General features: G+C 36.2%; 6 protein-coding genes, 3 long non-coding RNA genes and 2 pseudogenes across 23 annotated transcripts; 7 read left to right on the forward strand and 4 right to left on the reverse strand.

Annotated features, from left to right (window-relative positions):
- Nucleotides 1–5694: 5694 nt before the first annotated feature.
- LOC103336669 (uncharacterized) lies at nt 5695–11379 on the reverse strand. Of its 11 annotated transcripts, XR_016122219.1 has the most exons (6): nt 10473–11379; nt 9969–10135; nt 9724–9796; nt 8783–9625; nt 8501–8581; nt 5695–5908 (listed from the first exon to the last, which is right to left on the reverse strand). It is a non-coding gene; the product is annotated as an uncharacterized LOC103336669 (long non-coding RNA). The 11 variants fall into 11 exon arrangements; XR_016122213.1 differs by having other exon boundaries at nt 5695–5896; nt 8501–9625; XR_016122212.1 differs by having other exon boundaries at nt 8501–9625.
- A 2369-nt stretch (nt 11380–13748) lies between these two features.
- On the reverse strand, nt 13749–14675 carry LOC148915480 (uncharacterized; annotated as a pseudogene).
- A 12196-nt stretch (nt 14676–26871) lies between these two features.
- Nucleotides 26872–31212, forward strand: LOC148915481 (putative serine/threonine-protein kinase PBL21). The gene is made up of 7 exons (XM_089055778.1): nt 26872–27383; nt 27494–27529; nt 27768–27931; nt 28201–28390; nt 28845–29236; nt 29397–29745; nt 30958–31212. The coding sequence occupies exons 1-6, from the start codon at nt 27305–27307 to the stop codon at nt 29703–29705; spliced, it is 1170 nt and encodes a 389-aa protein (XP_088911904.1). The 5' UTR covers nt 26872–27304; the 3' UTR covers nt 29706–29745; nt 30958–31212.
- Nucleotides 31213–37886: 6674 nt separating this feature from the next.
- LOC103336671 (putative serine/threonine-protein kinase PIX13) lies at nt 37887–42346 on the forward strand. The gene is made up of 6 exons (XM_008239759.3): nt 37887–38167; nt 38248–38660; nt 39017–39152; nt 39443–39576; nt 39692–39815; nt 41786–42346. Exons 1-6 carry the CDS (start codon nt 38116–38118, stop codon nt 42214–42216), a joined length of 1290 nt encoding a protein of 429 aa, XP_008237981.1. The 5' UTR covers nt 37887–38115; the 3' UTR covers nt 42217–42346.
- A 6599-nt stretch (nt 42347–48945) lies between these two features.
- LOC148915482 (putative serine/threonine-protein kinase PIX13) lies at nt 48946–54156 on the forward strand. The gene is made up of 4 exons (XM_089041927.1): nt 48946–49092; nt 49564–49690; nt 49777–50190; nt 53789–54156. The coding sequence occupies exons 1-4, from the start codon at nt 48946–48948 to the stop codon at nt 54154–54156; spliced, it is 1056 nt and encodes a 351-aa protein (XP_088898053.1).
- Nucleotides 54157–54650: 494 nt separating this feature from the next.
- On the forward strand, nt 54651–57980 carry LOC103336672 (uncharacterized). Of its 2 annotated transcripts, none has more exons than XM_008239760.3 (7): nt 54651–54883; nt 55911–56010; nt 56679–56757; nt 56874–57061; nt 57168–57240; nt 57335–57532; nt 57704–57980. In XM_008239760.3, the coding sequence occupies exons 1-6, from the start codon at nt 54774–54776 to the stop codon at nt 57487–57489; spliced, it is 705 nt and encodes a 234-aa protein (XP_008237982.2). In that variant the 5' UTR covers nt 54651–54773; the 3' UTR covers nt 57490–57532; nt 57704–57980. The 2 variants fall into 2 exon arrangements, with proteins under 2 accessions (XP_008237982.2, XP_008237983.2); XM_008239761.3 differs by having other exon boundaries at nt 56682–56757.
- A 3982-nt stretch (nt 57981–61962) lies between these two features.
- On the forward strand, nt 61963–64538 carry LOC148915483 (uncharacterized; annotated as a pseudogene).
- A 5848-nt stretch (nt 64539–70386) lies between these two features.
- LOC148915484 (uncharacterized) lies at nt 70387–70846 on the reverse strand. The gene is made up of 3 exons (XR_016128508.1): nt 70743–70846; nt 70539–70634; nt 70387–70454 (listed from the first exon to the last, which is right to left on the reverse strand). It is a non-coding gene; the product is annotated as an uncharacterized LOC148915484 (long non-coding RNA).
- Nucleotides 70847–83140: 12294 nt separating this feature from the next.
- Nucleotides 83141–98511, forward strand: LOC103336673 (uncharacterized). Of its 2 annotated transcripts, XM_008239762.3 has the most exons (39): nt 83141–83362; nt 83862–83926; nt 84450–84549; nt 84685–84792; nt 84930–85046; nt 85774–85924; nt 86405–86652; nt 86797–86985; nt 87675–87751; nt 87853–87970; nt 88431–88514; nt 88767–88862; nt 89047–89148; nt 89741–89809; nt 90569–90664; nt 90776–90883; nt 91058–91171; nt 91381–91464; nt 91607–91735; nt 91954–92152; nt 92273–92413; nt 92558–92601; nt 92944–93027; nt 93137–93205; nt 93299–93375; nt 93803–93872; nt 94626–94775; nt 95151–95216; nt 95309–95453; nt 95587–95651; nt 95769–95834; nt 96464–96557; nt 96772–96808; nt 96958–97015; nt 97104–97214; nt 97549–97616; nt 97856–97922; nt 98009–98077; nt 98253–98511. In XM_008239762.3, exons 1-39 carry the CDS (start codon nt 83318–83320, stop codon nt 98337–98339), a joined length of 3867 nt encoding a protein of 1288 aa, XP_008237984.1. In that variant the 5' UTR covers nt 83141–83317; the 3' UTR covers nt 98340–98511. The 2 variants fall into 2 exon arrangements, with proteins under 2 accessions (XP_008237984.1, XP_088912038.1); XM_089055912.1 differs by lacking the exons at nt 83141–83362; nt 83862–83926 and having other exon boundaries at nt 84689–84792.
- Nucleotides 98512–99613: 1102 nt separating this feature from the next.
- On the reverse strand, nt 99614–105738 carry LOC103336675 (protein NLP4-like). 3 transcript variants are annotated; one of them, XM_008239763.3, is made up of 5 exons: nt 105034–105738; nt 103398–104440; nt 102305–102352; nt 101299–102208; nt 99614–100922 (listed from the first exon to the last, which is right to left on the reverse strand). In XM_008239763.3, exons 2-5 carry the CDS (start codon nt 104289–104291, stop codon nt 100036–100038), a joined length of 2739 nt encoding a protein of 912 aa, XP_008237985.2. In that variant the 5' UTR covers nt 104292–104440; nt 105034–105738; the 3' UTR covers nt 99614–100035. The 3 variants fall into 3 exon arrangements, with proteins under 3 accessions (XP_008237985.2, XP_088912039.1, XP_088912040.1); XM_089055913.1 differs by having other exon boundaries at nt 101299–102211; nt 105034–105403; XM_089055914.1 differs by having other exon boundaries at nt 101299–102211; nt 103398–104380; nt 105034–105173.
- A 5715-nt stretch (nt 105739–111453) lies between these two features.
- LOC148915485 (uncharacterized) lies at nt 111454–114267 on the forward strand. Its single transcript, XR_016128604.1, has 2 exons — nt 111454–113808; nt 113911–114267. It is a non-coding gene; the product is annotated as an uncharacterized LOC148915485 (long non-coding RNA).
- Nucleotides 114268–118486: the final 4219 nt, after the last annotated feature.

Genomic DNA, 118486 nt, shown 5'->3' on the forward strand with positions numbered 1-118486 from the left:
TATTTTCAACAAATTTGTTTTTCATCGTCGACCTCCTGATCCAGTGGTTCCCACTAACTTTTGATAAAAGATAGAAGAAAAAAAACTGTTATTTGTCCAACTACAATGAATAATTGCTTGTCAAAGAGTATACAAATGAGCACAAAATTAAACAATACAAATAACTTCCTTCGTTTTTGTCCTCCACAGACTCAATAAGGGAGTGAAATGAATCAACTTATGAAAAATTCATGAATGAAAAGAGGGAAAAAGCAAATCACATGTATGAACTGCGTTAATGTCGAGTTATTCGCCTACAATTTTCGGGCCACGGTTGATTCGTAATCTTCAATATGAATAAAAAAAATGATGCTCTAAATTAAAACAAAATTTCTGGTCAACTGCACAATTGTATGGAGGACTAAGCTGCAAGGCAGGGATAGTGAGAGTAGAGAAGCGTGGAGCATGGCTTTACAGCCAACACTTCGCACATTCTCTAAGCACAAAGACAAAGGTTGTGCTTCAACCGCACACAAAGTACTTCTTCATTCATTTCTCAAGTTTTATGTCATTTTGTCCTTTAATTGCTCCAAAAGTTAACTCACTTGTAGCTTTATCCAGTTTTGTATGGTACTATAATATTTTTCTGATATGAAAGTTATTGGATAATCGAAGAAGACACAAACTAACTTACTAATCAAACTCCTCCTGTCTCAACATGAAACACACTCCTTTTGTTTTCCAACTGTTTTTGTCTGCATGACAAAATTATATTATCTGATTCCGATGCTGCTTTAATTTTTGAAGGGTTACTTTTTCTTTTTAATACAAATGGAAGAAGGGAGTTCGAACGCATGACCTTTGAGTGTAAGGATAATTATTCCTGACCATCAGTTGAGCTACGCGTCCCTTACTTTCCACCGTAGAATCTGCCTGATGCCTAAATTAATCACTGAGTACCAAAGCTAATCTCACATTCCGAAGAATATTTGCCCATTCACAAACTGAGACTTTTATAATCCATTCAACAAATCTACAAGTCTTTCAGCCGTTTTTTTAGGGGGAAATTGTTTATATATTATTCAAGTTTGAAGATGGCATTTGATTTTGTGCCATTTAATAATGATAATTGGACGCCATGCAACCATTAATATCTGATTTTTAACTAAAAGAAATGACCGATGAGTGCTGCTAATCCATTGGCTTTATCTGGCAGTATTTCCGGGGCAGGGGCTTTTTTTTCAATGAAAAGCCAAACGTGCAAGACACTACACATGACGTCGTAAAATAGCCTAGTGATAGTGAGTGACCTATAAATGAATACAAAAATCATTTAGGAAGACTAATTTATTACACTAATTTTTGGACACCAACTTATATGTCAACGTTTTATTTGTCGTGAATAAATAAAGTCTAAAACAACACAAATATAAAATAAATGAAACGGTACCATATTTTTTATAAACAAAAATTAGTGTCTAGTATCACTATTTAATATTTTGGAACATCTCTACCAACTCCAGGCTCGAGTCCAAAGCGATTATCTAGTTTTATTTTTTGTTCACACTATAATTATCATAAGAAAAATAATTAATGTCAATATTAATATTAACAACAATACTAATGTAAAAGATAATGTCCTTTAGCAATAGTCTTCTTCACGTTGAATGATTTGATTTTGTAGATTTTGCTATGTTCTGGGGATAATCTTTTATAGAGAGAGACGTGAAAATAAAAGGCTTAATTATTGTAGTGCCCCCTGAAACTGTAGTCAAATCTCACTTTACTCCTTGAAAGTTAAATTGACCCACTTTACCCTCTTAACCAAGGTTTCCTGTTTCGCTTTACCCTCTACCGTTAACTCCATCTATAAGTCTGTTAAAATTGTTGATGTGGCAAAATAGAGCCCACCACCATCATAGACCCAAAAAAACAAATTCAATTACCTTTAAATAATTTAAACATCAATTATACAACATAAAATTTATAAATTAATCAATTAAAAAAGAAAAACCAGCCTCAATTTTATTTCCCAGAAACACCAAAGCCTCTCTATGCCTGTGTCTCTTTGTCAACAACCCCAGTGCAGCTCCCAACACCCTAGCCACCATCATCCACCAAACCACCCTCCTAAATCTCCGCCTCATACCCTCCCCAACTGGATCTTGTCGCCACTTACAACGAATAGCTCCAATAGCACAAACTTCCCACAACCACTCTCACTGGCACACCCACCCTCCTCCTCTGGCCAACCCATTCATGCCCTACTCTATCTCTAGACATAATCGAAATAGCAACAACAAAGAGAGACATAGATGGTGGTGTTACCAAGCACTGAGATCGAAATTTTGGGGAGTTGAGTTTCTTGATAAATTTTGGTGAGACAGAGAGAGGAATAGAGACACATAGGACCACCACCACCATCCCTTCAACCCAACTCAATGCTCCCCTCACCCCTCCCTAAATTATTTTTGCACCTTTCATTCCTTCATTCCTCTTGGAAATTTTTTACTTGGTTTTCCCTTTGCGTGGGTGGGAGGATTGGGGTGGCTAGAGGAGAGGTTGGGGGATGGGGTAGGGTATTTTTTATTTTCAATTTCATTTTACTTTATTTATTATGTTATATAATTGATATTTTAAATGTTTTAAATTATTTAAAGGTAAATAAATTTTTATTAATTTTTGGTCCATGAAGTGTACGTTCTACCTTGTCACATCACCTTGGTCAAGGAGGTATAGTAGGTCACTTTGACTTTCGGGAAGTAAAGTGAGATTTGACCAAAGTTTCAGGGAGCACTACAATAAATAAGCCTGCATATAAATGATGACTATAGTCTCATATATAAATAGTAGGGCTCAAGCGCTAACAAATTAATAAGTTAATACGATACTTAGCATTCCTTTGGGTTCAAATGACATTAAAATATGATGATATGAATAGTTTATTTTCAAGTCATCATCCTTGCAAGGATTCATCCAAATCAGAAAATCATTTCACTATTTGATTACTGTCTTGAACATTTTATTGTTTATTAATTTCATCATGATAAGATAATAAAATGCTTTTTGATTTAACTAAATTTTTGTAAGAAGAATCTTTCAGTGATGACCTAAAATATCATCGAGTTAGATCGAGGGAAGCAAAATAATGTGAGACTAAACAAGTGGTTAGTGTAAAAAAAAAAAACTCATAAACTTGTTAGAGTTTGATGCCAACAAGTTCTGCTAAAACAAGGGGGACTAGTTTTGATAAATTTATGGTCTTACTAGAAGGTTTATTGTTGTCTCAACCCATCAAATATAAGAGCAAGCCCAATGGGGGCTTTAAATCATTAGTGGATGTTGGGCCTTCAATTCATCCAATTTCGTGTAGTGAGTCTCTATATTGAGGAGAGCTTTTGACGTGTAGAATACTGGATGTTGGGCCCCCTAGTTCTTCTCGGATGAGAGTTGAGCTAACGACTGAGCTGAATATTGCCAGGTACACAAACAAGTTTTCACAAAGAACTGGTTTTGAGAGCGTGAGAGGTGAAGTGAGGTAAGTCTTCAAATTCTAGAAAGCTACTTTGCACTACTCGTCTCACTTGTCTTTTTGTCATTTCTTCAAAGTTTTGAAAAATGGTTTACACGTGTTAGTAGACCTCAAGATGAATCAGTTGAGGACCGCTACTCTACCCATTAGACTTTGTATTTCCTTCATTGTTGAAGTGATATCATATTAAGAATGACCTTGATTTGGCATGGGTGTGCCTTGATACCTTGTTGAGTGACTAGGTATTCTAAGAATCGGCTGAACAATATACTGAACGTGCATTTACTTGGGTTTAACTTCATGTGATACTATCGGAGCATGCTGAATGCTTCGGCAAGGTTCTTAATGTGGTTTGAGAGTTGAAGAGCATTGACTAGCATGTTACCTACGTAAACCTCTATAGTTTTGCTGATATGCTCTTTGAAAATTTTATTCACGAGCCTCTAGTAGGTTGCTCCGGCGTTCTTCAGCCTAAATGACATGACTTTGTAGCATCCGGTTTGATGATAAAAGAGGTCTTCGCCTTGTCATCCTCATGCATCAGGATTTGACGCCGAAGTAGGAGTCCATGAAGCTGAGCAGTTGATTGCCGGAAGTTGAATCCACAAGTTGGTCGATCTTCGGCAACAGGAAGTTGTCTTTAGGGCATGCTTTGTTAAGGTCGATGTAATTGACGCAAACCTTGCATTTGCCATTTTCTTACTCTACTTCCATAACAACATTGGCTAGCCATTATGAGTAGGAGACCTCTTCAATGAAGCCGGTAGCTAGAAGCTTGTCAATCTCGGCTTCAATGATCGCGACTCGCTATAGAGTGAAGTTGCGTATTTTCTGTGCCATTAGTTTGCTGGCGGGTTGACATGGACCCAGTGGCAAATGATGTTCGGGTCGATGCCAGACATGTAAGATGGAGACCATGCGAACATGTCCTTGTTGTTCTGAAGGAAGGTGGTCAGCTCTACCTTCTCGTTTGAGCTAAGGCACGAGCCAATCCCCACTTTTCTGTGTGGCTAGTCAAGGTCAAAAGGTATTAACTGAACGTCTTTCTTAGGCTTCCAACCTTCTTCAGGAGAGCCTTTCAGATGGATTCCCTCGTATTGATCCTGGCTCCTTACTTAATATTAAGAGGTGGCAACCCATTCCTTTTTCAAGTTTGCATGTCTGTTGGGAGCGAGACCGCCTCGTCGACAGTCTGCATCATCGGTGTGAAATTCAACTGTTCACTCTTCTTTAGCTCTTGGGCAGTGCATCTACTCACCATGGCTTGATCATTGTTGATCTACCTGATTCTGCCCTTACGGATAGGGTAACAGATCTTCTAGTGTGAAGCGAATGTGACAGCATCGATTTTGTTGATCCATGGTCGGCCCAAGATTCCATTGTAAGGGAAGATCTTGTCGATGACGATGAAGGTCTGCAAGCAGACCACCGGGGTGAGTGGATGTCAAGATCAATCGTTCCCACAGTGATCAATATGGCCCTATTGAAGTTGGTGAGCAATCTGGCAAGTTTGTTGATCTTGGGCTCCAACCCTATATGCTAGATAACAGATAGTTGCGGGATGTTGGCTGCACTACCCTCGTCCACTTGAACTCGCTCGATCATAGCTTGTTCAATCTGGATGCAGATGATGAGGGCATCATTATGTGGAGGATCAAGCCCGATCAAGTCCTTCTTTTTGAAAGCCAATTATATTAGTGTCCTTGATAGCTGGATTATTAGTTATGACTTAGGATCGTGTTGATTAGTATGAATTTTTGGGAATGCTCCTTCTGCCACCCCTTCCATTGTTGCCACCAATAGCTCGCAACAACAATTCTCGCATCTCCCCAAATTGGTTGGTTAGGTTGTCGATCCGTTGGTTTTGAGCGTCCAAATCCGCTCGAGTAATTGGGGCTGGGACATCAGCTTCTTAATCATCCATGATAAGACAAGAATACCGAGACGGGAGAGACCCGCTCTGATACCACTTGACGCAGCACAAGCAACAAAGGTTTCAAATGAAAACATTGAGTAACAAGAAATCTGGATTCCACCAGTAATTAAGAGGAATTCTCTTGGGATAATTTTATTAAATCTGAGATATCAAAACGTTCACCAACTCTGTCTAAATACACATCTCTCAACCCTTGAGCTGCTAGGGGAGTTATTACATAAAAAGCAAACAGAATTTATTAGAAAATTAACTACAAAACTTTGAATGCAGTTTTGGAAGCCCAAACGACCTCGGGATGCCAAAATCCATCATACATCACGGCAAAGCGGTGAGTTTGACTCGTGACGTCGTTCCCTTTCCGAAATGGTATTTTGCGTCCTAATCGGAGCTCGGACGACAAATCTGCAAATTCCCACTACGTCCTTTTTCTAGCTCGACTGCGATAAAATCTGACATTTGTTCTACATCACAAGGAGAGAGAAGGGCTAGATCAAAAAAGGAGGAAGATTTTTAGAGTTAAATTGCATTTTGGTTGGACGTGAAAATTTTTGACTTAGACAAGGTGACCTTAGGTTGACTCACATCCCATTTCATTGGATAGTCATTATTTGAGATAGCGAAATCCAATTCCAATTCCAATAATCTTTTTGGTTTTTTTCAGTCATTGTTTAATCTAAAAAATCCCTTTCATTCAAGTTCAAATTTTAGTGAGAACCACATAACATAAACAATATGAACTTGTTAATTAATATTCAGCTTTAATTCTTCCCTTTGATATCTTCGCAATAGAGTTAGTTAACATGAAAAAAACATAAAGTACTTTCTAGTCAATATGAAGTACTAGAAGAATATATTTCCAATGCAATTTTGATCCTAAAAAAGAAACAAACAAAAAAGTTCCACTCAGAAGGTGACAAATTAGATGTCACAACAAGTGTAAGCGCATGCAACCCAAAAGCATTTGAAAACTCGAGTATCATTTTCTTATTCTACTTATTCTATTTTTTCAGTCTAAATCAGAATCATCAAGGATCTCACTGTCCTGCGACTGCCTTCTTGATATCCATCATCTTCCCCTTTCTTCTCACTAATTATACCTGCTAAAATGGCAGTTTAAGCCATCTCCAAGAGGCTAAACCTTAAATATCCCAAATTATTGTCCAAAACCTCCCTCAACCCAAGAAAATGAAAGGGCTAAAATTTGGGAATACCCAAATTTGGACCCAAATACCAATCCAAATATTGTCTGGACCCAAAACTATTCAGTGTAGCCCACCAACAGATGGCACAACCCATGTGCATAAAAAAGACAAGTGGGGCCTCGTCAGTGGTGGCTTTGTCTGTGGCCCATTCCATGTGTCTGCTCATGGTCAAGTGGTCGTTGCAATTAAAATGTCTTTTTTAAAATAAAATAAAAAATCTAATAGTAACTTTAAAAAAGAGATTGGCTCACGCTGCTAGCTTTATTCCAGCTTAAAGTGACCATTGCAATTCAAATTTCCTTTTTTAAAAAAAAAAAAATTCTTATAGTAACTTTAAATCAACGATCTAAATTAAAAAGCTATTTTAACGGTTAAAAAAAAAAGATCAAATGGCTGCAATTTAAATCCAACGGTCAAAATAATATTTTAAATTAATCCAAATCATATTCTCAATTTATGTTTCCTTTGTCAGTTTCATTAATTTCCTTTTATTCTCATACTTTTAATATCATTTCAAGCACATCATCTTCTTCATTCTCATACTTTTCATATCATTTGAAGCTTTCAATGGACAACCATGGTTAAGCCATTTTTTCCTTTATGTTTGATGATGATTCAGATGATGAAGAACATCATCAGAGAGTGATACAAGCCATTGTCCACCATACTTCACTGGGGAATAAAGCCACCAAACATGGTGGGTTGGTAGTCGAAGCCATGTATGGCCAATGGTACCTCAAGTCTCCAAATCCAGCTGACTTTTACAAGCTATTGCACAAGGCAAGCAATCGAAGCTTCCCAGGCATGTTAGGAAGTCTTGACTACATGCACTGGAAATGGAAGAACTACCCATCTTCTTAGGCAGGCCAATTTACCGATCACAAAAAATAACTCACTATTGTGCTAGAGGCCGTGGCCTCATATGACACATGGATATGGCATACCTTTTTGGAGTTGCTGGATCCAACAATGATATCAACATTTTAGCTCGTTCTCCATTGTTCAATGATGTGGTACATGGAGTGGCTCCTTATGTTTAATATACTGTCAATGGAAATCAATACCATTTGAGCTACTATTTGGCAGATGGGATCTACCCTCGTTGGGCTACTTTGGTGAACACCATCTCTTCTCCGAAGAAGAGGCTTTTTGCACGAATGCAAGACGCATACAGGAAGGATGTTGAAAGAGCATTTGAAATACTACAGGCTCGATGGGCTAATTTTTGGGGCCCTACATTTATAAAGTTTGGAGTGAGTTTTGGTGTTATATATGATTTGGATTAATTTAAAACATTATTTTGACCATTGGATTTAAATTTCAACTGTTGGAATTTTAAAAAAAAAAAAGCTTAGATTTAATCTAGATTGTTGATTTAAAATTACTATTAGAATTTCAAAAAAAAGGAAATTTGAACTGCAACGGTCACTTTAAGCTGAAATAAAGCCAACAACGCGGGCCAGTCTCTTCTTTAAAGTTACTATTAGATTTAAAATAAATAAAAAATAAAAAAGACATTTGAATTGCAACGGCCAATTGACTAGAAGCAGACATGTGGGATGGGCCAGCAAACAAAGCTATCAGAGCTGGCCCCATTGTCTTTTCTTATGCACATGGGTGTGTCATCTGTTGGTGGGCTCCATTGAATAGTTTTGGCCCAAGCAATACTTGAACTGGTATTTGGATCCAAATTTGAGTTTTCCCAAATTTTAGCTTCTTTACTTTCTTGAGTTAGGAGAGATTTTGGGTAATAATTTGGGATATTTTAGGTTTAGCCTCTTGGGTTAGAGATGGCCCTAGAGACTCTACAACAAATTAAGAATTGCAAAACACTCTTGACAAAGCATTTACCTTTCTTGATTAGTACAACCTCAAGTGCCCTTGTGCTGAAATCATCTTTTCCTCCCATAGCTTGAAATCCAACCAACCAACCTATCCACAACAACTCCTTTTTTGAAATGGCAAACCTTTCAAATTCGTAAATATGAATTTTAATGCAAGATCTCAATGTAAGGTGAAAGCAGCATGAACATCACCACCACATGCTCTTAAGGCATGTTAATACTAGTGTTTTCAAAGGCATGCGTAGGCGAGCCTCAAAGTGCACGTCAGAGAGAGACAGGAGCAAATCACCTCAGGCGTTCCCTTGTTTAGATGTTTGCACACTTAGCACGTGCATCGACAAGGAGGCGTAGGAAGGCGTGCGCTCTGCCATGTAAGTCGTGAGCTGCATGAGGAATTTGGGCTACCTTTGGGTTTTAATGAAGCTATGTGTTTTGGGTGTTGTTTTAGACTTTTTTGGTTTTTTGTGTTTTCCAAAAGTTATTATTTGGCTTAACAAATCATTTCTCACTCCTACCCAGTACAATCAAACAGACCTAAACCCAAATTCATTCTTCTCAGCTGCATATCTAATCAGCTCTAACTTTCCTCTCTATTTAGGAACCAGCCTCCCTCTCAACTGTATGACCAATTGAGTTTTAAGATTGACTATTATAATTATTACTTATATTTAATTATATTTGATTGATTATTAAAATTCAATGTAAACTAATGGTTCAGTTTAATTATATTGTATTATTTATCAACGTCTTATAAAAATAATTCATGTCTCAAAAGGCCTGCGCCTCACCTTACGAGACCCAAAACGCCTTGCATCTACACCTCGCCTTTCAAAACATTAGTTAATACACAAGTTACCAAGTGTGAATGTTCAAATGATTGTGATCTTAGTACAGTTCCAGCTTTCTTTGCTCTCCTGGCTTTTTGTTTAAGAGCCACCACATGCTGATTAGCATCTTAAATACTGGAAATGGGGAGGAATATAGATATAATAGTTATGATGGAGATGGCCTGACCTGAGGATTATGACACAAGGCAAAATTTTGACTCCTAACTTGGTGACGAAGAACGGCGCATTCTACATTTCATTTTCAACTCGTCAATTCCCCATTCTAAAGCTTTCCAACTAAATGACTGAAATGGAATGTTGCAACAAGTAGTATCAACCCGAGCAAACACTAAACGCGGCATCAATTATAAGAACTCAAGACCATATTGAAGTTTATACTGACCTCTGCATTCAGCTTGATGAACTTGGTATCAACATGCTTTGAAGCAAGGGTCTTCAAATGCTTATCCATTATCCTAAAAAGTATACGAAAAATTCGGTCTAATTGCTATATTTAATCACACAGAAATTTTGAAATAAGTATGCAATATCATGTTAAAAACAAAAGCATGCACAAAGATAAAATCACATGATATGGATTTGAAAAATCTAAAAAATTGAGTTGAGGCAAGTGTTGGACATTCTGACCTTAAGACGAATTACGCCCCACACAGGTGCTTATGGTTACTGGAGCTCGCCTCCCAGGATACGATGACTCCTATCCTTGTGAAAGAAACACTACAATTCACAAGGACCCTTTGAACAAGATTATGCAGGAAACTCTCTCATAGACTATAAGTGACTATACGATGACTCTGTATAGAAGTGGATATACAAAGACTGAGAATTTCTTTTTCTTTTTTTTCACTACAAGAAGACTACTCAATTTATAGATGCTAAAGAGCCCTTTCCCAAGGGGCGTCCCAATCTGAAAGAAAACCAATGGATCCTTCGATAAACAGATGCATTGATACCTTTTCGGAAATCAGCAAAGGACACCATGGTCCAAGACTCTTACTAATTTCCATTCAAATAAGAAAATTAATATTAATTCAAATCAATTTTCCAACAAAAAGAACCAGGTATTCATTTTGAAACACAATCCTTTATCCCTGTTTATGAATGTTACGGATTCTAGAGTAAGACGCTTACTTGCATCTATAGAACTCCTGGTGATAGAAGTGGCAGATGGCTTTTTCAGTCCCACTAACTTCACCTAAAAAATCCCTTCAGTCCCTATATTCTCCATGCCCTTTCCTCTTTAAAGCTTCTCTCTTCTCAGCTTCTTTCTATTCAAATTCCAAACCAAACCCTCTAAACATAAGCACAAAACCATGAAGAATTCCACATACCCACATGAACAAACCATGAAAAAATCGAACCTTTAGAGCAGCAATCCGATCCGCATGCAATTTTTCAAGCTCAGGATCCTACCCACCACCCAGTGCACATAAAAATCATTGCTTTGAAAATTGAAAGTGCATGAAAGATGCAGAGAATTGAATTGAACTCAGAACTTGCATCCATCAACTCGTCAAGGTCGACTTCCTGGTTGACAGAGCTCGTGGCCGGTGCCTTTTCATTGGCAAGCAATTCCTTTTGGTAATTGCGAGCCGCGATGACCATTACATTTCCAAAGGCTAGATTTTGGAGCGCGGATTTCACTGAAGCTGGATCCATTTTTCCTGGAAACGAAAATCCTTCAACTCTGACACTTAATTATACTGTTCTCCAAAACCGGACGCCGAACCGAAGCCCTCGGTGGAGGATTTTCCAGCACTGATGCCGAACCAATACCTTCAATTATTGAAGCCCTGACGAAAGGTTCGGTGTGTGGTTTGGTTTCTGTTTTCACGCGGAGGCCTCTCTTGGCTTTGACCGGATCTGGCGAAGGAAGAAGAAGGAGAAAGGAGGAAGAGGAAGAAGAAGCAGAAGAAGTAGAGAAGGAGATGAGGGAAGACGAAGAAAAGGAGATATGACAGAGAGAGAAGAAAATGAGGGAAGAAGACGATGGCATCCATCTTAAAGTACAGTGAGAGTGAGAGTGAGAGTGGAAAATTCAGGGTGTATTTAATTGAAATTTTAAGAAATTATTCAAGGATAAAAGAATTCAGTAAATTGAATCAGGATGTAATTAATTATCTATAGAAAAATACAGAGAATTGTAAAATATTTAAAATACTAGAAAAATGTCATTGATTAATCCGAATATTAAAAAGGGAGTTTCACTAAAACACCCAAAATGGAGGTTGAAATTATAAAAAAACCCAACACCCAAAACACTTTATAAACACACCCAAAACCCATCATTACACACACTCAAAACCTATTTATAAACACACCCAACAAGTTGGCTTTGGGGTTGATTTTGGGTGTGTTTCTATGTTTAAATAGTACTTGTGTTTTTTTATAAATACATGTCTAGAATTGGGTTTATTTATAAATTTGTATATTAAAAATTTGAAATTATTAATTAAATGAGGATAATATGGTAAATTCATAATTTTTCATGTTTAAAAAAAATTATAAGAAAAATAAGAAAATGGATCATATTTTTTTGAAACATAACTACCCAGTATCTTTTTTAATTCTAAAATAAATTTAAATTTTTTCAAAAAAAACCCTCTTCCACATGCAGAAGCGCGTGCGAAGAGGCCAATATCTATAAAGGTTAAACTAATGCAACTAGGAGGGTTTTTTTTCTTAATTGTTTATTAAATAGTATAGCCGGACGGCTATACCCGATTTTTAAATTTTCTATAAAGAAATAGTACAGCCGCCCGGCTATACTCGGTTTTTAAATTTTTTTCTTTTAAAGAAATAGTATCGCCGCGGCATACTCCGTTTATTTAAGGAAATATCGATTTTTCTTTTCTTTTTTTTAAATAAAGAAATAGTATAGCCGCACGGCTATGCTTGGTTTTTAAATATTGTTCTAAGAAATCATATAGGCGCACGGCTATAACCGCTTTTCTCAAATTTGTTTTTACGGAAATAGTATAGCCACTCGGCTATACCCAGTTTTAAATTTTTTTTTTTAAAGAAATAGTATCGCTGCGGCTATACTCCGTTTCTTTTAAGGAAATATCGATTTTTCTTTTCTTTTTTTAAAATAAAGAAATAGTATAGCCGCTCGGCGATGCTTGGTTTTTAAATATTGTTCTAAGAAATCATATAGGCGCATGGCTATAACCGCTTTTCTCAAATTTGTTTTTACGGAAATAGTATAGCCGTTCGGCTATATTGGGGTTTTCCAATTTTTTTTTTAAAGAAATAGTATAGCCACGTGGTTTTAAAGAAATATTGGCTTTTCTAACGTTTTTACAAATGAAATAATATAGCTGCGCAGAGATACTCTTTTTTTTCTTTTTCTTTTTTAAATTTATTTAAAGAAATATAGGTTTTTCTAATTTGTTTTAAAGAAATAGTAGAAACGTGCAGTTATAGAAAAGTACAGACGAGTAGCTATACTCGGATTTTCTATTTTTTTTTTCAAAGAAATAGTATAGCCGTGTTTTGTATACATCTTAAAAACTCGGTAAAATTCACAGTTTTGAAAAAGCAAACATTCAAATCTCGTATTGAACATGTACATGCGTATTTTTTTCATGTTTACTACACGTATTTTTTACAATATTTTCAATAATACTTGATAAATTCACGTATTATACACATAATTCTCATATATTATTGAATACAAATAATCTATATATATAAAGCAAAAGGCAGAGAATGGTGAAATATTCAAAATACCATAAAATGTCATTGGTTAATGCAAACATTAAGAATTAAAAATTTAAATAATCAAGATTTTTAACTTTTGGATTTTAAAGATTATATCATAAGATTTTATAAGATTTGAAATGACTGCATAGATTTATATCTGGGCCTGACTAAATAAGGCTATAGCCCAAACCATAATTTGAAACTTTTTAAATACCTAGCCCTATAGATATAGTGCAGCCAAAATTTCATACCCTTAAAAGAAAAGAAAAAAGGTAGCCCATGCATTATCCACAAGTACAGCAGCCGACTTGGACAAAAAGGTGTTTGCTCCCAAATTGTGGCTTGATATTGATGTGTCATTTTATGGGGTTAGAAGAATGTGTTTCCTTCAAGGATGAAAATAGGAATGACAACATTCAAGGTTAAAACAGTTATGGAATGACAACCAACATAAATAAAAGCAAATATTCAAAGTTAGAAGTCAATGAAATAAGCTAGTCTATAATTGTTCTTGGGGTTCCCCTCTCCCTCCGCCCCCATTTCATTTATATAAAAAAATTAATAAAAGTTAATCTATAATACCAAACAATTGATCATCTTGATAAATAAAAGTAAAACCCAACACGATCTTCCCAATTTTTTAATATCCAATTTGATATAGCTTCATGTCCTCCTAGGTAGCATCTCTCCACATATCTAAAGCTATGCTAGCCCTCCTTGCATTAGCATATTTTGGTTGTTGCTTTTGGGTTTGAACATAAGTTCCAAAGTATCATCTTCATTAACTGGTAATACTGTAGATGAAGATGATGAAGATTTGTCTGTTGGTTCAATTGGAAATTCATCATAACGACACTCTTTGCGAAGAAAGTTATGTTGTGCTACACATGCCAACACAAGCTCTGCTTGTGTCTTAAATAGAAATGGGGGCGCTAACTTAAAAATTGTGAATCGCGATTTAAAAATACCAAGTATCCTCTCAATCACATTCCTCGAGGACACATGGTGAAGATTGAACAATTCATTTTCACTTTGTGGGTCATTACCATGACCTGCAAATTGGAGATGATATCGCACACCTCGAAATGGAGCTAAAAATTGGTGCCGATTAGGAAATCCACAATCCACCAGGAAATATTTACCTAATTATATATACAATACATGTAAAATTAGTATGAAAAGTTTTAAATAAAAAAAAACATATTTATCATTTTATAAATAAGTACTTACCTTGGGGCACTTTAAGTCTGTTCCTCCTTGATAAAGCATCACTTAGTAGCTTTGGATCTTGAGCTGAACCCTCTCACCCGCTAAGAACGTACATGATTTCCAAATCAAAGTTATAAGCTACTAATGCATTTTGTGATATCTTTCCATGATGATTACGATAGCTGCTTACATCTCGTCCTCTCATCATTGCCTGAATATGTGTACCATCAATAGCTCCGATGCAATCCTAGAATTATTCATATGTAAATATAACCATATTATGATAAATACATATTATAATAATGACAATTATAACTACAATATTAATATAATTAGATAATCATCACATACCTTGAAATAATGGTAAAATCTTGTGCTTTCCTTTATTTTAATAGGCACAGTCGGTCCTGGTTTAGCCATTAAATTAGATGTTATTAAATTCAAGGCCATCAAAATCTTGTGAAAATTTTCATTTGCAGTGAATTGTGATCGGCCAAATGTATTACGAATTACACAATATCTAGTATTTTGGGCGACAATTTGTAGGGACACTACAAGCATTTCTTCAACACAAATAAATCTTGTATCTTCCAAAATTATTTTTTCTCTAAGAATAGTGCATGACTTCCTAAATACATCTAGATACATTCTATATACTTTTTGTTAGATTGCATGATCATCATTTAATGCTTGATGTATAGAGCCATATCCAATGCTAGTAATTCATCGTCGAGTTAATGGATGTTCAATTTGTTCACCATGCATCATAATCAAAAATTGATTTAGCACATGTATTACTGCATAAATTGCCATCACTAAAATACGAATGGTTTCATAAAATTCTTCATCCATTTCTTCTTCATCAATTTCTTCTTCATTTATGTCATTACCTTCATAAATGCTTGATTGTGACATTATATGTATATGAAAAAAAAAAATTGAGGCTGCAAAGGAACTTGCAGTTAGTAAGATATCCAATACTTTTCAAAATATTGGAAGTAAACCTTCATAAATTGAAAAAATATCAGCGAAGTTGAATAATTGACAATAAAATTCTGGGAACTAAAAGATAATCCACAACTCTTAAGTTTTAAAAATGTATCTGAGTCCTGAATACCAACAAGACAACAATGCAACTATAGAAAAAAGACAAATTCAAGCAAACCAAACGTATATTGGGTTAATATATTAATAGTACAATCATGGTTCAGGTTCACTCCATCAGCACAGTTCATTTGTTGGATAAATAAAATTTGTACTGGAAAGCACCACAATGGCATTACCCATGTGCACAAACCGTAACACATAAAAACTACAACAGAAGATAAGAAAATAAAATCAATCACATAGGAGAAAGAAAAGAATGTGTCTTTGTCCACTCCATTAGTATACTTCAGCTACATTCCATCACAACATGTTAAAATGATAATCTATACCTATTTAAGACTATAGACATATAGATGTGATAACCAAAAGCACAAGTATGTAAGTAATGCACAACCCAGAAATGAGTGTACAAAGCTTAACTACAAAGTGTAGGGGTCTTTTTATTCCATCAGCCTGACGAATGGGTTTGGGCTGCCTAAAAGAGAAACATGTATGAAATTTCCCCTTGAGTCTGAGTTCAAGGATCAGGCTCCAAGAGTGTTTCGAAAGGGTACCTAAGCCTTAGGAAACACTTTGTTCTTCTTCACCAATGAAACCAACAGTCGCTTATAGAAAAATTCTTGGCTTTGCATGAGAAGCTTGTGGCATGGGAGCTGAGCATTCATGAGTTTAGCATGAGAGAAATAAAGAGCTGCGACTTCCAAAAGAGAAGATGGGAGGAGATGGAGGAATATGGCTCGAAATTGCAAGGGTTTTAGGGATGAGAAATGATGATTGCTCTTTGGATGTGTGTTTATGGAAAGAAAGGAAGAAGATGGAAGCATGGGTGGCTTTAGCATATTTCCAGCAGCTTGACGAAAGCTTCGTCAAGCTCCTGGGTGATTTAACAGAAGAGAAAATGGGAAGCAATGGAATAACAAGGCTTAAAATCGAAGGATTCTAGAAATGAGAGATGATGCTTGCTCTCTCTGGATGTGGGTTTTGAAAGAGATAAATGACGAAGATGGAAGAAGAAAGCATGAAATTGAAAGGTTCCAGAGGGGATGCTTGCTTTCAATGAATTCTCATAGTTACTAGGAGGCTTGCAGTGACTAAGGTGAGTTGTCTTTGCTGGGTAGAAAGTGGCTCCTTTTATAGGCACTAAAAACCTTAATTTTATCAAGCCACCCTCTCCCATTTTCCTTCACTTTCTTCCATTCCATCTTATTTGGTGAAACTTCCCTAGCCTAAGCATGTAGGCATGAAGCTTTTTAGAGTTCCAAGGTCCTTAGGCAGCTGGACTTCTCCATGTGGCTGAGGAGCCACCCATTTTTGTTTCTTGTTTTCTTACCAAAGCTTAAAGAAGAAAGAATGGGTAAGGGTGCTATTCAAAAAAGGTGATCAGCACATCGTTTGCTTGGTTTTTATGGTTTTGACAGATATGCTAGATATTTTCCACGATGCTGGGCTGGGCTATTGGTATTTTGTTTCCATGCCTGTGAGTTTGCTCAAGCTGCTGGAAACAGCCTATTTGATTAAGGTGCTGGATATTTTGGCTGATGTGGGATTTCTCCAAGTGTTTGCAAGCCATTGGATATTTTCCTAAGCTATTGGGTCACTTCTTCTCTCTTATGCTTACCCATATGTTTGGGCTCAAGAAATGGGGTCGAGTTTTAGTGCTCCCAAGCAGCCCAAAACTTTCACTTCTTGGCCCATCAATAGGCTCCGTGAATGCTCGTAAAAATCCATACCACAACCCACTCAGCAAGCTCTAGGCATTCGAGTGGCTTGGGCCCACTTAAGCTTGTAGCGTGGCATGTTGTTTACATAAAGATTTTCCACTTGGTGTTGTACTAGGCCGAAAATATATTTGGGCCCAGCCTGGGATTTTTTGGGCCTCAACACAAAGCAAGTAAAATCCAATCAAATTGCAAACGAACCAAAAGCATATAACCAAAAGCATTCAATTAGTTTAATCAAATTGCAACCAAAATAGTTCAACCAAATTATAACTAAAATAGTTTAACCAAAGTATAACCAAAATAGCACAAACAAAAATATAGTTCAACAAAACCCAAGATGATGAAAATACATTAATCATCCTGACTTAAAGAGTATCCAAGATGAGCGCTCTTCAGGTGACATCTTCAAGAACAATTCCTTATTTACTTTAGTATTAAGCAAATCACCCGCCATGTGATGAGTATTTTCATGAAAATTTGGTATCTCTTTTATAGCGTCCCAAATATTACTTCTTTGCTCTCTATCTTACTCTCTCTCTTCTCCATTAGGCTAGATATTCTTTCAAAATTAGGAGAAATAGTCTGAATGTCAATAGAAAGATTGTCCTGAAATTTGGCTTGATTGTTACTCCTAACTGAGCTAGTACTCCCTTCATACTCGGATCTACTTCGCTTATTGCAGCTTTTCGTTTTTCAGTGGGAACCTTTGAACCTAAAGGGGAATAAGATGGTGGACTACATTGGCAGGGTGATAGAGGCTAGTAGGATGATTCATAGCTAAGGCATCATTGGTAAGATCATATGAAAAGTCTTCCATCTCGAAATCTCTATTTTCTTTAACAACATAAGTTGTTGCATTGGTATCATCATGGCCCCAATGAAATGGAGCCATTCCCAAGAGCAATTCCACCCCCAACGATGATCTTCAAATCCTCATAATCAACTACATTTTTTTCCCGAAGTTTACTGTGACTTGGGTGGGACTAGCAAAGAAAAAATTATTTATTGTTAATATATTGCAAATAACATATTGTACTAAACTAGTAAGCTATTAATATACTTAAAAGATTATGAACTACGCTCACCTTCAAGTAATCTTTCCATACTTTATCACTAGCAATAAACGTCTTTGCAATTAAGTCCTACCCAAAGCCAGAGATGTTACACATAAGCGTAGACATCTTGTTATATTACTTCTTAAACCACTTCATTCGGCTCAAGCAATGATTATAAGTTTTTGGAAACCTAATTTTCGCATTAAGACGAGGAAGTATCACTCTTTCTACATTTTCCTTGCTAAGTGACCCATTAGCATCACGCAATCCAATATTGATAGCATCCACCAAGAGGTGTAACAATTCATTGGTATGTCCATGGTCCAAGATTCATAGCTCTCAGAACCTTTGCACTTTCCTTCGCTATTTCCTTGTTGTGAATCCCCCATTTAAATTAGTACTATAACACATTTTAAACAATTTATTAGTTATTTCACATGATAATCAATTTTTGAAATGAGATGTCTTACAAGAATCTGTATCATACCAGACAAGAAAAGAAAAGAAAAGAATTTCACTAATGTTTCCTTATTTTCTATTTTCTTTCTAACTTTGGCATAAAAATAAGGATGTTGCACAATAAATATGAGAAGCCAAAGAAATTATCAAACAATATATGATAAATTCTATTCAGTAAAACACAAAGTATGCAATAACTAGGAAACTACCAAACCAAAGGAACATATTAATATGACCCAAAAAAGGAACATACAAAGATGACAACCAGAAAACAAGCAAAAGCATAGTGAAAACCCATTCATAATCTGTAATTGATTTACTTACAAACTGCAATGATAGTAAGTGATCCTAAGCAGGCCTGAGCAAGTAATACGAGCTTCCCAAAGTCTCTGTCATTGAAACAATAAAGGTGAGGATGTTGGAAATATATATATATTTGCTATATTTACACAATTTCGAAAATAAAACTTCACTATAAATTCGAAATAAATACAACAAAACAATGACAAGGTAAATGTTAAGAATACTTTACAGATGATCGAGTTTATAACTTGGTTCTATCTCCTTAAGACGAAATTGCCTCCTCACAGGTGCTTTTAGGATTTGCTTGGCAAACGTCTCCCAGGATACTACAATCCCCAAGAAAAGCGAACTCAAACTTGTGTATGAATTCTCTCTTACTAACTCACTATATTTCAAAAACAAATATATATAATGCTATGAATGCCTAAAAGACTACTATTGTTGGATGACAATTGGATGGATGAAATGTTGTAGGATCTTCTCTATTTATAGGCAACAAGGCCTCTGTTCAGAAAAGATGTGACTGAAAAATATCAACACATGTGTCTTTTCATGTTGCACCATACGCCAAGAAGTGCAATGTTTCATTTATTATGAAACAATGCAACTTAAGCCGAGAAGTGCAATGTTTCAATTTCTATTAAACTTTTCATATATGAAACCATGCAACTTATCACATAGAGTATTATTATTTTATAAACAAAATAAATAATATTTTATTTTTCCTTAGCTAAGAACATGACTATTCCCAATGGATACATACTAAAAAGTCATGTACTTAAAGTCACGAGTCCCACAATTTAATTTCCATTCAATTATTAAAAAATTAAATACAAATATTATAATTTTCTAATAGAGGATCATCAAAGAAATATCAATTAGCAAAATAAATCAAATGGTTTCCTTGTGACTTTATATTTCTTTAGTTTTGTACAACATTCCACGTACTAAGAACTAATTTTTTTTTTAAAAGTATATAAAGACATGAATGTCAAAATTTACCCACAAAAAAAAAAGAAAAAAAGAAGAAGAAGGTATTCGTTAAAAGCAGAACCAAATTGAAATGTGAAGAATCAGAAGAAGCTTGAAAACATACTCTGGCTACTTTCAAAGAACAATCCTTAAAGATGCAAAGCATCTCGCATGAAACATATGAGTTATACCCTAAGAAGGCATTAGTTATTTTGAAAGAAACTTCAGAGCAGTTAGAGATACAGGTTGATAAGGTAAGGATTAATTTGAGTGAGATAGCGAAAAATATCAATGAAGACAATAAAGAATATATCTCCACAGTTGCAAAGAATTCCCCTGAGCCAGTAAAGGTAAGAGGAACCAGGTATTCGTTAAAAGCAAAACCAATTCTTGTTTATATATAACTTCTAGTATATATATTGTTTCGTTACACCACTAGGATTACAAAAGAACAACGAGATAAAATATGCAATCAAACAACATAAACATAACCAAGAAAAATATAGTTTCATCTCTTGGAAGGAACAAAATCGATGTGGAGAACACAATCCCACTTCGTATTTTGGTATATAAAAAAAAAAGGGGCAGATTAACCACACATATACAACAAGGCAAGAAGATTAGCACAACATGATTTGAAGGAAGAAGTACCTTGTTCATGAAGAGCTTAATGCATGTCTGTTCATCTGAATGGAATATTTTGGGTATGGTGTTGTGTAGAGATTTCTAAAAACTCGACAACTAAACTTTGAGAGTATAAATCACCTAGCATGTCATATCTAATATAAAATCAAAGTAAGAGCGGAAGCATTAAATAAACTAGGGATTCATGCAAGTCTCATTTGGTAAGAAAAGTCAACAAAGTATTTTAAAAATTTAGTCCCAGTCCAATGAAACATACAACAAACGCAGTACAAGTGTTATCCAACTTATGACAGGCCAAGCCAATCCAAGACAGTCCCAATATTTAGTCCAGTTCATGACAGTTCGCCGTACTAAACGACCCCTTAATGGAATACCACACGACTTGTTTAGATTATTTAAAAGTCTTCATTGAATATCAAAAGACTTATCCATCCCACAGTACTTTTTAAATCCCAAGTGAACAGAGGGGAGGATGGAAGGGAGGAGTAGTAAAACTGAAAACAAAAATAAAAAACTGAATCTCACACCCACTCCCATTTTCACTCTCACAAAAAATGAAAACTAAAAATTATAATTGAAATGGTTATCAAACGGACCCTTTAAAAGTCATTAAATATCTTATATTTACCCACATTTCAAAAGAAAGCCACTTATTGTAGTGGTTAGGAAAATCATTGATAGAAAAAAGGTTACAGGTTCAAGAAATCCTTTGGTGTCAGTTAAGTTTAAGTGAACTAGTGGTTTGATATTTTAGGCAACACGAATACCGAATTGGTCAATTCGATTTAGTTTGGTCTCACATCGAAAAATTAAATAATAAATAAATAAATCAAACTCTGGTCTGGTTTAGCCGATTTGACTTGTTTTCAGTATGAAATGCCTAGCCCAAGAAGCAACCACTGCTTTCCAAATCTGAGTTAAGGGTTTAACAAATCCGTAATGGGTATGGGAAGAAAGTGAATGATTCTCATTCCTAACTTCCCCCGAGTTTACTTGCAATTAGGAATGAAAAATACATGGGCCCCACCTCAAAATCTGTAATCACATCCCCTCAAAACCAAGAATCATATCAACTAGGGAGCGGTAATTGATCCGATTCCCTTTCCTTTCTTACCTTACTACTTTATAAAAATACCCTTACCACTTTAAGATAATTACAAAACACTCCAACCCTAGAAAAACGCCACTTGAATATTATCAAGTTAGGTTATTATTATTTGATATTGTTCAATATTATTTGAAATTGATTAGTTTAGCACCACAACATGGAGGAATACGAACATAAAACAAAAACTATTGACACTTGTTATGCTTTTCCATCCCATAAATGAAGAAACCAAATTTTGAAGCTTTTTTTGTTTAAAAAAATCAATGGCTGTTTATTAATCACTGTTGAAAAAAGCAAATTTTTTCCCTTTTCACTTTGGTTGCTTTCCTCTGCTTGTCCTGTTATGCTTCTTATCATTGTGTCGTTTTTTTTTTCTATTATATTCCTTATATTATTATATACTAGTATTTTCATCACTCGTTATATAATGTCTTATATTATTATATAGGTGAAAAATATATATTTACATGTGCAAGGCAAGTAATCAAATTAGTTTAGGATCTGATGCATGAGAATTAGTAAACAATAACAATGGAAATCAACTTCATTCAAGTACTGATTCCATATGGTTAATAAACAGCCTAATGAGAATGATTCTTCTCATACCGATTCCTAAATTCCCCGATTCCTTACTTCCTCTATTCCTAATAAATAAACAGTCCCTTAACCAAGAACCATTAAGTAGACAGGTCTTGCGTTTGAAGAAGACTATCGTTCGAACATGCTAAGTGTTTGGATAATTGGGCCTACGCCCAACCATATTGTTTTCACTTGCAAATTACTAACTTGGGCTTTGTAAGTCACACCTAAAGGTGTGGAACAGGCTGGACTAGCCCTTTTAGAGTTGGCCTATTTCATAAATGGGCATTGTCAGGCCTTTATTTATGAAAATCATCAATCTTGGCCAAGCCCACGACCCTAGACCATATGGGATTGGGCCATGTTCACATCGGGCCACTAAATGTGGCTTATATGCCAAATTTGACATAAGTATTGCTTCTTCTTTTTTTTTTTGTAATTTTTTTTACAACTTCATTTAAATATTTTTTACAATTATGTATATAGTGACAAGATTTATTATTTGTTGAAAAAAGAGGCCAATAACTTTATTTAAAGTACATTTAAATTGAAAGTAGATAGATTATTGTTTGGGTTTTAAAAATTGAAACTTGAAAAATAAAATTATTATTTTAAATAGGCTAATTTACACCAATGCCCCCTGAAACTACGGTCAAATCTCACATTGCCCCCTCAAACTTAAAGTGGACTTACCCCACTTGATCGAGATTTGGTGACCCACTTTACCCTATGTTGTCAACTTCATTCAAAAGTCTATTAACTTTGATGACGTGGCAAGAGTGTTTTTGTAATTTCGTACGCATGAATCATTATCCACCAATTGAGTGAGTGACGTGGCAAGTGGAGCCCAATTTTTTAATGACATGGATTCCATGTGGATAAAATAAATAATAAACAATTCTTCAATTAAAAAAAATCAAACGCATCAACATTCTTTCCCTCATTACACATCAACCCTACCCACCCAACCCCCAGCCGCTACCCCACCCACACAGCCCCACCTCGATCTCCCCAACCCTCAAACCTAGGGGTGGCAATTTTGGGCACGACCCATTACACGACTCGAAACTCGCACGAGAATTTAGCGGATTCAACCTGCACGATTAAAATTCGGGTCATTTTCAGGTCAACCTGCCATGTCATGTTTAATAAATGGGTGGGTTTCAAGTCAATCCGCCAACTCGCTAAAATACATATGTAACCTGTTTAACAAAACGGGTCATGGTGGGTCAACTCTCCAACACGCTAAAATACCTATGTAACCCTCTAATCTGCTAAAATACCTGTGTAACCTGCCAACCCACTGACCCATTTATTTGTTTATTCTTCATTTTTCTAATGTCTTTTAGTTGCTACCACTTAGCAGGTCAACCCACTCGAGAACTTAATAGGTTAACCAGTGCATGACACGTTTATTAAACGAGTCAAGTTTGTGTTGAGCAGTCCTGACATGTATATAATCTTGACACGACACGAACTTGACACGACACAACCCATTGCTTGCCTTACTCAAACCTAGTAATCAGGACCCACCCTAGAGCACCTCTTTGATTGGGGGCACTGGGAAGAAATCAACGGTGGGAAATGATTTTGAAAGGAGGGAGAGAGGAGGAGGAAATAGAAATGGGGTTTCATGCATCGTTTTCAGTGTTTGAAACATGAGGATTAGATGTTATGGTTAGTTGATAACTCAATAGGTTCTTATGGGATCTAATTGAATGGCTTTTAGTCTGCGTAGTGCACTCCATTTGTAACGCTTGTCATTGGTTTGCTGTATATGGATTATTGTTTTTGGTTATATATATAAAAAAAAAAAAAAAGATAGGGAGAGAGAGGAATAGAAGAGAAGGAGAGAGTGGGTCAGGAGGGGCGAATCTGTGGGTAGGGTTTGTATGGTTTCAACGGTGGTTGGAATGGGGTATGTGATTTGGGGTTAGGTGCTAGAGGTTGATGGTGGGCCATCGCTAAGGGAAGAGGTGTTGGAGTTGGGGTAGGGAGGTGGTCAGAGATGGGGTGGGGATGGTGAAATTTCTGGAGAACATTTTCAAGTTCTAGGTGCGTGCTGTGAGTTGGGTGATTAGGTGGGGATTCGGATCGGATTTGTTGCAGGAAGTGGTGGCTGGGCATATGCTGTAGATGGGACTAGTCGGTGGCTGTTTGGGGTTTTTGTTTTTGAGAAGATGGTCAGAGGACGGGGTGTGTCTAGAGGCAAAGAGAAAGAGAGAGAGAGGAAGATAATAAGAGAGTGCAGATTTTTTTTCTCTCTGTTTTTAAACATTTTAATTTTAATTTTTTTTAAAGAATTGTTTAATGTAGTTTTTATATTTTTATTTTTATTTTAAATTATTAGAATATTTAATTATGTGGAGGTGGGCTCAATATAGGAAGTGAGACGAGATTGAGCTAGGATGGACTAATCTTTCCGAGATAGAATTCTAGGTTGAGCTCATGAAGTTGATAAAGAGGAACAACTTGTCAAGCTTGGCTGTGAGGTCATTATTAGCATGACTATCAAAGCAAGGGTCTTTAAATGCTTATCTATTACCTTAAAAAAGAAGAGTTAATTATAGTTTAGTACCTTATGATTACACCCTTAAGACATGTTAGTCTCTATATTCTCAATTTTTACAATAACATACACCGGTCTTTTAAATTTATTACAACATGATTCCACTATTAGGTTTTCCATAAGATCTCTCTGTTAGTTGCCTACATGGCACTATGGGACCCAAAAAAAATTTATTTTTTAAAAATTTAAAAATGATTAAAATATTAAAAAAATCCAAATTTTTTATTTTATTTTAAAAAAACTCTCTTTTTCTCTCTCTGCTCAACCTCTATATCGCAACCATCCAGTGTTCCCTCCCCCTCCCCGATTTTATTTTCACCCCCATGACCATCACCCTTCAACCCTCAACGAACCCAAAACCGCAACCCAATAACCACCTAGAACCCCTCCCACACGATTTCTTCTCCCTCTGCCTTGACCCCAAACTCTAGGCCATACCCAACAACCACAGCTCATCAACCACTCTCTCTCCATCGTCTAGACCTCTTTCTCCTCTCCGCTCTCTACTCCCATCTCTCTCTCTCTCTCTCTCTCTCTCTCTCTCTCTCTCTCTTTGCCTATTATCAAATCTGATTCACAACCCGAAACCCATACACTTAAACACCTGTTTCTTGAATGGTCCCATCAAATTCCCACCCCACTTTCTATGAAACCAATAAACAAATCAGCCGATTTCCCAACCCATCATCAAAACGCCACCATTTTTTGCCGCACTTGGGTAGGATGCCCAGTAAACGATGTGCAAAGCTCGAGGGGAAGAAGACGAAGACATAGACTGTTTATCCAAAACAGCAACAAACACCTTATAATATTATAGATAAACAGTTAGTACTTTCTAAAATAAATTAATACTATCCAACAAAAATAGTTAATATAGTCCGACGTAGGCTCGTTTGGTACGCTGGACTGGATGTCACTTATTCAATTAAAACAGCCGTTGGTCCTAGCCATTGTTTGGTGGGCTTAATATGCATCAGAGATTGGATGTGGTTATTGGACACCACTCCATAATAAGACATGCTCCAAAACCCATCAGTAGACATGGGTTTTGAAGCCAGCTGAGTTGTCTTGCAACAGAGAGCACGCCTCTAGTTTGGTTTGTAGCCTTCTCTCTTATTCTTTCTCGATCTCTTCCCCTCTACCATATCTTCATTTTGATGCAACGACGCCGTTTCATAAACACTCATATCTCATCCTCCTCCCTACTTCATCAACCAGCTCAACACCAAGGCCCTAAGGAACTGCAACAACATCGACGTCGCACAAATCGTTGCAACTTCCAGTCGATCTGGCCAAGCTTTCGGCTCATTTGAAGGAGGCCTTGTTCTTGAGATTTAATGGGAAAGAGGCTTGTTTTTTAGAACTGATTTGAAGGAGGCCTTGTTTTTTGAGATTTAATTTGAAGGAGGCTTTCGACTAATCGTGATTCTTACTGGTAGATTAGTCAAATTGTCTTCATTATTATAATTTTTTTATAAATTTTGCTATTTTTACTCCAGTCTTACAATCTCAACTTGGTGTTTGTATCAAATTCCAATCAGTCCAGTTTATTATATCCAATTCAATCCGATCTAGCTTACCAACCGAAGCCTTTATTACAAAACAAAAAGAATTTAAATAAAATAATAAATTAGGCCCACATAATTTCAGGAGTAGCCCACGCGGTAGCAGAAATGGATGACGATACGTCATCGCACTGAGGCCTTTTTGCGTATAAAGAAGCAACGAATCGGAATCCAATGTCGGTCGGAGAAAAAGCGAGTCAGTTGAATCCGAAACTTGCTCAATGTCAGTGTCAACAACGGTAAATTGAACCAAACCACAAGGGCAACAACGTAATATCAAACCAGTAGCCAACCGGAACGTTTAAATGCGAGAAGAGAAATCGGAGTGATAACGATGGAGAGATAATACTCGGAAGAAACCATAAATGCAAAGTATTCAGAGCCCCAAAAACACAGCACAGGTTCATGGGACCCACGTCAGAAATTATTTATTAAAACTTATGAAAATTCAATTTCTTTTTGAAATAAAAATTAGAAATTGGAACCTAAAATCCAGTTGTTATTTTAGGCCACCGCTAAATGCGTTAGCTTGCAGCACAGAGCAGAGCTCACTCGTCAAAATTTAGCGTAAAAACCACTTTTCTTGCTGTACGCGTTGTCAAATTGATTTATTTTATCTCGTTTGTGCCCTCCATTTCCTTCCAAAAAAGCCAATTCGGCGAATTGATAGTTTTTTTTTTAATTTAATTTAATTGGGCAGTTTATTTAATGATTTGCTAATTTTGTCAATTTATTTGCGTATTTTGGTTGATATTAGTGGTTGGCATCTAAATCTAAAATCATATCCAGTTGGGTTTATATTTAGTGGGAATTTTTTGTTGTCGGGGGCGCGTAAAGGTTTCTCCTTCTGAATCTCTCCGGCTAGGGAGGAGAGAGAGGACAAAAGCTTATCTGTTTGTAGATGAGAGTTGGGGTTTTTGTTTTTTAGTTTTTGTATGATTAGTTATATACATGGAAGCTTAAGGTATGAGTTGCTTTAGTTGCTTCAGTCCTCGCCGGAAAGATGTCAGCAAGGTCGAAATTGATAATGGCACTCGATCCTCAGGTCTGTCAATTACTCTTTTTAAGTTTTAGTTTTTGACCCAATTGGAACTTCTTTTTTTTTTTTTTGGGTTTGATTTGTTGAATGTAAGTGTATTTTGGCCGAAATTGCAGGTAGTGGGAAAGGGAGAGGGCACTCTGATGATACTGGTAAGTACCCATTTCATGAAATTTAGAATTTTTCTGAATTGGAATTCTTTGTTTGGTGCAATTGTGATCCTAGTTTTGTGTAATTTGAGATTCAGCTGTTTACTCCACTCAGTTCTGATTTTTATGGTTGGAAATTTAACACACATCATATGAAATTTTGAACTTCAGCATATGTTTTTTTTTCCTGTGCTTGTGGAATTGAGTTGTGTAGGAGTTGAGTTACGTTATGTATGTGCAGAGAGTGGGAGGGGAAAAGGAAAGGGTGGTAACAACACGCAGCAAAGTGCTCGTAGTTTCACATTTCGCGAACTTGCAGCAGCCACGAAAGGCTTTAGGGAAGTGAATTTGATTGGGGAAGGAGGTTTTGGAAGGGTTTACAAAGGCCGGCTTGATGCAGGCCAGGTAAGTTGCAGGGCTTTTTCCAACGTTCGTATTACTGTTACTCCATTAATAGTTGTATGAAATTTTATAAGGAAACTGTTATGCACTGTGATATGTATTGCTGGTTATCAATGAAAGAAAAATGAATTATTTTAGAGAATTAATATATTTCCTTATATCCTTCATTAGATGGATGAAAACTTGAGCCGCCAGATGTTGTCCACGTATCATTTGTTGGACTATGTTGAATTCAATGTTTATGTGGTGCAGCTTTTGATTTCTATGACCAGGTTGTCGCAATTAAACAACTTAATCATGATGGTCTTCAAGGGTTTCAAGAATTCATTGTGGAGGTTCTCATGTTAAGCCTACTACACCATACTAATCTTGTCACATTGATTGGCTACTGTACTGACGGAGATCAAAGACTCTTAGTCTATGAGTACATGCCAAGGGGTAGTTTGGAAGATCATCTCTTTGGTAAGTATCTTGATGGTTAAGGACAGTACATTCTTATCCATTTTATAGTTTCTAATTGATTTTATTTTCCTTTATACAGTCCCTTGTGTCTATGGATAGCCTGGTTCTTTTTAGGTGCCCATAAAATGGCTGTATATTTATCACATTGGGAAAGTATGGGTGTTTCACATCAAAAATGTCGGTTGACAGGAATAGTGTAGAAAATTGAATTTTGGATCATTGAATTGGATTTCTATTTAACTTTTTATTTTTTGGTATGTTGGCTTTCTATTAATTTACGGAAGCGATATCTTAACTCAACTTCAGTAATACCTTTCCTGCTATTGAGGATGGCTTAAGGAAACATTGGATAACCTCTAAATACATCATATAATCTTTCTTTATCAGCCCCTTTTCTTTATTATTATATTTCCATTGTATTTGACCTAACAGATTCGGTGCTTTATGTTTTCAGATCTGAGTCCTGATCGAGAGCCGCTGAGTTGGGATACTCGTATTAAGATAGCTGTTGGTGCGGCACAGGGCCTTGAATATCTCCACTGCAAAGCTAACCCACCAGTTATCTATCGTGACTTGAAATCAGCAAATATACTGCTGGACGATCAATTCAATCCAAAGCTTTCAGACTTTGGGCTTGCTAAACTTGCACCTGTGGGTGACAAAACTCATGTTTCAACGAGAGTGATGGGAACGTACGGGTACTGTGCACCAGAATATGCCATGAGTGGAAAATTGACACTTAAATCTGATATTTATAGCTTTGGCGTGGTTATGTTGGAGCTGATTACTGGGAAGAAGGCAATTGACTGCTCTAAGAGGCCAGGAGAACAGAACCTAGTATCTTGGGTGAGTATCTTTCTATTTCCCTTTCTATCTTGCTTTCTCGACAGTCAGATTTTGAATTTCATATACCTTTGTGGAATTTCTAAAATTTCATATTGGAAACAATTTTTTTATGATTATTTCTTGATATCCTTTTCAAACACCTTTGTTTTCATAAATGCAGTCTCGTCCATTTTTGAAGGACCGGAGGAAGTTTGTTCAATTAGTTGATCCTCTGTTGCAAGGACGCTTCCCTGTTCGTTGTTTGCATCATGCTGTTGCCATTACTGCCATGTGTCTTCAAGAGCAACCAACTTTCCGTCCTCTTATAGGCGATATTGTTGTAGCACTTGAGTATTTGGCCTCACAGAGCTACAAACCAGACCTTCGTAAGGCTGGGGTGCATAGTCCCTCTTCATCATCACCTTCACAGCAGAACAGGAATTTTTTCTCTCCGGAGTCAGATTGCAGAACGAGTAAAACTTTTGCTTAAAAGTTATTTGGGACAACCTGCTGCCTGTACTCTGATAGATGTAAGGCAAATCACATTTTGGAAAAAATTTGGCTTTATTTGCTTACACATGTTTTTCCATAATTAGAGAAACAGAATAGTCATTATTACTGTTTGGTAAAGCATATATGATGTTGCTTTGCATGCATAAATTTTTCTAAACCCGGAAAAAACATTTAAAGAAGGAAAAAGGTTCTCATATCTTTGTTTTCCACATTGTGGTTGATGTTTTAATTGGTTCGTCAACTTCACCTGCGTAAACCATTAGCATAGGTTATTGAGTAGCATGAGAGGATCCTACTGTAATCTTTTTGTCCTCTATCTGGTGTTAGCAGCTACTCTATGATCCTCCATTGAAAGGAGATTTCAAGCCCTCTCAGATCATTTGAATTCTGTCACTGGGTTTTATTCCTTATTGCCAAAAGTAAAGAGCATGGAAGTATCGTATCAACTTCTTTTTCTTTAGATAAGAGCCGTATCGTTTTGATTTGTCCCAGAAGCAGCTCTGTTATTCATTTGTACATGTATATATTTTTGTCTGGGGTTCAATTCTGAAGGACCTTGCCCTTCTTATGTTATAGCTATCTGAAGGAACTTTGTCCCAAGCAATGGATATTGTTTCACTCGTTTAGTATTGAGTGCAAAAATACTGTACTGATCAGGCCTGTGGTTTGCTCCCACATTGTCTGGGGTTCAATTCTTCAATGTAACTAATTAGCTGTTTTCTAGAGTTTCCTTCATTGTAGGATTCCACACACACCCCACTCCCCACCCGCTGTGCCCAGTTTCAAGTCCGAGTTCAAAAAAAAAAAATGATATTTTTTGCTGCATGCATAATTTCTTTATTTACTTGGCTTGTATCGTGTTGTCCGAGCATTGTTTAAGATTTCTTGATTCCTGAGTGAAGGGGAAGCAGATTGTTTGATAGTCCCTGATCATAAATGCATCAACTTATGTTGTCTGGCGAACATGCTCTTTTGGATTTCCCAAATGCAAGTTTGATGTCTCATGTTGTGCTGTGATTCAATGCAACAGCAACATTTATAATGACAGTTCATCATCGCTTTCCTTTCCATTTGTTCGTTTTTTTTATTTGCAGCTATTGTAATTTGTGTTGTGTATTGTAAATGGCAATGTTTTAGACATTGGTCTGTGTGTAAATGACTGATTAGGAAAGTTATTGATAATTTTTCCATACTAGCTGTTGTAACGTGCTCCAAATGTGTGCTTTCAGGTGCCTGCCCTTGTCAAATTCAGAAGAAAAAGAAAAGCCCTGAAGACCAATGTAATATACACACGTGAAGAATTGGTATAGAAATGTGCACAAGTATGTATATATATTTGGGTTTGGACATGTAGCATTTTGGTAAATTAAAATTCAGGTTCTTTTAGTTGTGATTTAGAGGTCATAAACTGTCTTCTATTGGTGCCAAAGCTTGTCTCTGTTTCGTCAAAGGAGGAAGAGTTTTGTGTTAGATCAAAAAACAAATAACTGCATCCTTTACCCTACAAGTTAACTGAATGGAAAAACGAGACTTGGAGGTTTCGGTTCTTTTGAACCCAGAACCTCTTGCTTTCAGAGCTTTGTAACCATGTTAGACCACCATTGAATCTCGAAAGCTTAAGTTAGTAACCGTTGAGTTAACAATGTATATCAACCGTTTCCAAAGAGAAGGAAATGAAGTTAATTCCGGACTTTGATTCTTATTTTCTTGCTATCTCCGATCATCATGAAATTGATGTGCTTGTCAATATAGATTGTGAAAAAGGTAACCATTGCCGTTGGACTAACAGGACAAACATGGATTTTTCTTATAAAAATTAATATATGACATTCCCTATGCTATCCGTTAGAGGAATGTTACTGTGAGTCGCCTGTGAGAGTAGATGAAATCTGACTGACCGTTGTTGTTTATAAAGTTATTCATTCATGACAATAGTTTGCTGATACTAGTGATGTTTGGCTATTCTTCTTCTTCCAGAACATCTCTAATGATCTGGAGACTTTTAGGCATTACAGTGATTAACACCTGCCTGAAGGTTTTAAGCATAAAGCTAAAGCTTCACCTACAGAACCACATGGTTTTCTGGAAACATGTAGTAGTGTAAGTAAATAACGTGTATTGGTGTTGATAAACCGTACATAAGCAAAAATACTGATGTAAAACGAAAATATCACTGTTTTGCTATGTCCGACTAACCATCATTACGCAAGTTTTTCTGCTACATTGCAGGATATACCAATTTATGCACAAATTTTTCTGCCGGTAACAGGATGTACCAATTTATGTTTCCAAGAACAACAGAACCAAACAGAGAAAAGCACTTTTGTCTGCAATCACGAAATTCATGGGACAATACCAATGTTACTTTACAGGTGTTTTCCCCTAATTTATCGTTTTGTCTTTGTCTGTTGTTTTTCGTTTTGGCAGGGCCCACATTAGAAATATACGCAACAAGGTGTTGAAAGTGAAAATAGATAATTTGTCTCCAGCCGTGAATAAGGTTGTTGTTTCTCCACTAAGAAGTTGGTGAATGCGTTTTGTCTGGCCAAAATGTATGTAGACTAAGAAACATGTCTACTTTTCCAAATGGTATCAGAAACTTTATTGACATCCACTAAAAAAGTTTATCATTTACGTATTGTTTTTTATTAAAGATTAATGGCAATCTGCAGACCGGGTCAACGTTAGAAAAAGAAAACGTCATGCATGACTAATTCACTTCAAGACCCACACTAATATTTTTTTTTTCAAGAAGATTCTATGGAATTTCGTGCGTTGAGATCTTTTTCTGCTTCCGATCCCAAAAAAAAAAACAAAGAAGAAAGAATTTCTCTCTCTCTCTCTTGTACAGGTGGGCCGTCAATCCCAATCATCATTATTCACCAAGAAAACCCGAAAGAAATCCAGGTACAATTTGAATGACTACTGAGGCGCATGCTCTTCGGATCCAGCAAGATTGCAGGCCATCTTTCTTATATCATGTGTTTTGCGAGGTCAATCCAGTGACTGATAGATTACTTTATTTTTCTTTGTTGGTATTTCAGAGGTCTGCATGGTTCGGAGAATCACCCGATATTGTAACAGGTGTTGAAACATGGATCCAGATTTTTCCGCTGTCGAAAGATAATTGATTGCATTTTTTATAAATAATTTCTTCTAGAAGACAAAACGCTTTTTTGTTTTTTACGTCGAGAAGACAAGAACCAGTTGGCTGCTACCTTTCTATTAGTTTATTAGTTTACTCCTATATGGTTCAGTCCAAAAGGCCCAACGCCATCAGGCTGCTACTTTTTATTACTTTTCCAGTGATACGTTCACACTATAATTTTTGGCCGGCAGAGAATGTTGTTCTTTTATAAGGTTTTTTTTTTTGGGTACAAAGAAGAGAAGAAGATTCAAACTATAAGTTATGAGTTAGTATGAAATTGTGTTGGCATGTCCTAGAACTTTGTATTAGTCTGGAAGTGTCAATTAGCTTTAAGGTTGAAACAAAATTAATGTCTCTGATTTCCAGAAACTGCAAGATTGAAACATTTCAGCAATCCCCGAATTCTATAATTGTGACTTAACACGTATGAGTTATTTGATCTAAAGAGTAAGACATGTCATTTTTCATGCATTCACATTGGAAACGTTTTTTTTTTTTTTATTTATAAAAGTCTGATATGATTTTATTTCATTGATTTGCTTTCCTTTTTCTTCACTTCCTATCAAGCCTCTTCTTTTGAGTCAAGTCTTGAGTGCTGCAAATCAAGTAACTATCAGATACTCTATTAAAAATTAATTGTGATATTCTTGAAACTTGCTTCAATAATATCAAGGGTCTTTAAAGAGTAATATTGTGACAAAAACCTTCTTGCTTTGGCTCATACCTTTTTCTCTTCTTCTTTTTTTAATGCGGAAAGAGGAAAACTACAAGCATAAAACCACGAGGGCACGCATGCCCCAATAGGTTGAAAAAGAAAGGGAATAAACAGTTCAGAGGCAGCCCCGACTCCCAAAGCTTGGAAGGATTTAGCCCATGGCCCATGCTAGCAACAGCATCAGCCGTGAATTTAGCCTCACGGAAGACATGACTGAAAGAGCAAGAATTACAAAAGGAGCTGATAAGCACTATATCTTTAATCAATATATTGATACTCCACGGGGCCAAGGCTTTCTGATTAACGCAATCAATAATAAGCTTAGAATCTCCTTCAACAAGAACTTTTATGCCACCCTCTATGAGTTGCATACGCAAGGCCATCCCGTAAAGTAGTACATTCTGCCACAGAAATGGTATTGTCACCAATGTTCTTAGCAATAGCCAATAAAACATGACCATCAGAATCTCGAATAACAAAACCAGTAGCCATTGAACCATTCCGGATAGAACCATCAAAGTTCAATTTGACCCATCCACTTTGGGGGTGGTTTCCATTTAATATGAATAGGTGTTTTAAGCCCCTCCACATCCTTGAAATTTTGGTGCCAATAGTCCAAACCAACCTGCCGAGCCACAATAAGCACACGAACATGATATGGGTTGATGTCTTTGAAAATCATATTATTCCTAGATTCCCAGATCTGCCAACATAACAGCAAAGCTTTGGATAGGATGTCAGGGCCTCTAGAGGTAGTAGTAGAAGTGAGTGTACCCAACCAGGTGAGAAAGTCAAAATTTGGAGAAGAAAGCGCAGGGACCAGGTTGGTACAACTCCAAACACTTTGAGCAAAGGGACATGTTGAGAAGAGGTGATTAATGGTTTCCCTGTGAGAATTACATAGGGGCACTCAGGGTTAATCTGGGGGAGAAAGCGATGTAAATGGTTTCGAACTTGAAGCCTTTTCCTGATAAGTAACCATGAAATTTTTTTGACTTTAGGGGGAATAGTGAGACCTCACATTTTCTTAAAAGAGCTGCTTGAGGGTGATAAGAAACATCCTGCACTTGCACATTATAAGCACTTTTAATAGAAAAAGTTTCATTAGGGTTAGGGCCCCAAATTAATTGATCTTCCAGAAGGGTTAAAGGAAGAAGGATAGAAATAATTTTGTCTATGATATCCTCATCAACAACTTCTTAGAGCTTGCTTGCATTCCAATGTTGAGCAATTAAAAAATTAGCAACAACCAAATTAAGATTAAGAGAGATTCGTTGGGTAATAGGAATTAGATCAATGAGGGGGAAAGGAAAAACCCAATGGGCAGTCCAAAAAGGAATGGACTTACCATTTCCCACAATCCACCTGATTCCCATGTTAAGAACAGTTCTTGCATCTAAAATTGCTTGCCACGCTGAGAACTGAGAGGACTTCTTTTATTGAGAGCTAAAAAAATTTCTTTTTGCAAATATTTGATTCTGACAACTTGCCAACTCAAGATCTAATCTCAGTAGCATTCTAAAATGGCTTTATGTTGAATTTGCAGAATGCTACTGAGATTAGATCTTGAGTTGGCTGCAACATTGTTAGAGAAATACGCAGTCGACTTATGTAAATTAACTTTCTAACCAGACACTTCAGAGAAAGAGAGTAGCAACTTATTAATGTTTCTAGCAGCCATGGTGGTGGCTTTGGCAAAAATTAAATAGTCATCCACAAAAACTAGATTAGAAATACAAAAATCTCTTGGCGAGGACAATAAGCCCATATTGGACTTGGACGAAGAGGCTAAAAAATTGCAGTACTTGATAAAAGGCTCCATGCATAAGATAAAAATATAAGGGGAGAGGGGGTCTCCTTGTCTAATACCCCTAGAAGGGGTGAAGTAGCCATGAGGGGAGCCATTAACAAGAATAGAAAACGAGGTGCTAGTGATAATGCATATGTCGTGGACGTGGCATCTTTTATGGGGATTTCTCGCACTTTCAATGTCGCTGACTTGTTTGAGTTTCATTTGGATGATGAGCTGCTGTATCCAGATGATAACTGGGGGATGAGTTCTTTCCAAGAAAGGAAGACTAGCATAGGGCTGGAAGAGGACGTTAGGAGGCTTCACAATAACATTTAGTTATTTTACTTATCTTAGTTATTTTAATTATTGTTCGCGCTAAATCTGAACAGATAAGAGTTTAGGCTAACTTACAAGTATGCTGATGGTTGAGGATTGTAGTGACCTTCTTCCGTGATGTCCGAAGGTTTGAGCAGGGGCATGATCCGAATTGAGGAGGGGATACCGGTGTGGTACCTACCGAAGGCACTCCGATACCAAAGTTAATAACTAAGAGCGATTCTATTGACAGTGGAAGCACTAGTCAAGTCAGAAAGTCTTACCACTTGGCTGGGCCAAGGGGCTCTATTTATAGAGAGCATATGTGATGCTCTTAGCACTTAGTTTCGATGTGGGATTCGTGGGAGTGTCTTCGGAGATCGACATGTGCTCGGCGAGTTCCGGCAGAAGTTACGAGGTAATCGGCGAAATGGATTGACGTGATGGTTAGTTGCTCGGCAGACCATGCGAAGGTTAGCGAATGGGTGATGGTGCGTAATCGACCCCCGAATCGGTACAGCGTGCGAACGCACATTCGGTATGGCCCGGTTGAGCTGGTCTCGGCTTTGAGGGTGTTCCAGGTGTCACGACGTGAGTGGGTGGTCAGATATGGTACAAACAATTATTTTAATAGTTCTTTCATTAAGCCACAAATCATTGATATATATCTTTTATTGCATACAAATTATGAGTATGCAAAGTACTTCTTCATGTTAAGAACTACATTGTTAAGAACGACATGAAAAAAAAAAAGTGACACGACAAAATAAAAGGAATGAAATTTTTTTAAATACCCTAATATGTTTCTCATTTTAACATTTCTTTTGTTTATCCAACTTTGTTGTTGTTCATTAACTAAGGATCATTCTTCTTTACATTAGTAAATTGTATGGTATTACATTTAATTACATGTTATCATAACATGGATGAGCTTCTGATTCGGCAGGGTTGAACTGAGCCTAATTTGACTTAAATGAGCTGAACCGTAGATCGGGCCAGAATTTCAAATCCTGAGCCTAGGCCTTATTCAACCCAAAAGCAAACCGAGCTGATAGAGCCTAAGCTATGAATCGAGCTAGGCTTTGGCCCATCGGGCATGAGCCAGCCCACTTCAACCCACAGGCCAATGGTGAAATGTGCCTAACCCCTAAGCCCTATCCTCATATCTCGCTAACAACCCTTATTTTGAAGTTGTCTCTTTTCAGTCTTAGAGCATCCACAATGAACTCCCTAAACCATCTCTTTAGACAAATTTTAGGGAGGAATTTGAAAAATACAACTTTAACAATGCTCCTTATCCATCTCCTAAAATAGGGAGACTTCTAGAAGCTCCTAAATTTGAGAAGAGAGAAAGAATTCCTAGTGGCTTCCGATAATTTAATGCTTCTTTATTTTATGAGTATTTTAAACCTTTAATTAATGCTAACTATTTTTTTTATAGAGATTGACTAATTAAAAAAAATAAATAAATAAAGTTATAGCATATATGACTCCCTAAACTAGGGAGTATCATTGGAGTTCAAATTGTATATAGAGCTCCTAAAATAATTTGTGTGTATTTTTAGCTAAATTTTAACGAAAAAATATAGGGAGGATGATTGGTAATTGTGGAAGAAAATATAATGGATAACACTTACCACATTTTTATCCTACATTTTTATACCATATGATGTAGTATGTCCATATCATATGCCACATCAATTAAATGAATGAAGTGTATTTTAATAAATAAAATTAGAAAAAAAGAAACTAGTATTTTACATGATATAATATGTACATATCAGTTGCCACATCATATGGTATGAAAATGTGATATAAAAAATATGGTAAAACTAGTATTATTCATAAGGAATTAAGTCGCTTGAATTGAATTGTTGAGCTTATCATGAAATTGGATTATCACATTCCCATTGTTGAATGAGCCCTACAATGGGCCCCACCGCCGAAGAAATTCACGCATGGTAGTGTTTCGTCTATGTGACGCTGCCATTGACCTGCCTTTGTATTCCACTACCTGTTTATTATATTTTTGTCTTAATTCGTTAACCTGCGCTTTCAGTCCACTTATTGTTTCTCCTTTCTATTAATTTAGCACAAATGTTGGGCAAGAAAAGAGTATATTGATTAAGATGTGGGAATAAGAGAGTAAGCGACACAAACACAAAAAATACTATAAGTGTCTGTGAGTACAAGTCCAAAGCAAAAAAAGTCTCATAGTCATATCCATACAAACTAGCTAGCAAGTTTTCTCTTCCTTGGCTATTTCTTTGTTGCTTCTCCCTCCCTTTCCAGGAACTTGACACACCCAGAAGACCACAGATATATCTGGATATCTAAATAGCAAGCTAACCAACTTCAAGTTATCAACCTCACATCAGACAGAGGGAGAGTGATCATCGATCGATCCGTCGATCGCCATGGGAAATTGTTATGCAGCTCCTGTGACTAACCATAGCCCGTCTACCTCAGGTATATATATTTACATAGCCCTCTTGATTGATGCCTTTAATTGATCAATTAATTAATTGTGTGTATACATATATATGCAGCAACATTTAGAAACAATAGCAAGCAAAATGGATTGGCAGGAATCAAAAAGGCTGCCGGGAATAGTAGTGGCAAAACAAGTAGTGGAATAACCCCAAAAAATGCTAGCAAGGCATTAGGCAAAGGCAACAGCAATAATAATATTGAAGAAAAAAGTGCAGCTCCTGATGCAGCAGCTCCAAGGGAAAGTGTGGAAACTGAGGTACCAAAGTTGAAAGAGTTTAGTTTAGCTGAGCTGAAGAAGTGCACTCGAGATTTCAGACCAGACACAATACTGGGTGAGGGAGGTTTCGGTAGGGTTTTCAAGGGATGGGTAAACGAGGACACCTATGCTCCGTCCCGGGTCGGCATCGGCATGGCCGTTGCCGTCAAGAAGTCCAACCCCGATAGCTATCAAGGCCTCCAAGAATGGCAGGCAAGTTTTTATTAATTAATTTATTTCATTAGGGATGATGATGATAATATGGATACATATTTTATATAAAGCTATATATATATATATATATTTGGCTACTAGCTAGGGTTAATTTGGCCGGCCAAGGAAAACTAAGCAGTACATGGGAGTTTATTTTCTTTTTCTCTTGACCATTATAAAATAACACAAGGCCATAATAATTGACTCAAGAAGTCAATGTTGTTGACTAGTATAAAACCCTAGCTAATATATATTAGTTCATCGAGCGCGTATTACTTCAATGATTGCATGCTTTAATTTTAAGGTAGCAAATGGGTCATGATTAACATTGTGCATTGGTGTGGTGTGGTGTGCAGGCGGAGGTGAATTTCTTGGGGAAGTATCGTCATCCAAACCTTGTTAGGCTGCTGGGATATTGCTGCGAAGAAAATCAATTCCTTCTTGTTTATGAATATATGCAAAAGGGAAGCTTGGAAAACCACCTTTTCAGAAGTAAGTAATGGCCTTAACTTGTATATCAAATGTCTCAGGCTCGAATCCCCACAACATCATAGTTGTGTTGTGTGTATGAGAAATCCATTTCTCCTTTTGTTTAAACTATCTGTTCTACTTTAAATGTAAAAAAAAAAAAAAAGAATAATAACATTAATTTAATTCAACACACGTTGCACATGGGCATGCAAGCTTTTCTTCTATTGCATTTTCATTTGGAAAGTAAAAAAAATTGCTAGTATTAATAATAACACAATTTTGCTTTTTTTGTTGATGCATGAATTCTGCAGAAGGTCAAGAACCACTCGGATGGGAATTAAGACTTAAGATAGCAATTGGAGCTGCACGAGGTCTTGCTTTTTTGCACACCTCAGAAAAAGTCATCTACCGTGACTTTAAGGCTTCCAATATTTTGCTGGATCCGGTACCCACTCTTTGTCATACTTCGTTTTTAATTTAATTTAATTTTTGTTACTTTTGTTTTGGTTGATTATTGATTTTTTTTTTTCTCTTTCTTGTTGGGAATTATTCAAAACTAGGCCTACAATGCAAAACTTTCAGATTTTGGACTGGCAAAGGTGGGCCCAATAAATGGCAACTCCCACGTAACCACACGCATTATAGGAACTTATGGATATGCAGCTCCGGAATATGTCGCAACTGGTAATATCATAACTTCTTCCGTAAACTTTCTTAACCATTTGAGTTATAAGTTTTTTTCGAAGGAAAAGCTAGTATAAGTTTTACTTCAAAATTTTCCTAACTAGCAATAAGGCAGTCACTTTTATTACCAGACCAAGATTTACTCAATCTATTGGAGAGAGGTGGAGAGAGGTCTCAATTGACTTTCATTTTGCAAACTTCACGTTTTTTTCCCTACTTCCTTGATTCAATGGGAAAAGGAAACTCTATGTCGGCTTTGTCTTGGTCAACAATAGACGCTTTCCACACGAATACATTCAGACTTTAGGGATCACCTGATCTTATGGGTTAAGCAAGTCTTCTATTCTATTGCTGCTGGCCAAGTAAAAGTATTCAATTTTGTGACTTGACTTTCAAATGATTTTTAGTTGTACGAAAATGTCATGAAACTGTCAACATTCACTCTCTTACTTTGACAATTTTCACACGAAAACCTTATCTATATGGGGCCGGTTTTGTGCACAAGGCAGCATGGTTGCCTGCCTATCCCAAATTTTTTTAAAAATAAAAATTACCTACATACGTCATAACTCGCTCTCTCTCTCTCTCTCTTCTTGGGTGAGCAACAACATCTTCTTATTCTCATCGTCAATAAAAAGTATTATTCTCATTCTCTCTTCTTTTATATATAATTATAGTTTTAATTTAAAGTCGAGTATTCTCGGGATTAACATTAGGGATGAATTATAATTTGGGGATTTTGTTAAAATTAATTAAGGTTTTGATTTTAGTAATTTTGTTGAGATATTTAATTTGTTGGTTTTTTTTATTATTATTTAAATTCTTTCTATATAAAAAAATATTGGTATGTATAGAGATGCATTTTAAGGTAAGGTTTATTACTTCCCCTGTGTATCTTTTATGTTTATTAATGAAATTCACTCATTCTGTTGAGTTTAATATGTAAGTTTTCCCCATCTAACTTTCGAATCTTGAATCCGCCATATGATATGGTGTCTTGTCCACCATTACAAAATTCACCCAACTTCCTAATATGTTAATCCAAATTCATACCTATTTCTACTCTTAAACTTATTTATTTTCAACAATTTTTAGATTAAAATAATCCAAATTCAAACTTCTTGGTAATATGTGTGTGTATATATATATATATATATATATATATAAAGAGAGGAATGTGGGTGTAGTAGGGAGATATATATATATATATATATATATATATATGGGGTGGAGTTATTTTTGTAATTCAGTAAATTCGTTTATTTATTTATTATTATACCCTCATTATTTTAGATTGTATGGTATTCTAATTTTTTTTTTTTAAACATGGGCATTCTCGAAGTTTTTGAATGTTTTATTTTTATACAAAAGGCATGCTGCTTTTATATATGTAGATATAGATTAAAATCTCTCTCAAGTAGTTGGGCACGATATACTTCAACGTTAGGTATTGTACCTTAGTGGTTGATCGAAAACGAATAAATTGACTTTTGTTTCCTTCTTGCCCCATGTCAACCCGAAATTCTACGTACGTCAAGACTTTTTAAGTAACTATTTTTTACAGAACTTTTCTTGGTCCCGAAATATGCGACAAGGAATAATTTCATCCATATGCATAATTAAGATAGGAAATTAAGAAAAGAGATCATCTTCCTTAGTGTGCCTAACCAAATCTCATCACGCCCTCTTGCAAATAAAGGCTAATTATCAATTTTAATTTATCAGAGGCTGATTATAATTTAACAGCATGGAATGCCTATTGCCCTTATATTGCTTAATATTGTGTCTTTGGTGTAGTTATTTTCTCTAATATTTGTCCTAATTATTTTTCATCAAATCTTTCACGTGGTTTTTGGTTGTTGTCATTATCTCCGCTGTATACTCTTATAATGTTTGTTTAATAAAGCATTTTTCCCTAACAACAACAAAATTTTAATTATTTTAACTAACACTTGCATGAAAATTGTCAGGTCACTTGTACGTAAAAAGCGACGTGTACGGTTTTGGTGTGGTATTATTGGAGATGCTAACAGGCTTAAGAGCCCTTGACAACAATCGACCCTCTCGTGAGCACAGTTTGGTGGATTGGTTAAGGCCTTCTCTTCACAAGAAGAAGGAGCTAAAGAAAATAATGGATCCAGGGCTCGGAGATCAATACCCATTAAAAGCTGCCTGCCAAGCAGCCGAGCTCATTCTAAAATGCCTAGAATCTGATCCCAAAAACAGACCCTCCATGGAGGAAGTTCTCGTAACTCTAGAAAAGATAAATGCCATTAAGGAAAAGCCAAAAACTGCAAAACCCAATGGCAGAGGACGGCCAGATGTACGTTCATCACCATCACCCCATCATTATAACCATCATCTTCATAGGTCTCCAAACTTTGGTCCACGAGGAATGTAGTGCCAGTGCCAAGTCCAAATTTGTATCTTGTAATAAACTTGTATTTTTATTTTTTCTTTCTGGGGACTTTGTATATGGACCTGTGGACATTGAAATTTTGGCGAAAAAAAAATTCACTATTTTTTGTCAACGGTAGGAAATTCAAGATTTGACTAGTCAAAGTTAACCCATACAACTCTTGGATCTCACATAAAATACACGTGGCGCATGACTCACAAAGACAAAGATGAGTGCTGGAGATGACAGATGTCAACATCTTAGAGCTCCATCAACAAATTAAATTATTTGCCAAAAATGTCATAACAATTGCCCCTTTGTTAGGCCATATAGGTCCGGCCTGGCCCAGTCCATTCAACTCAAGGCCCCGTTATTGGGTAGGATGTAGGCCGACCTCTCTTAGCTGGCCCAGTCCGGCCCATTTTACAGGCCTAGTTTCCCCGGGTGATTTTGTTTTTGGACAGTTCATTTGGACTCGAAGATGAGGATTAGGAGGGTTATCCAAATTTAATCACTCGCACCTTGCGCCACACGGATCACCGACCCTTTCCACTTCCCACTTCCCACAGGCGGATTATCTCTCAACTAAATCCAATCCAACCTCGCAGAGGCAGAGCAGCAATGGCGGCCATAAGCTCTGTTGTAGGAACTGGAAGCGTGCCCCAAATCCAAAATCGTAGTGGCCTTGCCCCTTTCACCCCTTTACATATTTCCTTATTTTCTCCAACCAGGTATTTTCTTCTTTCTAATTTCAACTTATTAATTCTGTCCTCCTTAGAACAAGTATGATGCTTTTAAGAAGTTTTCTTGTTTTTGATTTTGAATTTCATTTGGTTTGGGCTAGCAAGCCAAGCCAAGTTTGTTACGTTCAGCAAAACCAAATCCCTTGTACATGTTAGATTGTTTGGAATGAACATTATGCTTTTGTTCCACCCCGGTTGGCTAATCGAACCCAGAAAAGAAAAAAAATTTGAGGCGAAGTTAGTTGGTAGCAATGATCACACACCTGCACTGCACTTTGTTAAAAAGCTCCTAAACGATTATGAATATGCCAAGTTTGGGTTCTCCTTTGAAAATCAAAGTATGTGTGAATGGGAAAATGATTAGTCAAAGATGACGGTTCAGAGTCAGGAGTAGGTTGGGGAGATAGTTTCAAATCTAAAGAGTTGAGTTTTTGTGGGAATGGAGAGAAAATCATATTGATAGTTTTAATTTCATGTCCTTAGTTTCCTTTTCTTCATAAAATTTCATACAAGGGTAACTGAGTATTATTTTTAAAATATAAAAAATATTAAATAAGTCAAACAATATGAGTAGAATATTTTCAAGTTGTATTTCATTTTCCAAATTGAGGTATTTATAATATAAGATGTAACCCTAGTAAGGTCAAACTAGGAAAAAAGATAAAATCCTAATTATACAATATTTGTACAAAAAGAAAGAAATATAGTCCTAATAAACTAGGAAATAAATCTCTTAATTAAGTTAGGATCTCGCTAACACTCTCCCCCAAGTTGGAGCAAAGATGTCACGCATGCTCAAGTTGTCAAGCGAGTTGAGAAAGACTGTAGTAGACACGGCTTTTATAAGAACATCTGCCAGTTGATACTCGGATGATATAAACGTTAAAGAAATAATTTCAACATCCAACTTCTCTTTAACAAAATGTCGATCAACCTCTACGTGCTTTGTACGATCATGTTGCACAGGGTTATGCACAATTGCAATTGCAGCTTTATTATCACAATACAAATCCTTGGGTTTTTGGGGTCCAAACCCAATATCTCTCAGAATCTTCTCATCCAAAGTAACTCACACACACCTTGAACTATCCCATGGTACTCGGCCTCGACACTAGACCTAGACACTATTTTTTTTCCTTTTTACTCCACCAAGTAACAAAATTACCACCAACAAATGTGAAATACCTAGACGTAGAACGTCTATCAATGATTGAACCAGCCCAATCAACATCCGTATACCCTTCCACATCTGTATGACCATACTTGTAAAACATTAACCCCTTGCCAAGAGTTACTTTTAAATACCTCAAAATGCACATCACAACACTCATATGATCTTCACTAGGAGAATGCATAAACTGACTCACTACACTCACTGCATATGCAATATTAGGACGTGTATAATTTAAATAAATCAATTCCTCCACAAGTCGTTGATAACGCTCTTTATTTGTAGGGACTTAATCAAGATACAACCCCAACCTATGATTCTATTCACTAAGGGTATCATTTGGTTTACAATCTAACATTCCAGTCTCTACAAGTAAATCTAAAATATATTTCTTTGAGACAGAAAGATACCATGTTTAGATCTAGCAACTTCAATCTCGAGAAAGTACTTCAAATCACCCGATGCATATGACTTAGACAAACGATGAGTTGACACATAATGGCTAATGGGATATTTAGATTTGGCATGTATATATATAAGGAGAATATTATACTTTAGGTTTCCTATGAGTGGTTCGTAGGGGTAACTGATAAGTTGACACAAGTAGATCATTAGAAATTATCTCACTTGATTCACTATCACGAATAGATTGGGGCATTGGCAAGGCAGAGGGGGGGTATTGCATCGACCTCATCTATACAAGAATCACTATCACTATTTTCATATACAGGCGACTGGTCACTTGCTTCAATGAGACCGGTCGTTTCGACACCGAGAGCACCTGCTTCATCTCCAAATATGGGCGATCAGTCGTTTTTTCACAAAGACCACATGTTTCATCTTCATATATAGGCGACCAGTCGCTTGCTTCATTGTGACTGGTCATTTCCTTCTCGAGGCAGTATCTTCAAACACATTATTCTCCAATTCAAGTCCAAGATTCTCTAATCCAAGACTCTCCAATTCACTCCCCCTCTCCCCCTGAATTGGAGAGGAGGGAGAGACATAATAGGGCACTTCTTTATGGAAAGTCACATCCAAAGTAAAATGCACCTTATGGGTAGGTGAATGATAGCACTTATAACCCTTCTGAGTAAAAGAGGAACCAATAAAGACACATCGCAGAGCACAAGGATCAAGTTTACTCCGTTGATGAGTGTAGACATGAACATAGGTAGCACACCCAAACTTATGGGGCAACTTGGAGACGGAGATGGGGGAAACATGGTTATCAAACACATAATGCGGAGTCTTGAAATCAAGAACCCAGCTAGGAGTACGATTAATCAAATAAGCATTAGACTTAAAAACATGGCCCTAAAGAGGATGAGGAACAGACATATCCAATAAGAGTGAGCAGGCAACTTCAAGCAATTGTCGGTTCTTTCTTTCAGACACACCATTTTGTTGAGGAGTAAAAGGGGTTGTCGTTTGGTGAATAATACCTTGAGCACGGAAGAAAGACGCCAAAGTATTATTCACATATTGGCCTCCGTTGTCAGTCCAGAAGACTTTGACCCGAGCATAAAACTGAGTAGACACCATAGTACAAAACTCTGGAAGGATGTAAGCAACATCATGTTTAATTTTCAGCAAGAAAACCCAAGTGAGTCTGGTACAATCATCAATAAATGTGACGAACCAACGAAATCCTTTCTAAGTAACACGAGCCGGACCCCACACATCAGAATGCACTAAATCGAAAGGATTTACAGCTTTACTGTCACTCAAAGAAAACACAGTGTTATGGCTCTTGGCCAAAATACATGTCTCATACTTAAAATTGAACTCATCACAAAAGCAGAATAAAGATAAAAACAAATGCTTAAGGTAGCCAAATGATGGGTGTCCCAAGCGATGATGCCATAACCAAATTTGTTGTTTGTCTTTGACATTGCAACTTTGAACAATATAAACGACATGATCAGGAACTGGGGCAAAAGGCAATGTCAAATAATATAAACCCGTATTCGTTTACCATGCCCAATTGTGTGGTGAGTCTTGAGATCCTGAAAAGTGCAATGTGTATGACAGAAAGTAGCAGAAGCATTAAGTGTATCAAGTAATCGATCAACAGATAACAAATTACAATGGATATTGAGAACTAATAACGCACGAGGCAAAGACAGAGTATGAGTGAGAGAGGTTGTGTCCTCACTAGTAATTGGAAAGGGCAAGCCATTAGCACTAGTTATGTATGGGTCACGGGTATTACTAGACACCTCATCAAAAAAATTTAGAATCATAAGTCATATGATCATAAGCACCAGTGTCAATTATCCAAGTATTGAAGCCAGTATCTGAAATAGAGTCGAAACATACAATTTTGCGGAAGAAGCAGCAACAACACCGACAATAGAGTTATCACCCATAATTGCAATGAAACTCAGCAGATCATAGCAGAATATACAACGGAACACAACAGAGGCACAAATATGGTAAATGCACAGAGCGGTAGGGGCACGAAGCGGAGTACACAGCAGAACACAGCAAATACACAAATACTGGCAGATGCACGAAGACAGGAATGACACAAACACTACAGCACAACACACAAACCCAGGAGGGCACACACGGCACATATAGAAAAAAAATATGGGGTTAGAACACGAGTGAACACAACACACAGATCACAAGAAAAGTAGGCTCTGATGCCAAGTCAAATAATATGGGTAGAATATTTTCAGGTTGTATTTCATTCTCCAAAATGAGGTATTTATAATATTATGATGTAACCCTAGTAGGGGTCAAACTAGGAAAAAAGATAAAATCCTAATTACATAATATCTGTATAAAAGGAAAGAAATATAGTCCTAATAAACTATGAAATAAATCTCCTAATTAAGTTAGGATCTCTCTAACAAAATATGGGGTTAACCAAGTGAAAAATAGTTTCAAATCTGAAGCGAAAAGAAAAAGAATCCGAAATAAGGACGGGGGTTACTGCCTCGGTAGTATTAAGCATGGATAACACAATTGTTAATACATGTTAAGTTAACAGATAGCATAGTAGAAATTGGAGATGACTGTTTTTGACAAAACGTGATAACGTAATTCGAAATCTACACAGTGTTAGCAGGCATGTAGTTGGGATTCTTTCTACCCAGTATGGCTCTCTAATGTTTTAACAAGAGATGTAAACTTTGATTCTTCAATTCAATAAATTCCGCAGTTTTGACAAAAAAATAAATAAATATGTTTCTCATTTTAACATTTCTTTTGTTTATCCAACTTTGTTGTTGATAATTAATTAAGGATCATTATTCTTTACATTAGTCAATTGTATGGTATTACAATTAATTACATATTATCATAACATAAATGAGCTTTTCTTCAAGTCTGATTGCGCATGGCTGAATTGAGTCTAATTTGACTTAAATGGACTAAACTGTAGATCAGGCTAGAATTTCAAATCCTTGGTCTAGGCCTTATTTAACCCAAAAGCAGACCGAGCTGATGGAGCCTAAGCTATGAATCGAGCCAGGCTTTGGTCCATCGGGCATGAGCTAACCCCATATCTTTCTAACAACCCTTATTTTAAAGCTGTCTATTTTCAATATTAGAGCATCCACAATGGATTCTCTAAATCGTCTTCTTAGACAAATTTTGGGGAGAAATTGGAAAAATACAACTTCAACCATGCTCTCTATCCATCTCCTAAAATATGGAGATTTCTAAGAGCTCCTAAATCTGAGAAGAGAGAAAGGATTCCTAATGGCTTCCGATAATTTAATGCTTTTTTATTTTATGAGTATTTTAAACCTTTAATTAATACTAACTCTTTTTTTTTTTTTTATAGAGATTGATCAATTAAAAAAGAGTTATAGCATTTATGACTCCCTAAACTAAGGAGTATGATTTTATTTTATTTTGGTCAAAAAACTAAGGAGTATGATTGAAGTTCAAATTTTATAGAGAGCTCCTAAAATAATTTTTGTATATTTTTAGCTAAATTTTAATTAAAAATTAGGGAGCATGATTGCTAATTGTGGAAGAAAACTTAATGGATAAGCAATTAAGTAGCTTGAATTTAATTGTTGAGCTTATCATAAAATTAGATTATCACATTCTCATTGTTGAATGAGCCCTACAATGGGCCCCACTACTGAAGAAATTCACGTATGGTAGTGATTCGTCTATGTGACGCTGCCATTGACCTGCCTTTGTATTCCACCACTTGTTTATTATATTTTGGGAGACTTTGGAAAAACACAAAGGAGAGAGAAAATTTGTAAAAGAAGCCAAAATGGACAAAATTGCCCTTATTTATTTTTGGATTTCCTAAGGAATCCTTTACATTTGCATGTCTTTGATTTGAAAGTTGAGAGGTTTTTCTGTCTTTTTTGAAAAAGTTTTGGCTTTTTCCAAAAGTGAAATTTTTTTTTTGGCTAAAACCTAAATTGTCTTAATTTCGTTAACCTGCGCTTTCAGTCCACCCTTTGTTTCTCCTTTCTAATAATTTAGCACAAACGTTGGGCAAGAAAGAGTATATTCAAGGGCGGATCTATTACTAGGCTTGAGTGGGCTCCAACCTAGGGCAAGATTTTTAAATATTAAATATAGTTAAGTTTATTCCTACTCTAATAAATATTAGTCCACTACATTAAATAAATATAATAAACTAATAATAGCCCAATTTAAGTAGAGTAAATAATAGCTTTATAATAAGCCCACCCCTAAAGCATATAGGAAATAATAAACATCAATCCAAACCAATATAAATTTGATTAGAAGTAGAACTCACGCTAATGCTCTACCAACTTGACATATTCTAATCGTACTGATATTGGGCTACACCCATAGAGAGCATTTTCAGCTATGAAACATGTTAAGATTGTACTTCGCAACAAGATGGAGGATGAGTATCTCGCAGATTCCCTCATTGTCTACATTGAGAAAAAGCTTTCTGTGGATGTTGATTCAGATTCAATAATCAAACATTTTGATACACTCAAAGAGAGAAGGGTTCCACTTCACTAGGTAAGCTCTTTAAATTTTTTTTGCAATCAAACATATTTTTTTGAATTTGGACAATGTGTTTGATTTGATATTTGTTTATATTTTGTACTTTTTTGTGTTATATTTGCTTGTAATGTGACTTTTATTTATAAAATTTTATTTACATTTTTGTTTCATGAGAAAAAAAGCTTATATATAATATATCTCCTCTAAAAAAATATATATATTTAGTCTAACCCTATAAAAATTCTTGTATCCACCATTGAGTATATTGATTAAGACATGGGAATAAGAGAGTGAGCGACACAAACACAAAAATAGTATGAGTGTGTATGTCTGTGAGTACAAGTCCAAAGCAAAAAAAGTCTTGTACTGGCAAGTTTTCTCTTCCTTGGCTATTTCTTTGTTGCTTCTCCCTCCCTTTCCAGGAACTTGACTCACCCAGAAGACCACAGAAATATCTGGATATCTAAATAGCAAGCTAACCAACTTCAAGATATCAACCTCACATCAGACAGAGGGAGAGTGATCATCGATCGATCCGTCGATCGCCATGGAAATTGTTATGCAGCTCCTGTGAATAACCATAGCTCGTCTACCCGAGGTATATATATATATATTTACATAGCCCTCTTGATTGATGCCTTTAATTGATCAATTAATTAATTGTGTGTATACATATATATGCAGCAACATCTAGAAACAATAGCAAGCAAAATGGATTGGCAGGAATCAAAAAGGCTGCTGGGAATAGTAGTGGCAAAACAAGTAGCGGAATAACCCCAAAAAATGCTAGCAAGGCAATAGGCAAAGGCAACAGCAATAATAATATTGAAGAAAGTGCAGCTCCTGATGCAGCAGCTCCAAGTGAAAGTGTGGAAACTAAAGTACCAAAGTCGAAAGAGTTTAGTTTAGCAGAGCTGAAGAAGTGCACTCGACGTTTCAGACCAGACATAATAGTGGGTGTGGGAGGTTCCGGTAGGGTTTTCAAGGGATGGGTAAACAAGGACACCTATGCTCTGTCCCGGTTCGGCATTGGCATGGCCGTTGCCGTCAAGAAGTCCAACCCCGATAGCTATCGAGGCCTCCAAGAATGGCAGGCAAGTTTTTATTAATTAATTTATTTCATTAGGGATCATGATGATAATGTGGATGCATATTTTATGGTAGCTGATTTTCCCACTCTTTTTTTCTCCACTTATACTCCCTTTTATTTTTTAATATTTTTTATCTGATTTTTCCACTCTTTTTTTCTCCACTTACCCTTCCCTTTTATTTTTTAATATTTTTTAATTAATTTTTGTTCTTTTTTGTTCTTTCTCTTTCTTATTTTATCCTTGGTGACATGGCAAGTGAAATACCCATTTTGGTGTTGATGTGTGAAAAAAATAATACATAATTCTTTAAAAATAATATTTTTAAACCAAAAAAGATAATATCCCAAGCCCCAGCCACGCTCTTTCTCTTCTCCCTTAGAGCATGTCCACCGCTGCACCAAACCTGGGCAAAAGGCCCCCTGGCAGCCCATTTCCAGCTCCAGCGCATAGCAATGAGCCCGTGCAAATGGTGGGTCCCACCAGCCTGGGCAAGCCCACGGGCTAATCTTGCCTAGGCACCAAAACTCACTGACGCGTCAATAATGATTTTCAATTTTTTTTTTTACTGTTGGACCCACCAACCCACATTGCCCAATGATTACATGCCATGTGGCTTCTCCTAGAGCCTCCGATCAAAAAATCTTGCACAATCCAACGGTTGTCCAATTTTTGGCTTAAAAAAACATCAAAAAATATCAAAAAATTTTAAAAAAATATCAAAAAATTTTGGAAATTTTTTCTATACATACCTACCAATATTATTCACTTTCCACACCAATTTAATTTCAAAATTTTATCGGAAAATGTTATCTTGATTTTTAGGTGAGGATTTTATGATAAATATTAACACTTGGGAATTGAAAATCTTATCCGAAAAGTTTATCAAAATCAATGATTTAAGAATAAAAAATAAAAAATAAATTTAAGTGAATAGTAATTGCCTTAGACTTGCCCTAGACTTAGCCCTCATGGGTGGAACCACAAATGGCAAGGCTAACACTATTCACGTGAATAGTGGCAGCCCTTGCTTGCCCTTGCCCTAGACTTAGCCCTTGTGTGTGGAGATGCTCTTACACACCTGCCCTTCCGTGTTCTCTCTCCCCTTACCAAGCCCATCCCTCCTCATTTTCTCTCCCTCTTTTTCTCTCTTCCCCCCTCTTTCTTCAAAAACCATCCAGGTTTTTTTAAAAGTTTTGGGACTTGAGTGTGGCTATCGGTGGGGCAATAAGGTCGTTTGTGGCTGGCTACGTTGGGGCATCGATGGCTGGCTACGTTGGGTGGGTGGCTGTGTGGGGTGTGGCATGGGGGTGGGTTGAGAAAGCTTTAATTGGTTGAGTTGAATCACAAAGTGTAAAGCTCCTTACTTGAAGCGAAAAGCTTCAGACCCGAGCATTAGAAATTTCTCTGTTATCACTTAGCAGAAATGTTACAAGGAAGGACAACAAGTCAGAGACTTTTGAGAATTTGGTGGGAATAAAATATGATTTTGACTGATGTTGCTTTTGGAGATGAAAAAGAGAAAGCTGGCTTTGGTGATAAAAAAATAAAATTTTGGTTTTTGAATTTGCAGAGAGAGGGGTAGAGAAAAGGAGTCGAGGGAGAGCGAGCCATTGATGTTGTTGTGGCTAGGGGGCAGTGCAGTGTTGGATGGTGTGGGTGGTAGTGGGGTGGTGGGCCTGAGTGCAGAGATGGGAAGAGGAGGGGGTTGACGAAGAGAGGGGGTTGTGGGGCTGGGGAAAATATTTTTGTTTTGTTTTGTAAAATATTAATTTTAAAGAATTCATCTATCCATTGAGAAAAAATATTAAAAATGAAGTGCAAGTATGAAAATTAAATATAAGGAAAAATAATAATATAAGAGTGAAGTAAGATAAGGGTAGAATAGGAAAGAGAAAGAACAAAAGAAAACAAAAGTGATTAAAAAAATATTTAAAAATAAAAAGGAGTGTAAGTGAACAAAAGGGGAGTGGGAAAATCAATTTTCTATTTTATATAAAACAATATATATATATATATATATATATATTTGAGAGTAAGTAAATGGCCTTAACTTGTAGACCAAATATTTGATGTTCGAATCCTCACGACATCATAATTGTGTTGTGTGTGTGATAAATCTCTCTCCCTTTTAGTTTAAACTATTTATTCTACTGAAAAAGAAAATAATAACATTAATTTAATTCAACACACGTTGCACATGGGCATGCAAGTTTTTCTTCTATTGCATTTTCATTTGGAAAGTCAAAAAAATTGCTAGTATTAATTAATAATACAATTTTGCATTTTTCTGTTGATGCATGAATTATTCAGAAGGTGAAGAACCACTGCGATGGGAATTAAGACTTAAGATAGCAATTGGAGCTGCACGACGTCTTGCTTTTTTGCACACCTCAGAAAAAGTCATCTACCATGACTTTAAGACCTCCGACATTTCGCTGGATTCGGTACCCTCTCTTTGTCATTCTTCTTTTTTAATTTAATTTAATTTTTGTTATTTTTGTTTTGGTTGATTTTTTATTTATTTTTTCTTTCTTTCTTGCTGGGAATTATGAAATCTAGGCCCAATAAATGGCAACTCCCATGTAACCACAAGCGTCATAGGCTCTTATAGATATGTAGCTCCGGAATATGTCGCAACTGGTAATGTCACAACTTCTTCCGTAAACTTTCTTAACCATTTGAATTATAAGTTTTTTTCAAATGAAAAGCTAGTATAAGTTTTACTTCAAAATTTTCCTAACTAGCAATAAGGCAGTCACTTTTATTACCAGACCAAGATTTACTCAATCTATTGGAGAGAGGTGGAGAGAGGTCTCAATTGACATTCATTTTGCAAACTTCACGTTATTACCAGACCTATTTCCTTGATTCAATGGGAAAAGGAAACTCTATGTTGGCTTGGTCTTGGTCAACAATAGACGATTTCCACACGAATATATTCAGACTTAAGGGATCACCTGATCTCATGGGTTAAGCAAGTCTTCTGTTCTATTGCTGCAGTTATTATGGCCAAGTAAAAGTCTTCAATTTCGTGACTTGACTTTCAAATGAGTTTTAGTTGTACGAACAGGTCATGAAACTATCATACGAAAACATCATGCATATGGTGTCCTGTCCACCATTACAACATTGAATTCACTCAAGTTCCTAACATGTTAATCCAAATTCATACCTATATCTACTCTTAAACTTATTTATTTTCAACAATTTTTTGATTCAAATCATCCAAATTCAAATTTCTTGTTAATATGTATGTATCTATATATATACCTGGTGCAAAAAATCTTGCAATGAAATAACCAAATCTCATCACGCCCTCTTGCAAATAAAGCCTAATTATCATTTTTAATTTATCAGAGGCTGATTATAATTTAACAGCATGGAATGCCTATTGCCCTTATATTGCTTAATATTATGTCTTTGGTGTAGTTATTTTCTCTAATATTTGCCCTTATTATTTTTATTAAATTTTTCACGTTGGTTTTCGGATGTTGTCATCTTCTCCGCTGTATACTCTTATGGTTTTTGTTTAATAATAAAGCATCCTTCCCTAACAACAACAAAAATTTAATTATTTTAGCTAACACTTACATAAAAATTGTCAGGTCACTTATACATAAAGAGCGACGTGTACGGTTTTGGTGTGGTATTATTGGAGATGCTAACAGGCTTAAGAGCCGTTGACACAAATCGACCCCATGGTGAGCGTAGTTTGGTGGATTGGTTAAGGCCTTCTCTTCACAAGAAGAAGGAGCTAAAGAAAATAATGGATCCAGGGCTTGGAGATCAATACCCATTAAAAGCTGCCTGCCAAGCAGCTGAGCTCATTCTAAAATGCCTAGAATCTGATCCCAAAAACAGACCCTCCATGGAGGAAGTTCTCGTAACTCTAGAAAAGATAAATGCCATTAAGGAAAAGCCAAAAACTGCAAAACCCAATGGCAGAGGACGGCAAGGTGTACGAGGAATGTAGTGCCAGTGCCACCCCCGTCGAAATTTGCATCTTGTAATACACTTTCGTTTTTATTTTTCCTTTCTGGGGACTTTGTATATGGACCTGTAGACATTGAAATTTTAGTGAAAAAAAAAATCACGAATTTTTGTCAGAGGTAAGAAATTCTAGATTTGACTAGTCAAAGTTAACCCATTCAACTCTTGGATCTCATATAAAATACACGTGGCGCATGACTCATCAAGACAAAGATGAGCGCTGGAGATAATGCATGTCAACATTTAAGCACTCCATCAACAAATCAAATTACAATTGTCCCATTTGTTAGGCCATATAGGCGGCCCGTCCGGCCCATTCAACTCTCAGGGCCAAAAATCCTGTTATTGGGTAGGATGTAGGCCGACCTCTCTTTGCTGGCCCGGTCCGGCCCATTTTACAGGCCTAGTTTCCCCGGGTGATTTCGTCGTTGGACAGTTCACTTGGACTAGAAGCTGAGGATTAGGAGGGTTATCCAAATTTAATCACTCGCACCTCGCGCCACACAGATCACCGACCCTTTCCACTTCCCACTTTCCACAGGCGGATTATCTCTCAACAGAATCCAATCCAATCTAACAGAAGCAGAGGCAGAGGCAGCAATGGCGGCCATAAGCTCTGTTGTAGGAACTGGAAGCGTGCCCCAAATCCAAAATCGTAGTGGCCTTGCCCCTTTTACCCCTTTACATACTTCCTTATTTTCTCCAACCAGGTATTTTCTTCTTTCTAATTTCAACTTATTAACTCTGTCTTCCTTAGAACAAGTATGATGCTTTTAAGAAGTTTTCTTGTTTTTAATTTTGAATTTCATTTGGGTTGGGCCAGCAATCCAAGCCAAGTTTGTTAGGTTCAGCCAACCAAATGCCTTTACATGTTAGATTGTTTGAAATGAACATTATGCTTTTGTTTGACCCTGGCTGGCTAATCGAACCCAGAACAGAAAAAAAAATTGAAGCGATGTTAGTTGGTAGCAATGATCACACACCTGCACTGCACTTTTTTTTTAAAAGCTCCTAAACGATTATGAATATGCGAAGTTTGGGTTCTCCTTTGAAAATCAAATTATGTGTGAATGGGAAAATGATTAGTCAAAGATGACGGTTCAGAGTCAGGAATAGGTTGGGGAGATAGTTTCAAATCTAAAGAGTTGAGTTTTTGTGGGAATAGAGAGAAAATCAGATTGATAGTTTTAATTTCATGTCATTAGTTTCCTTTTCTTCATAAAATTTCACACAAGGGTAACTGATTATTATTTTTAAAATATAAAAAATATTAAATATGGGGTTAACCGAGTGAAAAATAGTTTCAAATCTAAAACGAAATGAAAAAGAATCTGAAATAAGAACAGAGGTTACTGCCTTGGTAGTATTAGGTATGGATAACACAATTGTTAATACCTGTTAACAGATAGCAGAGTAGAAACTGGAGATGACTGTTTTTGACGAAATGTGATAACGTAATTCGAAACCTACACAGTGTGGGCTTGTAACTTAGTGTCTATCATAGTCATGTTCATGTCCAAATGGTGTTGAGTGTTTATCACGACTAGTAAACTGGCTGTGTTTCAGTTCAACGGACTTAACCTGAACATAACATGTGTTGATAGTACGCTGCTCACTACCTATTTAACATGTTTAATAAATGTGTGGTGTTACTGTTGTGTAGAATGTTCCTTTATTATTCATTGAATTTAAATGATAACTTTCATTGATCTTCGGGCATTTTCTTGTCGGTGAAAGGCGTCTGCTTGAAGTTGGTGCTGGTAGGACATCTACACAAAGTGCCATTGATGACAGAACTACTTTTTGTTTATCCAAGCCTAAATTTGACAATGCCGGTGTAAGTAGGACACCTCAAATTTCCTTCTGTTGATGCATATTTTTTCTCAATCTTGCGTTGTGTGTCCTGTTTTGCACAGTTAGCTGGTGTGTTTGAATTTTTTTGTACAGTTACAGTATGTCTATGAAGTTTGTGCATTTATGATATCATATGATACTAGCCTTGAAGCATGAAAAGAAAAAAGTAAATTGGCTTAATTCTTTAACCGTGTAGCACTTGTTGGATGTGGATCCAAGATGAAAAGTGCATTATCTCCTCTCCAAAACATTCTTGAAGAACTTTTGAATAGCCAACAAGAAAGAACCAAATTTCTCCTCTGAAAGCTCCTCTTCAAAATTGTTCTAATTTTGGTTGCTTTTGCTTTGGACCCTTGCTCAAAACAGAAATACGAATTCCTAAATCCAACCATCCATTGACTCATCCAATCCACATTTAAATCTGAATCCTTTTATGCAACACATATTCTTCCATCAGCCTTTACCCTTGTTGTTTATAGCCTTAACTTTGGGACCAAATAGTTTTTATTACCACAACCCTAACAAAAAGGAGGCAACAACATAACATAGTTTTCAATATGTGGTGATATTATTTAGTAAATTCCCAATCACTTGCCATAGAATGAAAGATTAGAAACTGTTTTTTCTCATGCTGTGTTTCATCTGCTTTAGCAGCACACGGTAAGTAAACTGGTCACATCTCAAAGAAATATTGTGTGCTCTGCTTTGCCAGAATCATCTACTTCTACTGGTAAGTTGTTCTATTTTCACAATTTATGGCAGGGATTCATTGCCTTCTGATTATCTGACACATTATACGGCAGCTTTGGTAAAAAGTGAACTCTTTTTGCCCCTTTTACGTACTAGTTGCTGCTGATACAAAGGAGGTAAAAACAGCTCAAAAGGCAGCTCCAGCCAAGCCTAAAGTTGCAGCGAAAGCTCCAGTCAAGCCATTGCCTCAAATGATGGAGGAGGATGTTATCCCGCAACTGAAAGCAATACTTGAAACTCAAGATGAACTCTCTGACATTGAGTTATCTTTTCAAGACGACAAGGTCAGCTATCTACTTCTCTGTCTTTACTAGCATCATGTGTAACCTAAAAGCCAGTTATTACAAGTACACTACATTGATACTCTGGTTTGATTCGAAATGAATATAGCTGGAAGGTTTCTTTTTAAAAAAGGACATTCGGTATTCATTTTGGGCCTTCTTTCCCGGTGGAGTCCTCACAGGTACGTCTTGCAAAGTTTATTAATGTTGTGTAGTGCACAATTAGAAAGAACGAAAAACCGGTAAAGTTACTTTGTTGCTTGGCAAAATGTGCAGGTCCAAAAGGGTTTTCTCTGTCTTCCTATGGCCAAGGAGCGAGTACAGTTGAGCCTTTTCTCATTGATGAGAAGAAAATAACGGCAAAACATATTGTATTTTGGGTTGAAAAGCGTCTAGCAGCTCAAGGAATCATTCCGGTGTGGAAAGACTAAAACTCCTAAACGAGTTATTGACATTCATTCCCGATGTTGTAAAGTAATTAAGCGATGCATCCCTTTTCTGTTTTTATGAAAAATGGAATGAATAATTTCATTATTGGCGTAATTTTCTCATTGGTATTTATGGGGATTGAGTATTCGTCATAGCTTGTGTAAACCATTTTTAATTCTGGCATTACTTAATTGTGACAATGTTTATATATTGCAGATTGATGTCTTCCTGGATGCAGATTGACGTGATCTTCTTGTATTGGATATAGCTAATTCACTTGTTAACTTTTCATGTAAATCATTTTCTTGTTGTAAAGAGGTAGCGACCTTGTACAACTGTAATATTATCCTTTGTATATGATCAGCAGCAAACTACTCAATTGATGCAGACAAAACAAATTGTTCCCAGTTTTTACAAGTTATGACCTTGTATGCACTGCATGTAGATGTCTTGACATTTATTAATAATGCACAATTATGAGACAATTTGTAAATAATCGGCCTGCATGAAGGCCTTGGTTGATTGTAATTGAATGACTATCAATGTATGTTCATAACACGTTGGAGTGATTAAAATGCAAATCGAGTACAAATTCATGGAAAGAAACCCTTTATAATTTGTCTTAAAGTTGGAGTGCCAGTGCCACAAGCTAAGCTGAGAATCTTAAAAATATTAAAACATTCAAAGCCCATGCTCCTCTTTACCCACGTGAAAGCTTAAGTAATGAAGTGAATCATTTAAATCCAGTAATTAAACATAATTAATTAAGAAATATGATTCCACATGCTGCACGCTCTTCTCCATGCTAGCCTGGCCGTGCTTTGCTTTGCTTTTGGAAACACTGCAATGCATATGCATGCTCCCTTTATATCATGCCTCAGTTTTCTTGTTTTTCTTTTCTTTATGAAATACGATTATAAAACTTTCCTTCCCTTGCCAATGCCATAGGCTATAGGCATAGGTGGGTGGTTTGTGTGTGATGGCTTGGCGCCGCATACACTAATCATTTCTATTATGATCAATAATTTTCAAAGTGCTGATGTGAAATGTGATGAGATTTAGCATTTGGAGAAGTATACAATAAAAATTAAATGTAAAAAATAAAAAATCTCAGGTGTTTTGACTGGGTTCAGACTTCGAGGTGGTTTCTTTCTTTTTTTCTTCCTTTTGTTTTTGTTTTTGGGGTTATGATTCACTTCATTGAAAGCCCAAAGCAGTGTATGTCAAATAGGACTTTAAGGTGGTCTAGTTTCATGAAAAGTGGATTGATCACTAGGGTTTGGTATTTTAATGGGATGGAGTCTTGGAGAAATTATAGAATAGTACTGTATTACCATGTCATAGTACTTTCATTCAAAATATGTCATGTGTCATTTAAAAAAAATTTATAATGTTTTATTTTACAGCTGAACTTTTGCCTTCTAGAATAATATTTTAAAGAGAGACTCCAATATAAGCCCATACAACTGATATCCCCTAGACACAAACTCATCTATCTATATAACTACGTTGAAAACCCAAATTCAAATTTAAATGACCAGTAGGATATAAGAGGTCGTAGTATTTCTATGTTTTTACATCGTTGCCACTAAACTTCATATTTTATTTATAATTTATTTCAAGCATTTCATTAACTGCCATAATTGTAATTAATATACTCCCTATTAATAGCATATCAATCACCCCATTTCTTTTAGTTGTCATTCCCTCTCACATCTCGCCCCCTAAAATTGCAAACAAAAAAAATCTGTAAATTACATATCCAATAATGTACCTATGAAAAATATAATATAAATATATACATATAAAATATAGGTATATTATTTACCCAAAAAAAAGTCAGTTACTTTGTAATTGCGTATATTTTTCATAATTAAAAATAGGTACACAATAATTTATATAAAATATAGGTACATTATTTGAAGAGGAAAGATAGGTACATTATTAGAGGAAAAAAATTGGTAAGTTATTTGGAGAGAGAAAATAGGTTCATTTAAAAAAATTACGTTTGATAAAACAAATAATAGGTACTTTATTCAGAGAAAAAAGGCTATATTATTTATAGTAGAAAATAGGTACATTATTTAGATAAATAATAGGTACTTTATTTCGTAGTAGGTATATTATTCAAATGGTAGGTACATTGGATGACATATAATACCTAAATCCTAATTGTAAGTACATTAAAATTAATGTAGGTATATTGGAATAGATAATTATGTACACTTTTCATACTAGGTAAATTATATTTTTCATAAAACAAATAGGTACATTATTTTTTCAACATAATTAGTATGTACAGTTTTATTCATAAACAATTATAAAGTGGATTATTAGTCATGTATAATTCATAAAAAGAAAATAACATAAACATTTTATTAAACAAACCAATTACCCAAATTTGAATTTATTGTTAATTTTTTTTTAAATGTTCCAAAATTAATTCCTACATCTATTACAACCATTTGGAGATATTTCCAAATTCAACATCTGTCATTATATACAATCCAATTAAAAATTGTTTCCATATTGATTCCTACATTAATATACAAAATGCAATAATGGCTTAGTTGGGGGTATTTTTGGAATATGAAAAGTACGATAAATCAGATTTTATGCTTAATTAGGTAACTTGCTGAGTTGGATCCTAGTCATGGGTTTTTACTTATACAAATTGGGTATTATTTATAGGAACAAAAAGTGATGGGTTTTAGGTATGACAAATTGAATTTAAAGGGTGTAAGCCAAATTTACTATATTTTAAAAACAAAAAAACCTAAGACGCCGGAAACCAACTCCCACAACAACCCAAATCTTCCTACCTTGCACTACCGACCACCCAACCCAATCGCCCCAGGGTTTTGGTTGGCCACCTAGTTAATCTAAAACAAGAACCACATAAAGAAATCACTGGAAATAACAAAAACTGATTATTTCCTTTGTTGTTTCTATACAAATGATTATCAACAAACCCAAAAAGAAATAACCAACACACTACAGAAACCTGTCGTGTCTCATGGACTATTGGGTTGGGTGGAAGAAGTGCAAGGATGGGGATTGGATTGTGATGGGAGGTGGTTTCCGGTGGCTTCTTTGGGTTCTTTCTTTTTTAAAATAAAAAAAACTCTTATTCTAAAGTTAAAAAGAAAGTATTAAATCCAGCTGTAAAAAAAATGACATATAACATATTTTGAATGGAAGTACTATCAGCTGACGTGGTAGTACAGTATCACTATATAATTTCTCGGAGTCTTGAGATCCTTTTGAGATTAATTTATAACATTTTAATGGCATTTACGTACCTTAATTTTTTTTTTTTTTTTTAAATAATCAAAGCAGAACTTCATTCGAATTAGCTCTAAAGTTACAACCTAGAAATTTGAACCTCTAGGTGCCATTTAGTGACTTTGTTAAAACTTTGTTATAAAAAAATTTGAAAACGGGAAAAATTGGATAGAGGAAAAATAGTACCACATTGAAGGTCCAACATAATCTCGCATTTTATTATCATGTGAATGAGTTATTAGAATAAGGGAAATGACCCTCACTACCACCCCTTTGTTAATATTAACTAAAAATACCACCCATTCCCAATTTTTGTAAAACTATCACCTATAAATATAACATTATTGGCCACTTATTGCAAGTTCATAACTTTTGGTCTCTCTCAGCTCTGTCTCTCTCTCGCTCTCTCTCTCTCTGTGGCACAGCTCTGTTTCTCTTTGCTATAGGTCTATCGCAGCTCTCTCTCTCTTGGCTCTCTCTCTCTGTAGCACAACTCTCTGTCTTTGTCTTTGCTCTCTTTCTCATACCGCAGCTCTTTCTCTCTCTAGCTTCGTTATGTCTCTTTCTCCCCATATTCGGTCTTGCTCTGCTTGGAATCGCGAACCCCTCCCTTTAGGTATGTCTTCTGAATAGCTGGTTGCAACCGTGAAGCAGTAGTGGATTGCCGACCTCGAAAAGGTAGGGTTGATGGTTATTTTCTTTTAATATCAGTGGGATTATGTGAAATGGGTTACATTTTGATTGTTTGGGTCTGTGTGAAATTGGTTTTGGCTTTAATTGCTTTGGGTTAGGTTTTGTTGAATATCCATGCTCATTCATCTGGGTTTGTACCAATTGCACTTAGATTGGTGTGGATATGTGAATCTTGAAAGTTGGGATTTTCCATTTGATGTAGTAGATCTGTATAGTGTGATTCTGATGTGTTACACCAGTGTTCCTCTTATTTTACTGTCGTATTGCTGTTCTATTGCTGTTATATTGCTGTTATATTGCTGTTATATTGTATGGTTATTGTAGTTATATTGCTGTTATATTGTATGGTTATTGTGGTTATATTGCTGTTATATTGTATGGTTATTGTAGTTATATTGCTGTTATATTGTATGGTTATTGTGGTTATATTGCTGTTATATTGCTGTTATATTGTGGTTATATTGTGTTAATGAACTGTTGTTTTGTCATGGTCAGACATGGAGACAATTGTTATTCTCGTGTGCTACAATGGAAAATGGGTCACCTCGAAGAAGATGTGCAAATACGAAGGGGGTGACTCAAAAGGCTTAATAGTTCCACGGACCATCAAATTTGCTGAACTGTTGGACCGTGTGCATCAGATTGGCAATACAAACAGCAGGGAAGACAAGGTTTGCTTAAAATTCTCAGTTTTGGTGGCCTCGAATGAGTGGAAGCACATAAAGATTGAGGATGATGATGATGTCAATTTTTTTATGAAGTACAATTCTGAGGTAACACCTTCAAAACTAGCTCCCTTACTCGTGAGTATAGAAGATAAAGGACTCAGAAATGATGTAGTTGATAGTATGCATATCACGACAAATAGTAGTCGGATGGGTCGTTCTTCAGTTGCCATTGTTGAAAGCAATGAAGTAAGTTGGAATAATACAAATGGCAATGATGTGGGAGGTGAAGTAGGGACAGATTTTATGGATATGATTGATTTTAGCGAGGTGGAGGACATGCATGGTGGTGATAATGGTACTGAAAGAAATGAAGTGTCAGTGTACTCTGCCCCTCCTATTTTGGGCTGCTTGAACACATCTGCCCAACTGCCAATAATGCGTTTAGGAGGAGAATCTGAACCCATTCGTGAACATTATTGGAATCAAATAGGTGAATAGAACTGTACAATGAAGCGGTGTAAATGATGGGGAAGCATATTTGGATAGCGGGTGTTCGCGAAGTGATTGGAATCCGAAAATTACAGGGGCAAATTTTCTCTAGTAAGAAAGCATTGTTGACGGAGTTACAGTTGACGGCAATAAGAGGCCATTTCGAATTTAAGGTGCAATTCTCCTGCACAAAGAGGTTGCTTGTGGTTTGTTGTCAACGTCCATGCCCATGGCGGGTCCGAGCATCGAGATTTGGAGAATACAGCTTCATGATTGTGAGGTGTACAACTGTCCATGAATGTGATTTGAGGTTCATAAGTGACAACCATCGTCAAGCAACCGCAGCACTTGTAGCCACTTCATGTAAAAGGAAGTTGAAGGATTCTCGGACAATATACACACCAAGTGACATTATGAGAGATGTGAAACACAACTTTGGTTTGAGAATCCATTATTCGAAAGCTTGGAAAGCAAGGGAGTTAGCTCTATTGTCCATTAGAGGATCAGTGGAGGAGGCATATTATATTCTTCCAGCTTATTGCTATGAATTGGAGCGTATGAATCCCGGCACAAAAACACACATCCAAACTGATGAGAACAATCACTTTGTGTATTTATTTATGGCGGTTGGCGCATGTATTAGAGGGTTTTGTTCTTCCATGCGCCCAGTGATAGCTGTGGATGCCACTCATTTAAAATCCAAGTACAAGGGTGTTATGTTTGTAGCAAATGCATTCGATGGTAATCGAAATATATATCCTCTTGCTTTTGGGATCGGGGATTTGGAGACGGATGCATCATGGCATTGGTTTTTCACTAAACTTCATGAAGCCATTGGTGAGTGTCCCAATCTTGTTATTATTTCTGATCGAAATGTTAGCATACAGAATGTGTGGAACAAAGTTTTTCCAACTGCGCAACATGGCATATGCTTTTATCATATGAAGGGGAACATGAAACGCACTTGCAAGTTGAAAAAGCGTGATCCAATACTTATGCACTTTGAGCAGGCTGCGAAATCTTATTCCATTGCTGAATTTGATTGTCATTTTCGCAAGATCAAGCGAAAGGAACATGTTGCTCAATATCTTGAAGAGGCAGGGTTACATAAGTGGTCTAGAGCTCACATGGATGGACGCCGCTACAATGTAATGACAACAAATATTGCGGAGTCAATCAACTCAGTCCTTAGGTTTGCAAGGACGCTGCCAGTGGTTCATTTGATAGGGGAAATTATGAATCTCCTTGTCAAATGGTTCACCGAACGTCGTGAGTTGGCTTTGAAGTGCACAACAACATTGTGCCCCAATTTTGGAGAGAAGAAGTTGAGGAACAGGTTGGAGGATGCTGCAAGGATGAATGTGGTTAAACTGAATAATGCACAGTTTCATGTTTTGGACGGTCATATGGATGGCCTCGTAGATTTGACGAACAACACTTGCAGTTGTAGAAAGTTTCAGCTTGAGCAGCTTCCTTGCAAGCATGTAGTTGCAGTTTGCCGCTTCTTGAAAGTAAATGTATACTCAAAGGCTTCTCGGTATTACACTCAAAAACCTGGATGGATGCTTATTCGGATAGCATCTACCCGATACAGCCTCACGGAATGTGGGATATTCCTGAAGATGTTCGAAGTCGAGTTGTGCTGCCTCCCATTGCAAGGGTCATGCCAGTGCATTTAAAGAAGATAAGAATTCCCTCGCAAGGAGAGGGCACCATTAGAAGAAAGTGCTCAAGGTGTGGTTCCGCAGGCCACAATAAAAGCACCTGTAAAAACACTATTCCAGTGCGCAATGTATCTTAGACAATATGATTTCTGTTGCTTTGGTAGGTCATGTCAACTTTACTTTTATTTGTGGTGGGTTTCGTGTTATGTTCAATGGGAATTCTTTTACATTTGCATAATGTGGGTTTTGCTACTGAGCATCGTATTGCGTCAGATTGCCATTCTATTGTACATATATTGCACTGGTATTGCTTCCATATTGCTATTAAAATTTGAGTGCGAAATTAAAGGGCCTGGAATGTAATTCCAAATGGATCCAAAACATTCAAGTTGTTTGAATTCCTTTATGACACAGTTACCGTGATACTCCGACTATACCTTCTATTGTGATTACAAATTCGGCCGATGCATAGGCCACATGTGGGCCAAATACAAGGTCAAATGTCCTATGTGTTTGACTACATATCGTTGTTGAAGGAGCATTACGAATGTTAACCCCAATACATTGCTCATGACCAATGGATAATTTAGGGGTTGAAAGAGGAAGGAGCATGAGGTTTTGGGGTGTCATGTTTCTGTAATTTAGGGGGGATGTGATGGTGCTACAAGGCATGCATTATATATATAGAGTTCATTTTGAAGGTCTGTAATTGTTTGGGGGTGGTGGAAACCCACCTAATCCGGGCACGGGATATTGGATTGGCACGAGGAGAATACGGTACGGGACGAGCTCTCTAAAATCGCAATGGGTTTTGTTCGAAAGGGGCTGGAAACTCAGGTATGCAGCCAAGGTTTTTTTGGGCATGACCAAAAGTTGGAGCATACAAGATGCGGCCTCACAGCTCGAATGGCCGGCCTGAATTGGAAGACCGCAGGCTGGAAGACTGCAATGGTGTGATGAATATGCGGCGGGTGTGATGAATAGGCAGGCAGAATTGGAGGAGTTCGAGTCGGGCAGAATTGGAAGACCGCAGGGCAGAATTGGAGGAGTTCGTAGCCGGGCAGAATTGAAGACTGCACCCGGGCGAATTGGAGGAGTTCGTCGCCGGGCAGAATTTTAAGGGATGTATAATTCATCCTTTTTCCAGGTTGTAATTACTTTTATTTTTTGTATTTTTGTATTTTTTTGGACCAAATAATTTAAAAACATTCTGATGACTACGTACTGTAATATGATCATATTGTAACCCTATCACTACTCTATTGCACTCTTATTGACATAATATTGCCATTATACGCATGTTTATTGTATAGTTATTGCTGCTATATCGCCACTCAACTGGACACCGATAAACTGTATACGCACAAAAACAAAAAGAGGCATCATCATTCCATAAAATACTATTTCCAAACTTACATAATACAACAACATTCGACCAAAAAAAACATAATACAACAACAGGCCACCCCATCGTTACATAATACAAAAAGAGGCGACCTCATAGTTCCATTTCCCTGCTATTGACAAATTTGAAGTTGCATACTCTTCAACTGCGGCGACCACGACCCATGAAATTCATGACCCCGCCACATCATGTTGTCCCAGTTTCCTGCCGGATCCACTATTTTTGCAAACTTACGAAATAGTTCGAATCCGCTTTCCACGTCTTGTTGCTTCAACTTGGCCATTTCTTCTGATTCCTTGAATACCATAATTGCAGTGGCAGGGGCAATTTCAATTTTTCCTTTAATTGCCTTTATATGTAGGAGATGCATGCGGGCATGATAACGAGAGCGAATTGTGCGGTTTTTTATGACACCCCATCTAGCTTGGCCCTCCACAATTTTTGAAACTATGTCGCATGGAGATTTTTCCAAAACATTGTATTGCCTCGACATTGCTGCATGCCATGGACCAAGTCTGCAGTGAGTGAATTGGGTGACTTGCCTTCTGTTTCACTCTTCCCTCCTTCAGAATTGAAATCGTTTGGTTTGGTGTGAGGTTATGGTCCATGGTCTTGATATTTATTGTAGGTGGTGTAACTGAATTGGAAATAAAGGGTCTAAATGCGATGGGAGGGAAATCCGTGGGGAAGGTAATGGCTGCAGTTAATGTGATGGAAGTGTTCATTTCAAACAGCTAGGTTGATTAATATAGGCAGCCTTTAATGACCTGGAGTAATCTGAGAGAGTTATTGGCGGGAGGAATGAGGGGGAGTAATTGGCGGGAGGAATGAGGGGAGTAATTGGCGGGAGGGATTGGCGGGAGTCTTAGGCGGGATAGTATTGGGCGGGAGTTATTACAGTTCACTGTATGACTTTTTCTAATATATTTCTATTTTGGATGTTCCGAACTTGGTAATTTTCCCATTATGTAATTCAAATAAGGGATTTGCCTATTTGGCTAATTGACCAACTCATTCAAATTGACCAATATGGTTATTGTCTTATTTCTCATTTCAGCAATCTCAATTCGTTTCCATGTTTCCATTTTTCATATTTTCCTATTTTCCATGTGTCATCCAATTTTTCATTATTTGTGCCTATTTTTCCTATTTCCCATTTTCGTATTTTGCAATTTCCCAAGTTTCCTTTTATACTATTTCCAGTTTTCCAATCTTTTCAATGTTCCTATTTTCCCATTATGTAATTAAAATAAGTTGCCTACTTTGCCTAATTGAGAAAGTAAATACAATTGTCCAATATGGTAATTGTTTTATTTCCCATTTCCACAATTTCAATTCGTTTCCAATTTACCTATTTTCCACGTGTCCCTGTTTCCTATTTCCATTTATCCAATTTTCTGTTTTTGTCCAATGATCCAATTTGCTTTTTTCCAATTGCCCTATTTGCTAAGTTTCCTTTTTTTCCTATTTCCAATTTTCCAATTTGCTAACTTTCCTTTTGTTCGATTTCCAATTTTGCTATTTTCAAAGTTGCCTTATTTCCTAATTTCCAATTATCCAGTTATCCAATAGTCCAATAGTCCAATTATCCAATTTTAAATTTTCCAATTTGCGAATTTGCCTATTTTCCAAGTGTCCTTTTTTCCTATTTCCTATATCGATTTTTCGAATTTTCATGTTTTCAGAGTTTCCTTTTTTGCCTTTTTCCTATTTTCCAAGTTTCCTTTTGTTCAATTTCCAATTTTCCAATTTTCCAAGGGTCTTTAGTTTCCAATGACCCAATTTTTGAAGTGTCCTTTTATCCTATTTCCTAGTTTCCTGTTTAGAATTTTCCTTTTTTCCTATTTCCACTTTTACAAATTTCCAAGCTTCCATTTTTTTGTATTTTCGTATTTTCGTATTTCCAATTTTCCTTTTGTTCTATTTCCAATTTTCCAAGTTTCCTTATTTCTCATTTTCCAAGTTTGCACTTTTGGTAATTTGCTATTTTGCTATGTTCCACTTTACTGTTCTGAAATTCGCAATAAATGCTTAGTTACATGGTCCTAGTTTGGGTTCAAATCCACAATTTCCAATTTCCCATGAAGGTTAGGTTTTTTCCGTTTCTCAGCCCATTTTATTGTTGTTAATGTAATGCTCTACTGCTGTGAATTACACCCAACGAGTTAATGGTCTACTTTGCAATCCCATCAATTGAATGCACCACCTACATACCGAATGTACTTCATATCAATTCCTACATATAACTCAACCTTCCTATCAATAATTGCAACTTAGCCAACTTCTTCAACCTCAGAAAGGTAATGAGTCGTACTCAAATGCAAACATTCAGTCGCCAGGTGTGAATTGTCCCCATCAATAGTTCAAGATGTCGGATGTACGCCCTCCAAACGAGCATGGCAGTTACCCGGGGGACCAGCCATGGCATGTGCCATTCCCATCTCCACCTCCGACTCCCAATCATGATCCACTTCATCCGGAAGTGAGGTGAGAGTATGATCCGCTTGACAAAATCTCAGCCGTCAACACGACCTCCAATATTTGTCTAAGGCAACATGATTGGTGGGAGACTAAATGTGATATTCATGGCCAAGTTATGGGAAATTTGGCCAACAAGCTGAACAAAGCATATGCTCGAGAAGTGAAGCAAACTTTAAAAGCAAACAGTCGGAGCAAAGAGTTAGAGTCGTTGAAGTTGAAATTGGAAGAGATAAAGAAAAATGCCGTCGAAAAATTCACCAAATCTGAAGAATTTAACCATGAAATGGTTGAATGTTTCAACAACGGCTTCGAAATGTTTCGAGATTATGCGTCGGTCATTTCACCAGACTACAATTGGAGTGAAATTGATGTACCGTGTCCGGTCTGAATATGGGTGCCTGAGGAATGGCTCATCATAGCCTCGTGCATGCAGCGAGGAGAAAGCACAAAGACATTGATCTTTTCATGGACCTGTAGTAAGGGTAAGTGCTGCTGCAGTTCATCTCACCCGAGTACATGGATGTTTTGGTGCCTTCGTTTTTCCTTCGCGGAATAGGATTGTTAAGGTTCGGAGGCGATTTGGTTTGCATCTGTCAAATGTAGTCGTACTTTTTGATGTGTGTGTATTCTATGTAGATTGACTTCATATTGCTGTTATATTGCGTGTATATTGCTTAATATTGCCTTGGTATTGTATACATATTGTATGTATATTGCTTAATATTGCCTTCGTATTGTATACATTTTGTATGTATATTGCTTTATATTGTATTGGTATTGCATACATATTGCATGTACATTGCCACCATATGAGAAGTATATTGTGATCATATGCCACATCACACACTTGAAAGCAAATACCCCTCATGTTTTCTTATGCCAATGCAAGCTGAATACAGGTTGGTTCTGTAGCTCATAATGAATGAGCAAGCAAAACAGGAATAAACACAAATCCATACATTTTTTCAGCAACAAGACATAAGCTCCTAAATAAATAAACTAACTCATAAAAACCCTAGTGGACAAAATGCATAACAACAATTTAAAACGCATACACAAATAACACACAATTTCCATGTTTTGCGAGTTCCACTAGCAACGCAGAGTAAAAAGTAAGAAAACTGTACCGGAAGTATTACGATCAAGTCAGAGAATGAACCATTCTTAAGCATCCATACACAGGAACTAAAAAAAGCATCCAAAACCAGCAACTATAAAAGCATCCATTAACACCAACTATAACAGCATCCATAAAGAGCAACTACAAAAGCATCCATAAAGAGCAACTACAAAAGCATCCATAAACAGCAACAATATTTACATATGGAGGTGTCCAAAATAGTTAACCTTCAAAATCGAAACAGTGTGTGTGCCATGTAAGGCAATTAGCCACTGCTTCTAGATTGTACAATATTACACCTCGCAATACTAACAAAACCAACTAGCTATGGCAAAAAGGTAGGATTACAAGCGAAAGTAGGGCCAGCAAAGCTTCCACGTCTACATCTTCATACAAAGGAGTTCCTAACATAAATAATGAGCAAAGTGAATTAACCAGTCATAAGTCGTCACTGAGGTCAATTGACAAACATTAAGAAATTGACCTCATAAATATGCCTCCCCCCTTAAACCCTCTATTGCAAGCTTCAGTCGGTAATATTTGATCTTCGACGGGTCAATTTTATGCAAAGCCCAAAGACCTTTGAGATGCTCGATGAATTGAACGGTCATGATTCCAAGACGTCTGTGAGGCCAATAAGTTGGAAAATGACAACTGCATTTATATAAAAATTTGAAAAAATTAACTAAAATGAACTACATTCACAATTCTTACCCATCTCGTTGTTGTGGCACACCTCCAATGATGCAAACTGAGAATGGCGTAAAGCTCGACATCTGCAGCCCCTTTTGCTTCACCTCTTCAACCTCTGATTCTTCATAAAACTTCATATTGTAGAGCACGCGTGCAAGCGTATCGCTAACAGGTTGCAGAAGTGTAACCAGACTTCGAAGGTTTGGTATATTCAACATAGAGTCATACACGGTTGCAGTTTGTCGGACGAAATCAATTTCGATTGCAACCCAATGGGACTCTCGAAGATTATATGGAAAATAGACTTTGCGGACTTTTTCCAAGATTGGGCATAGCCGTGTTGCCACGTACCATTCACAAAGTGATGTACATTCTTCAGCTTGTTGGTTTGGAAGGTCATCGTGTTGGACGCAGCTGCCTTCTTCGATCCACGTGTCTTGCCAGTCGCTTTTAACGGCTCTAGGAATTGCTGCAGACGTTGAAATGAAACCATATTACACAATGACAACCAAAAGCAAATGAAGCAGTGAATGTAACATGGTAAAAAGTGTACCTGCAAGGCATAATCTGCCGTTGTCCAGTCGGTTCCAAATAGCAACGGATGAGAGAGTTGCCGTTTGCGGATAAGAAAGGTTGCCATTTCCAGGTGCTGAAAGTTGACATATAATATGAGCACATTTTCAGACAATTGTACACTTACAAAAGGAGAGAAAACAATTGAATTATCATAAAAAAGAAGAGATGTGTGTATTTTTACCCTTGAGCTAATCCATGCCGTTTCATCGATGAGTTTATAGAAAAAATCAGCGCCCACGGAAAATGCTTCAAGCCGCACCTGCACACTACAAAAGGCAAACTTGCAACCGTTACGCTTGACCGATCTCATCATTCGGACTTCGTAATGACAAATATTCAGATGCATATTAATACGGCTTGGATTGGATTTCAAGGTCAAGAATCCGAACCTGATATCATTTTTCCACGCAGGTAAAATTCTATTATGCGCTTCACATCTTCAATGGGCAGCGGTTTTGATGGATCAAAAGATGGCGGGTTGCAAAGCGATCCGACACGCCATTGTCCTCTTCTTCCTCAAAGGATCAAGTAAATGGACTTAACAATGTCCGGCCGGGCGCTTCGCTACACCCTTTACCTTCCACTTCTTTTTTCAACACTTAAACTACCTTCTTCATCAGCAGCCATACTAATTGTAGGTATACTTGGAGGATTCATCTGAGCGCCGATGGCACACTCGTCAGCTCTTTTCCAATCTTCTAACAAAACATAAGTCTTTGGCAGATTTTCACACACCCGCCACATCTTCCGGTCGGCAGCTTCTCGGATTGTGCATGCGCTGCTTCATGCACTTGTAAGTCAGGAACTAGAGTGACCATGGCTGCGGAAGGTTCGGCTCCATCACGGGACTTGTGTTTCCATTGCTGCCGGTTTTGTAGGCGGACTGACATTGTCATGTAATGGCGACAAGTCATTGTCGCCTCCTTCCTTCATACGAGGAGTACCCAGGTCCTCACGTCCTTCCCAAGCTTCTTTCACCCCACCATCTTGTTTTCGCAGCTGCTCTATCTCCACCTTAAAATAATGCTCCATTGCAGCAAGTGTGTTGCGGAAATCCTCGACACACTTGTTATTTCTTTCAACTTTGGATGACTCATTCCGTACAGTTTCTTCCAACTCAGCCACTGCTAATGCGAAGGGCCGATTTGAACTCGAAACTTTGCGTAAGTCATCCTTCATCCTTTGAAAGTCACGCTCAAAGTGCGAACTCTGGACGCTATTTGACCCGTGATTCAGTTGGAATGCAAGTGTTACAATATTGGAATAAAATATATCCGAACAAAACAACAGCTAATTTCCTATTGTATTATGACATATATCTTGGAAAATAGGTAATGCTTGCCTTAGAAGACGACGGAAGGCTTGCAGTTTCTTCAATGTCCTCATCTTTTTCTTCTACTGAGGCAGACGTCTTTGGTTTTGTGTTCACATCGCTAAACAATCGAACAAGTTCTTCAAATGTTGTCAACATCACCCCTAAGTCCAATACGCTGCGCTTCTCAATTACAGATGGCCGAATAAGTTGCACATCAACCTGCAATTTACGCAGACAATAGACATATCAAGAATGATTATATTAGATTTTCATATGCCTAAGATTATCATTACAAACTGAACTAACCTCACGGTTCTCGAATACTTGGCTCATTAGCTCAAAAACGCGCGCCAAGTGTTGCTCCTCCAATGTAGTATACGAGGGATGTAGGCATTATGTTCGTGCACCACCAAATGTAGTGCACCAACGCTGAAATACCTCGTAAGCCCAAATCTGGTATGAGGAAGAAAAGCCTTAGAGATCACATGCTATAACCTTAAATAGGGAATGAAAAGCCAAGAATACAATAAAGATAAATAATTAGCATGTATTAATTGCAGTCTAAACCTTGCCGTATGATTGACAAAAGTTAAAAGAAATACAGCCATCTAGAGATGCAGAGGCTAAAAGTGGTTCGGGCCACATTAGTCATTAGTCTGTTAGAATTCTCAGTTTGTATATGTATTTTCAGATTAGGAAGAGATGTATTTTCTGGAGATTTTAGCTACAGACAATGAAGAGAAATGAGGAAGGCATCTGTTGTATTGAATTCTTACAACTGCAGCTTACATAGTGTGTCCGAGAGAGAGAAATGTGATTCTCTTCTAACAGAATTACAATCACCCTATTAGGTGCTTACACGTGTCATACCAAATCTAAGCTATCTGAATCCACCTAGACTATGATCTAATGGTTCTCATTACATCATTTAAAATAGACAGAGTAAGAAAATAGAAAATGACTTCGCTCTAAGAAATCAGGTAAGATTATATTTCAAATGTAATCGAGTGCAGAACAAGATTATATTTCAACATAAATCAGGCGAACATGATTATTTCAGCAGACATGGATTATATTTCAAAGTAAATCAGGTAAGGATTATATTTCAAAGAAATCAGCAGGATTATATTTCAAAATAAATCAGGTGACAGGATTATATTTCAACACTAAGAGCATTCAACACAAATCAGGAAAAAAGATTATTTCCTAATATCCAATATCCCCCACTTACATAAAGGAGTGAAAATGTAAACTTGTTTTTCTGACAACTTATTTCTATAATGAGGTAATTAGTGTTAACTTAGGGTTGTTGATAGAAAAACACGGGGCTCATCATCAATATTAATGATAAAATATTCAGCAAAAACAGAATAATATTACTAATTAAATAAAATAAAACCTTCTGTCCATTTTCTATTCTTGAATTCCCTTCTACCCCTGACCCCCTCCCTTGAATGTTTCTCCCCTTTCCCATCAATTTTTTAACTTTGCAAATTATTTTATTTGTTTGTAGAATTCATTTTTTAAATACCATAGCCGGCCAGAACAGCCACCCAATTTGCTCTCTCTCTCTCTCTCTCGCTCTCTCTGTCTCTCTCACACAAAATATCTACCAACACACACACACAAACAGAATATCATTAGTCAAAAGAATTTGTCAAAAAACAATAACAGTGGACAGAGTTCCTTTTATTCGTCTTCATCCTTCAACAACTAAACCAATGAATCCCCCAAATAAGTAATAATTACAGAAAATAAACATGAACAAATGATGTTTTTGCTCCTCCAATGCAGCTCTCAACTCTCTCTCTCTCTCTCTCTCTCTCTCTCTCTCTCTCCCCATTACTGTTTTAGAACCCATTACTGTAAACAAATGATATTTAACTTCAACAGGAATCGAAATGTGCTCACCTGAAGTGCAAAGGCAAAACCCTTCAGGTGGTACTCTCTTGGTCTACCAGTTGCCGTTGTCTTTACTTGCTTTTTAGATTTGTTTGTTTTCGAAGCTTTTTTGGGCCCTTTCACTCACTGTAATCTGCACACAAAGGTTCTCAAGAAGGACGCATTTGTCTTCGCATAAGACACAGCACCCCATGGATATTTCCCAAAATCTTCAAGGTCTTCCGCCAACTTCAAATATCGCATGTCAATGTGGACATGTTTTTCACTGCCCAACAGCACAAACACAGCGAAGTATACAAAGCCGAAGCTTCAATGCATCATCCGCATCGCAGTCGCGGAAGGCTTTTTCTAATTCCAACAGCTCACTGCTTTATTGTTGCCAAAATACTTCCTTTTCAATGAGCAGTTGTCATTCGGAAGCGGAATAAAGGGAAGGTTTCCAAACCTTAGCCCTGTGACGGCGCAAAATTGCTGCGGTGTGAATTGGATCACCTTATTGCCAACAATGAATTTGATCCCGTTCACTTGGGAAACAGTCTTCGGATCAGCTTTCCTCAGCAACAATCCGTGTACAATTGGCGACGTCCACTTCAGGTCCTCGATGAGTAGGAGATGCCCAAAACAACTCTCTTCGAAGGTTCGTAGCTGTTGCTCACTGAATTTCTCTTTTATCGTACTTATTGCACTCTTTGTATGGGATAGCGCCAATGCTTTTCCTTGGAACTTATCTTCCTCTCCAATCATCAACTTAATTGGCGAAACCATGTTTCCCTGCACGGCATTATTATTAAAAAAAATTCAGTCCGTTGCAATCTGGACAATAACAAGCAATACACAATTCAACGGCCTATTATAGGATATTAAGTGAAAATTAAACACAAATTACAGCACATGAACCACAATAAATTCCCACACTAAATATGCATCATAAAATGAAACTGAAAACACGCATCACAAACGAACCAATCCTACATGACAAATAGCAACTTGAGGCACTTCGTCATCCATAGCATGAAAATCAATCAGACCAATAGAAGTTTCATCCAAGCATGAAGTAATTCACAGTTAAAATACAGAAATTTGCAATCTCTCTAATTACTAAACTTCACAAAATCAGTCATAGGTTAGTGAAATGATCCTTTTCAAATGAAAACCGTACAAAAAGACAAACTAGTCAATAACAAATACAAAACCTACCTTAGAATCACTCGTTTTGCAGACAGACCCGAATTGGAAATCGCATGAAACACCTAAACAAAAGCTCAATTCTGTCTGTGAGAGGATTGAGAATGAGGAGGAAGTATGTGAAAAAAGTCGGAACCGAAACCAAGAATTTGGGTTTTTTGAGGCCCTGAAAGAGCAGAGAAGAAGAGAAAGACGTCCATTGAAAACATGAAAAGAGACGGAACTGAGAGATTGTTGAAGGGAGAGAGCATTTAACGAAGCAACCCTCTCTTTCACCTTCAAGAACCCCCTCAACAAACCCTAACATTGACTGCAAAGAGAGAAAGAGAGAGTGCCATTATATTTTCCCACTTCCTTCTTTTATATTTTCTCTTCACAAGGCTTCCTAAAAAATGCCATTAAACTACTTGTCTCTCACTCTGTTTTTCATGTGTCCTTCAAATTACTGGTCACTCACTCCAATTTCTGTCTCACAAGGATTTAAGTCTTTACCTTACATGATCATTGACAATTAACTAAATATCTACAGACACATCTCCAAACACCAGATAATCATGACAGCTTAAGCTACAATAGGAATGTGCAGAGCAGAAGCCTAATTCAGAACAATTCAACAAGAAGACAGCAGGAAACAATTTATTGACTTCAACGTATAATGTCATGGAACATCCTATCAATTAGTGGCAACCACAATCATGACTCCAATATGCCCTCCTTTCAAATGTAAGGAAATTAATGACATTGGCACCATCCCTTCAGTTTTTCGTTAACAAAATCAGAGGTTTGTATGTATTGTATGTGTTATCAATATGAAAGATAAATGAATAAATAAACCATCAAAACTGTAAAAAAATGTTTCTTACACATGTACAATTAAAAAATTAAAAGTTCACCTCATAAACAGAGTTGTCTAACTATCCATAGACAAAAAAGACAAGCAAAAGCTTAAAGAGTTAGCTTATAGCAAAATCCATGGCCCCATTTCTCTAAACCACACCTGCTGGTGGCATGTTCCCATCTTCACTCATTTCCCGCTTTGTTTTAAGCATACAATGATCAAGCACAAAACAGCAAACTTTTAAAGAACTCATATTACACCACATATGGTTCCTTGCCCTTTGTTTAGACATTGAATATTCATCCCCAAACTGAAATTCCAAATAATCACAAGAGAATATGAAAAACATAGAGAACTTATCCATATCCAATATGCAAGCCCTTAAGTTAGCAAACAGAGTTAAAGCAAAACCAATTTTAGTGAAACCCCTAAACCCTATACCCATTTCAGAAAACCCACTAAACCAATTTCAGAGAAACCCCCAAACCCTAAACCAATTTCAAACAACCCCGTCAACCAATTTCAAACAAACCCATAAACCCAAAGCCGTAAAAGAATTCCGATGAACAGACTGCACATTTGCTGTGAATGATGGCGTTGTTCTTCGATGCAGATTTCATTTGGGACAGAAGACAGTTTAGAGCGGTGAGCGGACGAGAGATGAGAGAGTTAGAGCTGAGGCGAGAGAGTGAGAGCAGAGTGACAGAGAGTGAAGATGAAGAGATTGAGCGACGGAGAGCTGATGGGCGGGAGGTCAATTTCAGAAAATGTGTTAGGAGAGCAATAAGGGTACAATAATTTTCTATTTATAGTTGATAGTTATAAAAAAATTGGGAAGGGATGGCATTTTTAGTTAAAATTATTAAAGGGGTGGCACTGAGGGTCATTTCCCTTAGAATAATCACTCTGACTTTTGAAAAAATAAAAGAAAAAAAATCACTCTGACGTTATCAGTATCTCATGGCCCGAGAGAGATGAATATATAAGTACTCTAAAACACCATAATATGCACAAGCAAAAGATCCCAGTATTACTTCTTGGCACATCATCCACAAGTCCCAATCATTTTGGCCCACACAACATAATACATGTTTAACGTTTGTGTGGCTTTCATTGTGGTTAAATGTGAGCGGGTTGTTTCGTCGGTTTCTGACGGCAGCTATTGTGATGGAGGTGGTGGGGTGCGAGTGGACGGTACGGTTAAGCCATCGATGTCACTTGAATGAGATTGTGGAGGAAGTGATGACTATCGATAGTGACAAATACACACAGGGGAGCAAAGGTTATCAACTGATGCAGCACGGAAGCACGGAATCGACAAACATCTAAATCCAAAAAAATAAACTAAAATTCATCAATGACTGGAATCCATCAGAAAATAGAGAAAATCTCTAAATTTGATTAATAATATGAATAAATCGATTAATAAAATGTCATGAGTTAGCTTAAATAGAAAACTAAAAAATTCCTAAAACCGTATGAAACCCTAGATTCCATAATATTCATAAAACTTAACTAATAAGAAAAATAATTAAAATCATATCATGAAAATAATATCTTGATTGCTAACTTATTCAAAAAATATAAATATAATATAAGTCTTCTAAACCTATATATTAATTATAAAACTAATAAATAAAAAACCTTAAAATCTATATTCTAACTATAAGGAAAATAATAAGTTTCACTAAAACACCCAAAATGGGGGTTGAAATTATAAAAAAATCCAAGCACTATTTAAACATATAAACACACCCAAAACCCATCATTACACACACTCAAAACTCATTTATAAACACACCCAAAAAGTTGACTTTGGGGTTGATTTTGGGTGTGTTTCTATGTTTAAATAGTGTTTGGGTTTTTTTATAAATACATGTCTAGTATTGGGTTTATTTATAAATTTGTAAAATAATAATAATACTCCCATGCTAGACACTTCATGAGTCCGTCATGCTTTCAACATTGTGGAAGAAAAATACGACTAAAATAATGCTGGCCAATGTAGAATCTTTTTATTCTACATTTGTTAATGGAACTCTCATGTGTTGCTTACATGAGACATTATTTTTTTTGGACACTGAAGAATGACAAGTAAGGCAGCATGTCACTTGTTTAAGCTAATTGTTATAATTTGTAATTACATTGATTATCAGTAAACACGAAATAAATCTCATAGAAGTAGCCCACATTGTGTGAATCACACAAATTTTGTGTTTTGTATAACTTAATAATCGAATCAACAACTTTTTAATTGGTCAAGATAGTATACTAATTTCTTCAATCTTGGTGGAATCAGATGCTCAAGCTGTCATTACTCAATTGGAGAAAGATGAGGAGGATCTTGCATCAGATGGCAACCTCATTGAAGAAGTGAAGGGGTGTTTTAATCAATATGAGAATAGATTTCTGTCTCTTTTATTCCTAGATGTCGTAATATTGTTGCTCACAAATTGGATGTTCATGCAATGACTTGCCCAGTTGTAATTTGGGATGAAAAAGTTCCTCTCTGGTTGAAATCTTCTGTCGAGGATGAAATGATTGTACCCCTTGATTTCTTTCAATGAAGTTTTTTTTTCTGCTAAAAAAAAGATGGTATTCTAATATCTGATAAGTAACCAAAAAAAAAACTGCGAAGATCCACTTGGCATTAAGGGTTCATATTATAAGGTTAAATTGTAAGATTATAACGCTAAAAATATATGTATGTCAAGATTTGAATAAGAAGGAAATGAAGAAAACAAATGGATTCCAAATGTGGCTCTTTGCATATAATCATTTCAAATCCATCCAAGTGTTTTACATCCAGTTATTTCGAATATAATATTTTCTAGTTTTCGTTTAATTACCTCCATCCAAATGAAGCCTAATCCTATATTTTGGGAGAAATTTGAAACTGAATATATGCTTAAGTAAACTCTAAAGGCCATGTATAATTGTATTTATATGCATCTAATTACAAATTAGCGTGTGGCAATCTTTGCAATACTTTTGCATCATCAATCGAGGCATGCCGGTGCTGCGGAGGGTGATGATTATATCCAATGAGTGTCAATCATGAACCTGAATGGCTCTTGTCTTTCTTTTTCTTTTCTTTTCTTCTCAACTTAAACAGTTGAGCCTAATCTAGCTAACAATCCCAAAAGGCCCCTACCTCCGCGAGTGTGATTCTCTCCCATTCATTAGCACTGCTGCGCTGACTGAGTGAGTGAGTGAGTGAGCCAACTCATCACCATCATTAGTCCCACCAACATACCTTTTTAATTTGGCCAACTCACCGTTAAATATGCATGCCTTACTTAACTAATACATATCTCTTTCTTATTAGATTCTTCATGAACATGCAGCTTTGTATATTTTACTCAGTTGTTCATTCATCGCAATTCTACTTCTATATTATTAAGCACACAATCATCACTAGTTACTGCATTGACCCCATATATATCCATTTCTATAATAGTTAATGTGTATCGACTCTAAATGATAAATTTACATATACATCAACGATTGATAAACAAGATGTATAGCTATTTTAAAGATACATAAGCGATTGGTCTATGAAGACGAGCAAGCTAGAGAATTGGTAAGCAATAGCATTTTTTAAAAACTAAACAGGACTTCGTAATTTGTGGTTCGTGTTTTCCAACATTCTTATTCGAGTGCCCACTGCATCAAGGGAATTATATATCGTTACAAGTTACAACCAAGTGGTTCGTGTTTTCCAACATATCGTTACAACTAATTACATGCAAAAGAATATAAAAGACACGCCATTGATGTAACGCATGCCGACCCATCTTCAATTCCAACCACAACAAGTTACTTGATCTGCTCATACATTACATAAGCAATTTTGTTTCTTTTCAATCATCTCTCTGTCATGTCTAGCTACAAGTAGGCTTTGCTTTGAGTGAAAGTTTTGACCTTCACATAGGAATTAAATTGCGTGCAGAAAGTTGCTTCCACACCATCTTTATTTCATGCGTATTTTAGGAGAAAATGAGGTGCACTCGTAAATAGTGCTTAGCTTAATGGGCCATGATCATGAATTCATTAGTTATAGTTCTAGTGAAATATAATATATATACCCTCATCATCTCACTGTCCACATTTGAATTCTCATCATATACCTATATATCCCAAATCATGAAACGTTTTCTGATTTTTTCTAAAATTTAAAGGCTAGGAAATTTGTATTTACTTTGAATGATGCCATGTACGCAACAAAAACAACAAATCAATCAACGTTAACCCTAGAACAAGAGAGTTGAGAAAATTCTCAAGGTTTATTTGATAATGATATAAGTCTAATTGTAAGTCAAAAAGTTCATTAAATACTCATACCAAACCCCAGCTCAAAAACAAAAATGAAAACGGAAATACTCGAATCTAAAATATTGAAGAAGGAAATGTTTGTATGTCATGACATACATAGAGTTACAGTTTTGTTCGTCTCATCGTTCCCTCAAAACGACATATTAAAGTCTCAAATCAGACATGAATTAAAACCCCAACTTCATAAATTCAAAACTGGTTTTTTGCTTGGGCTTTTGCGTAGTGCTACATGAACTGAGCTGCTAATTACTATCGTACATCAGTGTGCCATCATCATGAAATGGATGACTTTAAACGTGCTTCATTACTACTATAGTACCCTTTTTAATTTATTTTAGGTGACATTCATTTTGGTACTAGAGATTCAATTATATATAATTAGATTAATTCAATACTACAAGTACATTCTAAATGATGAAGCGTGTAAGGAATGTAAATGAGCTGAACTGGCAATTAGAGTAGGTAACATGGATTTCGAAGCACAAAAACTGTATGACCCTTTATCAACGGAATCTGTTGTTAATAACTATATTATTTCTTGTCATTGTTACTAAATATAATTAAAAGCTTGTCAAATTTTGCACTAATAGCTTTTTTTTTTTGTCATTGTTGACAAAGTGGACTTCATGGACTTAAGTTAAAAGGACTAGACGAGCTTCTCTACATATAAGGGTAAAATTGCCTGAGTAACTGAAAATCGAGTGTGCTTTTAATGATAAGCAAAATGGACAAAATAAGTTATTAAATAATTCAAAAAATATATAAAAGTGCCCACTGAAGGCTGATCAGTGGTTGGGATCCTGCAAATCCATGCATTGGATTGTTGATGGTATGGTAGTATGAATGCCAGAAGAAATAAATGGAAGACACTCGATGGCACTTCAGGCTTTATACGTGATGAACTATAATAAGTCCAATTGTCCAGCGAGATGTCAAATACAATTTTTATGGTCAAAATATGCAGCTATCCAATTTTAGTCCCATCTCCATAATCAATCCACCTCTGCTGTGTACAATTGTAGTTGGTGCTAGGAGCCACAGTGGGGTGGTTGTGGATTTTGAATGCGGTTCTTTGTTAATGCTACTTAACCTACCAATGCTCCTGTGCTGTGACGTACTTAAATTGTAACCATGATCCTTCAATTATATTTTGAGTTGTATTTTCGCGTCTGAATTTCAATAAAAGTTGGGTTTGAAATTTAAAATTCGGGGAAAAAAGAGGCATTTAGTTATATACTCATTCTTAGTATTAATGATATAAGATAAATTCTACACCGTTTAATTTCTATAAACAAACCCAAAAAACAACAAAATAGCGAAACTAAAAAAAATATATGTTCATTCTATTTTGGGAAGATGTGAGGCTCCTTAGAGCGTCAAAATCATTATGTTCAATATTCAACTCTTCTTCAGCTCCTTTGACCAATTTGACCGAATCCAATTGAATTTATTGAGACATGTACAAATTACATTTTCAAAGCTGCGAGTAATAAAGAGATCTAATATACATTAATGGGTATTAGTTGGTTGGTTCAGCTCTTTAATATGCTCTCAAGTGGTTTTGCGTTTAAATCCTCACAATACTCTGTGTGTGCGAGTTTTCCTCTTTCTCCTTACTAATCGTGCAACGAGAAAAAAGAATCATTTCGAATTAACAAAAATAACTTTATTTATTAACTCTTCTAAATAAAATATTTTTCATGGTGGATAACAAAGAGATTCGATTTCGAAAAATACAAAAGAGATTTTAATTTTCAGTTAATCAATATTAGATAAAAATTATTTATCATGGTTCAATATCAAATTCAATAAATTTGACAGTGAATGAAAACCCAATACAATCATTTTCTTCATTTTATAATTTTATTAGCACAATGTATTTATTTATTTTTAGTTTATAACGTCGCAAGATTGTACGGTAAATAAAAATCAGTACTAGTATGAAATCTACCAGAAAAGAGAAAAAAGAATATAAAGTATTCGTCATTTAATTTATACAAATTTATAAATAAACCCAATCCTAGACATGTATTTATAAAAAAACTCAAGCACTATTTAAACATAGAAACACACCCAAAATCAACCCTAAAGTCAACTTTTTGGGTGTGTTTATAAATGGATTTTGAGTGTGTGTAATGATGGGTTTTGGGTGTGTTTATATGTTTAAATAGTCTTGAGTTTTTATAATTTCAACATTTTGGTGTTTTAGTAAACTCCTTTAATTTATGACGCTTCAAAATTAATATTTTAAAAAGATTCTACACTAATTAGGAAGTGAAAATGCATGAAGCAAAAAAAGAATGTGAATATTACTGGACTAACTTGTAAAATAATCTTTCAAAAATGAAATAAAAATAATAAAAAACCAGCAAAAAAATACCATACATTTTTGAAAAAGGAAATAAAATAAACTACATCACACATTGACAAAAAAAAACAATGAGTCACGTCTTTGTCAGTTAACAACCGCACTCAATACAAAGCCACAGACACCTTACTTGCTGCTGCGTGTGTGAAAGATTTGTGCACTTTCACACACATTATGTCAAACCCTTCTGTTTTGTTTTGTTTCTTCTCTCACTCACTTCCAAATTCCACTTCCAAAACCACCCCCCTTTCCAAAACGGACTTCTTTCCAAATTGACCTCTAATCCCCACGTAAATAAATAATTAATTTCCTTCGCCTTGCTCTAACCTTGAAACGTCAGCGTATCATCGACTTACTAAACAGCTACATCGACACTTTCGATTTCATCTGAATTTACCAAAACAACCTCGCCGCCCCCTCTTCCCCCCTTCCCCAAAGGGGGCCAAGTCCTTCGAATCATTGATAACACGACGCTCCGACAAACCAGCCGAAAGCAAGGTCATAATCGTAAATATAGGCTTTGGGGCCTTGGTTTAGCTGCCCCTAGAACATCGTGAGAGTGAAGAAGTTTGCCAACGTCAAAGAGGACTGTTATCCGCACCCAGACAGCAGTAGCTATAAATACTCTCTCACTCTCTCTTTCCCACTCTCCTCTCTCTCTCTCTCTCTCTCTCTCTCACATACAAATACAAAATTAAACGCGCATATACGCATACACAGACGCTTTTGCGCAGATCGTCGTCTTCCACATTCGCTCTGAGCGGTACTGGACTGGACTGGACTGTACTGGATTGAGCTCGCACGCAGAGGAGAATGGCCCTCCGTCCAGGGCTTATCCTATCCATTTCTCTTTTACAGGCATGAACTTCGTTTCTGCTCTGCTTTTTATGATAATGTCCAAAAGTCTTTCGCCAATTTTCTTGCTTGTTTCTCTGCCTTTACTTTTCCTTTTTTCTTTCTGAATAAAGAGAGAGCAGGAAAAGCTTCCTTTTTTCCGGTTGTTGCTCAGGAACCAGAAAAAGAATTCAAGCTTTTTTTCTTTTTCCACCTTTTTCTGTTTGATTTCATTTTGTTTTTGTTTAATTTCGGCAACTTTATTTTTCTACAAGGAATTTCAAGTCTTTCTAACAGTTTTCTCAGTCACCAAACAGACTTTTGATTTCGAAATTGAATTTATACTGGTGTGGTCATCACGAAGAGTTCCACTATGTGTGCTGCTAATTGTGCGGCAAAAACTTCTGTGAATGTCACAGTTAGGTTTAGGCACATTCGATTTCGTTTCAAGTATAAGCACTTTTTCACTTTGATTACTTTCACTGATCTCTCTCTCTCTCTGTATTCATGCATGTGGATGCAGGTGGTCTTATGTTTTCTCTCTATAGCATATGCGCAGACGTCCGTAACGTCTAATGCTACAGCAGGGTGAGGCTTGCTTGATATTATACGTGCACAACCAAACTACAATTTGCCCACATTAGCAAATTTCTGAGGCTTAATTATTTTTTTAATCACTTTCTGCTTACTTTTTGCAATTTGTGAGCTCACTGATGCATATGGCGGTCTAGCTACCCAAATTACTTGCCCTGCTTTTGATTTGCTGCTGATGCGGTGTGCATGCGGTCTGTCTGTCTATAATGTTGCCTGATTAGCAGTTGTTGAATTGCTCATATTGCCACTGTTAGCTTAATTTTATTCGAACGACATGCCCTGGTTCTGAATTATGTCCTGTTCATATGTTCTCTGTATGATAATTCAATTAACTTTCTTTTAGTTCCTGGAACTGTAACTTTTGTTAGAAGTTTGTGAATATTTCATATTGCAGATGAATCATAATAGGCGGGCCTATCTTGCGCTTGATTTTTTGTTTTCCTCTGGCATATACTATATTTGACAAAAAACAGTTGAGCTTTCTTACGTAACTTTTTTTTTCCTTTCTATTTTTCAGGGAAAGGCATTCTGAAGAATATTGTGCCATGTATGGAATTTGTGGAAAACGTAGTGATGGAAAATACTTAAACTGTCCTTTTGGCTCCCCATCTGTGAAGGTACATGGTAGAAGAAGTTACTGCTCTTTTCTGGATAACAGTTTAGCTTGAAGTCTACCTTTGCGCTTATTCTATCAGAATCAAGGTTGTTAAGGTTTTTAATCACCCAATTATCACATATTTTATCTCTTCCAGCCAGATGATTTGCTTTCATCCAAAGTCCAAAGTTTGTGTCCAACAATTACTGGAAATGTTTGTTGTACAGAAACTCAATTTGACACACTACGGTCACAGGTCCAGCAAGTAAGTAATTTTTAGTTTTAGAGTTGGACGTGAACCCACTCTGCTAAGAAACTAGAGTTGTTCATTTTCTCTCCAAAAGCTTTTCAACTTCACCCAAACATATAGCATTTATATTCTTTTAATTTCTATTTTTGCAGGCAATTCCCTTTCTTGTCGGTTGTCCGGCATGCTTAAGAAACTTTTTGAATTTGTTTTGTGAGCTTACCTGCTCTCCAAGTCAGAGTTTATTTATCAATGTGACTTCTGTAGCCAAGGTCAGGAAATCCTGTTCTTATTTCCTGTTTACCTATTAAAAATTTTCTGTGTTCCCACACCATCCTGCACTCCAATCGTGTTATCAATAAATATTTGAATGAGAATGATACTGATATATATATTATTATATTTTGCATTTACAAAATTTCCTGCCAATCAATATATGTCTGTTCGATTCTGCAACTCTTGGATTGCCAAAGAGACCTACTGTAAGCCATTGTTATTTTATGATGTATGATGTTCTTTATAGACACTATATCTAACATGTGCTCATATTGTATCAATTGTGCCCCTATATCTTTCATTCAGGACTATACTTGATATTCAAAATTGAAGTCTTATAATTGTTGCATCAATATAACCGTTTTAATAAAATAAAAAAATTTGTTGTATCAAAGAAATACAGAAATGACAGCTCACAGTTATCTGGTTAAAAGATTTAAGTCCCTGGAAATATTCCTCTATGTTCTGTTTACTTGATTGTTTAGCACATGAAACTTTTGAGTTTCATTTGGCGGATGGAAAATGGAAAAAGAAACAGAACATTCTTGAATTATTTGAGGTTGTTTGTTACCCACTTAATTGATTGGGCAACAGTTTGAATTTTCTGTGATGAGTAAGATACTCTCTAGTCTTTTCCTTAGAAACAAGTTTTTCTTTGAGAGAGACAAATACTGTTATTTAGAAGAGTATAGAGTTATTTAAGGAAGCTTTATCCCTTTTCAGGTTAATAACAATTTGACCGTCGATGGGATTGACTTTTATATTACTGATGCTTATGGTGAAGGGTTATATGACTCCTGCAAGGATGTCAAGTTCGGTACCATGAATTCTCGAGCTATGGAATTTATTGGTGCTGGTGCTAAAAATTTTAAAGGTAACTTTATTCTTCTGAAATTGCAAATTAGGTCTCTCTCTCTCTCTCTCTCTCTCTCTTTCTCTCTCTCTCACGCACGCACATGCACAAATGTACACTAATATGGATTTCACCATTAAGCGGGGAATGATAATGGAAACACAAGCATATGAAATTGGTATTAATCAAGCCACATGGCTACTTTTTCAATAGCTGATAAAATGTAACTATGGCAATAACACTGCACCTTTTCTTTTCTTTTCTTTTCTTTTTTATTTATTAAAAGTGGGTCTCTTAGCCTCTGGGCTTTGCAAGTAGAGGGGGATGAGAACACCTAATTGGCAGAGATTAGAGAATGCCTAATTGGTGTTCCATTCCATGTTCGATAGAAATTATGCAGTGGAAATATACATTTTTTAGCTAAGGCCAAGTGCTTGTATGTCAATGTCTTGGTTTACACTGTTTAATAACTATTAGTGCTTTTACTGTGATTTATGGCAGAGTGGTTTACTTTTATCGGTAGACAAGCACCTTCTAATGTGCCAGGTTCACCATATGCCATTAGATTCTCTTCAAGTGTTACAGAATCATCTGCTATGAAACCTATGAATGTCTCTACTTATTCATGTGGTGATAATTCACTGGGCTGTTCCTGCGGTGATTGCCCTTCATCTACAGTTTGTTCCAACACAGTTTCACCAGTTTCCCAGAAAGGAGGTTCATGCTCAGTGAGAATTGGGTCCATTAAGGTGAGAGAGCATATTGTAGAATATTTGTAACTTCTGGCTCGCACATCATTTAACTTGTTCATATTGGAGGCAGATTCACATAGGTAGTGTGAAATCGGGTACTATAGATGCTTTTTTTATGATTTCCTCGTGTGAGAATTGCAGGCTAAATGTGTTGACCTTGCTGTAGCGATTCTATATATCGTATTAGTTTCTGTGTTCTTTGGATGGGGTTTGTTTCGTCGGACTAGAAAAGCCAACCCAGCTTCTACGACAAATCCTTGGTGGAATGTAATGGATGACAGTGAAGTTCATTCTATTAACAGGGAGAAGAATGAAAATCCTCCGATGCAGGTGAAAACCAATTTCGTTTCCAAGTATGTATATATCAATTATGTGTGTTCTGAGATTTATATCAGTTATGTTATGTGTATGGTTTGAAAGTTTAAATTTACTTCTGTGTTTTATGATTTGATGGTATGTGTGCTTGTAGCTGGCCGTCTGCGTTCCATCTATGTGCAAAGATTTATGGATCATTTATGTCATTTCTGAACTCACCGGCCACAGTCCGGGAATCTTGTTTTGATTTTTCCATTTTGTTGCCATTTTTGTGTCCATTGTAATTTTTTGTTTTTGGGTCAAGTGTAAGTTTTAGTTTTTATGAAGAATTTCTTATACCATATCAGATTACCAACCTACATTGATAAACTATGCACAGAATGGGGATATGCTTAGGAATTTATTTTTAATATGTTTCTTCATTTAGCAACAAAACAGGAATTATCACCAGAACTTTTGCTCAGTTCTACTAGTATTGTCTTCCTCTTTAACTGTTTTATAATTTTTTTAGCTTTGTGAGATTGTTCTCTAGCTCGCATATGCTTAAAAAAATTTCATTGCTTCTATATCTAGCTTCTGTGGTTTACTCACTTCATGAATGTCATTTCTGTATTTGTGCTCAACTATATATTACTGTTATACTCTGTAGCTGCTGTAGGCTGCTCTTATCACGTATTTCTTTAGACTAAAATTGTTGATAATAGGTGTTTGAAGATGCTCCTCACATTAGAAATAGTGTCCAACTTTCAATTGTGCAAGGATACATGTCAAAATTTTTCAGGTGACTGCTATTCCTAGTAGAATGATTGCTACCTATTAAATTTTTATGTCAGTTAAGGCAGAAATGGTTTCTAACTTAAAAGATTACATTTTGATGTACAGGAGATATGGAACATGGGTTGCTAGGAATCCAGTCATAGTGTTATGTTCATCTTTGGCTTTAGTTCTTCTGCTTTGTCTGGGTCTTATCCGTTTCAAGGTGGAAACAAGGCCTGAGAAGGTTCGATTTGCTACTTGAATAGTTTCTCTTAAGTTGTGTTATTTATGTGTTAAACAAAGAAATGTGCTCGGATGCACTGTGAATTTTTTTATTTATTATTTATTTATTTATAGTTCTCTGTGTTATTTCATAAATTTATTTCGTTTTTGGCCTTTTGGAACCATTACTGAATGTATCATTATAGAATGGAACACATCTGCATAACTTATGACCAGTTTCAAATGTTGTGAAGATATTTTACAACTCATTTGTTGTTAATTCAAAATTATGATCCCGTGCATACTCTGATGTGGGTTTCTTGTTGAGATTTAGTATTCCAGACTCTACTATGCATGCCATGGTTTTTGAAGGTCACCAGAAATATAAGTTTTTTCATTTCAATTTGTTATGGCCTTGAAAAATTTTATGTTATCATCGGACTTTTACAATTCTGTTTGACTTAAGTTGTGCAATGTTTCAGCTATGGGTAGGGCCTGGGAGTAAAGCAGCAGAAGAGAAGAATTTTTTTGATAGCCACCTAGCCCCTTTCTACAGAATTGAGCAGGTTCTACATTGTTACAATGTCTTCTTTTGGTAAATTATTTTTCATCTTACGAGCGGTTATACTTTACCGTACGGGGAAGCAAGCTGGTTAACTTTCAAAGATAGCAGAATTAGGACATAAAAAAGTATAGATCCAACAGACATTCTAGGCTAGGGAATGAGCTGCATCTTCTTTTTGTCTTGCCATTAATTTTCATCATTACTTTGTTTTTGGTATGGGAGAAACTCATATCAAACCTTGTGTTTTTTGCAGCTTATATTAGCAACAATTCCAGAAGTTAAGCATGGTAGCTCACCTAGTATTGTGACAGAGGAAAATATTAAGTTACTTTTTGAGATACAGAAGAAGGTATTTGATCCTTTACTCTAGTGATACTTTTCAGAATTAAGTGTTTATCTATTAAGATTGGTATGAGACTAGCCTTGTTCTTTGTTTTGAATTGTACTGCAGTTATTTATTTTCCCTTTTTTTCTGCATTTGATGTGTGGTAAAAACAAGTACTTCTAATACAACATTACTTGTATTTTGACAGGTTGATGGAATTAAAGCAAATTATTCTGGCTCGGTGATATCTCTTGCTGATATTTGCATGAAGCCAATGGACAAAGATTGTGCCACTCAAAGTGTCCTACAGGTACAACTCTGCTTTAGTTGATGAATTTAGTGTTCCCATATTAAAATGGTAAATGAAATGAAACTAGTATTTTATTAAATTTATTTTTATTTTAACTCTGTTTCACCCTTTGAACATCTCTTGCAATCATTCTTGTCAATATTTTAGCTACTTGTCATGCAGTGTAATTTGAGTCTCTTAAAGCCTGTATCTAAATATGTGTATTGATTAATAGCCCATCTGTAGCTGTTCCTCTTCCCCGCCAAACCCTTATTTTTTGTTCCAGGTCAATGTACATGGAAAAACAAAGAGAACCATGTGTCTAGTATATGAATTGAGGTGAACATGATAATAAACTTTTTTACAGTAGCCTTGTGGCTTGTTGAATGCCTTGGTTGCTTGATTGGCATATGTATCTTGCACTGTGATTTGAGTGTCAGTTTTCTTTTTCAAGTTGTTATACCAACAATTTATTCATTTGTAAAAATTTATTGCATTGTGACAAATGGATCCTTGAATTTCCTTGTGTTATTACTTTTTTAACATAACTGTTGAATCTAGATATCTTTAAGATTTTGATTAATATTTTCTCTCGTGATATTCATGGTACCAGTATTTCAAAATGAATCCTGCAAATTACGACGATTATGGTGGGGTTGAACACCTAAAGTATTGTTTTGAGGTATATTCTTATAATCTCCATTTACATATTATCTGAAGCGCGAATCTAGTTTATTGTCTAATGAGATTCTGTACAGTTGGATAAATTGTTACTGATATTTGTTATCTTTTGGGGCCATCCTTTCCAATATAAACTAATAGTGAAAGCACAATATCTACCAGATTGAACATTACTTACTATCAACTTACTTTGGATAGAGCATGAATGGTTAAAATTAACATTTGTCATCTCAGGGTTTGTAAGACAAATTTGGGCCTGCGGTATAGTTTATAATATCATTTAAAGCTGTTTTGGGTAGTGGGTTGCATATGTTATGGGTCCTATTGCTTGATCTATGATATGTGCATCTTATCCTTGTATGCTTATCGGCATTATAATGCCAGTAAAAATGGGGCTGCAATATAGTTGTTTATAATTTCATTTAAAGGTGATGGATAAATGAGGATACTGGTCCTATTGTTTGATCTATATTATGTGCATCTAATAACTGTAGTATGCTTAATTTGTAATATTTATTTTCTGCTGAATTTGTCAAATAATAAGAATGTAGAGCTCTGTCCATATTTGCTTTTTTCTAGATAAGCCGGAATCATCTGATCAGATGACCAACCTCATGTCTTAATACGCTTAGATTTCTCTCCAGCTTGTTCTATAGTCAGTTAGCTCGCTTGTTTTTTACCATTCCAATTTTGTCAAAGAACATGGCAATAATTTCCTGGAAAGTAGAGCCATTGACATTTGAGTTTTCTGTTTTTCAAGCACTATTCATCTGCTGACAAATGTATGAGTGCATTTAAAGGCCCTCTTGATCCTAGCACAGCCTTAGGAGGCTTCTCTGGGAAAAACTATTCTGAGGTAATGACTTTTCCATTTCTCCTGAACTAATTTACTTTTTCATCCTTTCCTGTTCAAAGTAAGATTAGATTCTTTGAGTTTTTCAGAACCATTAAGATTTTTCCAACGCAGGCAACGGCGTTTCTCGTAACTTATCCTGTAAACAATGCTATTAGTAAAGAAGAGAATGAGACTGAAAGAGCAGTGACGTGGGAGAAAGCCTTTATTAAGTTGGCAAAGGTTTACTCTATGTCTTGTGTAATTCTAGTGATTGTTTATTTTTTGCCGCATTGTTTGTGTTATCCTGCATGTTCTGCTGGAAAGCGAACAGATTTATCTCTACTTATTTTTCTTTTCTGAGGAAGATAGATTTATCCCTCTTAAACTCTAAGATTAGTATCTTGTTTGTGATAGGATGAGTTGTTGCAAATGGTGCAATCTAGAAATTTAACACTTTCTTTTTCATCCGAAAGTTCTGTTGAAGAAGAACTAAAAAGAGAAAGTTCTGCAGATGCCATTACTATATTGGTGAGTGTTTCTTTATTTCGTTTTAGTTGCATGTTTCCTTTCATAATCAAAGCTCAGAATATACTGTAATCCTGAAGTTCTGTACTTTATGCAGTTATGTCGATTTGATATTTCTTATTTGTTGTGTGTAACTGTGACAACTGACAAGTTCCATCATGCGAATCTTTTTAAATGCTTTTGTCCATTTATGGTTTTTTAATTAATTGCAGATAAGCTATCTAGTGATGTTTGCCTATATATCTCTTACTTTGGGTGACTCACCTCGTTTATCATCATTTTACATTTCGTCTAAGGTATGGTCTCGATTATTTTCATTTTGTTTCAACGGACTGGAAAATTGTGTTTATTTAAAAAAAAAAAATTAATGTTAGTTTCTCTAGGTTTAAAATTGAGACATTATTTATATCATTATAATTGTGTGTGGTTGAATGCCAGGTATTGCTTGGTCTCTCTGGAGTTGTGCTTGTCATGCTGTCGGTTCTTGGATCAGTGGGTTTTTTCAGTGTAATTGGTGTAAAATCTACGCTAATCATTATGGAAGTTATCCCATTTCTTGTTTTAGCTGTAAGTTCCCCAACACTATATATTATTATTTTTTTCTCCTAGGTATATGTTGAATTATATATGTGGCTGTCATGTTCTGACTGAAGCATGCATTCTCGCTTCAGTCTAACTTTTAAAACCTTCGAAATTTTAGTTTTCCAGAATTGTTTCTTAATGCATATTGGTTACTGATTGTTTTGGTGTAGCTTATAATATTCTGGAGTTTCTCATCTTATCAGGTTGGGGTAGATAATATGTGTATACTAGTGAATGCTGTTAAACGGCAACCCTTGGAGTTGTCTCTGGAAGGGCGAATAAGCAATGCACTTGTGGAAGTTGGACCATCCATAACACTAGCTAGTCTATCAGAGGTTTTAGCATTTGCAGTTGGAAGTTTTATTCCTATGCCAGCATGCCGTGTGTTCTCTATGTTTGCAGGTTGGAAATTTTGTTCCTTCTAACTTTTGTATCTGTGAAATAGTTTTAATACTTGGTTGTTGTCTTTCTGTCTTACCTCAGGCCTATACTATAAACTTACTTTTGTGCATTCTTCTGCAGCACTAGCTGTTCTGTTGGACTTCCTGCTTCAAGTAACTGCTTTTGTAGCTTTGATTGTTTTTGATTTTCGGCGAACTGAAGATAAGAGGGTTGATTGTTTCCCATGCATGAAAATTTCATCATACACCAACTCTGACAAAGGTATCAGAATATTTTTAGAACTTACGTCTGGTTGGTGCATTATCCTTATGGCTCACACTAATTTTCAGTATATGATATTCTTATCCATTACTTATTTATTTATCAAAATTTATATAATCTCGATTTGAATGCTGTCTTATTTAGGCATTGATCAGAGAAAACCTGGTTTGCTGACCCGCTATATGAAGGTGACTACGTCTTTTCTTTTTCCTTTTTTTTTTTTTTTTGGATTTTTGTGCTGTTGTAGTAAATAGTCTGGATAGGGATGATACAGACAGTCTGAATTACCAGGGTTTTCATAATTTTCTTTATTTTTAAGGCTGCAATGTCAAGAACATAAGTTACTTCAAATTCTATTGTAATGCATATGATCAACTGAACCTCTAAGAATTAGTATGTTGTATGCTATTTTTGTACGTAGAAAATTCTGTGTGGTAACTTTAGTATGACTCATGTATGCTTTGCTGTGATAAGTCTTTTGCTTTCTGCTTTAACTTTTAACTACGTTTGCTTTTGTTTTCCATTTTCAGGAGATCCATGCTCCAATTCTCAGTCTTTGGGGAGTTAAGATAGCTGTCATTTGTGTCTTTGTTGCATTTGCATTGGCTAGCATTGTGAGTTCTGAATTTTCCCCCCAATGTATCTTATATATGTGAACATCAATTTTTCCGTTTGTGCTCATCCCTCTCCTCAGTTAATCTCTGATTCTTTCAAACTTCATAGGCATTGTGCACCAGAATTCAGCCTGGGTTGGAACAAAAAATTGTTCTTCCCCGAGATTCCTATCTTCAGGTCTATAAGCTGCTTACCTAATTATCAAATTCATAAAGGTTATCGATTATTCTGCTTTTTCTGTGAGGTAACACTGCCTTCTAAATATTGCAGGGGTATTTCAATAATGTTTCAGAGTACCTCCGAATTGGACCCCCATTATACTTTGTTGTGAAGAACTACAATTATAGGTATCATACTGTTATTCATGTTCACTGTTTCCTGATTTATCATGAATATTTTCAAACTACCTATGAACGTCTAGTTCTTGAGTCAATATGTATATCGTAGAACAGGATCAGGTGTCCTTGAGGTTGCTGCTGATACTCTAGCCAGAATCACATATAACCATTCTGATGAAAACGTTACCATATATGATGTCCTTCAGCATTTCATTTGCTTTTCCATGTACAAGCCCGAAAGTGGCTCTCTGGAACGAGAACTACTCTTTTGTTTAGAAATTGCATCACATGTAACCTTTTCAAATCAGACAGTTCTTTTTGGAGTAATGTGAAGTTCTCTTGTTATTTTGGATGGTTAATTTTTTTATGTAAACACTTATCTTAATGCTTCCATCATTGAAAAGCTTCTTCATGCTTATGTTGCTCTGCTCCTCAGTTCAGAATCAAGGCATACGAACCAATTATGCTCAATTAGCCAATGTGATTCAGATTCTCTTTTGAATGAGGTAAAACCTTCTTCCATTTTTCTTTGCTAATGGGCAAATTCCTAGCTTTTAGGTACAGTTTTAGAAAATTACGCGCCTCCTGCATTTTTTCTGATTCACATGCCAGAGTTTCCCTGATAATCGTACAATGATTGCTTTCATTTTGATGTCTCTTGCTTGTTTCAGCTGGTTGTTTCCAATATTACTGCTAAACCCATTGATCAATGTGTTAAACTGAATTCATATATAGGGAGGAAAGTATTCATGTTTTCCCAATCTCTAATTATATACAGGGATTAGTATATTTAATATAATATGTAATGCTAGAAAGTTATAGCTTTAATATCTGAGTTCTCTGTTCATTTGTTATATGAACATGATTGGAACTTATCTCTGTTGAGCTTTTATTTTACAACTTGCTATTAAATTTCAGTACGAAGGGTTGAGATGGTTGTACAGTTTGGTTTAGCAGTTCAACCTTTTTTATTCATGACCTTCATTCTTCTGTCTTTCTATGTTTCCTTTTGTATTCAATCAATATGCATGTGGCTTTTTCCATCCCTTATGTCTGCTTACCCCATTTGTTTAATCCTCTTTTTAGATGTGTGTGTGTGTGTGTGTAGAATGCTTAGATCATCGTTAATTCCAGAATGTATGTGTTTGAATTGTCTTCTTGTATATTAATTCTGCAGTGTATATGTCTGTATTGTCCTTCTGTATGCATATGAATTGTCCTTTTGTATGCATGTATTAATTGTCCTTTTGTTTCTGCAGATTGCAAGAGCATCCTTAACTCCAGAATCAAGTTACATTGCAAAGCCTGCTGCTTCATGGCTTGATGATTTTCTTGTGTGGATATCCCCAGAAGCATTTGGGTGCTGTCGGAAATTTACAAATGGGGCCTACTGCCCTCCTGATGATCAGGTGATGATACATTTTTTCTTAGCATGAATGTTTGTAAGGTTATGGAATCATGTTAGTATGATCTGATGTTTGGAATTTCTTTTAGATCCAAAATTGCAGAGTTGTCTTCAGTTTTGGAATCATGGAATTACTTTTATTTCAGTTGAGCATGTTGAGTAACTCCACCATTTGGGAATTCAAAACTTGCTGGATGTTTTCAGTCCGATACCATTCTGAACTATGGATCATTAAAGTTACTTGCAAGAATTTAAAATAGAAAATTTGAAAGAAAATACTTCTTTTGCTGTCCTCTTATGCATCTTTTATACCACAATTCATCCTGTTTTGTTTTTGTCTCTGCAATCCCCTTGATACTAAAATTAAGTTGTCTTCCAGCCTCCCTGCTGTTCTTCCAGTGATGGTTCCTGTAGCCTGGGTGGAGTGTGCAAAGATTGTACTACGGTAAAATAACTAATTATGGAGAAACGTTTTAACCAAATTTCTGTGTCTAGTTACGCATGCATCAATTCTCGTTTTCAATTTTTCCGTGTCAGTGCTTTCGTCACTCGGATCTGCGCAATGGGCGTCCATCTACCACACAATTTAAAGAAAAACTTCCCTGGTTCCTCAGTGCTCTACCGTCTTCTGATTGTGCTAAAGGTGGCCATGGAGCTTACACTAGCAGTGTGGAATTCAAAGGTTTGTGGATTGGATTTTGTGCCTTTATGATAACTTCCAAACTGATTATGTGCTTTCAGGTTAAACTGTCATTAGATGTGGCTTGTTATTTAAATTTGCTTTTTTAATAGTTAATCATATTTTTGGCTATCAGGCAATGGAAGTGACATTATTCCAGCATCATCATTTCGTACATATCATACACCTCTCAACAAGCAGGTATCTCGTCTGTGATCAATACAAACAAAATTTTCATTTTTTTTAAAATCAATTATCTCTTTTATTAATTAATACTAAAGTGAGCCCCATAACTTAAATATCTACAATTTATTTTAGGTTGACTATGTAAATTCAATGAGGGCTGCTCGGGAGCTCAGTTCTAGACTTTCTGATTCTTTGAAGGTAAGATTTGAAGGCTACTTGCGAAGATGGTTGATATATTTACAGTACATCTTTAATATTATAAAGCCACATCAAAATATGTATTTCCATAAATTCCCTTTAGATATATATATATAGTATTAATTAGCTCATATATTTTTTTATACAGGATTGCCATTGTAAATAATAAACTATAAGTATGTGTCCAAAAAAAATGGCTATTATCGTAACTAAGTTGAAAAAGCGTCAAAACTAGAGAGGAGAGAATCTACCAAGTCAGTAAGCATGTAAACTGCTAGTTTCTTATAATTTTAAACCGTGAAACCCAACAGGAAAACTACGCAAAATTACTCCTTTTCTTAGGAGTTGAAAGCCCTTTCCTTTTTGCATGGGTCGAGATGTGGGTAGAATAGTCTTTCTCTATGCAGAAAAGGGTTCATGGTCCACTTTTCAAAATGGGTTATTTTTGGGTCCTTGGACCAAATACCCAATTTTTCCCAGTTAGATTGAGTACAGCAGTCCTGTCTTGCCCATTTCCCTTAGCCACTGGTTTATCATTCCATTATGTTATGAAAATAAATTAACTTATTGATTCACTTATGTCTTAGTCGTGGTATGTCTATTGAACTGATATTTCTTTTCTGATGCAGATTGAGATATTCCCATATTCAGTATTCTATATGTTCTTTGAGCAATACCTTGATATTTGGAGAACAGCACTGATCAACCTTTCTATAGCCATTGGTTAGTTATTTTTTCACAGCACTGAACAAGAAGATAGCAGATAGCTTAACACAAAAAACGAAAAAAAAACAAAAAAAACGAATCTGTAAAATGTTACGTCTCTGGAACTCGGATTTTACTGTGAACTTGTATCTATTTACTTAGATGTGCATAATGGTAAATGTGGTTTCATTTATTAAAAAGAATAACCTGGATATATATTATGTTGTACCAGGTGCTGTATTTATTGTTTGTCTAGCTATCACTTGCAGGTCAGTATTGATATACTTAGCCCTTAATTCAATTTCAGACAAGACTACTTGTGCTGTTCAGCTTCTTTAATTTAGAAAATAAATTTTGCAGGAAGGTGTTTTTTTTGAATGAATGATGTATTGATATTTCCTTCAAATTTGTTTTGTAGTTTATGGAGTTCATCAATTATTCTATTGGTGTTGGCAATGATTGTAGTGGATCTCATGGTGATCTTTCTTCCTTAAAAATTCTCTTTAAAAAAAAAAAAACACTTCCATTAGCTCTCATCTTTGCTCACAAGATACTATTCTACAGGGTGTGATGGCAATTCTTAACATCCAATTGAATGCAGTCTCTGTTGTTAATCTTGTAATGGCAGTGGGCATTTCTGTTGAGTTTTGCGTGCATATGACACATGCTTTTTCGGTCAGTATCACTCTATTAAACATTTATCTCAATATTTACTTTTGTCTTCAGGTTAGAAAGATTTGATCCATCAATTGTTCCATTTCAATTTTTTTCAAAGAAAAGATAAAAAGATACTTAGTAGTCAAATTTTCGGAAAAAAAAAATGCTTTCAATGAAATGCTTTAATGACTTTAAATGGTTTTAAAATTCTTTATAAGGTATTTGTAGTTTCTCCGCTCATGGTCACTTCAAATCTTGGTTTGGTTATGACTTAAAGTAACCTTTGGTGTCAATGTGTCACGCTACCCTTTTCTTTTTCTGCAAGTGTGTGTATCTAAGATTTTCTGTACAGGTTAGCACAGGAGATAAAGATCAGCGCACCAAGGAGGCTTTGGCTACAATGGGAGCCTCTGTCTTCAGGTACTTATCCCAATGGCCGATCCACTTTCCTAAAAACAAGGACACTAACTCCTGTTTATTTCGCTATGTTTGGTACATCTCAGAGCATCATATGCAATAGATCATGCTTCATTAAAGAGCTGAAATGTTTAAGTCCAATGCCAATGGGCTCGTGTGTGATACAGATGTAGAACTTTTCTCCGTGCTAACTTGCATCCCCAATTTTGTATAATATCTTCTTTGTTGACATGCTTTTGCAGTGGAATCACATTGACGAAGTTAGTTGGGGTCATCGTGCTTTGTTTCTCGAGGACGGAAGTCTTTGTGGTACTAAATCGTTTACTTCATTGCCCGATTACACTGGCCAGTACTGTCAGCAGCCTCTAATATATTTCCATCCTTTGTTCTTATAGGTATATTACTTTCAAATGTACCTAGCATTGGTTCTTCTTGGTTTCTTGCACGGGCTCGTGTTCTTGCCGGTAAGTTAGTACACTTTTCGTAGCACGTGTCCTTACCATCCTCGATGCAAATCACAGAACTCATGAACACAATAATTAACAGCTGAAAAAAGCAAATATGTTTGAATAAAGACGGAAACCATGGATCGGGTTGCTCTGTTTGGATTGACAGTACTCAACATTGTGTTGTTTGCAGGTTGTCTTGAGCATGTTTGGTCCGCCTTCGAGACGCGTGCTCATTGAGCAGCGACAAGATCGGGCACCTGTTCCACCACAACTATAAAGAAGCTGATTACCAGAACAGTTCTTTTTCTAGGGTTCGCCTTTTTCTTTTCTAGCTGAAATTTTATGTATGACAAGAATAACAGAAATATCTAAAATAGCTCAACATGTAAATTATATAGCAGCTACTGACAAGAAAAAAAAAGGTTTTAAGAATTTGTTCTTTTGGCTCACATCAAGTTCCTTGGCATCAAGTTCATAATCCAACATGGATCATACCTTAATGTGGATGGTTCTACGAAGAAATTTTGACAAGCAAGAGTAAGAAGTCGGAATTTTAAAGCAATGAATGTTTCGAATTTAGGATACATCCAATTGCAGAATTATTAAAAACATTAATTATCGGTTTTTTATTATTTATTTAGCAATTTCTTGATGGTTGTTGGAGTTGTCTTGTGATGTCTCTTCCAAGACACAACATGGTTGCAATTGCAGAGAGGGTTGTGAACCACTATCGCCGACTAACTCTTAGTTTACTAGTACTTTCACTTTTCCAATATTGTAAGAGGTTTTAAGTTTGAAATCCGTATTAAGAACCACTACACCAACTAGCTCATAGTTTATTGATATTTCTCTTTTCAATATTAAAAGAGGTTCAAGTTCCCCCTCTCTACCTGATTTATTTTTTTTTAAAAAAAATTGAGAACAACTACCAGTTTGATTCACAAGAGCAAACTCCTCGGAATGGATAGAGAGTTGTTCTTTTCATTTTTCTAGTTGACTGCAGTTGTAGAGTGGTCCTTGCAGTAGGAGATAGTGGACTGTATCTCTATATCAAACCTATCCATTAATCTATTTCATTTCCCACCACGTTCTCACTGCATCACATATCATAGAAACAAACAATCTATTATCCAAAGATATGCGGCTGAGATCTCAAAAATTCAAACTCAAATTCCTCATTTGAAGTCCTTCCATCCAAAATTCAAAGTACACTAATTATTTAAGGAATGGGCTTTCTTGAAGCTCAAGGAATATCAATAAAAGTCACCAAAACTTTTTTACCAAGCAAATATCTTATAATAAAAAAAGGCTAAAGCCGCCTCAATATACTTCAAGTCCTTGAGGTAAAATGTAATTTCAGAATAGTAATTTCATGTTAATTTCAACCGAAAAACTCTACATCAATTTATTTGACGTAGTTCACGATTTAGACTTGATTGAAAACTAAACTCATTTACAGGATTAAAATTGTTAAACTTGAAAGACATGAATCAAAATGAAAAATGAGTCAAACTAGGAGAACAAAGATGATTGTATGACAAACTTCAGGTATTGGTTAGTTAAACTTCGAAAATAGGCCTACTTTATTATTGAAAAAGAATTATGTTCATTCACTAAAATATACAGACAACTATCAACAACCAGCTTGTAATTAAAATAACTGAAAGCAAACACTATCAACTAGCTAATAGACCAACATAGTACACTTTAACCAATGGCTTAAGCTCGACATCCCCAAATAACTGCAGTTTAACATGGAGCACCCAAATAGTTCTTTTCCAGTATCCTTGCTTTCAGTTCTGTGAGACACAAAACTTGCATTTTTCTTTTACATTACTCTTTGTTGACATTGTGAAGATTTCATACTCCAACAACGGAGGCTTCCCTCCCTACTAAAATTAATTAAGGAAGGTGCGCCTCCATTTTTGAAGAAGGAAATACTCTGCTACCTCAGTTTTGCAACTCAGGGAGCATCATGACGGGCCACCTGTACCTATAAACCTTTCCAAATGATGACGAGAAAGATGGAGAGAGAGCTTAATTGTGTTGCTCTGTGACGATCTGCATACATCAATACACTCCTCTAAATCAGCATCACATGTTAATAAGACCCACTCTGAGTCATCATCCAAGTATTTGATATAAAATTTACTCATGTCTTCTATACTAAATCGCTTTGCGATTTCTTGCACCAAATCTTCATATCTCCAATCATTTTGCATGCGAAACCGGGTTTTCTCATCTCCGTATGCGACTTTTACTCTTCGAACCTCCCTTTCTTGAGCTACCCCATTATTCTTCAGTGAAGGTGGAATAGGCTGCAATTTTTGCAGCTCATTGAGAATTTTATGGCTCTGGGATCTTGGTAGTAGCTGTGTTCGATCTTGACCAAAGGCATGCAACTCTGCTTCACTTCTGACCCTCTTTAGCACACCATCGCCAGAGTTATCTCCAACAATTGGATCATCATCACCAGTGACATTACATGTGGGGCGATGTTGCTGTGTCCTGCTGGAACAGCATTGGCTTGAACTGGAACTCTGACTGCATGAAGATGAGGGTGATTTTGATGCAGTAGCCTGGGGGCTGACAACACCACCTTCAGGTGACAAGTTTGTTGGCTTTGGCTGATCACTCAGCTTTGAGGTTGAAAATGGGCTTGTCCCCGATAAATTCGGAGATGTTAACTCTGGGAAGTTTGTATAGAAAGAGTTGATTTGGAAAGCCCCAGATGCACCTTCAACTGAGTCAATTACAAGTTGGAGTTTCTGTAAAGAGTGACCAACCTTCTTAATTTTTCGAGATGGCCAACGTTTAATCCCGTGTTGTCTGCATATCCTTTTCAAGGTTGTGGAGCAAACTAAATACGATAAATTGACAAAGGAAAAAAAACCAATGACAAAAGAAATATATTAAAATGTTGACAGTAGAAAGTTTAACATAATCCGCATAAATATTGAAAACAGCAGATACTATAGTGTGCTAGTATTGTGGAACTTGTGTAATTCACTTCAAATTTAGGAGGTGTAACAGAAAAAACGAACATGAGAAACCTTATTTTGGAAGACTACAACGCACATATGTAGATTATACAATCCGCACATATAAAACAACCATTAAATTGCAGAAAGTATACAAACAGTCCCATTAGTCTGAAGGCTAGCAAAATGCCATACAAGCATTCACAAGAACTAAAATGTGAAATAGGAACCAGGTCTATTGCAAGAAATGCTTACCTCCAATACTATTTGCAGCATCCTTTAGGCTGCCTGAAAAATATTTTCTAAGAACTTCCAAGGTGATGGCTTTTTCTGCCCTAGTACGCCTTTTCTCTCTTGTCTTGCTCACACCAACACTTGAGAAGCTACCCTCGCCCAAAGCAGAACACTCTCTCCCACACTTGACACCAACCTTTAGGTTTGAATCTGGTTGATGTTGCCTTAACTTTGAGGATTTCACACCCAGCACCTCCCTTGGATTTTCCATTGGGAATATTGAGACATCATTACCACTCAGTTGGACCTCTGTGAAACTGGCAATACCGCTAGGTCTGGGATCCGAAGAGACTATCATCTCACTGACAGGAAAATCAGATTCCTCCTCTAGTTCCTTGTCTGTGACAACCCGTAAGCTCCGGCAAATCTGTTGTATAATTATGGACAGTGAATTTAGCATCTTTTTCTGTTCTTCTGGATCCCTGCACTCCACTGGCAAGAAGAACTCCAGAACAAAATCAGTTGAACCAGTTTTCATGCTCCTTAGACGTATTGCAACAGCTGCATGCAATCCGAACATCCTGGCATGGTGAGATAGAGGATACTCTGTCTTGACACAGGACGTTATGTCATCTGAGAAGCATGGTTGATTGGTCATAAAAGCTTTCCCAACAATGCCTTGGCCTTTTAACAAGTGATGCTCAGAGCAAGCTTCATGAAATCCCTCGATATAAGGATCAGTCACATGGAAAGCATGATCCACAGTTGAAACACAGTGAACGTAGTTGTCATCAGAATGTCTGCACCCATCTTTGCCTTGTTGGATGCATGACACCCAAGTTTGTGCCAAAGGCAATTTGTGTGTCTCGCATGCAGATCTCAAGACCTCTCGGATCTCAGGTAATGCAGCTTGATAGGGCTTGACACACCCCTGCTAAAATAATCCCACCAAATGACCTTAAAAGAAAATTGGAATAACGTGAATATCTAATAAATCAATGTTTCTTCAGGGAAATTATCCGTTTACCTTTACGTTTTGAGTACTCCAATTTCTAGAACTTTGAAGGTCAACAGCCTGCAAATGATAAAACTTGTCCAGATCAGAAAAAAATATTCATGTGAATAGCCTGCAAAGAATTACAACAAGTCATTATATGCTTGTGATATGAATCTCAAAAGTCCTTATTAAAGGAATATGGATCTAAGAAAGTTTCATATCACAAGCTTACAATAATTGGTAACTTATACTGTATTTGGAATTTTGACCCCAAAAAAAACATTTTATTTGGAATTCAATTACTTGTATCTTTAAAGCTATAATCACAGACATCAAAGGAAAAAATACTCGCTGATGAGGAAAAACAAGCATTTTTCTTTTTTTAATGGAAGACAGGAAGAGACATACAGGACCAAACTATTATGAATAAAACATAAAGGGACATTTATCTGCTAAGATATAAGATAAAGTTGTCACTCTTATTCTCAGTAACTTGAATGAAAGCAAACATGGGGACAAAAGATAGGTAATTTCTAATCATATGTCCATCATTAAGTTGGACTTTATATGCACCGATTCAGAAAGCTCATACTGATAAGCATCAGAATTAAGTTCCAAATTTTAGACCGAAAAAAAAAAAAGTTTCCCATTCATCAGGTGTGAATATATCTGTTAAAAGATCATGGGTTGCTTTCCTTCTCGTAATTTAAGTTTGAATTCATTACTTATCCTCTCAATTTGGGAAACAAGATTAGAGGATTAACAAAAGAACCTTAGTTATTAATATGAAAGCATAAGAAAATGAAGCAAGAAGTTTTACAATGTTAAGATCAGATGGCCATACTTTAATTTAACATGGGGATTCTCCAAAAAGAACTAAAAATTACCTAAAAATGAAAAGACATAATATGTTTCGACAACATGATTATCAGCTATTACATCTCTAAGGACTGATGGGACTTTAATTGATGTCAACTTTTGTAAAATTATCTGTTAATATTCATAACAATACTAATAAGCTCCAACTGCCTCTTGCACCACTTTACACTGCATTCACCGACCTGATTGAAAGGAAAAAACCGAAATGAAGAACGAAATTCTGATTCAAGGAAAGAGTACAGACCTCAAGTGCCTTGCAAACACTTTCAAGCTCAAGTTGATACTTTATCTTTTGGGTGGTTGTAACAACCTCAATCACACCCAAGCAAGTACTACTACCTTGTTCAAAGATAGGAAGAGCTAGAGTTCCACGTACATCATAACGTTGAGCATAGTCAACCCGTGGGTACTCATCACTTCTGAAGAATCGAACATCAGGAGTCCACTCAGGAACCTGACCTGAGAAAACCCGGCCGGGCAACCCCTTAACCAACTCCGTAGAATCCTCTCCAGTTGAGAATTGATAATTAACAGAGATGTCTCGATATTTGGAAAGCCTGGGACAGCTAGAATCAAGCGAGAAAAGGTCATCGTTAGTAGTTAAAACATTTCTACCCCCTTTATTTACAGGCACCCATACTTGTACAAGAACATTTTTGTCTCTCATGACATCTCGAATGCACACAAGAGCCCTCGTTAGTCTCTCCATCACAGATGATGCAGGACCTTGATTTCCCAAGGGACCAATCCACCACCTTCTGTTCAATTCATTACTTTTAATTGTAGGATCTGCTGAGTGACCAGAGTACCCATCAACATCTATCATATTCTGGCTCGGAAACTGAGGATTCACAGGACCTTCATGGAGTTGTTTGAAGAATGGTGTTTGTATCACTTCTTGATTACTGTTTTCAGATGGGTTCATGGTCAAATTGCCATTCGCCTCCAACGTATGCCAAAAAACTGAGGAGTTTAAATGGGCACCAGAATTGGCGTGGCTTTGATTAGGAAATTCAGGTCCATCTGTGGTTTCCAACCAGCATCCCTCTAAGAACAGTTCATCCATGAAGTCTAAATCCGTAGTGGAATCAGGTTGGGCTCCCATCATGGTAGCTGGTGATAAAACATCATCGTCCATGATGACCCTTGTGCAGAAGCCCCACTTTCTATATTATGCTCAGCTGTATTCTAGAACCTTTAGGTCCCAAAAACCAATCCGTCTTTGAGCTATAAAAAATGAAGATATCTTAGGAACAATTTACGTCTTTAGCGTCCTGCCTTCAAGTCCTAGTTTGTCCAAATTCCCCAATATCATAAACAAGAATCTTTTGAGTACAAAAAATAACAGAAGAAATTGCAAAAAAAAATTCATAGAGAATTAAGGAAAGTAAAGTTAACAAATCAAAACTAAAACACAAACATACGTCATTGCAGGAAGATTATATTCTCTTTTTTCTTTTCTTTTCTGGTACAGGATTATATTCTCAAAGTAGCAAAAACTAATCAAATCACCACCAGTATCTAACACAGTAATAGTATAATAGAATAGAATTTCAACGGAGAACCTTGGCCTCCCATATCCATCAAAATAGCAAATATCAATGATTCAAGTTCAAAAGGGGAAGACAGAACAAAATATAATAAATATAAATAAAAACCCACTTTCTACATCTTCTTCGAAAATACTCTACAAGTCTTCTACCAACTTGCGTTCAAGATTCCAATTTTAGCAGAAGAAAGTGAAAGATATTGTTCCATCAAGGAAGAGAGACTGAAATCAAGCATTTCATAATAGCGGAACTAATCTAGTTTCTGACCCAGGACAAATAAAACCAGAACAGAACCAAAAAAGAAGATAAAAAGGAATAAGAATAACTCACTGTGTGAGGATTCTTGTGGATACCCAAGTGGGTAGTTTCCTTGTATCATTCATATACTTTTTTCTGCAATACCCATGAAAACTGTCTGCAAGACAAGGAACAGAAGCAACGGAAAACCTTATAAAGAGCTTTCAAGAGGCTATTTCCTAGTCCTAGTTCCTTGTGATATCTCCCCACAATTCCAAAGTTTCAATCTGGGCCTCTTCTCCTTAGAAAACATGACTTATTCTGATTCCAGGCTATTGTTGTGTGAGAAAGATTCTCACTTCTGCACATGGACCCCACATACACGTACGCAAGAAACCAATCGAGGACATTGTACTTCTCGCTTTAAAGTCAACCAATGGCTTAGCAAAGAGTACACAGAGAGAGATAGAGAGTGAGCTTGAAAGAGATTGAGAGTATCGTAATATAAGAAATTTAAAAGAAAACAAAAAAAGAAAAAGAGATTGAGAGAATCAGACAGCTGATTCTTAAATGGTGATGACGCCATAATTTGAAGCAGTGGAATCGGTGGGAATCAAAATTCCTTCAACACTGAATAAAATATGGAGGGATCGTGCCTCGGCACTCGCTATCTCCAGTTTAGATGCTCTCCTACGCCTCTTTGACTCACTCTACCTGTTTATTTTATTCACTTCAAGATTTTCTTTCTTCCTCATTCACCAATAAAAAACACAGTATTTTAGGTCCAATGGCAGGGGAAAGAGAGTGGAGATAGGATTCAGAGGGAAGACAAGAGAGTAGATGATGGGAGGGAGGAGTAACAAAAATGAAAATAAAAACTAAAAAATTAAAATTATTTTAAATTATTTTAACTTTTATTACTCATGCCTCTCATCCTCTCAATCTCATCCAATTCTCACTCTCATCTCATTTTCCTCTTACTACATAAAACACCTCAAATTATGACCCATTACGACCAAAATAAAAAATAAAAATATCACTCATCTTTTAACTTCATATACAATTTGTTGGACATTTGTAAAGGCATACACAAATCCCGTAAAATTTACATTCAACCCTTCTCGTTAGTTAGATCGTTAGTCCATGCGTTATATGTCTATGTGCACTGAAAACGGACCTTATGCACTCTTACGTGGACAACTTTTAGAGGGTATTTTTGGCATGAACCCACATGGTCCCCCACTATCCCCAAACAAAGACCCAAATCAACAATTTGATCCATGTTTAGGGATGACAATTCGATCCTTATGTCTAGACGATGATGGATTTCAATCCCCTTTCCAAACTCGAAAACCATTGTAAGGTTGATATAAATTTTATTTCAACAATCCGAATTGTCCATTTTTTAAGTTAGACTATCCTTACAAAAAAATTAGCAAAATTGGAAACCATTAAGTCTTTGATCAACAAAATCGACGAGGGAAAACACTAAAATACAACTATCAATTGAGTTGTTCAGATTCAAGTGATTTTTTGGAAGGATGATCTTTGAATGAACTAAGAAATAGACGCTTCAGATTATGAAAAATAATGTGGAATCCTTTCCGAAACAAAACCCATATCATATTTTCATTTTCTCAAATCTAAAGGAACATGGAAGATACATATCATTGGATGCATATTTGAAATCGATCTATAAAGTTCGAGGGGAGATGATTCATCTGCATCTGATAGTGGTTTGGGGAGGGACGATGATGGTATTTCAATCCCCTTTCCAAACCCGAAAACCCATTGTAAGGTCTGATATAAATTTTACTTTCAGACAATCCGAATTGTCCATTTTCTTCAAGTCCTTCATTCAAAGGCATATCCTTACAAAAAATTTGAGCAAAATCGGTAAACCATTAAGATCAATTACAATTGTGATCAACAGTCAAATGAATGTAACGATCCAAGTAACTTTCTAATGACAAACACTAAAATGTACAACCTAGTACATATTGAGTTGTTAAAAGTAGATTTGGGGCAGGGGGATGGGAAATCATTCTAGTGATGGGGAGAAAATGCTTAATGAGAATGGGAATGACATACCCACCTCTGATTCGCCCCATTACCATCCTTACCTAAGTCCCAACATACACAACCTAACACGATGTCTGCAAGTCAGAGAATGGAATTGGATGCACCCAAATGTTGATGCGGCAATGACTCTTGTTTGAGGATGTTGTGGACCAACATAACCCTAAGAGAAGATTTTGAGGCCGCACCTATTATGGGGTAAGTGTCATGAGATATTTGTACCAAAATTTGGGAATATGGAAATGAAGGTTAGAGTTGCTTTGAAAGATTAAGGATGGAAGAAGATGGAAAAAAATGAAAATAGAGGTTAGAGTTTCTTTGAAAACTAAGAGGAGTCTGCGAGCTTCTCTACTTGGTTCCTAGAGTATTATCATTATGCTACTGGGGAATTGCATTTTATGATTGGTTTATGTACTCTGAAAACTAGTCAATAATGAAAATGGAGAGAATTTTGTTATTTGCATTTGGAGCTGAAATAAATATGCAAAGTGTGCCAAAAGTCATAAACTAAGATTGTCTTAAAAGGCAACATAATTCCATTTCCAAAATAAACATAGTAAAGTCATGATTTCGTTGTTTAACAATAAGCACCAAAAGACATGATGAACAAATACTATCATTACGTAATACACATTCCAAATAATGTCCCAAAAGGCAACAAAAAAAACTACCAAATTTGCAATGGATTTCAAAATAGTGTGCAAAAAGGTATAAAATAAAACTTAAGCTCTACGTTCTCTTTGTCATTGCTGCTCTCACTTCATTTGCTAATACTTATTTCACTTACGGAGTAGAAATTGTTGAAGCTTTGCTTGGCTGGGAAGCCTTTCTCTTTGTACCAACAACTTTTCTTTTGGAACATTGTGTAGATGATGAAGCTCGTTTGACCTACATTCAACAAACCAATTGGTAATAAGTAACATTTAAAATTAGCAAACTAATAATAGAGAACTGAGAGAAAATTAAAATTCACACTAGCATCACCCTATTGATTTGCAATATTTCTTGGACTTTATATACATCTTGATGGTGGGTTTTCCTTTTCAGACAGATGCATATGGTGAGTGGTTTTGCTATGACCTTATGAGCAACAATTAGTACACCTAATATGGATTCCTTGTTTTCTAATCCATTTTTTGGCTATTCTTATTAGTTTTCTCTTCATGTCCTTTCATTCTTATCTTTCTAAGCTTGTCAAGTTGTCTAGTGTATGTTCTGACTTCACTATCAACTAGTTTGTTTTATCCTAGAGTTGTGGTCCATTAATAGACATGATGAGGTTGTTATAGTAGCTCGTGTAAATGGCCTTGATGTATAAGGTTCATTAGATACGTGTGTCACATAAATATCTATTTTCATCACTGTTGGCACACATTTTTATCACATCATCGTTCGCTAGCATAGTGATGTAATATTATGCCATCATATCCTAACTCTTTAACTATGCTCCCAACTAAAAACATAGACATCATATCCTTATTACAATAGTCAATGAAGTCTACAATCTCATTTACATACATGTTGTCACACATAGTACCCCCATCGTTCATTCTAATTGTACCTACAAAGCCACATGCACAAACATCTTGGACCACAAACATAGGGACGAGTGTGGCTTTCTAATCACTTCATGTATTCATTGGTTAAGAGAGAAATAAAGGTTGGGAGAGTGAGGTTCTTGTACTTGATGAGTGCTTGTACTGCATGAGTGTTTAAGAGGCAAAACACACTATTGTGCAATGGTAGTTAAGGCCGTTTTTGATCCGGTGACAACAACGAAATAATGGAACAGACAACAATCGAGAGGCTGCGGTATGGCGAAAATGGGAGCCACCACCACACCGCCGATAATTGGTTATCGGCTATTTTGATTGCGGCCGTTCTATTTGGTGACGGTCGGTTGCGGTTAAGCACAAACAAAGGAGAGAGAATTAGTGAGAGAAATATATATACATATATATATATATATATATAGAGAGAGAGAGAGAGAGAGAGAGAGAGAGAGAGGAGGAAGAGAAGGAGTTTGTGGCCATCTCTCATCTCTTCTAGCAACGGCGCCTAAGCGAGGAAGAAGAAACTGAGATATTTTTTTGTTTTTTTTTAAAGACCGGACCAAAAAGCGTTGTTTTGCCAAGTCATTTAAAAACTTTCCCTTAGGCAAAACGACGTCGTTTTGCCTTGGGTGTTTAAAAAAAGAAGAGAAGCCCAACTTCTTCTTCTTCTTCCTCGCATAAGCACCCATACAAGCTTTTCTGTCTCCTCATCTCTCTTGTCTCTTCCTCGGTCTCTCATCTCTTCTCTCTCGCTCTCCTCCTCTGTCTCTCATCTCTTTGTCACTCTCTCATCATCTCTTTGTCTTCTATCTCGGTTAATTGTTGTTGCCGACGATTTGGTATCCTACAACCACATCCTCACAATCACAGCATTTGGGTTCGATTGTCCAACGCAATTGATGGTTGACCGAAAAAGTCAACGGTTTGCTAATCGAAAATATCGGTCGGAAACTGGCGATTTCTAGTATTTGTAGTCCAACCATAGCTCTAATAGTAGTGCATAGAGTTTGTATGAGTGTGCTTCAATACAAAGACAGTAACTAATTGGAGGTATGATGTAGTGAAGAAGTATCTTGTTGCGAATCATAAAGTAGGCTCAGTAACAACGAGTGAAGTGGAGGTCTTAATTAGAGAAGCCAAGGGCCCAGTTTGACATTTATGTGTTTGAGTAAAGATGATCCTAGTGTTATGGAGGAGGTCAATGACGATTGACAATCGGATCCTAGTGTTATGGAGGAGGTCAATGACGATTGACAATCGGACAAGGACCTAAAAGGATGGGATGATGTCACACTTTGCAATTGGAGAATTCCAAGTTTGGTGATTGCATTAGACAATACCAACAAAAATTGTACATCTCAACTTTTGTATTTATGGCCATTATTTTCTTTGTTTGGGAAAATTTTGAAATTGACCACAAATTTTTTAAACATTTTGATTTTTAAATATGAAAATTGAACACTTTGTCTTTCTTGTAAACACAATCATATGAACGCCATGTACAGTTGATAATGTGCATTGTGCGCATGTCTTAATACTTATTAGGGGTGGGCATCGATATCAAAACTATGAACCGAATGGGGAAATCGTTAAAAACTGAATTGACTAAAAAGTTAACAAATTGCAACCAAACCGAACCAACAATTTCAATCGATCTTGGTCCCGATTTCACAACTCATAACACTAAAGCAAACTGGACCGTTACTATTTAATATATATTTTTATATTATATATATTATATAATTATTATATATATTATTTCGGCCACAATAAAACTGGCCACATGTAACTTCCCCTAAGCTCGGCGGCTAAGCCTAAGTCGACTTAGGTTTTTTTGTTTTGTTTTTTTTTCATTTCTCTCTGCCTCTTATGTTCATCTTCCTCTTTGATATAAAACGCAACACAGTGAACACATAGACAGAGACAGGACATCGATGCTGACGACACAGCTCTTCACTCCATCGTTGCTCCTTTGCCATCGATAACGACACAGTTGAGTAAGAACTTCTTTATCTCATTTTCTCCATTTTTTGAACTGGAATATTTCTTTAATCCCAATTTCTACTATTTCTGCCGTTGAATAAGCACGATTTCGTTGGTCTGGATGAGAAAATATTATTAGATTTTTAGTTTGTTTTAATTATTTTAGATTATGGGTTTTAATTAGGGTTTACAATCGTGGGTTTGAATTGAATGACAGGTTTCAATTTGGGCTTTTAGTTATGGGTTTTGGGTTACGGTATCAATTTAGGGATTTGTTTTTTATGATTTTAATTCGGGCATGTTGATTCTAATATTTGTTCCATTTGTGACAAGGCTTCGAATTGTTGTTGACGTTGCTTGGAATTAGGCTTGCAGTTGTTCGTGTTGTTGTTCCCAAAGGTATATATATTCTTATCCCTTTAATTTCATTTGATTTCATTTTTTTTATATATCTTTTTTGCAATTGATTAGCATGTTTGTGTTGCTGATGTTGAAATCTTCATATGATGATGGTTTGATGGATTGATATCATAATGTGATGATTTGAATTAAGAATTCATGAATTCATTCATGATGATTTGGATTGAGTCTATAATCAAATTTGTTTTATCATGATGAAATAAGATGGCAAGAAATGATGATGATGATGATGAATTGATAAATTGAGAATTGATTATTTGAATGGATGAGAATTGATGAATGAATTGATGATGAATTGATGAGAACCTTGATGATTTGAATTTATTTGATAATGAATTTTGTTTTAATAGATTTCTTTATATAATGATGTTGATTAATTGGTGATAATTTGAATGTGTTTGATACTGAAATTATGGTTTTTGTTCTTATGAATATATATATATATATATTATATTTTTAAAAAGTAGGTTGTGTAAATTAGTATATTTTTGTGTTCTACATCTAATTTTTGGTTTTTTGGATTGTTAAATTAGGTTATGATTTTTATTTAATTGCTTTTTAGGTTCTACAAGTCTTGTATAATTATTAGTCAGGGTATCTTGCTGCTATGTTGGTTTTTGTTTTGATATTAGGTTTTTATTAAAGAAGGGATGAACCAGTTTGAACAATTGCCCAATAATAGTAACGAAGTATGCTCTTCTTCCGCATTAGCATCATCACCATCACCTAGCCTACCAGTAACCCAATCTCAAGCCCAAATACCTCCTCAACTGAGTGGTCTTTCACCATTACTTGATTCCGAGACTAGAAAATCATCAAGAGAAAAATCGAAGGTATTGGATCACTTTGAAAAATATGATGATGTGGTTGAGAGTGTGAAAAAGGATGGGAGCAAATCTTCAATATGTAAAAAGAGAGATAGGTACAGGTATTGCTTTATTACTTATGTCGTGGACCCTAATTTGAATATGACGTCAAGTTTGAGGAAACATATTGAGTCTCTACGTAAGAAATACTCCAGGAGGGTTGGCAATGATAAAAGACAAAAGACCTTGTCTTTTGACCAAGCACTTGGTGGTCTTTCAACAACCGGGCATAACTAAAGAAGATTGGTTAAGGTCTTGTGTAGAAATGGTAGTGATAGATGAGTTGCTTTTTAGCGTGGTTGAAGGTAAAGGGTTTAGGAGATTTTGTGAATCATTGAACCCTCATTTCCAAGTGTCATCTCATAGGACACTTGTAAGGCATTTTATGGTTATGTATGATGAGATGAAACAAAAGTTGAAAGGAGAATTAGCATCACATAGAGTATGCCTCACAACACACACTTGGACAAGTGTTCAAAACATAATTTACATGGTGATCATGGAACACTTTATAAATGATGAATGGAATTTGCACAAAAGAGTTTTGAACTTTTGTGTTATTGCTAACCACAAAGGGAACTCCTTGAGACTTGTTTGCTTCATTGGGATTCAAAGAAGATACCCGCAATCAAAGCCTGATAATGCTTCTTCAAACACGAAGGAAAATAGATTACTTGAAGTCGAAAATGGGTCATTGGAAGAATGGTAGTCTTGTGTTGGAAGGAAAGTCCATGCATGTGAGGTGTTGTGCTCATATTGTCAATTTGATTATTCGAGATGGCTTGAAAAAACTAGAGAAAAGCATATTGTCAATGAGGAATGCGGTTAGGTATGTAAAATCCTCTCCACAAAAATTAGAAGAATTTAAAACTTGTGTTTTGTAGGAGCGAATTGAATGCAAAGGATTTGTGGTGTTGGATGTTCCAACTAGGTAAAATTCAACATATATGATGTTGGATGCTGCTTTGAGGTTTGAAAAAGCCTTTGTGAGAATGTGAGAAGATGATGATGCCCCATTTGCATCTTGGTTTGGTGAAGATGAACCGGTTAGGGAAGATGAAGGGGTGGTTGCATCTAGGCCTAAAAAGAAGATAGGGCCACCAACTAAGGTATGATGTGACGTTGAAGATAAATGTTTCTTTGCATCCCGCTCCCACACCACCTTTCATAATTTGATTGCAATGAGGGATAAAATTGGTGATTTATTTTTTGGAGAGCAATTACCAAGTCAAACTCACACCTCCACGGTTTTGAATGATATGACATGTAGCATGAAGATGAAATTTGAGAAATATTTGAGTGACCTTGATAAAGTGAACCAACTTTTGATGGTAGCATTTGTTCTTGATCCTCGGTACAAGTTAGGGAACTTGGGGTTTGTATTAAAGAGGAGGTTTGAAAATTCGCAAGATGCTACTAAGAAGAAAAATGAAGTGAAAAAATCTTTTAATGAAGCTTTATGAGGAGTATGTTATCCCATCACCTTCTACTACTCAAGGTACTAGTGCTAATAGTGATACTAGTTCTACTATTAGTACCATATGACAAGTTCTAACTAAAAAAGAGGAGAGTAGCACCTTTGGAAAATGGAGAAAAGTTGGATAAAAGAATCTTAAGCAAGTAACATTGTGGTACTGGAGCATGAAATTGATAGGTACTGAACCAACCCAATTGAAAAAGTGATTCCCAACTTCGATATTTTGAAGTGGTGGGAATTAAATGGAGTTAAATATCCGGGTTTATCATATATTGCAAAGGATATGCTTGCTATTCCCGTATCAACTGTGGCTTCATAATCATGTTTTAGCATGGGTGGTCGGGTGTTAATTCATTCTCTGCTTCTTTAACTCCTAAGATTGTGAAGGCCTTAATTTGTTCTCAAAATTGTTTAAGGTTCGATGACATCTCCTCTATACAATATGAGCCCACCATTCAAGAGATGGAGTTTTATCAATCCATTGAGTCAGGTATTTGTTTCTAGTTTTATGTGATTTAATGATGTATACTATATATATATATATATTGCATGTTTGCCTAATGTTTTAATGTGTTTATGTTTCTATTTGTAGATCTTACGAGTTTATCCGCACCTATCAACTCAAGTCCTGCTACTTTCCAGTGATAACTTAATATGTGAAGCTTCCATTGGTGGTGTTATGTTTTAATTTTTGGTCTTATGTTTAGAATTTCTAACTTGATTTGTAATTTAATTATCAATTTTTACATTAGGTTGTAATTCTTAAGATTGTATGATTAGATTGGATGACACATGGCAGCATGCGTGTTTTGTGTTTGGAAGTTAAAATGCATATGCATGTATCATGTATATGTTGTTTGCTCTGTTGGATTGTATTGAATGTGAAAGATAGGCTTTAATTAAAGTTTAGGCCTGATTGAAATGTAAAATTAGATTGAATTAGATTGCATGACATGTTGAAATTATTAAAGTTTAGGGCCAATTGTTATACAAATGTGAAACAGGGCCTTATATGCTACTAAAGTCCAACAAAAACAAAGAGAACTTAAAAAGAAAAAGAAAAAAAAAAAAAAAAAAGGGAACCAGTCTAAACCGGAAAACCTCACCGGGAATAGGTAGTTCGGCTTGGTGCGGTAAGTTTCCTCCTATTTTTCTCAAAAATTAGATCAGACCGAATCGATTGAATAGTACCAATAAGGTACCCATGATAACAAAAAAGGTATCTCTAAAAATAGAGAGAATGCATTGACATTTTCTATATGGTTATTCAAAGGCTTAAGTAACTAACAACCATGGATTAACACGTGAATAGCACGTGGGTATTCTAACAATACTAAACTAACTTGAGCTGATGTGTTCATCTATCAGACTTCGCCCACCCCTAATTCTTATCCTTTTAAGTTGAACTTTTTTTATGCTTTTTAATTTCTAGTTCATAAGAAAATTTGGGCGTTACCACAAAAGATATTGTAGAATAACTACATCGAGAATCGATGGTTATTAGTTCAAGTTTATGCGAGATAACGACCCAAGGTAATGGGCGATATTAAAACTGATGTCATATATCTTTCATTTTTTTTAATAATAAAAGTTTTAAAGAACGATGCACTTTACCCAGGTCAACTCTCCCAAAAAAAATTCACAATTTCTCTTAAAAAAATTTCTTCAAGTGTAAACCTCGTGCGCTATCTCTCGTAAGTATCGAAACACATAATATCGCTCTTGCATATAATATAAAATAAAAGTATCATTGCTCCAAGATTTGGCGATCTGAGCGAGTTGAACAGTTCTGTCAAGAAAAACTTCTTCACTCCCAGAGACCGATTTATGAGTGAGTGACGAATCCAACAAGAATTTGGCGGCTTCTTCCTTCTCTGAGGTCGATTCAGTAGTGAGTGACAAAGAGGTCGATTCAATAGTGCGTGACGAATCCAACAAGGATTTGGCACTCATAGCCACTCAACGATTTCATGATAGTCAATTTCACAATTACTTTGATTTATGGATGGTAGATTGAGTGCTATAAATTAAGAGTATATTTATAGAATAGGGATTTCCAAGGTTTGGTATATCATAATCAAACTATTCTTTATTTATGGTTGCTTAGTGGGTGGTGAAAGGTTTCTATTGTAAAAAATAGTATTTGAACAATATCCTTTGTAGGAAATTAGTTTTGGGTTAGTTGGTTCTGCTTCCATCTTGTTTGAATTGTTTATTATTCATTTCTATGGCATTGGGAACATTTTGAAATTGACCACAATTTTTTTTTAACATTTTAGTTTTTTAAATACGAATTTTTGAACAATTCTTTGTCTTTCTTAAAAACACAAGCATATGAATGCCATAAAACACAAATATCAAGCAGACTAAAGCAAAGTGCGCAACAAGCAAACCCACCCCAACCTCGAAGCCTTAGCTAGCCCTTCTCACCACCCCTTTACCTAGAAAAAAAAAGATTTTCCTTCCAAATCGCCCTCTCAAATTACAGAGAGGCAAAAATTGAACAACTGATTGTTAAGGAGAACCTCAATGAGGCCACACATGCATAGCTATCATGCAAGAAGTTCTTCATTTCCTTTGAAGATGATCTCACCTTGCATCTTCCAACTTGCTCAAAAAGGCAAGTGGGAGGAAGGTTTTGTTACGCACACCATTTCTTTTGACTAAGAGAACAAGATGGTGATGGGTTATTGAGAACAAAGAGATCCAAGCAAGAAGTAAAAGAAAGTGAAGCTCAAGATAGAGCAAGTTGATGCTAGTAAGTACACAAATGGGGAGGATGAAGAAAAAAGAGAAGGAAAAGAGGAAAACACGAGAGAGAGGGTAGTTCGTAGGTTGTGTAGGCGTAGGGTATTCATTATGGGCTCTCAAATCCAAATGTAAAGAATGATATTTTGATATATATATATATATATATAAGGCATGTAGAAGGAGGATATTCTAATGAAATACAAAATTTATTTTGACTAATAAAAACACACATATCCATATTAGGTGATAATGTGCATTGTTGCCCATGTCTTTATTCTTATCCATTTTAACGTTAACTTATTTTTATGTTCTTTTTAATTTCTATTTCATAAAGAGAATGTGGACAGTTACCACAAGAGATAATGGAGAATAATTACCTTGAGAGTGGATGGTTATTACTCAAGGTTGTGAGAGATAACTACCCGAGGTAGTGGGCGATTACCAGAATATATAAGGACACATAACTTTCAAGTTAATGGGTGAGTTGGTGGTTACTTGTAATTAGGAAGTAGTGGGATAAAATAAGAAGTGCAGTTACAACAAGGTGGCACTTCCAAAATGTGTCAAGTAAGCCTAGCAGTTGGGGGTTGTCAAATGAATGTGAGAAAAAAAGTGTCTAACATATAGGGATGTTATCCACAATACCTCTATAAATAGAGTAGGAGGGTTGAGAAATAAATAAAAGTTGGGAGAGTGAGTTTCCCATACTTTTTGAGTGCGTATAGATTAGTTGCACCATGATAGTCACATGAGGGAATGAGAGGAAGGCAAGGAGATTGATTAAGTAAGTTAAAAGTGGACATGTACATGTGCTAATATTGGTGTTATTTCAAATGGGAGAAATAAGTTGGAAGCTAACCAACTACTTCTTGAATAAGGGCTCGACTAGTGTAATAAACTTGAAATTTAGGTTAATAAACTTGAATAAGGGCTCCATTATTAGGTTTGGAAGGTAGAGGTGGTTTCCCCATATAGGCTTTTAGGTTCACAAATAGTTCTTCACACTCATTCGTCTACACGATATTTGTCTTCCTTCCTTTCTAATCCTTAAGGAAAAGGAGGCACTTGTTTATTGCTCATGCAATGAACCTATTCAATGCATGTACTCGTCCTGTTAATCTCTACATTTTCTTCATAATTTGTCGTGGTTTCAATTCTAGCAAAGATTGAATTTTTTCAGGATTTGTTTCGATCTCTCGCTCAAGGTTTATGACATTATTGACATATTTGTGTGATTTATACGTATCCAGCCTCCTTAGTGCAACCAAGAACTTTGCACTCATGGTTGGTGCAGAAGTTGGGCAAAAGATGGTACCTAGGGCAACAACTTCAAGAAACATGAATTTATTGTCTATTGTTTTGGACCTCTTTCTGTGTGTGTGTGTGTGTGTTTATATTATATATTTTTTTTAATACAAGCAATAATTTATTTTAAATTAATCTAAACTATACGGGGAAGAGATTCGAACTTGGGTGCAGAGTGGGGAGCACATCCTGCTCTAACCAACATGGCTAAGTCCATGTCTAAGTTTTGGACCTTTTTTTTTTTTTTTTTTTTTGGTGACAAACATTAGGATATTTCGAAACTATATTTACAACACGCCAACAAACTCACAATTAGTTACACCACCAAAACAACGCTAAACACAAATAGACTCATCACACACACACACACACACACACACACATATTATCATCGTCATCCATGTGAGTTAAATCTAAGACTTCTTCTAACCAAGTGGAAACAAATACTACTAGACCAAATGCTAGTTGATTAGTTTAGGACTATTCGAGGTTCTCAATAACTCCATTGATCAAATTTTTTTCCATTCCACAATGCCTTCATTTGATTTTCTTTTCTTTGACCAATGAGTTCAACATGTTGTCCTTGGTTTGGAACTCCCATTATGCACTCAACGTCATAGGAACTTAATTCCAGCACATAGTCATTCTTCCATTGAAGAATTTTTAGGATCAAGGTTATCAATAAGAAAGCAATGTGATTTTTCGAAGATTAATACCTAAGTCATTTTATGTGATTTTTCTCTTTTAGGAATGTTGATGCCCAAAAATGGGTGACCACTTATGGACCCAACTTATAGATGCAATGCCTTTGATCTTGTGGGTCCTTCGGCAGATGTGGATGATTTGCAAAACAAAGTAAGGCTAAGTACGAAGTGAATAGTAGTTTGGACAAAGTAAGGGCTAAGTAACCGAATATTACTGTTACCTCACTTTTGGGGACTTTTGCCCCTATTTATAGACCCTTAGGGGTGACCACTTCGAAGATGTGTTTTGATGTGAGACTGTGGACATTGCTTCGATAGGCTACCACATGTATATTTAAAGAGGTTGCATGTGAGGCGCATTCTTTAGCCAAATCAGCATGATAGGTTGCCGAAGGCTCACCTACTGAC

Source organism: Prunus mume, linkage group LG7 (assembly GCF_029339155.1).
Source record: "Prunus mume cultivar Tortuosa linkage group LG7, ASM2933915v1, whole genome shotgun sequence".
Classification (NCBI taxonomy): Eukaryota; Viridiplantae; Streptophyta; class Magnoliopsida; order Rosales; family Rosaceae; genus Prunus; species Prunus mume.

Excerpts from the sequence above, each read along its gene's own strand:
- LOC103336672 (XM_008239760.3), top strand. The coding sequence starts at position 54,774 with ATGGCGGCCATAAGCTCTGTTGTAGGAACTGGAAGCGTGCCCCAAATC. Across the intron at positions 56,758-56,873 it reads AGAATCATCTACTTCTACTG|TTGCTGCTGATACAAAGGAG; the intron begins GTAAGTTGTTCT and ends TTTACGTACTAG. Across the intron at positions 57,062-57,167 it reads TATCTTTTCAAGACGACAAG|CTGGAAGGTTTCTTTTTAAA; the intron begins GTCAGCTATCTA and ends AAATGAATATAG.
- LOC148915482 (XM_089041927.1), top strand. The coding sequence starts at position 48,946 with ATGAAACATGTTAAGATTGTACTTCGCAACAAGATGGAGGATGAGTAT. Across the intron at positions 49,691-49,776 it reads CCATAGCTCGTCTACCCGAG|CAACATCTAGAAACAATAGC; the intron begins GTATATATATAT and ends ATATATATGCAG. Across the intron at positions 50,191-53,788 it reads CCTCCAAGAATGGCAGGCAA|GTCACTTATACATAAAGAGC; the intron begins GTTTTTATTAAT and ends AAAAATTGTCAG.
- LOC103336671 (XM_008239759.3), top strand. The coding sequence starts at position 38,116 with ATGGGAAATTGTTATGCAGCTCCTGTGACTAACCATAGCCCGTCTACC. Across the intron at positions 38,661-39,016 it reads AAGGCCTCCAAGAATGGCAG|GCGGAGGTGAATTTCTTGGG; the intron begins GCAAGTTTTTAT and ends TGTGGTGTGCAG. Across the intron at positions 39,816-41,785 it reads TCCGGAATATGTCGCAACTG|GTCACTTGTACGTAAAAAGC; the intron begins GTAATATCATAA and ends GAAAATTGTCAG.
- LOC103336675 (XM_089055913.1), bottom strand. The coding sequence starts at position 104,291 with ATGGACGATGATGTTTTATCACCAGCTACCATGATGGGAGCCCAACCT. Across the intron at positions 102,353-103,397 it reads GTGTTTGCAAGGCACTTGAG|GCTGTTGACCTTCAAAGTTC; the intron begins GTCTGTACTCTT and ends TATCATTTGCAG. Across the intron at positions 100,923-101,298 it reads TGCTGCAAATAGTATTGGAG|TTTGCTCCACAACCTTGAAA; the intron begins GTAAGCATTTCT and ends TATCGTATTTAG.
- LOC103336673 (XM_008239762.3), top strand. The coding sequence starts at position 83,318 with ATGGCCCTCCGTCCAGGGCTTATCCTATCCATTTCTCTTTTACAG. Across the intron at positions 87,971-88,430 it reads TGGAAACAAGGCCTGAGAAG|CTATGGGTAGGGCCTGGGAG; the intron begins GTTCGATTTGCT and ends GCAATGTTTCAG. Across the intron at positions 90,665-90,775 it reads CTGGGAAAAACTATTCTGAG|GCAACGGCGTTTCTCGTAAC; the intron begins GTAATGACTTTT and ends TTTCCAACGCAG.
- LOC148915481 (XM_089055778.1), top strand. The coding sequence starts at position 27,305 with ATGAGTTGCTTTAGTTGCTTCAGTCCTCGCCGGAAAGATGTCAGCAAG. Across the intron at positions 27,932-28,200 it reads GCCGGCTTGATGCAGGCCAG|GTTGTCGCAATTAAACAACT; the intron begins GTAAGTTGCAGG and ends TTCTATGACCAG. Across the intron at positions 28,391-28,844 it reads TTTGGAAGATCATCTCTTTG|ATCTGAGTCCTGATCGAGAG; the intron begins GTAAGTATCTTG and ends TTATGTTTTCAG.